The sequence below is a fragment of the Rhinolophus ferrumequinum genome, chromosome 9, assembly GCF_004115265.2.
Source record: "Rhinolophus ferrumequinum isolate MPI-CBG mRhiFer1 chromosome 9, mRhiFer1_v1.p, whole genome shotgun sequence".
Classification (NCBI taxonomy): domain Eukaryota; kingdom Metazoa; phylum Chordata; class Mammalia; order Chiroptera; family Rhinolophidae; genus Rhinolophus; species Rhinolophus ferrumequinum.
The window spans coordinates 16,991,545-17,134,247 of record NC_046292.1 but is presented as its reverse complement, the minus strand read 5'-3'; the positions used below and the strand labels follow the sequence as shown (position 1 = coordinate 17,134,247).

The following is a 142,703-nucleotide window of genomic DNA, read 5'->3' as shown; positions in this document are numbered from 1 at the left end:
AGGGAACAGTTACAGCACACAGAGATTGCTGTGTATCTGCTGTGCACCAGGCACAGTACCAGGGCCAAGGATTCAATAGCAAGCCCAGCCAGCACAGTCCCTACTTGCACAGACTTACAGTCAGTCAGGGAAGTCTGACGTTCATCACCTAATCACACACACAAGGTGAGGCTGCAGCTGAGACCCGCACAGCGGAGGGACCCTAAGACAGTATAATAGTGGTGGTGTGGCGAGTGTGACCTCGGATAGATGGTCAGGGAAGGCCTTTCTGAGCACATGACAATTGAGTTGTGTTCTTCAGGATGAGCAGGTTAAGAAGCAAAGGGAAGAGTGCACAGCCGGTGCAAAGGCCCGGTGACGAGAAGGAACAAGGTGGGTACAAGGGTCTGGAAGAAGGTGGCCAAAGGGCAGAGGCACAGAGAAGGGGAGAACAGTCTAAGGAGATGGCTGGAGAGGGGGACCAGGGCCAGAGTACCTGGGGCCTTCGGAATCAGGTAGAGGAGGTGAGAAGATATGTCTAAGAATTGTAGGATACCGCCAACATGCGTGACTGAAATACCACTACTTGGTAGATTCTAGAACACTTTTCACCTTTAACATCTCTGAAATTGAGATACATTTTATAATCTATAGTTTGTCTTAGTGTAACTGGAAATACTTTTCTTCGAGGTACAGAAAAGCATGGTGCGTCTTTGCCCCTAGCCTCTCTGCCTCTCCCAAGGCTCCAGAGAAAGCAGTTTGGTTGGAAATTAAGGGTCTTGAGACTGGAAACTTTTCATGGGTGCCTCAGTCCCCAACCCAGAATCAGAGTCTCCTGGGTGACCCAGGAATCTCAGAGCCAGCTTGGTGCTGCCAGTCTATTTACTTTTCAAGGCCCTGACCCTGACTGCCAGGATTCTGTTTCTGGAACATGAGTTTAACGTGCATAGGACATTATATGCTTTGAATAGCACCCTGGGCCCTGCACACAGGAGGTTGGTTGCTGGGACTGTGGACATGGTACAAAAATGGCCTGAGGTTGTTTCCCTGTGACCTGTGGGACAGGGATCCCAGGGGGTTCCCTATGTCTGCACTCCTCCCATCCTCCCCGTTTGTCTCCTGCCAGCCAATCTTTGCAAATCTTTTTTTCCTGGGGCCAAAGGGAAGGTGGCTGGTCCTGACTCTGGCCTCCCCTTCCTTTGTCTTTATTTTCCTGCTCTCCCCACACACATTCTTTGTTTTTTGTTTTTGTTTTCTTTATTTTATTTTATTTTATTGGGGAATATTGGGGAACAGTGTGTTTCTCCAGGGCCTATCAGCTCCAAGTCATTGTCCTTCAATCTAGTTGTGGAGGGCGCAGCTCAGCTCCAAGTCCAGTCGCTGTTTTCAATCTTTAGTTGCAGGGGGCGCAGCCCACCACCCCATGAAGGAGTTGAACCGGCAACCTCTTTGTTAAGAGCCCGCGCTCTAACCAACTGAGCCATCCGGCTGTCCCAGAGTCTTTGTGTTTTAGGGCAGATGCTGTTGGCTGGATTGTGGGTCACAAAAGTCACCCGAGTGACAAGGATCAACAGCAGATCCAATTTTCCTGCTTCAGTTTTAGAGCTTTTTAGGTTCACTTCAGTTTAATGCAATTGGACAAAAAAAAAATGTAGCTGATTGGCTGCCCACACCCCTGAGACCTTTCCTGGAGGCACCCTTTTGTCCGATTGGCCTTGGAGGCCGGCCACGGCAATCTAGGCGGTCTGTGGTACCTCCCTCCCGCAACAAGTGACCGCACTGCTGGAGGAAAGGCAGTGAGGGGCAGTGAGGCAAGGGGATGTGGGAGGAACAGCATGGAAACTGTTTCCCACCTCACGGTGCGCCACGTAATTCTGTAACATGCCCACTAAAAGTGGACAGAGGAGCTCACCTGTTTATTTGTAGTCCCTGGAGCCTTGCTGAGTCCCTGGCAGGCTACCAGCTAATGCTGCCTAGGGGAGGCAGGTTGGGGTGTGTGGGTGGAAGATCTAGCCTTGCATTCTGATCCCTACCACCCACCAAGTCAGCCCCCGTCCCTCAGACTCAGACCTCAGAAGAAGGGCACACAGACATATGTTAATATATATGGAAGGCTGTTTATTTCAGCAATAGCAAAATACTGGAACTAACTGAAATGTCCATCAAAAGGGGAATGGTGGGTATGTTATGGGATAGCCATGCGATGGAGTAATAGTCAGTGGTTGAACAGAATCAAGTAACATCAAAATGCACTAATCTGGAGAAATCTCCAAGACAGCTGCTAAATAGAAAAGCTAATTACAGAGCAATAGGAACAGCGTGATTGTGCTTTGTAAGAAAAATGCATATCCATGGTTGAATGAGCCTATACCTTCTATACAGTGTTGTCTCGATCGTCTTAGGAAAAGGATACAAAAGATACACACCATATTCAGGGGCTTTACTTCTTAATTTATGTATGTGAGGAAAAAGCTACGGCATATGGATAATTTAGCCTGTCTGTTTTGTTTTCAGTGTAAAATCTGCAACAGTTAATAACTATGATGAGAGACCTGTATACACAAATATGGAAAAAATACCCACACTCTAAAAGAAGAAAGGCAAGTCAGAGAAACATATGTACGGTATGGCCCTATTTGTGTAAAGCAAATCCTACACATGCAGATCTAAATAATATCGATGTGGGTTCTTTAAATATACAGAAAGGATTTGTAGAGTAAACGCCAAGCTCTTAACAGGGCTCCCCTCCAAGGATGGGCTAGGAATTATAGGGAGGGGATGAAGCGGGCTGTCACTCTTAACTCGCAAAGCTTGGGGTGTCTTCAGGACATAGGGACCTCAAAAAGGGGTGGTGAGTAGCAAATGGAGACAAGTGGGCAGTGAGGAGAGGGTGCCCATGGACGTTGGCGATGGTCTTGGTGATGGGGAAAGGGGTGCTTGGGGCTGCCCGGACATATTTGGGCTTCATCTCTTGGCTCCTTCTGTTGCCCCTCTGGCTGCCTCCATGACTCAGGGGCAGGGAGAGAGTGGGTAGATAGACTATGTGCATGTGGTAAGACGGGAGGCCAGTGGGGGGCTTCTCCAGAGGGCTGGCCCTGCCTGTCCCTGGGGTTGCTGGGTAACTAAGGAACCCCAGGGGGTCTACCCGCCCCCAATTCATCCTCCCCTCCCAGCCTTTTCTGGTGACCACAGGCTGATGCCAGGGCAGGCAGGCGTGGGACACCGGCTCCCGCCCCAGGACTGACCACAGCAGCCGTGTGCAGCCCGAGGCCTCCACCATGCTGACCTTTCCAGAGCTCTGATAAAGTGTTAGTGTCCACACAGAGGCTAGGCCTGGCCCTCGGCTGATCCAGTCACTCCTGAGTCCCCAGGGTCTCCTGACTGCCCTTAAGCCCACTGAGTAAATGAATAATAGAAACAAGATTAGTAATAGTTCTGCTGATGGCCTGGGGAATTGGAAGCAAACAGAATCCCAAGGGGACCTTTGGGCTGACAGCCCAGCTCTGAATGGTACAATGGATGCTGGGGATGTGAGGGTGAAGAGGGGACCCAAATAGCCCTAGGAGTGGGGAGTCCTGGTCCCCACAAAGCAAGGGGAGTAAGGAAGGGCTTACTGAGTTGGGTGGAGTGATGACATCACACATGCCGCCCAGTCTAGTGATGTCACTTTGCTGCTTAGAACAGGGTCTCCTGGGTAGGATGGGCTGTATCCACGGGAACATCAGAGAGGGGCCAGCAGGGGGAAGAGGAAGGTGCTGGAGGGGCCTGGAGAGGCCAAGGTTCTTATCCTGGCTCTTCTACTTTCTAGCTGGGTGACTTTGGGTAAGTTACATAACCTTTCTGAGCCTGTTTCCATCATCTATAAAATGGGAATAATCAGGGCGGCTGGTTAGGTCAGTTGGTTAGAGCGTAGTGCTCATAACACCAAGGTCACAGTTTCGATTCCCACATGGGCCAGTGAGCTGCACCCTCCACAACCAGATTGAAACAACTACTTGACTTGGAGCTGATGGGTCCTGGAAAAACACACTTAAAATAAATAAAAGTTTTAAAAAATAATAAAATAAATAAAATAAAATGGGATTAATCACAACACCTCTCTCATAGGCTTGTTTGGGATTAAAATGAGATGAGGTATTTAAATTGCTTAGTGCAGCAAGGGACACTTATTAAGGGTTGAATAAATAGCAACACTTCCGTCGCTCCTTATTCATGTTGGTATTATGGGTTCAGGGTCTCAGAAATGCATGGCCACACAGGGGCCTAGGCTAGGATGACAGGGTTTCATGCCAAGAGGGGACTGGGTGGGGATTTTGAAAGTGTCCTCTAAAGAGCTGGTGCCCAGGAAATGCTGCTTTCCCAGGAAGCCACGGGGCTGTGGGTTTGGGGCTGGGCACCACCGGCCTCACCCTGGACTGGGTTTGGAGGTACGTGCAGAAGCAGGTCTGCAGGAAGCAGCTGGATGAGGGGGGGTGAGGGCGAACATTTCCCTGGTGTGGGGGTGCGCGACAGCCTCTCCCCCAAAGAATCTGCTGGGATCCCGGCCTTGCCCAGATGCTGCTGCTTTCAGGGACACATGACCTGGGCAAAGGATTCTATAAATACCTTCCTGAGTACGAGCCAGGTGGGTGGGCAGATAGGGACAGAGTCAGGGCTGCTGCAGCAGAGGTGGACTGGGGAGGGAGCCAACATTCACCAGAGAAGGTCCTGGGTTACACTTTCGGTGACAGCCTTGTAAAACAGGAAGTGAGAAAAATAGCCCCCATATTGACTTCCAGTGAACAAGGGGCCCGGGAGGGGCAGGGCAAAGTTTTTGGTGACATTTGGGTCTGGGAAGAAAATAATTTTTTCCTAAACCTGGCCTCCTTCAGTGAGCTTCTAGGCCAGGCTGGTCAATTTCCTGAGCCTCATGGAGTGTCCCCATTTGTGCAATGAGCTTTGTCATGAAACTGAACTTCCCAAAGAGAAAGCTTGTAGGAACATATAATAAGCCTCAGTTTCTTCATCTGCAAAATGGGCTGTCATGAGACAATACATGTAAAGCACGTAGCACAGGGCCCAGCCCTTAGGATCAGACAGCCCGGCTCCTTTTCCTAGCGCTTGAGGAAGAGGGGGCAGGGGTTGCCCATACCCCATACCCCCCATTTTACAGAAGGAAATGAGGCTAAGAGAGAAGTGGTTTGGCAAAGATCGCTCAGGAAGGTGTTGGCACTGCTGAGATGGGTCGTGGGACCACTGTCCTCCATCTCCCCCCAGCCCTGCCTTGCCCCCACCCTCACCTCCTGGACTGGTGTTAGCGGAGTAAGGCCTACACTGGACCCACAGCAGCGACCTGAGGCACCTGGGAACCTGCTCACACTCTCCCCACCACTGTCACCTCCACCAGCTTCCAGCCCCGACTGGCCTGACCTGTGGTCTGGAGCAGCTGGACTCCCATGGCTGCTGGTTCAGACCCCAAAGCCACAGTCGGGTGTATTGATTGAAGGCCGTGCCATGGGCCCCCTGCGTGGGCAGGGTTCTGAGATGGAGTAGGAGGGGATGGGCCTTTGGAAGAACAAGGGGAGGCAATGGGCCAGGTGCCCTTTGCTCGTAACAATGACAATGGCCAACACACAGTAGGCCCACACTCTGTTCTGAGCATTTCATCTGAATTCACTTATTTAATCCTTGTAATTCTTGGAGTAGGTGATACCATTCTCCATCTTTACAGGTGAGGAAACTGAGGCATGGACTGAATACCCTGCCCAAGGTCATATTGAGAAGCAAGGGCAGAGTCAGGATCTGAACCCAGACTGTTAGCCTGAGCTTTTGTGCTACTTTAAGAGAAAACGAGGGCCTGCTAGCAGCCTGCCCTTGGTGGGCAGAGGCAGCTCCTTGACCAGAGAGAATCAGAAAGCTGATATGGATGGAGCAGCACCCACAGGGAGGCCTGTCTCTGCAGGTGGAGGCCTGAGCTGAGCCCCACCCCACCACCCGGGGATCCCACACTGGGCAGTTCGTGTGATGGTTACATAGCTGGGCTCTGGGCCCAAGTGACATGGGGCTAGACTGTGGTTTTCCCTTTCCGCTGAGTGAATATAGGATGTGCTCCCTGACCTTTGTTTGCTTAGGAACAAAACAAGAATAACATGAATAGCTTACACTTAAATAGAGCACGTACTATGTGCCAGGCACGGTCTGCATTGGGCATAGCAGTAAATGGAATAGACTAAAGGCCCTGCTCTCAAAAGGAAACTGAGGCATAGCAAGGAGGAGGAACATGCTAACAGGACACGACTGCTTGATAAGAGATCCAGGCACAAATTCTGATCACTTTTATGTTCTAGAAGTGTGAGCAGGAGATGCCTTCCCCAGCGGTTCAAGGGCAAAAATTCCAATAGACCTGTCCAGGCCTAGCAGCCTGAAGCCTGCACCTGCCAGACTCTCTGGCAGATGGACATCCCTCACCCTAGGAAGATTTGACTCTTCCTTCCATCACTTCCCCATTCCTCCCTCCTCCTCCCCCTCTCTTCTCTCCCTCCCTCCCTCTTCTCCCCTCTTCCCTCCCTTCCTCCCTCCCTCCTTCTCTTCCTCCTTTCTTTCTCTTCCTTCCTTCCTTCCTTCCTTCCTTCCTTCCTTCCTTCCTTCCTTCCTTCCTTCCTTTCTCTCTCTCTCTCTCTCTCTCTCTCTCTCTCTCTCTCTCTCTCTCTCTCTCTTTCTTCTTTTCCTTCAATTGTAAACTACTACCACAATCAAGATATAGAGCATTTCCATCACCCCAATTTACCTCACACTCTTTGTAGTCAATCAATTCCCTCCTCCCTGGCCACTGGCAATCATTATTCTGCTTTCTGTCACTATAGCTCTGTCTTTTTTAGAATTTTACATATGCTGAAGCATATACTATGGGTTCTTTTGTGTCTGGCTTTTTCACTTAGCATAATGCGTGTTTAGGTCTATACTTCATTTGAGTTTAATTTTATATATGAGATATATGTTATTATATATGAGGTAAAGGTTCAAAGCTTTTGTAGTTTTAGTGTTGTTGTTTTAGATATATAGTACAAACCATAGAGAGGTTTCCCCAGGCCTTGAAACTTAATGGAATTTGTCCCATTGGATTTTGAAGTTGGTGTAGACTATTGACTCCTTTTTTTTCATCCATTTTCTTCCTTTTGAATAGGACTTTTCTATAACCTGCATCTTATGCCAATCTACCTTTGCATTTTGGAAGCACAGAGGTTGTTTTCTAGTTTTACGGGTCTTCAGATGGAGAAGAATTCTGCCCCATGATGGATCATATTCAAACCTGAAACTTTGCAGATGTGATTAAGTAAAGGCTCTTGAGATAGATTATCCTGGATTGTCCTTATAAGAGGGACATAGGAGGGGTCAAATTAGAGGAAAAGGTGATGACAAAGCAGAAACTGGAGGGATGCACTTTGAAGATGGAGGAAGGGGTCACAAGTCAAAGACTATAGCAGCCACTAGAATCTCAAAAAAGAAAGGAAATGGATTCTCCTTCTAAGTCCCCAGAAAGGAACTCAGTTCTGCCAATACCTTGCCTTTAGCCCAATGAAACTGATTTCAAACTCTGGTCTCCAAAAACTATAAGAGAAAAAACTTATGTTGTTTAAAGCCACCACATTTGTGGTAATTTATTACATCAGCAATAGGAAACTAATATGCCAACACAATTCTGAAGAATAAAGAAGAACTTGTCTTTTTAGATACTATGACTCGTTATAAAGCTATAGTAATTAAAGGAGGGTGGTTCAACAATAAAAGAGAGAGCTGATAAATGCATCCACTTATAAATGGGACCCAGCATATGGCAGGAATCAGTATTTCCACAGCAACTTAATCAATAAAGAAAAGGTGCTAGGTCAACCTGCTATCCACATAGAAAGGGTAAAATGAGATCCCTACCTCACACCAAACAGAAACATAAATTTCAGATGCTTTAAAGCCCTAACTGTGAAACAACAAAATTTGAAGTTTTTAGAAGAAAATGCTTATTCATGACATTGGGTAGAGGTTTTCATAACAATACAAAAAAGCTCAAATCATAAAATAAAAGAGTAATAGTTAAGCCTTAACACATCTCTGTTGAGCATACAGTATGCATCAAGCCCTGTCCCCTCCATATTGCCACCAGAGCCACCCTTCTGACCACGTCATGCTCCTGATTCAAGGCTCTGCTGGTCCGCTGGTACCTCCTGAGCACAGTGGCACTCAGTCCACCACCTGTCATGCAAAAGCTCCCGTCACTCCTCTGAATGCGTCACGTTCCATATACCCCCATTGATTTTTGGCATTCTCTAAACATACAACACCCTCTTTCATACCTCTGAGCCTTTGCGTATGCTCTTTCTGCTGCCTGGGGTGCATTTTCTTTTTTCAGCACCTGGACAACTCCTATGCATCCTTCAATACCCAGCTCAAATCTCATGTCCCCACTGAAGTGTCCTTGGCTTGCAGAGGGACCATTGCCTGTACGACAACACTGCCACCAGCACTTACATCTGTAGATCAATACTCAGTCCTTGCTTCTCCTTCCATTATTAAGGAGGTCCCTGAGGGGGGCTGCAGGACATCATAGTTGAGAGTGTTGGCTCTGGAGACAAACAGTCCTGGGAAAGAATCCCAGATCTGCCATTTACTTGCTGCATGACCCTTGGCAAGGGTCTTAAACTTTCTGAGCCTTGGTTTCTGTGGAAGGAGGCACTAAGACCTACCTCTCAGCGTTGTGAAGACTAAATGAAATTATGTATGTGATGTACTTGTGCCTTAGTCTTGGCGGATCCCAAAGCGGACCCTAAATCTAGGATGTGAGTTGCAGGTAGTCCATTTGAACCATGACCCCAAGGAGCTGCTGCAAGGAAGTAGGGAAGTGCAGGGAAGGGATGGAGCCACTACGAGGGGCATCACCTAGCAAGGTACTGCAGTGGGTAGCTGGGGAACATGGGGACAGTGTAGAACACCCTCGGATTCACTCCACTGTGGGGGAGGAAGCTGGATATTTATTCATCGGCTCTCCTAGTCATTGGTGAGAGCCGCTCCCAGGGGAGCGCTAACTACCGTGCACTCTGGCTTGCCCCACACCTGTGACCAGGGAAAGCTGCCAGGTGGGCCCTGCAGGTGAAAACTGTCAGGTTGGCATGCACCCAGAAGGGCAAGTGCTGAGGGAAATGGCGCATCTGCCACAACCTCACACACACCACGTGCTTAGAGGTGAGGAGGCTGAGGTCCACAGAAGTTAACTAGGAAGGCGTTTGTTGAATAAATGAATCAACAAACAAGCAAATGAACAGCTGTCTCTGGAGTTGCAAACTAAGTCTTTCATAAGGACCAGGCCCAAGAGCCCCTATTCCTACTTGAGGTTTTGCTTTCCCTTTTGATGCTTAGCCAAATCCCCATGAGGCCCCCATTCCCTCAAATCTCTCTCCCTCGAGCAGTGACTGAGCAGGCTCAAGCAGTGACCCCATCTCCAGGCTCAGATGAAGATAGCCCATAGGTGTCAGGAGTGTTGGAATCTGGCCTTTGCTGTTCCCTCATCGGTCGTATGACATTGGGTAGGTCCTGGCCCCCTCGTGGCTGTTTCTTCATCTGTTAAATGGGAGTGGGTAGATGTTAGATCAGGTAACTCCCCCACACTGTTGTAATAATAGGGAGGCTTTGGATAGTGTTGCCAAGACTTGCTAAGTCTGATATAGGGATGGAGGAAGCTTTTTTGTCCTCTCTGCCCAACGCTCTGCCTGACAGGGCTGGGGGCTCAGTGGTTAAAGCCCCGTGAGGCTCTGAGGTCTGACTTTGGCCTGATGAAGCTCAGTTGCAGCCTTTATTCCACAGACACCATCCACTGTGGCCATGTCTGAGCCCTGACCTTGGCCCATGTGGTCTTTTACCCTGCTGGCGAATGGAGTCCTGATCCGAATACAGACTGACTTCTGCCCTTGTCACAGACTGACCCCTGAAACAAACCATACACTGACTCTTGACCTGGCCACAGACTGACTTTCGTTCCCAGCTACAGACTGACCCCTGATCCAACCACAAACCTCAGACCCAGGCTGACCTCTGACCCCAACCACAGGCTGACCTCTGGTTCCTGGACAGCGGCGGTCAGGCTAAGGTTAGTCACTGATGCCCCTCAGCACCTCTCCTTGCCAGTGGGTTGAGGTATACCCCCCTCTAAGTAGGAGAGCCACTTCATTCTACTGGGGACCCAAGGCAAGGTGGCAGGGAGCCTTTCTAGCTGGGCCTTTCTGACTTCGGCAATCCCACCATGACTGGCCACAGTCACCATTTCCAGCCCTGCATCCATCAGGCTGGGATTCAACACCTCTCCTTGGTTGATTAGCCCCTTTGGAGCCTGCATCCTGCCCTAGTTCTTTGGGAACCCTGATCTCTGGGGGTACCAGATGTGATGTATCCCTTTAAACTAGCGAACCTCTAACAAGCCCTAGTATGGGAGGCAGAAGACCAGGGTTCGAGTCCCAGCTCTGCACTGACTCACTATGTGACTTTGTCATGAACTTGCTGGGCCTCAGTTTCTCTACCTACCCTGCCTCTTCTCCACCAGACTTGGAAAGTGCTCCCTAAACTGGGGAACCTGTGAAATGGGAACACAGTACTTTAAAACTCAAGGATGATTGAGATGAATGAATGAGACTGTTGCTTCAGAGCCTTTGCCCTCCCTGTTCCTTCTGCCCGAACACTCTTCCCTCAGACACCCACATGGGTCCCTTCTTCGTTTCCTTCAGCTTGCTGCTCAAATGTTATCTCAGGGGAATCTTCTCTGACCATAGTTTAAAATTCCACTCCCCCAAACACTCTCCATCTTTCTTCCCTACTTTATTTTTCTCCAGAAGTTATCACCACCAGGCACACTGTATATTTGAATTATTTATTTGGCTCGTCCATCTCCCTGTCCAGAATACAAGTTTCAGGGGGCAGGAATTTTTGTCAGTTTTGTTCCCTGTTGTTCACCTCAAACATGGGAGCATAGGAGATGCTCAATAAATATTTGTTACATGAATGAATGAATAAATGACCCATGGAAAGTACTTAAACCACCACACCCACACTAAAGACTTAATTGATGGTATTTGCCATTGTGGTGACTGTCATCAACATCAATGGGTGATGTAACCACATAAGGAGCTGGGTCTGGCCTTTGAGACGGTGGAGACCCACCTCCTCACGGGGGCCTTCCAAGACCGCTCCAGGCCAAGCTGACCACGCTCACAGCTGCAGTCGTTCTCACATGGGACAGTTGAACAAGCCCTAGACTTGGAATCGGCCCATTTGAGGTTCAATTCTCAGCTCTTCTGTTTCCTGTGTGACTTTGAGCACAATTATGTCCCATCTCTGAAGCTCAGTTTCCTAACTGAGTTTCCAGTAGGGAGAATATGAGTACCTCCTCCATAGGGTGACATGGACCTAAAAGAGATGGGGCATCCACAGTGCTGAACATGGTGCTAGGTGCACAGGGTGGCCATTGACTGCGATCCTTGGGACTCAGGCATACATGCTCTCTGTTCTGTTCCAGGGGCCATTCTGCTTCATCCTTTGGACTGTAAGTCCGTGGACGGACTGGAACCTGATCTCTTAGTCCCTTGTCTTCCCAACATCCTGAAGCCAGGCCTAGTAAAGTGGAGATGCAGCCTATTGGCTGATGGATTGACCAAAATCATGACTGTGCTTCTGGGTACCTGCCAGTTATAGCCACCAGAGGGCAACCTGGCTATGTGCACAAAGGGCTGCCCCTACTTGGTAATTTTCAACATCTGCTATTCCACCGGCCCACCTTGTTCTGACAGACAAGGGGAGGCCTGGTCCATATTCCAGCCTGTCAGCTGTTTCTACCATTCTGGTAGGGGAAAGTGTCCAGGAGACCGAAAGATCTGCCACTCACTTGTGTGACCTTGGGCAGGAACCTTCCCATTTGTGGACCTGTTTCCTCAGTTATCAAATTAAGAACACCAGCCATAGTATCTTATCATATGGTGGACCCAGAGTTTGTCTCAGCTTGTGTTTAATCAATAACTGTTCATGACTGCCACAAAGTATTTCCTCCTTTTTCTCCTAATTCCTTCTTCCTGGCTGCTAAAGGAAGGTCTCACCTTATTATATATGCTGCCCTCTGTTGGCTAGAAGAACAATTATGGCTTCCACAACTACCCTCAAGTGTAGCTCAGGGGAACAAGAAGGCTAGGGAAGGGTTTGGAAGCCAGCATTGTCAATTGATTCACTCACTCAGCCAACATTTATTGGGCCTTTACTGTGTACCAGGCCCAGTGCTAGGTTCTGAGAACGCAGCAATGAAAATGATACAGCCCATGCCTTCGTAGAGATCACAGTCATTTGCAGGGGGTTCACATCTGGGATTTTCTGTGGCTCGCCTCACACTTTTCCAATCTGACAGGGTAGTATAGTGGTTGAAAGAATGGACTCTGGTGCGAGGATGCCTGGGTTCAAACCTTGACTTTGCCATTTACTAGGTGTCTGACCTTGGACAAGTTATTTGACTTCTTTTATGCCTTTGTTTCCTCAACTATAAAATAGGGATACTAATACTACCTACCTCACAGGGTTGCTACAAAGATTGAATTAGTTCGTATATCTAAACTACGTAGAACAGTGTTCAGTCAGTGCTGGGTAGGAGTCAGCTAAATGGTAATAAATATACATTTGTGGAAAGATAGAAGGAACAACCTGTATGTTTTTTTAATCTCAATTGGATAAGAGCTTATCTACACTACCTGTCTCTAAGGAAGTCTCATGAGGGTCAGGTCAGCATGTTTTGCAATAGGCATTTCAATTCAGAATGCCCCCACCCACCTTACAGCACAGAGGTTGGTTTTCATCCCACTCTTGGACTGGGCCCACAGGGTTCTAGATGAGGCCTGAGGGTCCAGCAGAGGCAGGAAGAACCTACCTACGTACAGGGTGATGATGGAAGGAAGGGGACTGGCCCAGCCTTTAAGGCAGATCACATGCTGAAGGTGCTGGTGGTGCTGGTGGTCATGGTGGTGCTGGTGGTGGTGCTGGTGGTACTGATGATGGTGGTGCTGGTGGTGGTGATGGTGCTGGTGCTGCTGCTGTTGGTAGTACTGGTGGCAGTGGTGCTGATAGTGGTGCTGGTGGTGGTGGTAATGCTGGTGATGCTGGTGATGGTGGTGCTGATGACGCTGGTGATGCTGGAGCTCTGGGGCTTGGTTCAAGGGACCTAACCTAACCCTTTTCTCTCCTAGGTAAGCCCAATCTTCCCCAGCCCCAGCCATTCTCAAAATCCTGGGACATGGGGATGAGATAGAGATTCCCCATGAACTTCCCAGGAACTATTTTTGAGCCAGAAAAAGGCAGTTGCAATTGGAGCACCATGTAGCCTACCTCATTCTGCCTTTCAGGGCTGTGGGACACCTCATTTCTCTGTGCCTCAGTTTCTTCATCTATAAAATGGGAAAAGGGAGAAAGCACATTTGTAGACTTCTAAATTTTGCTTTGAAGATTTGATGAAATCTGTACCCTCCCCTCAGGAAATGCAAACACACAACACAACCACAAGTCTGTGTGTGACCTGGGGGTTTCCAGCTGTTCTTCAGATCCATGGACCCCATTTCTGCCTCCTAGATGGGCTAATCTCTAACTCCTCTGCCAGCTCTGCCATCCAGGACTCCCTCTCTGAGGCCCTCTCTCCTAAAGCCCAAGCCAAACGCGGGCAGCCTGTGCCAGGTAGCGTCAGAGAGGCCTGATGGGGAAGGGCTGCCCATGTCTGATCCAGCCCCTCCCCACCTCAAGCCTGTACCACAAAGTCTGCTTGGGCTTTGGGGGGTCCTAAGAGGGCCCTCTTTGCCTCCAGGAAAGGTGGAGTTGGTGGGTAGAAGCCACAAGGTGGGTGTCAGTGGTGATAGCATCTCTGGCTACTGACGTGGGTGAGGTGAGTTCTTCACACCCAGCCCATCCAGGAGCACAGCCTCCAGTGACTCAGTGGAATCAGAGAAAAAGATTTGTCACCTCTTACCCAAGAAGGGGTGGAAAAGCAAGAGAAGTCCTCCCCCCAGGTGGCTTCCTTAGGGCTCACACCCCACTCCCTGTAAATGGAGACTTGGGTGGAGGGCAGCAAAGAGCAGGAACCCGTGAGATCTGGGTTCAGGTCCTGCTCCACCACAGTTAAGAAGCAGTTCATGGTCACAGCACATTACACTTTACAAGGCATCCCACATGCATCATTTTAGGGGAGACCTGCAGGAACCCTGGGATATAAGGCTTGGTCTCTGGTTGCAGGAAAAGGCTCAGAAAGGCCAGCTGACTTAACCAAGTTCTCACAGTAAGGAAGGAGCTGAGTGAAGCCTCGGACCGAGTCCTGGCTCCCAATCCAGGTGTTCTTTCCAACACCTGAGATGCCCCTGCTGTGAGAATCTCTTGTGATTGCTAACATGAGCACTCTCTTCTCTCCAGCTTTAGTCTCCTTGTCCGTAAAAGGATATCGGACCAGTACAGCCCTTGGGGACTTTCCAGTGCTGACCTTTCCGGCCTGTCAATTTTCACTGTCCTTCTGAGGTAGCAGGTGGGGGATTATCAGCCCATTTGACAGGTGGGGAACCATTCCAGACAGGGAAGCAACTTGGCCAAGGGCTCAGTGCAAGGAATTGGTAGAGCTGGGAGGAGAACCCAGGTCTGCAGATGTCCTGCCGCAAGTCAGGGGGCCCATCTGGAATTGGGTTATTAGAATAAAGTGCTGCTCCCAGAGCAGACCAGAGAACAGGGACTTTCGGGCCTAGCTGTTTCCCAAGTGTGAGCTCAGGCAGGGCCTGGCCTCGTGTGGGGGTGGGAAGGGGCTGACCACTTCCTTCTTAGGCTGGCGCGGTCCCCGTGAGGTGGTCATCAGAAGCCGACCACTTCCCGGTCTGGGCCGCCTTCCCTTTTCTGAGCTGGGTGGCCCAGTGAGATGCTCCTTGCGTGCTGTGGCCTGGATGTCGTCTGGCCTCTTTTCATTTCCCCCGCTCACCGCGTCCCTCTCCACAGCCACCAACGGTCGGAAGCTGCTCAAAGCTGCCTTCCCAGTCCCCTGTCCATAGCTGAGTACCTCCCTGTCAGGGGTCCTCTGTCCCAGAGGCTCGAGGGAGCTTCTCCTGCCCCGCCCTCCTGTGTGCTGGACGCTTGTGGGTGTCTGCCCACCGAAGGCCTGTAATGAGGCATTAATACTCCCACGGGGGCTCAATGAGGTTGCACTGGCCCAGGGTCACATAGCCAGTAAGTGCCAGAGCCAGAATCGGACCTCAGAGATGTGTCTGACTCCAAAATCTGCATCCTTTGCACATTTAATGTCCCCATGGGTCTCCAGAGGAAGTTGGAGCCAGAGGAGGCTTGGATGTGAGAGGCATTGGAAGGCTTCCCCCCATACCCCGAGCTCTCTGAGGGTACCGATGGCATCTGTGCCTCCTTTCAGTTACATCCCAGCACCCAGCCCGGCGCCTGCTCCAGAGCAGGTCCTCAGAACACTTGTGGAAAGATGAAGGGCACCCTGACTGCTCCCATCCAATGCAACACACAATCATAACCCCTGGGCGGGGCCACACAGACCTGAGGGAGACTTGGTCCCCACCCCTCGCGAGAGTAGTGATCCTCATCCTTATACAGGCACGGTGATTGCAATTTTTAAACGTGGGACCTCCAATCCCCTGTGGGACATCACAACATCCTTTACAGAGAAGCCAGAGGCTCATAGGATCTCAGCGTGTTAAGGAGCCAGCAGATAAAGAATGTAGAGCCAGACAGACCCAGGTTCAAATCCTAGCTCTGCCAAGCCTATGGTGGCCTTGGGGAAATGACTTCGCATGTGTCAGTTTCCTCACCAGTAAAATGGGGATAAAATGGTAGACAGTACCTTAACTGGCCTCCACCTGTCTGAGTCTCTGGATTTACAAATATTATCCCTTCCGTTTAAAGGCAGACTGGAGGATGCCACAGTGTTCTGAAATGTCTGGCTGGCTATTGCTAGTGCCATCAAGTTACTCCTGGTGGATCAGCAAGTCCTGTCCTCAAACAAGGAGCTGCCAGCTGTAATTGCTAAACCAATGAAACTAGAATAAGAGCAGGACAGAGAGTTGTCGTGTCCCCCAAAACAAAGAAAGGGCCTTGGAATGGTCCAATAAAAGGAAAAAAATGCTGTTGAATTGAGTATGGGCAAAACATCGATAAGATATTAGGGAAAACAGTTGTTAAAATCACCAAAAACTTATGTTGAATTAGATGTAGGTTAAAACTCTTGGAAATTATTAAAAACCCAGAAGGATTCTGCCTTCAAATCATGTCCCAAGCAACTCTAAAGTCTCACTCCACTCTAAAGAAACCCAAATGGGAACCATAAACACAGCTGCACAGGTTTGTTTTATGCAAGAAAAACAAGGTAGGACTTTGGCCAGAGGCCTGGGTCTCAAAGAGCCTTGGCTCTGCATCAAAAGATCATCTAACAAATGTACATGCACACACATTACGTTCAATAAGGTGCTTATTTTGTGTATCAGAAGATGTCCTGCTTTAAATATTTCTTCTATTAACAAACCACTGGTCTTGCTCTCATTGGGTAAGAGATTCTTCTATTAATAGTACTTACCTCACAGAGTGGATGTAAGGACTGAAGCGGTAACATATGCAAAGCATTTAGTTCAATGCCTGGTACACGGCAAATATTAGCTATTATAATTATCCTCAAATCCAGCCCTCCCCCCCCCCCCCGTACACCCCCCAGGAGATGAGAAAACTGAGGTTCAGAGGATGGGTAACTTGCATAGGGTCTCAAAGAACGTGGGTTGCATTCGAGGCCTAGAAATGGGATCTCCGGATCCAAATCAGGTTCCTGCGCTGCGCAGGGCCTGTCCCTGGTCTTGAATTGTAGAGGGGTCACGAGTCCCAGAAGAACAGTGGCAGGCAGGAAGGTAACTTCGGTGCGTGGGGCATAAGCATCCCTCAAGATCACACCCCCCCACCGTGGCCTCCCGTCATCCATCCCGCTCGGGGGAGATAGATGAGTTTTCCCTCTAGTTAAATTTATGTCAAATGCTAAGTTTATCATCTCAGTGGCCCCTCTGTGTTCACAGATCCCATGTATTTTTATCTCAAAGAGTTTCATTCATGACATTAATTACGTGTTTCTGTATCCATCCCCTCCAACAGACTGCGAGCCCCCAGGGAGCGGACACCAAGTCTGATTCATCTTGCACCCCCGAGTCCAACCCAGTGCTTGGCACAGAGTAGGTGCTTCACAAATATTTATTGGACAAATGAGCAAATTGAACAAATGTGAATAATGGGGCTCCCTGGATTTCTCGCGGTCTCCATACTAGACTTCCTGGCTGGGGCTGCGGTGGAGAGAGGTCTGAAAGAGTTGGCCTGGACTTGTGCCCAGGCCCCTCCTGCTCCTATTTTTCCTCCTCCATCCCTCCTTCCCTCCAGCCTCCAACCTCTTCTTCCTAGGCCGTTGAAGAGGTATAGGTGGGGCCAGGCGGACTCTGGGAAACCTGGCCCTGGGGTGAAGCACCCCTCTCCAAGGATGGGTGGGGTATGATTGAGGACCTTGTCTCTTTTGAGTCACCTCTGTGGTGTGGTGGGCTGACTCAGAAGGAGAGAGAGAAGGAGAACTCTGTCGGTCCTCCTGGTTTCCATGAGTCCTAAGCCTGGCCTGGGTGGGGCTGGGCAAGGTGAGAGGAGGGGAAAGGCCTTCACAGGGCTGTTAGGACCACAAGTAGGGTGCATTGATGCAGATCTCAGATCTCCTAGGTCACCTAAGCCCCACTCTCTGCATAGGGACATCGAGGCTGGAAGAGGCAGCTGGGTGTGGTAGAAGGAGGAGTCCCATCTTGTTTTTACCTCTTCCCTGCCCCGAACCTCAGAATCTTCACCTGAGATCCTAAGCAAAGGGGTTAGACCCAGTTCCCCTCCAGTCAATGCCCAGATGGAGTGCACTTTGCCCAAAGTGGGGCCTGGAAGAAAAGACCAATGACCAAGAGCTCCCATTGTTTGAGCACCTACTGCATATCAGGGACTGGCAGTCTGTACGCATAATCTAATGTAGTTCTCATAATAGCCCTCCAGAGCCCCGTTTTGCTGATGAGGAAACTGAGGCTTAGGGAGGTGATGGCTTGCCCCCAGTGGTACCCTGAGTTAAAGGGAGAGCTGGACCCCCCAAGCCTGCCTCACCTCATAGTCCTCATCCTTGACCACTAGCCCACAAAGCTCCTAGATTTCCTCTACCTACCTGTGCACCCAGATGCTCAAAGTGTATCTTCTAACACTGAACAAGAACTTGGGAGCCCAGCCAGGGCCGCTGGGGAGACTGTCCTGTTGACCGCAGCCATCCCTCCCGTACCTCCCTGAAATCCCCTGAGCTCCAATTTGGTTGGACAGCTCTAGGGTAGGCGTCTGTTTTTCCTTTTATTGTTTTTCTTTTCTTCCAATGTCTTGTAGCAGATTTGGAGACTACAGATACACACAGCAAAGAAACAGAAAATTCATTCCTTATCCTGGTCACTAGTGTATTAACATTTGGGCGCATCTCATTCTCGTGTCTATTTTATGCACACCTACCCACAGTTTTGTTTTTATGAAAACAAGATTGTTTGTCGACAGACATTTCCGGAGCCCCCACTGGGGGTTGGGGGCCATGCCGTCCTCCTGGTCCACAGGCTCCTTTTCTTGGCTCACCACCAGGGTCCTGCCAGGCCATGAAGTGCTCCTGAGGCATTGCAGGTGTGGGAGCAGGTAGGGTTTCATGGCCTAGCAGTTCAGAGCTTGAGCTTTGGAAGGGGCAGATCTGGGTTCTGGCTGTGTGGCCATAGCTGTGTCACTTGACATCTCTGAACCTTGGTTTCTCCACCTGTAAAGTGAGAATCACAGCACCTGTCTCGGGACAGGTTTGAGAACTATACGGGTAAACCCACGGCAAGTGACACAAAGTCAGTGCTCTGAATATTCTGTCACACTCTCTGTACATGGCAGGGCCTCTATGCCAAGGCCAAGGGCGTTTCTCTTCCAGGTCATGGGAGACACCTAATGACAGTTCGGTGATTAGAATCTTGCCAGTTCTACTTGAGGTCAGGGCCTGGAAAACCTTTCACCACCCTGTGGTGTTTCCAGAAAACACAGAATCTGGCCCCAATCATCTTCCTTCCCACAGGTTGCAAATGTGGGTGTGATTCTCAACCGAAAAACCAAAGCCCATTTCACAGCTGAAGACCACCAGTCAGTCTATCTCTTGGTGACAACCGCGACCCCTCTGAGTTCCACCCCAGCTCCCTCACCCCCGGGGCTGATGAGGGTGGATTAGGAAAGTGAGGAAAGCAGGGGACAAGCAGAAGACAGAGATGGGGCATACTCAGATGGTGACATGACAGGATTCAGGTGGGCTCATGGCAGCTGATGGGTGCTCAGTAAAAGCTTGCTGCATGAAAAAATGAATGGACGAGCAGACTGTGGGGAAAAGAAACCTTCATATTTTCTGTCCAAATTTCAAACCCCTGGGCTCCCCACAGAGCTGAGGGGTGCCTGAAGTACCCTGCAGGTAGGTGAGGTGCAAACCCACCTGGCTGATGGCTGCCTCTGCAAGGAGCAGCCTGGCCTGGTCACCCACTCTCCTCCCTTTGCCTGCTGCCATTCGTCCTGTGGTAGAGCCACTGGGTGAGAGAGCCCTGGGTATGGTGCAGGCCAAGTGTCTGGTTTCACAGATGAGGGCACTGAGGCCTGAAAGAGGTCTGCTCAGGGCCAGCCATCTCCACTCCTCACACCGTTTCTCTTTGCAGCTACCCACTCCCCATACGCCATTCCTCCCTCCTCTTCCAGGAGCCTCCGACTTTTGGGGTGGATCTCACCCAAGTGAAGAGGCCTGTGGCTGGGTCTTTAGGGCCTCACCTCCCATCTGTCAAGTTCCCAGACTTCTCTGAGCCCCCATGTCTCCCCTGCACCAGGGAGAGCAACAGACGCTGCTCCTGGCAAGGTGAGGACTGGAAACAGGAGAGGGCATGAGAAGCACTTTGGGACTGGGAAGGACACCGATGCCCCAGGTGGTCGTCATTTGCCCCACGCCCCAGGGCATGTGCAGTGGCCCAGGCCTCTCTGCTGCCATCCTGCAGCTTCCTGCCTGCAGTTTCGCCTCATGTCAATGCTCCTGGAGCCTCCATGGGCCAGTGCTGCCTCTCACAAAGCCTTTGAGGTCCCCGGGGAGCCCCATGAAGGCAGCAGCAGCGATGGCCGGCTGTGGGCATCCGAGGGGTACTTAGAGCATTTACTGTCAAAAAGAAACTCTTGCTTCTGTGGTCAGCTGCACGATGCTTGCCGGCATGGCCACTCTTTTCCTCTGCACAGTTCTTATCAGGTTGCTTGGCGTGGCCTCTTCTGCGGTCATCTATCCTTTCCTTCCTGCTGACGTGGCTATACCCACTGACCACTGCATTGCCCCTGTTGGCTGCTGCTGCTGCTGCTGTGTCCCCTTCCACTGGCCCCTCTGCTGGCACGACTGCTCCCGTGGTCAGATAAGCTGCCCCCACCCCACCAGCATGGCTGCTGAATCCAGGTCTGAGGCCACAGCTTTCCCCATTCATGGCAGTACTTGAGGCACCCCCCAGACTCCACCAGACAGTAACTGCTCCTTCTTCACCCAGTCAGCCCAACCCCCATCTCAGGTCTATCACTCAGGGGGCCCTGGCTCCGCCAGACTCTGGAGACCCAAGATTATATACTCACCTCTTCCGCAGAACCTCTCTCTGACCCCTACCTCACCCTGGGATAAACACCATTCTCCCTGGCCCTGGTGATCTCTGGACCTCCCAGGGTGGAGCTGAGTGCTCCTTCCTCATGGGACCACTGCCGGGGTAGCAAGGAGTGGTGGGGACACAGGAGACACCCCTCTGTCTTACTCTAAGATGCTCCAGGGCCATAAGCAAATAGCCCAGGACTCTCAGGTCCATGGAGGGGTGGCCACCTACTGTCCTGGGAAAGTACGTCCTCTGTATATCCCTCTGGGACCCTCCCGTCACTCCCAAACCCTTATCGAGCAGCAGGTCCAAGGGCCTGTTTTTCCCAGAGGTCACCAAAGGAGCTTCTGTATTAGGAGAGAGAAGTTCCTGGAAAACTCTCCCGCTGACTGCTGTGCCTTCTCCCAGCCTCTGGCCACCTTGGTGGCACTTACTCAGTCCAAAACCTTGAGAACCTACTTTGTGCCAGGTACTATGCTTGCCCTGGGGATGCAGCAATATGGGGCCATACCCGTCCCTACCCTGGGGACACTGGGTAGGAACCGAGGCAGAAAACTGCACAAATCTTGATTTACTTGCAATTATGATCGGCATGCAGATAGGTGCCCTGTGCCATAAGGCACCTCACAGAGCCAGTCCTGGAAGGCTCCAGGAGGAAGTGACCTTCAAACTGAGGTCTCAGCTTGCGGAGGATTTGGTCAGGCAAATGGGGGGAGGAGTCAATGCTTCAGGCTGAGGAAATAGCATTTACAAAGGCTCTGAAAAGAAGGGGCACCCTCTGCATAGCTCTTAAAGTCCAAACTTTATCAGCCACCACTTGCCAAGCTCCTGGGGCATGCTGGCCCAGCAGTTAATGGCTCGGGCTCTGGTGCTACATCTCCTGGGTTTGAATCTCGCTTTGCACTTACTAGCTATGTGATCATGTGTAAGTTACTTGACTTTCTGTGCCTCAGTTTCCTTATCTGTAAAATGGGAATAATACTAGCAAGCACTTTCTAGAATTGTTGGGAGGATTAAAAGGGATCATGTAAAGTGATTAGCACAAAATAAGTACTTGAGGGCAGCCAGATGGCTCAGTTGGTCAGAGCTCGAGCTCTCAACAACAAGGTTGCCAGTTCAATTCCCTCATGGGATGGTGGGCTGTGCCCTCTGCAACTAAAGATTGAAAAGCGTTAACTGGATTTAGAGCTGAGCCGCGCCTTCCACAGATAGATTGAAGGACAACGACTTGGAGCTGATGAGCCCTAGAGAAACTCACTGTTCCCCAATATTCCCCCCCAAAAAAAAAAGTTTAACAAGAGTACTCGATAAACGTTAGCAACTCTCATTAATCATAAACCCCATCCATTGAGTACCTACTATGTGTCAGACACCACACTACATATTCTTCAGTTAATCTTCACGCAGATCTGCCAGCTTGGACTCACTGCCCCATTTCACAGATGTGAAGACTGAGGGCAGAGGACTAAGTCACTAAGGTGGAGATTGAGATTTTGGAGGAATCAGGGGCAACTTCTTGGAGGAGGTGGTGGCTGTGACGAGTTTTTCAGGATGGGTACCCTCCCAGCCTGGCAGCCCCTGACCCCAGCAGAATGTTCAGCCCCTGAGCCCCTGGGTCTGGTGATGGGACAAAGGGGTCACTCTGGGCACTTCCAAGGCCTTCCAGGAGTCCCAGCGAGGGAAGGCCCCATCGGGCCAGGTTCTCAGACCACAGAGCCTCAAGCGAGCGTCAAACAACAAAAAGGCTTTTCTCACTAGGGATGAGTCACCAGACCGAGAGAGCAGACGCCCGGTCCCTCTGCTGAAGAAGACGAAACCACACATCTGAAGAAGTTTCCCACGCCACCACTTGCTTTAAATAGCTGCAGAGAAGTGGAGGAAGGAGGGAGAGAGGGAGGGGTGGGGAGGCAGGGCTCTCCCCACCAGGTCCTGGCTGGGGTCTGCACCCTATCCCCTGCCAGACCCAGACCTGAAGCCCCCTTGAAGCTGGCTATTGATAGGAACTCAGGCCTCATGGGCACCCGGGGAACCCAGCAGAGGTCCAGAACCCTTGGTGGGCCAGGGGACAGCAGACAGATAGACAGACAGCTGGACAGATATCTAGACGCAGCCGGGTGTGGGGGTACAAGCCCAGGAAGGGGGAAGTTGACCTCACTCTGCACCCCGGTGCAGCCTCTAGGCCCCCAGCCCAGCTTCCTCGCAGGTCACCTGACTCCCCCTCAGTGCTCTGGCTGCCCCCCCCTGCTGCCTGGGTTCGTGACTGAGCCCTGGGCTGTATTTCCGGAGGCAGGCCAGGAGCCGAGGCTGCTGACGCACTTGCCGTTCCCCCCCACACACAGCAGGGCCTGGTGAGAAGAGCAAGCCCCCCATCCCCCTTTCCCGTAAATGAGCTCACCCACCCAGGCCTCGCAGGGATTCTAAGAAGAGGAAGCCTGAGTACCTGCTCCTTGCCCACCGTCTCAGCTTCTCCACAGGGGGGAGGGGACGGCTGGGGCGAGCCTAGGGGTCCTCATTTCTCTCTCACTCAGACTTCAGGCCCAGGCTGGGGTTCAGGGGCTGGCAAAGCTTCCTCCCCTGAGGTGTGGAAGAATACCCTTTATGTCCAGTCTGTGACTAGTTACTTCACGGTGCGTTGATGGCTTGGCCCATTTTTCAGAGGGCAAACTGGGGGAATCCCGGAGATCCTGGGAGAGCTGTCTGGTTCCCTCCCAAGCTTGGAGTAAGATCGTCTCCCGGGTGTTCAAGCAGCACTTGGGGGCCAGCAGCAGCTAAGTGTCAGCCCCGAGAGACCATCAGAGCCCAGCCCCAGAGACGGCAGTGACCTGCCTGAGGTCAGTGGATAGCCAGGTGCACCTCTCTATGGGCCTGTCTAGCATCCTGGTCGGCTCACCAGCACACCATCACACATTCATTGAGCACCAACTGGATCCTCTGTGGGGACCCCAGATGCAATAAGACAGCATCCCATTGGAGTCAGAAACATAACTATCAGTCACCAGGACGCTAGGCCAGGGATACCCGGTGCTGGCTTTTCATCTAGATCTCTAGGCCTGGAAAAAATATAGATTCTAGGACTCCAGTTCTGAGATGCCAATTCAGATTAGGAAGGGGCCCAGGAATCTGCATTTTATACGATTCCTCAAGTCTCAGGTGATCGAGAAGCTCTGGGACAGACTGAAGGCTTGAGGGCAGGCACTGCCCCACTGGAGGGTGATTTCCATGGGCTTCTAATGGGAGGCTGACCCCACGGCCTTCCCCTCCTGCACCAACCTCCGTGAACACAGGGTCCTGCCCAAAGAAGCCCAGAAATGAAGCATTACCGAGGGAGGGGCTAAATGAAAGATGCCCCGTACCTCCCTGTTGTAGGGAAGGTGGGTGCCAGTGCCTGCAGCCCCAAGTGCTTGCTCGCTCTTGTCCTGGCACTGGTTCTCTCAGGCTCGGTAGCTCTTGGTGGCATCTCTCTGGGTAACTTGGGAAGCAAATGGAGGACACAGGCTGGGCTGCCTGATGCTTCGGGCTTAGCCCGAAGTAAACGGGGCTGGCTGAAACCAGGAGTGAGCTGAGGTCTGTCACTCATCCTGGCCCTGTGCCCAGCCCTGTGTCCAACCAGGACCAGGGTCGGGAGGACTCCTTGACTGATTGGTTGGGGGGTCTGGGGTGGCTGGAGCCCTGGGGTGAGCAGGAAGGGCTCCCCGCTCTGTCTCTGATGCTGTGCTCAAGAGGGCCTTGCTTCTGCCCACAGTGCCCACCTGTGCCACCTCACAAAGGCGCCTATCCTCTCAGAGACTCTGTGTCCTCTTCTGTACAATGAGCAGAATAATTTCTTCCAGCAGGTGCAGGCGGAGTGGGAAGAGAGAGGCTGGTCCAGCATCACAGCTGGGCTAGCAGCTGCAGCCAAGGCCCTCTGCAGGCCCAGAACCACCCCCACCCCCGTGTGGGACACATCCCACGAGCCTCTCTGGCCAGTTGGTTGGAAGTCATTTTGAGGTTGGGAGCCCTCTCCCAACCCGTCCAAGTGATGCTGTGCTCACCAGCTCTGGGACCTCACACACAGGTCCCACTGCCTCTCGGGTCGCCCATTTCCTCATCTGTCGGGCAGATATCCCAACTCCAGAGCTCCTTGTGAGGATCAAATGAACAAAAGCACGTGACTGTGTGAAGAACAATCACTATTTCAACAAGAAATATTGATTTTTTTTTTTCTCACTAGAATGTGAGCTCCAGGAGTAGGGACCGTGTCTGTTTTGTGTCCAGGGCCTGACACAGCCCCTGACACTTGTCGGTGTTTAGTTTGTGTTTGCGGAGGGAAGAAAGGGGTAGAGAGAGAGCTGTCCTCTTGGAGCCTGTGCTGTAGAAGGCCTTCTCGACTCTTGTTCAGTGCAACTGTATATGCATATGTATGCACATGTGAGCACATACGTGTTTCCACGCATACACACTCCTGTATGTCAGTCTGACTCAGTGTGGAAATGCGTTTCTGTGCCCAGGCCTGTCTGGGTCTATATTTTGCATATGGGTCTAGTATGTGTATATTTGCATGTATGTCTCAATCTGTGTGCCTGGATGTCTGTGTGTATGAGCGTGCTCACTCCACAGGTGTCCAGGCCTTATGTAGACATACCCCTGGTGGGGGGAGGGGGTTCATTCTTTGTGTATGGGGGTGTGGGAGGTTGCCCCCTGCTCTACTGACCTCTCCCTACCCCAGGGGCCCACCTGGGAGAGCCAGACTATGCAAAACAGAGGCTAGGCCAGGGGAAGCCCCTGAAGAGTGGCCCCCTGGGGACTGGCCAGGCCTCCTCTGCCCCAGATGTTCCTCCCTCTCCAGCACCCCATCTCCCCACAGTAGAGCAGCCTGCCCTGTCCAAAGTCCTGTGAGCCTCCACTTGCGGGCCCTCACAGGGGCAGGAGCCACGCATCCAGATGTCCCTGTCTCCCTGGCTCCACCTCCTGTTCTGCCTCCTCTCTCCAACGGTGCCTGGCATCTCCCTCCTCCCTCTTTGAGACTTCTCTTCACTTCCGTATCTTCCTGAGCTGCTTTTATGAGCTGCACCGTGCAGTAGGTTCTTGGTGCTTTACCTACTTCTCATTGGCGATCTGCCTGCATCATCAGAGCTCCAACAGAGAGGGCTGGCAAGAGCCTCATTTCACCCATGAGGAAAACTGAAGCTCAGAGAAGTTAAGGAACTTGCCCAGGGTCACACAGCAAATGAGTGAGAGTCAAACGTAAACCAGACTCCAAATCCAGATGTCTTGCCTACTAGGCCAAGTGTTGTCACACTTCAAGTCACTTCGAGTCACTTAAATGGCCAAACCTTGCTGGGATGACTCCCCCATGCCCCTGGATACCATCCCATTTCCCCATGGAGGCCACAGACTCAGGAAAGGAGCACTTGCCCCTCCCAATGGAGGAACTGGGGCCCATTCTCTGGTCCTGATCTGTGCCACATTGGAACCTAGAAACTTCTGAGCCCACCCCAGTCAGGCCAACTCGAAGCCCCCAAGTCTTCCCATCGCCTGGCAGTCCCCACGGAGAGATTAGAATCCCCTTCAACACGGTCGCTATTGTTTCCCCAGAACACGCTTACCATGTGGCAAGGGTGTGCGTGTTGGGGGAACCATGTGGCTTTGATTTAAATTTCACCCTGGAAAAACAATGGTTTGGATTAAGGGAAGAAACAGTTGGTGAAAAGTCATGAAAAGAAAGGAAGGGAGAAGGGGGGCTCTTATAGCAAAAACGGGCCCCAAACTTTCAAACCCACATTCCAGAGGTTTCTCAAGGCCTGCCATCCAGCCATAACCTCCAACCCTGGCACGCTTCTGTCCTCTTCAGTAGCTGGGCGGGAGAAGCTGTGGCAGCCACAGGGGGAGGTCCCACTGGTCCTACTCCCTCCTCTTAAAGAGGAGGAAACTGAGGCTCAGAGAGGGGTGGCGACCTGCCCAGGGTTAGGATGGATTCCAGTGGGTTCCATGGAGTGCAAAGGAAAAGGGTTGGAGGGTGACACATGGGGTTCTGCTGCTTCCCCTCTGTTGGCAAGGAGCTTGACCGCTCTTGGCCTCAGTTTCCCCACTGAGAAAGGGAAGAAAAGGGTGTTACAGCATCTTAAGTAAAACCCAGGAACCCCAAGCAAGGGTGCTCTGTTTGACTCTGAGTTACTTACCCTTTACTCATGCCAGGCTCTGCGCCCAAATCTTCCCACACATCGCCTGCATGAGTCTTCCCAACACTTGAAACTCCCATTTCACAGATAAGCAGGCTGAAGCTTAGAGAGCTAAGAATCCTGCTGAGGTTCCCCCAGCTAGGATGTGGTGACTGGGTCTTGAGGCCAGGCCTATGTGGCCCCAAGGGCTGTTTCTAACCACTGGGCCGTGAGACTGAGGCCGGGAGAGAAGAGTGGAGGGGATTCAGACTACGGAAGTGAGAGTCAGGAAAAATCTGGATATATGCCCACAAGAGCATTTGGTGTCTCCTGAGTCACCTACTGTCAGCTGGGGAGGTCCTCAAAGATCATCCATTCATTCCCCCATGAGGGAGAGGGGAAACTGAGGCCAAGGAGGGTGAGGTTTGTCCAGGGTTACCCAGGGCACGGTGCAGGGCCCAGATCCAGCTACATCTCCTGAGGGCTGGCTGAGGGCTTTGTGGTGTGTGTCCAGTTGTTCTAGAGCCACATGGATGGTCTTCACATTCAGGGATGACGCCCTGGACCCAGCAGGGCAGCCTCAGGGAGTGAGTGGCCTGGGCTCTTCTAGGACCCACATCTCCATCTCATGGCTGCTTGGGGTCAGGATGCTGTGGCTGTGGTTTTGGGTCCATCTGAGACCAGAGTTAGGGCTCAGTGTGTGGCTGGGGCTACGTGTCAGGAATCAGGGCTTGGTCTGTGGCTGGGGTCAAGGCCGAGGAGTCTAAGGCAATGAACTGACTGTAGTCAAACAAGTGGACTTCAAAGCCCAAAGACCAGGGTTGCTAATGGTGGAGGTGCAGGGGCTGTGATGGGCTGGACGGAGGTGGGAAGCTGGGGTTCTGGGGTCTCTGGAGGCAGGAGACGGGGGTCCCACACCTCGTACAGTCCCCCTTCACACCCACCACTGCCTGGCACCAGGTGTGTGCAGATGATGGCAACACCTGTCTATTACCCCCAGGACAACCTCCCCTTCTTCTGGGGAGAAGCAGCCAACAGTTAGGCCCCTCCTCTCCTGACTTGTCTCCTATGGGACCAGAAGAGCCATCTGCCCCCCCAGTTCTGGAGTCCACCTGTGCTCAGAGCCCAGTCTCACATGAGGGTGAGATTACCTGGAGGCCAAGAGAAGGACAGTTCTGCAGGGCTGGGTGTGGGGATGCTGAGCAATGGACCGTTGTGGGCATCACTCCACTCCAGGACTCTCGTCTGATCCCTAACCCCACCCTGCCCCCTGAACTATTCCTATTGTTGAGCACTTACACCAAGCCAGTCCACAGGTGGTTGAGGCAAATACCCCATTTTATAGGGAGGAAGTGGAGGCTCAGAGGCCTTCGTTTCCTCAAGGTCACCAGCTGGCAGGGATGGGGCTGGGTTTACCCCACACTCGCTGGCTCCAAGACTGGGGCTACATCCACTCCACACACAGCGTCCTCCAGCTCCTCTGCCCGTCCCGGGCCCAAGGGGAGCACACTCCTACTGACCGGGAACAAGGTGAGGGGAGTCTACCCGGCTATGGAAACGCCAGACCTGCCTTCTCGGAATCGCAAGAGAAATAGTTTCCCTGGTAGTAAGGAGCAAACCCCAGCTGCCATTGCATACTCTGCTGATCTACTGGCCCTCCAGGGTGTGTGCCGGGAGTCCCACCCTGATGTAATGATAACAACAGTGGAAGCATTTCTTGAGAGCCTAGTATGTAACAGGTACTGTTCAAAGTGATTTCCATGCATTCACTCGTTTTATCCTTTCAGCTACCCTAGGAGGTAGGAACCATTATGAATTCCATTAAAAAAATAAGCTCTAGTTTTTAGAACAGTTTTAGATTTACAGAAAAATTAAGAAGATAGTACAAAGAGTTACCATATACCCAATTTCCCCTGTTATTGACACGTGCCATTAGTGTGTTGGGTTTGTGACAGCCAATGACTTGATACTGACTAACATCCACACTTCATTCAGATTTCCTTCATTTTCACCTGATGTCCTTTTTCTGTTCCAAGATCCCACTTAGGACATAACATTATATTTAGTTGTCGTGTCTCCTGTGGCTCCTCTTGACTCTGACAGATTCTCATACTTTCCCTACTTTTTTTTTTTTAATGAACTTGACAGTTTTGAGAAGTGCTGGTATGGTATACAAATGTCCCTCTATTGGAGTTTCTCTGATGTTTTCCTCATGATTAGACTGGAGTTGTGGGATTTGAAGAGGAAGATCAGAGTGGAAAAGATCATGTAAAGGACATCAGAACATATAAAGGGCATATACTATCCACGTGACTTTCTGTTGCAGACGTTAACCTTCACCACTAGCTAAGGTAGTGTTTGTCATGTTTCTCCACTATAAATTGAATTTCTCCACCCTCACACCCCCACCTTTCCACACCGTTCTCCTTAAAAGGAAGTCATTAATCCATTTTACAGGTGCAAAAACTGAGGCACAGAGAGGTTAAGTAATTTGCTCCAGGTCACACAGCAGAAGTCAGAGGCAGGATTTGTATCTTGGTAGTTTGGGCTCCTGAGTCCATTCTCCTAACTGTCATAAACTCCCAAGAACATAGAGAAACATTTCTAAAAGTCAGCAGTTTAGCACAATTTTAGCAAAGTAGGGCAGTGTGAGGCCGAGTGCAGAGACTTGAGGCCACACCGACCTGAGTGTCAGGCTCAATCCCACCACTGAGACTTTGAGCAAGTCACATCACATCACGGGGCCTGACACATAGTAGATGGTCAACAAATGGGAGCTTTAGAAGATCCAGACAAATGGTAGACCTGCAGTACCAGGCTCCAGGTCAGGGAAATACCCCACAGCTCGGGGAGAAGCAGCCAGCCGGGACCTGCTACCCATTTTCCAAGGCAAAGTAGCTCCTCTAGCCATTTCCTGCATGGAGGGCAGTCAGCCCTGCCTGCCTTGACTGTGTCAAAACGATCAAGGTCAGATTCTAAGTGTTGCTCTCAACCTCGTCTGTTCCAAACTCATGACCACCCCACCCTCTGAAAACAGACAAAACAACCCTGAACCACTGAGCAGGAAGGGATTCCAGAAATCACCCTCCCCCCGTTTTACAGAGGAGAAAATTGAGGCTTTAGGATAGAAAGGGATTTGGCCAGGGTTGTACAGTAAGGTGCAAGCACATGCCTGGCCCCGAGAGAGGTGCCTCATGATAAAAACAGGTGCTGTCTCATCTCATCTAACTCTGCCGCGGCCATAAGACCACCAGCCCCATCTTGTTAATGGGTGTCCACTGAAGGGGGAGTTTAAGGCTGCATTCACCCAACTAGCAAATGGGAAAGGTGAGATTAGAGCCTGGATGCTGGGCACCAAGCTGTACGTCCCATTGCGCCACCAGCCTCACTTGCAGCAGCCTAGGCCGGGGGGCCCCAGGGTGTGGCAGCCTCATGCTCAGCCCCCTCACCCCAGCATCTTTGCAGAAGTGTGGCCCCTCCTTATTCCACAAGGAACACTGGTCTCTTTACTCTGTAGCCATGTCACGAGAGGTAAGAGGAAGACAAACCCACAGACACAGGCGAAGCAACCCCACACCTGCCACCGTTTCCCCTGGTGGATTTTCCCTCTGCCTCTGAGTAACAGAGGAGCCAGCCAATCAGGAGAAGAAATTATGCTGGGGGCTGGGCAGCTGTGGTCCAGGGTGACTAGTGGCCAGGGGTAGAAGTGGGCAGCACGTTGACCAACCAAATGCAATTAATTCGTTTTGCATCAGTCTTGAAAAGGGTCAGGAGTCCTACTGGATTGAGGGACCCCAAGACCCAGTTCTAGTGCCACTGACTCGCTATGTGACCTTGGACAAGTGGCTTGGACAAGTGGCTTGGCCTCTTTTGTCACCCCACCTGTAAAATGAGGGCTTGGGTCCATTAGTGACTCTCAGTGCTGGCTGCACTGGTGATCTTTTATACTTAATACATACACTTCCTTACGGTTCTGGAGTAGACACCATATAAACCCATCCCCGGGTGATTCAGCTGAGCAGCCAGGATTGACGGTTCTTGGCCAGATCGTGTGTGTGGAGCCCTCTGGCTCTGACATTTCACCAGACTGTAGGGATTGGTATCCAGCTGTGCCACTTACTGCTGTGTGTGCTTGGGCATGCCACGTCACCGCTCTGTGCCTCAGTTTGTCCGTCAGTGGCTGATCACAGTCTTCCCTGCACAAGATTGTTGGCAGGATCAAGTAACATGATTGTGTAAAGTTCTGGCACATGCAAAGGAAGGACTGGTTAAGCTGGTGTGGTGAAGTGGAGATGACAGTTCTGGGACGTGGGCCTCAGCTGGTCGTGTGTCCCTGAGCACAAGGGAAGGATGCAGTGGGCTTCCTGGAACTGATGCTTTTCCACCAGCCTGCCTGAGCCCTGCAGCCATGTTCTTATGTGTTCCCATGAGCCAGTGCTGTCTCCTAGTACACCGGGGGCCTTGGAGGCAGTTAGCTCCCTACCGGTAGGTGTACAAACAGAGCCTGGAGAACCGCTTGGCTGACAGGGGCAAGCTGGGTCAGGCTTATTCAAAGAGGGCTGGACAGAGATGAGAACCCAGCCACCTCAAGGATTCTGCTTCTCCAATTCCAAGATCTGGGGAATCTAGAATCTCTTTGGCCAGTTCTATTATAGAATTCTCCTTCTTGGCAGCTGCAGTCTCTGGTCCCCCATCCCCTCTCCACTGTCCCTGTGGGCCTGAAGTGTTATAGCTGTGGTGGGAGGTACCTGGTGTGAGGGGAGAATTGGGCTGAAGGCAGGCGCTGAGGTTTGTCCCGCGGTGTGAAGGAGGCTGCTGGCTACAGTAGGGCTGGAGTAGCCACGTCAGAGCCAGCCACCTGGGTTCCTGTCTGAGCTAATTAAATGCCAGAAATATGACTTTGGACAAGTCACTGCCTTCAGTCTGCCTCAGTTTCCTCACCTGTAAATGGTGCCTGGTAAGTCCTAACTCATGAAACTATGGAGGGGAGAAAAATGAGGTCATGCTCACAGCTGACATCACCTAGATCACAAGGTGGGCTTAGGGCCACGCATTGTGCATCTTCTCAGTTCATCCTCTCAATTCCATGAGGCTAGTGTGCACCCGTGCACACACCATCCCTGTTCACAGAAGAGAAAGCGAGGCCTGTTTCACTTCCTGCCTGCCTGCTCTACACTTGCCCCCGAGGCTGAGTGATAAAGCCACTTGTCCAAAGTGCGGCAACAGCAAGTGCCAGAGCCCAGGTTTGAGCTCAGGATAGTCAGACTCCCAAGCTCTGAACTGCTACAGCCCAAGTCAACTGAAATGGTCAGAAAGGCACTAGCAGGGCTCCTGGATCATGGTGGGTGCTGCACAGGTGGCAGCTGTTACTGTGTTTCGAAATAACATCTGCCGGTTTTCACAAAGCCTGGGCTCAGGCCCTGGGCTGTCAGTAAAGAGGAGGAGGTGGGGCGTTCCTGCCTGCACTGGACCGAGGCTTGTTGCAGGCCAGTGAGTAGTACGTGTCCTCATGCCCGGAGAATGTCTCAGGCTTGGTGTGAGTGACAATGATGATCGTGACATAGCCTGAGCACCTATTGTGTGCCAAGCTCTGCTCTGTGAGTTGTATCCACTAACTCACAACCATCCAAAAAGTAGAACTACTGGGGTCCCCATTTCATAGACAAAGAAGTGGAGGCCCAGAGAGGTGTAGTAAGTTGCCCAAGGTCACAGAGCTAGGAAGAAACAGTCTCAAGGTTCAAGTTCAGACTCCACACTTGAATAGCTATCCCTGAAGACCTCAGTGTAGACCGTTGTATAAAACCAAGAGGTCTCTGGATCAAGTACCCAGACTCTCCAGCCTACTGCCTATAATCAAATCCCACCTCTGCCTCTTACTGGCTGTGTGACTTCAGGCAACTTACTCCACCTCTCTGCATGTTTCCATTTCCTCATCAATGAAATGGGGATGGAAATCAAGTACCCACCTTACGGGGTTATTGTGGCACTATATAAAGTAGCCTGGTGCAGAGTAAGCCCCCTATAAGTGTTAGTTGTGATTGTGATTATTTTACATTTGTAGAAGTACACTTAGCTGTTGGCAGTGGTTACTTCTTGGAGCAGGACTCCCACTTGGTACTCACCACACTGCAGTAGCGTTTTACTTTTTTTCTCAATGAGCATTTACCTCTATTGTGATATACATTTTTTTTTTTAAATAAAAAGAAAACCCTCTGGCTGAGCTGAGGTGTGAGTAGGCGTCAAGAGGTCTCTTGTGGCTCATAAGTTGCTCTCTTTAGAGAAAAAAAGGGGGAGCATTTGATTGTACTTCATATAACCTGAGTCACGGCTCGTGGGCGTGCAAGAGGCCAAGGCATTTCCATCCAGTTTAAGAAGAAACAATTTCGCCCCCACTGTACACTCAGGGCTGCAGCAGGAGCACAGTTCTCGAGCCCAGCGACTTAGGTGTCAGCTTTCCATCCTGTCACCACTCGACATGAGACCTTCACTTAGTTGCTCAGCAAATTCTCCCTGATAGCTCCTCAGTGCCAGGCCCTGGGCCCCGTGGGCTCTGAGTGTCTACTGCTCACTAGGCCCAGCAAGAATTGGGGGACAAAATACAGGACAAGACAGAGGTGGCCCCCATCCTTCTGTGACCTGCAGTCTAGCAAGGGAGGCCAGCACTATCAAATCATTCCACAAGCAAATATCAAATTGCCACCTAATGAGTGCTGGAGTTGGGGTGGGTACAGGGGCTCTGACAGCCTCTATGGGGGCAGGGAATGGTCAAGGAAAGGAGGACACGAGGGCTGTACCACAGGGAGAGAGGATAGTATCAGCCGAGGCCAGCTCGTTCAAGGGAGCACACAGTGAGCCGAAGGGAGTGAAAATGTGCCTGGAAACGGGTGCTTGGTGTGAGACAAGAGGGAAGTAGAGGCAGGGCCGGGCCATACAGAGGGTTGTGGTGGGGGGTTGGCCTTCATCTCCAAAGCCACGAGGCCATGAAAGGAAACCAGGGGATGGGAGTGAAGGTTTTTTCCTAGTGAGAGCCCTCCAAAGCCGGGAAGAAGAGATTAGGTAGAGGGTCAGCGTGGATCCCTGCCGATCGCCAAGTCCTTTACCAGCAGAGGCCCGGGCATAGACCAGCATCAATAAATGTTCACCCGTGGCCATTCGCCAGCAACTCACAGGAACAAAATTTAGGTCGCAATCTTTTTTTTTATTTAATAACTTCTTTTTTTGATTACAAAATATGTACTCTATAGTGCAGAGCAATGGGAAATAACCAAATTTAAAGGACTGTCATGGGGATTAGGGGTTCAGCTCATTTCCTGTGGTTCTCCTCAAAGGGAGAACCAGGGCTAGAGGATATAGTCATAAGGCAAAGGAAGAGCTCCAAAGCCTGTTCTAGGAGCTGTCCTAAGATTCCTGGGTTACTTGATAGGTGGTGAGTTCCCCATTCCTAGAGATATGTAAGCTGTCCAAGTATATATATATATTTAAAAATGTAAGACTCTCACTCAAATGTAGATTGAACATATGTCAAAAATTTGTTTAACTCATGAATGAGACAACTAGCAAGACAGTAATGTTGATTCAAAGGAGAACTATAAGAACAGAGTTACAGAATGTTGGAGTAAAAGGATTCAGTTAAATAAATACAAAACTGGTTAATGTCCTAAAGGTTCAAAAATCCATAACCTTTTGGGGTTTTCTACCAGATAGAAATCTATAACTTAACACGTAACTTATAAAGTCAGGCCTTTTAATAGCACAGGCTAAGTCCAAGGCACATTCCCCCAAATAACTAAATACCCTTGGTGAGCCTGTTAAACCGTCCAACATGACATTGAAAAACAAGTTGCCAAAAAAAAAAAGAAAGAAAGAAAGAAAGAAAGACAAGTTGCCCTCTCTTTGCCTATTTCCAACTGTTAGGTAATTCTCCTTAATGAAGCTGCGCAAATGGCTGCAGTGAAAGGCTGCAGGAGAGATCTGGCGGCAGAGGGGATAGTTGGTAGATTATTCTTTGCTATGTAAAAGAGCACCCCAAGACTTAGAGGCTTAAAACAATAGACATTTATTATGTTGCAATTTCTATGAGTCAGACATTGAGGAGTACTTCACTGCATGTTTCTGGCTCAGGGTCTCTCCTGAGGTTGCAGTCATATGTCAGCTTGGGCTGCACTGACCTAAAGGCTTGACTGGGGCTGGAGAATCTGTGTCCAAGGCAGTGCCACACCCGGCTAGCAAGCTGGCGCAGGCTGTGGGCAGGCCTCGCCATGAGGGCTTCTCCACGGGTGGCTTGAGTGTCCTCACAACATGGCGGCTGGCTTCTCTCAGTGATCCCAGAGAGTAAGGCAGAAGTAGCAGTGTTTTCTGTGACCTAGGCTCAAAGTCACACTCCATTTCCACAATAGTCTACTGGCTACACAAGTTAGCCCTGCCCGATGTGGGTGGGGACATCACCAGGAGGTGAATACCAGAAGGCCAGGGTCATGGGGACCATCTTGGAGACTGTCCCCACAGCTGGACACCCCTAGGCCTTTCAGCCGGAGGCTGTGGGTGGTGCAGGTAGCACACAGGAGGTGCCTTCAGCTGCCCCACTGCTCAGGATCCTATCTATTCAACTGCTATGCAGCAAAGGGCATGGGGCAGGTGACTACATCAAAGTCTCTCATTGTAGCACCTGTTTTCAGAGCAAAAGCTCCTCTTCCCACCCCAGAATCTCAGCCCAGAACCGAACCTCCCTCTGGGAGAGCTAGGCTGGTCAGTCACTCACAACTTGGTATGAATTAGTTCATCAGCTTTCACCGCCTGGGAGCAGAATAAGAACGGGATTTGGGATGGGAGCTGGTGGGGTACAGCTTCAAGGTTGTAGGGCGGGTAGGTCACACAGGGAGTCCCCAGCAGGGAGCAGCTGAGAGAAGCCTCTCTTGGGAGGACCAGAGGGGACCTTCTTGGAGGGAACATTAAGAGGGGTACACTTTAGGCAGCATGTGGGTGGGGCCCCTGAAGGGGAGCAGTGAGAGGAAGACTTGGGAGGCTTCCCACTGCTCAGGATCATCGGGGGACCACTGAATGCCCAGCCGAGGGTATCAGGCATGAAAGGGGAAAGGGCATGGCAAAGAGAAGTTTCTGGCCTGGTGGTTTGACTCTGACTGGTGGTTAGGACGTGCTTGGCTGCCTGCCAGCCTACCAGGCTATCTGATTGAGGGGTGGTCCACAGGCCCACCAGTGACCAGCAGAGCCAGACACTGTAGCGGGGCCACTCCAAGCCCCTCAGAAAGCTCTCTTGGGAAAGTGAAGAAGGAAGAAGGATCCCCACTTTGCCCAAGGCGCTGGCAACAACCCAGTGTAACCAACCAAGAGGCCACATTCCCAGGAGGCCTCCAGCCCAACTACAGAGACCCACCCAAAACTTCCGGGTAAGACAGCTGGCACGAAGAGTCTGGGGTCCAGGGTCATCTCGGCCCTGACCTCTGCATTGCGCTGAGACCTCAGACAGATTCCTTTCCCTCTCTGGTGTTCAGCTCCCCTCTGTGGGAGCAGCCAGGCACCATGATGGTGGAGCCTGCTCAGGGAGCATCCTCCAGGGGTTTGGTCCCTGCCTCGGTCAGGTCTGGGGACAAACAGACCCCCTCCTCCCAGGCCAGTCCTCACTAAAAGGGGAGGTGGGCAACCAGGAAGGAGGGCAATGACCCCTGTGGGCCCCACGCCCGGCTCATGCCCAGTATAATCTGGGGTGGGCGACTTCAGGGGGAGGTGACGGACAAATCCAGCTGGGATTTGAGGTCTGTGAAATTGTCCTAGAGGCGTTATTCGAAGAGGAAGGCGGGGGAGTCTGCCAGTTTGGGGGGTAATTATTTTGCAAAACTTTACAAAGTTTCGGAAAATCTTGTTTCCCCCTTCATTGAAACCATTGTTTTTCAAGGGAAATTGAATTAGAAGGTGGTGGCGGGCGGGAGGGGGCCCGAGAGGGAAGAGTAAGCCACATGTTTTTCTAACTAACTGGGCGTCTGTCCTGTGCCAACAATTCCAGGAGCTCCTCACACTCTGTGTCTAGGACCACCAGGGCTGTAGCCAGGGCTGGAAGAGAGCCCCCAGCTGCTTGGGGGACAGTGGCAAGCCTGGAGGTGCCCCCTAAATCAGCCCTCCTTGGTCTGGCCTGGGAGGACAGTAGGATTTAGCTGAGAAGAGGGGTTGAGCCCTTGGTGCTGGGATATTAGCCTGGGAGAGGCTTTTGCAGAAAGCTGAGTGGCCTTGTGTAAGCCTCTCCTCTCTGCAGCAAGTCATGGTGCTCTGAGTGGTGAGTTGATCAGTAGGTGAGATGGGATAAAAGCGCTTCTGTAAGGTGAAAAGTGTTCCTGACTGCATTGCAATTAGCATCATCACCTTATTGAGAGCTGGCCAATCAGCACCATCCTTCAGGCTAAGTCCATGTGATGGTAGAGACCGGTTGGCGTGCTGTGGAGCTGAAATTGAGCTCCATGGTGGAAAGTGCAGGGATCAACTAGTGATGCCTGTTACAGAAGCACATAGGGCAGTCATGCTATGTGTGTCAGGTATTTGCTATCTCTAATCTAATCCAATTCCCTCAATCTACTGATGAAGAGGCTGAACCCAGAAGAAGTAAAGGGGCACTAAATTTTCAAAAGATGACTCTTCTTGTTTCATTATTATGTTATGCTATTGATATGTTTCCACTCAAAAACCTTCAATGGCTCCTACTGCTTAAAGAAAAATCTTCAGCTGTTTGTTCACGACCCCCTCTGACCGGTTCCAAGCACACTTTCAAAATGATAGTTCCCTACCTAGGACTATATTCCAGCTGAGCAGGACCATGCACTACACCACCCTTCCCATCTCCAGACCTTTGTCCATGCTGTGTCTGTACCTGGGGCACCCTTCCCACACATCTCACCTGATCAATTTCCTCTCCCATCATTCCCACCCCAACCCCTACAGCCCTCGCTCTCCACTGTCCCTCCTGGTCCTGCTCAAACTTTATGTGCTAACTATATTCCCGTGTGTTCTCTCCCTTGCTAAGCAATGAGCTCCTGGAACTGACCAGGTCGGCTCCATTTTTCCCCTCTCCCCTTTCCTAGCACAGGGCAAGGTACACAGATCCTCAGCAAATATTCACTGAGTAAATGAAATGAACGTCTAAGCTCGCAGAGGAAGGCAGTGGCCTCCTTGCACTAGACCCCAGATCCCTGACTCCCTGCCCAGTGCTCCCCCCAGAGCTCCAGATTTCCCTCTGACAGTCTGACTCTTCCATGTCAGCTCTCTTCTGACTTTCCCAAGGCCAGATAAGCCTCCCTTTCTCCCTCTCTTCCTTCCTCCCATCTCCCTCAGAGGCATTAGGAGGACCCCATTTCAAGGCTGGCCTGATCTGGACCACTGCCTGGTCATGTGAGTCCCAAACTGAGAAAGCCTGGAATCCCATGCCTAAACCTCACCGTTATCTCCCAAACCCCTGGGCTCAGGACATTTCTCTCTCCTCACATGTAACCCAGACAGTGCGTGGTGTGGAGGGAGGGAGGGGCATGGGTCACTCTGGAGTTTATGATCCTTAGTTTCTAAGCATGAGTGAGCCCACTGCCAAGGGAAGACACTGGATTGGGGGTCTAAGTCACATGCTCTGCCTTTGTGACCTTGGTCCAGTCCTTCACCGTCCTTAGGCCTCGCCTGTACAGGAAATGAAAGGACGCCTCCAGCTCTAATAGACAAGGCTCATTCATGCTTCCCAAGAGAGGGGAAGGCCTGGGACTGTCTCCTGGGGTGGGAAGGCCCTCCCCCCCCCCGTTTCCTGACCTCTTGGCCCCATGCTTGAGCCCCCTCCTCCTGAACGGTGTGTCTCAGTCTGGCAGGGAGGCTGTTTCTCATAAACCCAACTGTCACGAAGGCCTTTCTGGGCCAGAGCGATCCATGAGCTGGAAACCAGAAAACAACTCCAGCTTCTCTATACATTTGGCCAATTGAAATACCTTTGCTGGTGGTGGGGGAAGGGGGGTGGTACCTGTTTCTATTAAAGACATTTACCTTGTTAAAAAATAAACATATACAAATATATATATATATATATATATATATATATATATATATATACACACACACATATAGACTCATTTACATTGTAAAAAATATTTCATACCTGCAAAGAAAGGGAGGCTCCAGGAGAGAGGGAGAGAAGAAGGGAGGGAGGGAGGGAGAAGAACTGGACTCTGGTGATTTGGGCATTTCCATAACCATCACAACCACATGCGGATGTCTTGACAGTACATTCAAGCCCTGCTCTACCTCCCACACGTCCTCTTCACCTTCTCATGCTCCAGGAAGCAGATGCCAGCCTCTAAGCCTTTGCTCCTGCAGATTCCGGCCACCTGTAGCGTCCTCTCCGCTGGCTCAGTCTTGCTGTTCTTTGGGGAGACAAGACAGGGTGATGGATAAGGGTTTGGGCTCTGGGCTCAGAGAGGCCTGGGTTCCAGTCCTTCCTCTGCCATCTTCCTGAAAGTTACTTCACCTCTCTGAGCCTCAATTCCCTTTCTGAAAACAGAGATAACAGTAACAGCATCCATTGGTTTTGAGGAGATTTAAATGCTCTCAAATACTTAGGATGGTGTCTGGTATATATTAAGCATATAATTTTAAGACATTAGCTACTGAATAATGATAATAATAAGATCCATCCATGCTCCAGGGACCGCATGCCTTTGCTGACTACTCCCACCTCCTTCTGGCCTCACTCAGGACTGGCCTTCCATACAACACTGAGATGCGAGTGCCCAGGCAGGAACAGGTCTCCCATTCACTGGACACAGCGCCCAGCAAAGTTCCTCCAGTGTTTTTGAATGAACGAATGAGTACTCGGCATGGCTGCCCCACGAGCCAGGTCATCACAAGAGACCTTGAGAGACCACCTATAGTGTCCCCCATGCTGGGATCTATGTCTCCTCTCTCAAATTAGGCTGCGAGCCTCCCTGACCCACCTCTGTGACGCCCCTGTGAGGGATGCCTCAATTGCCCATAAGGAAAGGCCTGTAGTAGGTGCTCAGCAAACGTTTGTCACTGATGAGGCTGTGGCGGAAAGGAAGACGGAGAGACGGCAGCAGCGCCTCTGGGCAGGCCTCAGCCACAGCTCATCCCAGACCATCTTGGACTTTTTGATTTCTGAACCACATGAATGTGTCACTAATTGTTCCAGCTGCTATTGCCGCATAACAAATTACAAAATGCAACAGCTTAAAACAACCATGTTATTTTGCTCGTGATGCTGTGTTTAGGAATTCAGAAAGGGCTGGGCAGGGCACGTCTCGCTTGGGGTTCCCCTATGCAGTTGCAGTCAGATACCAGCTGGGGCTGCATTCATCTGAAGGCTTGACTGGGCTGGACGTCTGAGCTGGCTCACTCACACAGCTGGCAGGGGACGCCAGCTCTCGGCGAGGGGCTTAGCTGGACCGGCCACTGGAGTACCAGTGGCCTCTGCAGCATGGTGGCCTCAGGGCAGTTACATGTCTTTCATGAAATCTGGCTTTTCGAACACTATTGTCCCAGGCAGAAGCTGCATGGCCTTTTATGACCTAAAACAAAAGTCGCATTGTGTCACTTTCATCATACTCTATTGGTAGATGCAGACACAAGTCCACCCAGATTCAAGGAAAGGAGGCATAAAGCCCACCTCTTGATGATATGAGTGTCAAAGAATTTGGGCCATTTAAAAATATGCCACACTATTTTAGAATGAAATTAATTTAATTTTTTAAAAAATTTAAGAAAAACATCTCTACATTAAATAGAAAATCAATGTCAAGTAACAATAAAAGTAAACATAAGGAAACAAAAACATTGCATTATTTTCCTATTGCTGTGTAACATATATATCTGCTTAAATCCACACAGAGGACGGCCAGTTAGTTCAGTTGGTTAGAGCGCTATGCTTTTAACAACAAGGTTGCTGGTTCGATCCCCACATGGGGCACTCTGAGCTGTGCCCTCCACAACTAGATTGAAACAACTACTTGACTTGGAGCTGATGGGTCCTGGAAAAACACTTAAATAAATAAAAGTTAAAAAAAAAACAATCCACACGGATTATCTCACAGTTCCCTTAGGTCAGTAGTCCAGGCACGCATGGGTTAGCTGGATCCTCTGCTCAGAGTCTCACCAGGCTGAAACCAAAGTGTTGGCAGAGCTGAAATCTCCCTGGGGTTCAGTCTCCATTTCCAAACTCACTGATGGTGGCAGAGTTCAGTTCTTTGTAGCTGTGTGATGGTGTCTCTGTTTTCCTCCTAGCTGTCAGCCAGGCACCGCCCTCAGCTCCCAGAGGCTGTCCAGAATTCTTTGGCATGTGACTGTTTGCTGTCCTTCAGGCTAGCAGGAGTGTACCTCTTGACACTTCACCTTCTTTTAAAGGTTCCTTTGATGAGATCAGGCCCACAGAAAACTCCCTTTGATTAACTCCAAGTCACATTCACAGGTCCTGCCCACTCTGAGGGGACAAGATCACCCAGGGCGTATAGACCAGGGGGGCGGGAGTCTTGGAGCCATCTTAGAATGCTGCCTACCACAAATGTTCTGGTAGATACTCCAGCTGGATGTTGTCAGCTGCTGAAGCCTCTAAGCCTGAGGCTCTCTGTCTAGGTGCGAGGCCAACAGGTATGAGAGGTGGTGAAGACCCTCCGGTACCTAACTGAGACCTCTGCCCTGATGGTAATCAAAGCATGGGCAAGAATGGAAAAGGGCACTGCACTCTCCCTCCGTGAGTCAGCGGCCACCAAAATCATCTCAGAGAGCAGGCTCCGGGAGGCACAGACCAGACAACCTTCGGCCCTTTCCAGTGATGACATTCTGTGACTTTGACCAACAATCTCAGCTCCGTCTTTTTAGATCATGTGGCCTTAGGCTGGTTACAGTGCGCCTAGGATTTGAGAGTAGGCTCCGCAAACTGTGAAGTGCTGTGCTAATGTATAGGGTTATGACTATTAGTCCTGCCTCCTGAGCTAGGCCAAGCTGGACTTCCTAACTCCCCTCGATACTCATACCATAGCAGCTACGCAGAACAGAGTCTGGCTCCCAAACAACTCTCCTGACATTAAGTTGCTTTCAGTGTTCCTGTAGCTGGGGGTGGCTCAGAGGGTCCAGGCTGTGTCCCCTCAGGGGCCTGCAAAGAGATGGGCTCTGGGATCCTCCACAAGGAGCACTCTCCTAATTGCTCTGCAAGGACTGCGTTTTAGATGGTCACCACTCAGCATTTGCTATTTTCATAGTTACTTAATATGATTTGGAGGGAAAAGTCTTGAGTGAATCAAACCCATGATTCCACAGATAAGGTTTCTTAAGATGAAGCTAAATTTATTTAAGTAAAAAGAATGAGTACATTTTTAAACATATATTAAGGAAAATATATATAAGGAATATTATCTGCAATATGAATTTCAAGTAAGAAAAGTCGTGAAGTTGTTACCGGAATGACTGAAATCTGGAAAAAAAGCATCTTTGGAAGGACAGTTCACCACAGAGCAGCCCCACCGCCCAAGACTGTGGGGTGTGGCTCTGTTTCTTCCTGAGTCATCAAGCCAAAAGTCAGGGAGTTTAAGACGGGTCCCCGCCCCCAGCCAAGTTCAGGGTGCTCTTCTCCAACAATGGGCAGAGCGGAGAAGCAGAAAGCATTTCTTTGTAGATCTAGTTGCCTGGCTGGAACTGGCAGGACAGTAGCTCTGCTATGTTCTGTAAAGCTGACCAGTGTGTAGTCTGCGGCCATCCAAACTGGGGCCAAAGGGTGGCCTGGCCGGAGCCAGCTGCCCATGGGTGCCAACTTCCTGCTAAGGAAGACCTGAGGGGCCCTGGAGGCTCCTGAGTCTGATTTCCGGTGGCCAGGGAGGGGACATGGAGGAGGTCTGGGGTGGGGGTGGCTGGAAGACGTGTCAACCTAGCAGTGGGCCAGAAACACGGGCAACCAACAGGTCTTCACCTCAGGGACAGAAAAACCAGCATTGGCAAAGAGTAAATAAATCCACCCTTTTCTGCAGAGGTTCATCTTGTCTCCAGTGGGTATGGTGGGGCACATGGGAGGGGCAACTTGGGAGAACCAGGACAGATGTTATGGAGAGTCTCTTGAAGGTGCCCAAGGACAAGCCCACAGCCCCCTATCCTGTTCCAGGGACCACAAGTGCTCAGAACTGGGTCTCTCTTGGGAGCCTCTCTGTGTGGCTGGGAAGGACCTAGCATTAGCGAACTGGAGGGTAAGATGAGAGGCAGGATGGGAAAGGAAATCGAAAGGAATCCATGGCCCCTGAGCATCTTCTGAGAATTGTAATAATCAGAGCTGACACCCATTGAGCACTGACTGTGTGCCAGGCTCTTCATAGCATTGTCACTGGATCCTCCCGACCCCCTTGGGTCGGAGGACTATTGTAACCCCCAGTTTACAGATACGGAAACTAAGGCCTAGAAAAGTTAAAAAACTTGCCCAAAGTTTCACAGCAGGGAAGCGGTCAGGCCCTGCCAACGTCCAGCTGTCACCTGCGCCCTCAAAAGCCAAAGTGCTTGTTTATATAAAGAAAACACATCCATCATAGGACGTAATTTACCAAGATGCACTCACGCACACATACCGTTTTGTAACCAGCTTTTTCATTTGGTGTACTGTGAACCTCTCACCACGTTACCGACCTCAATCCTGATAGCTCTCAAGGCTGCTCCTAGCACCTGGGTCCCGTTGGGCTTCTGCTGTGTGCCGAGCCCCGTGCTGGGCATGACGGGAGGAGGGCGCGTGACAGGTAGAGAAGACAGCATGTCCCGGACTTGCAGAGGGTGAAACCTGGCACCTGGTGAAATCTGCTCTTGTCTCATCCATGCCAGGCTCTGGGCCAGGCATCAGGCACAGACACCCACCTGACACAGACCCTGCACTCGGGAGCTCTCGGTCTAGCTGGGGCAGAAGAAGGAAGTCAGATAATTCCAGGACAATGAGTTGAACTACCTGGGAAGAAGAAGGACTTTTAACCCTCAGAACCCCTTACAGCTAACAGAACACCTGACAGGCCAGTGCTGTGCTGGGTGGGACAGAGAGTAGTGTGGCGGGAAGCCCAGGAGGGAGAGGTCTCCACAGATGGACTGCTCTATTCAGAGACAGTGTCCTGGAGGAGCTCGGTCTGGGAGCCTTGGGAGGATGGATCATACACAGAGGAGGGAAAAGCAATGTCCACCAGGGAAAGCCAGAGCAAAGACCCTCAGGCGGAAGGAGCCTGGTAAATAACGCGCCTCGATAGTGATACCCACTGGGTTTTCCGAGTGCCCACCTGGGCCTGGTACTTGCTAGGCCTTCAACAGACAGAACCTCATGTAAGCTTCACGACTGCTGTGGGGAGGGAATGATGGTCCCATTTCCCAGGGGAGGAAGCTAGCGTGACCAACCGTCTGGTTGCCTTGGATTGTCCCAGTTTTTGCACAGAAACTCCTATGTCCCAAGAAACCCCTCAGTCCCAGGATAGTTGGTCACCATAGAACAGAGTTGCACAATTTCAGCACTCCTGACATTTGGAACCAGCTCATTCTTGGTTGTAGGACTATCCTGTGCACTGTGGGATGTTTATAAACATTTCTGGTCTCTACCCACTAGATGCCAGTTGCACGCCCCAGTTGTGACAACTGAAAATGTCCCTAGACATTTCAAATGTTTGCCTGAGGGGCAAAATTGCCCAGGGTTGAGAACCATCGCCCTAAAGGAAACTGAGGCTAAGAGACTAAGACACTTATGCAAGGCCATAGAGAGGTAAACAGCAAGCCTAGGGCTGTTTGGGTCATGAACACATGGACTTCGCACCGACTCGTGTGGCTGCTCCTGGCCAGGGTAATCAGTCCATTTGGACTGGATCCCTCACTCTGCCTCAATGTGCTGTGTGTCCCAGGCAAGGCACTCCCCAACTCTGGGCCCGATTTCCTCATCTCTAAAGTATGGGTTTAGATTCGACAGTCTGTGAGGCCCTTTATGTTTAGGTGCCCTGCTTTCCCAGGGACCAGGTGAGGGTCAGCTAGGCTGGCTTGGGTGGGAATATGAGGTGTGGTACAAGGCCAGAAGCAGGGAAGTGAGTGAGGATGGGGGCGGGGGAAGTAGGCAGGGGAGGGGAGTCCTGGGCAGTGAGTGTCAGTCCCTGCTGTCTGGGTTTGGCCACCATCACACCTCTGCCCACAGGACACATCTTGTCTGGGCACAGAAAGGCTCTGAGCTACTCACAGTGCATGCCTTCAAAGGAGGACGGAGAGAGCTGAGCAGACGGAGAGAGAAAACAGGGGTTGGCAGGGTCACACAGCCCTTCAGGAAGCCTCAGCCTGTCTTTGTATTCATCACCATCACTCCTTCCTTTGATTCCTGCCTGCCAGGTCTTTGCACTTAGTGCTCACGAAATAGTTTTTTGAATGAATGAGTGAATGAATGAACGTTTATTGAGCCCAGCTCCCACCACAGCTGTGCAGTAACCAAGATCCCAGAGACCCCTGAGCTCTCCCAGGCCTGTGGATTAACCATCACCCACCTCTGCTCCCGCCTTCTCACACTCCATTCTGATGGCACCCTCTCCTGCCAGGCCTGGCACACCCGCTGTGCAGGGCTGCAGGGAAGGGATACTCCCTCCCATGGGGTCAATCTCTCTCTCTCTCAGAGAGAACACCTGGCGTCTAAGCTAGGGGATGCCTGGCAAGGAGGGGCTTGGAGCCTCCATGCTCCCCACCTCTCCCACCCCCCACGTTGTGGTTTGCGCGCAGAGGAAACAGCAGCTGGGCCCGAACATGAGGCCTAGAGACGTGCTTGCTGGGGCCGTGTGGAAAGTTACAGCCGCCACCACTGAGGTCTTTGAACACCAAACTGTTTGTGTTCCCCACAGCTATTTGTGGCCAAGGCGCCCACCACCTCCCACCCACTCCGGCTCAGTGCTGGAGACTGACAGAACTCAGAGCCCTGTGGTTATCCCCCTGCCAGCCCGGAACCCAGCCAGACCAGGCCAGCCCATAACACAGCCACCAAACCAGCCTATCTCAAGCCAGACAAGCCAACCAACCCAACCTATCTAAGTTATCCCAGTTCTAGAAACCCAAATGACCTATCCCACCCCACTAGCTCTACCCAACTAACCCTGCCCACGCCAACCCAAACCAATCACCCAACTAACACAACCCAAGTAATGAGCTCAACCCATCTAACCAAGACTAATTCAACCAAACAGACCAACTCTAGTAGCCCCGCTCCACCGACTTAACCAGCCTACTCAACTGGTTAACCCAACTCAACTGACACATCCCAAGTCAGCCAACCCAACTTGCTATGGGTTGAATGTTTGTGTCCTCCCCTCTTAAATTCATCTGTTGAAGCCTAGATCCCCAAGGTGGTGGTATTTGGAGGTGGGCTTTGGGGAGATGATTAGGTCATGAAGATGGACCCTCACAGTGGGATTAGTGGCCTTATAGGAGGCTGAAGAGAGCAGGGCTTTCTCTTCACCTCGTGAAGCTACAACGAGAAGATGGCCGTCTGTAAACCAGGAAGAGGACCTTCTCACTGACAACCTAATCATGCTGGCTCCCTGATCTTGGACTTCCAGCCTCCAGAACAGTGAGAAATAAATATTTGTTGCTTAAGCCACCCAGTCTATGGCATTTAGTTATTAGCAGCCAGAACGGACTGAGCCTCAACTCAGCAGCCTAACACAACGAACCCAGCTGAATCCAACTAAGCAGCCAACTCCAACCAAATCAGCCCAAATCAACCCAACTGAACAAAGCCAACCCAACAGCCCAGCTCTACTAGCCCAAACCAACCCGATTTACCAGCTCACGCCAACCCAGCTCTCCCAAACCCAGTAACTCAGCACAATGCAACTAACCAGGCCATTGCCCCTAATCAGTTTGATCTGAGTCAACCTCACTCTACGAACTAGGCCAGTGCAATTAACTCCGTTTGACTCATCCAGCTGAGCCCAGATAACCCACCCTAACTCTGAGCCCAAATAACTCAACTTAAATCTGACAGGTTTAAGATAAATCCTCCCAACCCAGCTCGTTCCTATTTAACTCAGCCCAGTTCCAGACTACTCATGCTTTCTCTTCAAAGGGCACCCCGACCCAGCGCCAGCCAACATGTTAGTATCAAGCAGCTACTTTTCTTTGATATAAATAAGCCCCTGGGGAGAGTGATGAAGAAGAGGGCCTAGGTCCTGTCCTCAGGGCCCTCACGGTCTCCCAGAGTTTGGGAGGAGACAGCAGCCTCATGCCATGGAGGGACCGCCCTCAACTCTGACCCAGGTGTTCAGGGTGGGAGAGGCTGTAGCCCGAGTTGTGGGAGCTCTGAAGGGGGCACAGCAGGTACCATGGCTGACACGACCAGGTGCAGGTCCTGAAGAAGGGGCAGGGATTTTGAACAGAAGGAAAAGGAAGAGAAGGCATTATTGGCAGATGGAAGGGCAAGAGCAAAGGCCTAGAGATAGGGAAGCTCTGGGCCCTACTTGACAAGAGGAAGCAGTGTTTTATGGCTGGAGAGCTGGAGGCAAGGTGGGGAGGGATGGAAGTGTGAATGAAAGAGCACAGAGGGCCTTGAACGTTGCCTGGAGGATTGGACTCTATGTCTTGGGGACCAGGGAGCCAGAGAGGGTAGGATCTGATCAGACACGTGCTTTTGAAGGTTCATCTCATGGGTGGAACAAGGAAGAGAAGGGCTAGTATGGGTCATTCATCTGACCTCCTTTGACCCCTGAGGAAATTGAGGCCCAGTGAGGAACAGTGACTCGCTGAAGACCACACAGCAGGTCTATGAGAGAGTGGGGATGAGAACCAGATTGATGACCCCAGCCCAGAGCTGTCAGAACTGTACCACCAGGCTACTCACCAGGTTCAGGGTCCAGGGCTGGAGAGGGATAGCAATGAGTTAAAGCCCAAAGTTGTCAAAGCATCTGGGTTGGCCCGGAGCCAGGAAGGTACCCCCTGGCCCAGGCCTCTGGGGCTTCCCAGCATGCTCTGTAGTCCTGCCATGCCAGCTGACCCTCCAAGCAAAGTGTTTCCGAAATGAGAGGAACTATTATTTCCTGGCTCCAAATCCTCCACCCTCATCTGCTAAGCTGAGTTCCATCGATTTCAGATTTGGTGGAAAACAACTGCTTTCCCGTGCTGACAGCACCAATCAATAGAAAGAGCCCTGCCCCTCCCCAGGCCAGACAGGCTTGCATGGCTGGTGGCGGTGGATCTATACCAACCCTGGACCTTTGGATCCCACCTGCCTCGGCTGTCTGCCTCCCCCCATTAGGGCAGGGAGGCTGGAAGATATGGAGCCTACGGGTTCTAAGAGCACTTCTTCAGAGGAGGGACCAGGCTTTGGGGAGGGGAGGAATGGACGGCATGGGGGGTAGGTGTAGCAGGTGGAGGGGTGCTACGAGCCCCACCATCCTCAAGAGGTAGAAAGAGTGTGGAGCATCTTCTCTGAGAACTCATCTCATTGATAGAGGAAAATGGAAGCTCAGAGAGGAGCCACAACCTAACTGGGACCACAGGGAAGTGAGGCTAGAGCTGGGATTCCAAGATCAGGGACACAGCTCATTCCACCCCCTTAAAGCCAGAACCAACCAGGAAAAAGGAGAAAGGGGCCAAGAGCCACTACCCTTGCTGCATGAGGTCAGGGATGCTGTCCCCCAGCTTAACAGAGGTGGTACAGTTAGTAGTTTAAGGGCATGGATGATGAATCAGACAGCTGGGTTCAAATTATAGCTCTACCACTAACAGCTGTGTGAACACTTGGTGTCTCAGTTATCTTCTCTGTAAAATGGGAATAATAGCATTTCTCTCAAATGTAAAGTGCTTAGAGCAGCACTGGATACATAGTGAGGCATCAGTAAATTTTAGCAGTTATTATTATTCCCCAGCACTTGACCCTTAAATAACTGTTGAGTAAAAAATTGAGAGGACTTCCCCAAGATCGCAGAGGGAGTCAATGGCACAAATCAGGCTTCTTGTCTCCTATTTCTGTCCGTAAAATGGGGGAGAATAATGCTGAGAAGGGTGAACAAAATCATGCACAAACTTGCTTGGAACAGTGACAGACATGCAACAGATTGTCAGCCATCATGCTTGCTGGGATTCCTCCATCTGGACAGAGGGTCGGGCTCTCATTGGCCCAGTTTGGGTCACATGCCCAGTAGCAAACCAATCGGGGAAGCCCTGAGTGGCCAGGTCTGCCTCAGGTGCAGCCCTGGGAATAGGGGCCTGGCCAGGTCTTTCTGAGCCCCGGGAACTGGACCACCCCCGTTAGGATGTTTCACAGCACGTGGACTCTGAGCCACCAGGAAGAGAAAGAAGAGTAATCACTGCCATCATATCCAAGCACTGCCAAAGAGGTGCTCAGACACGCCCTATCAGGTGGGGACTCTTACTCCCCCCAAGTAGCAGATGACAGGGGGGCAGCACGGAGGGGTTAAGAGCCTTTTGATGATGTCTGGTTGGGGGGGGCGAGAATGTATGGAGATTGTCCCAATCAGAGGCCTCCTGAGATATAACTGAAAAATGTCACAATATTCTGTGACACTGAATGACGGGATGTGTAAATTAATAACAGCAGCTGACATTGATTACGTACTTACTATGTACTAGGCATTGTTTCAAGCACTTTTCATGTATTGGCTCACTTTAATCCATGCAATACTCCTATGTGGTAGGTTGGATTATAAACTTCACTTTAAAGTTTAAGAAACTGAGAGACAAATAGGTTAAGGAACTCGCCTAAGGCCGTACAGCCAAATTATTGGAAGTTTCCATCAAGAGAATTTTAATTAACCATGGTTTTGCCATAGAACAGTGTAGACTTCAGTTAGCCTTTATATAGAACACCTCCCTTCCGCTTCCTCCTCACTGGACAGATTACTAATGCTACCTCAGCACCACCTACTTGCCAGGCATTCTCCTGGGCGTGTTACCTACATCTAGTCTCACCAGCAAGACCCCAGAGTCGACCTCATCATCCCCATTTTACAGATGAGGAAACTGAGGCTCAGAGAGGCAGAGTGACTTGCCCTGGGTCACACCCACAGCGGGAAAGGTAGAGCAAGGCCTGGTCTGGGGGGGCTCCCTCTTGCCCTGTGGTGAGGGACTGAATAAATGGGGCGGAACTGCGGTGTGCGGTGGAATGTTCTGTGCCTGTCCTAGCTCTCTCCCAGCACATGTCCGGAAAACCTGCCCCCCAGAGAGGGCGGGAGTGGCCTGGGTACCCCGTGGGCTGCACTGTCTGAGGCTTGCTTCCAGGTGACCTTGGCATGGGCTCCTCCAGGACCACAGCCTGACCCTTGTTTTGCTCAGAAACCCCACACATCATTTCACACAGGAAATTCAACCTGGCCTTCTCACGTCCTGTTCTCAAGAAGAGGGGAAAAAAACCTGTAAAGTCAGTCACTGTGTTGTTTTTTAAAGACTTTGAAATGTTTCCTGAGAGGGAGGGAGAGTTCAAGAAAAGGAGAGGGAGAGAAACCTGCAGAGAGAAATGGGAGGGACGACGTATCAGAGGGAGAAAGAATCAGAGTGACCAAGCAGAGAGGCTTCTGGGAGGGAGACCCCGTGTGGGAAATCATCAGGAGTTGCAAGCAGAGTGGGCGAAGGGGAGCCAGCAAGACCAAGAGAGGCATGGAAAATCTGAGGCTGGTGGGTTTCCTTACCCCCACCTCCAGGGCCTCCCTCACCCCATCTCAGCTGCACCAGCATGTCCTCCCACCTCTACTTCGTCCAGGAGGTGGAAGGAGGCCTGACTGGGGGTCAGACAGCCCTTCAGTGGTGTGCAGGAGCTGGCTTACGCTGGCTGCTGCTAGTTTGCAGGAGGCAATTGGGAAATATTTGGGAATTTTGCAAACCTGTTGTTAGTAGCTTGAAATTGGCGTTGGTGGGAGTATTTATACCATAGAAATTGGCAAACACTACAGATCAGAGCTTTTTTTCTTTATTTTGATAGTTTGAGAGCCAGTTTACCACCAGCCCACCACTGCCTGGGGTCCAATTCCAGCCATGTTTCTTAACAGTTGTGTGACCTTGGTCTTGTCACTGCACCTCTCTGAGCCTCAGTTTCTGTACCTGTGCAATTAGAAGACTAATACCCATCTCACAGGGCTGTTGGGGAAATAAACTTAGAGTCTCTCTGAAGCACCTGCACACAGCAGGCACCCAACATATATCCCCTTCTTTCCTTGGAGAACTCAGACGCCTGTCCTTTACCCTCTTCACCTCCCATTCACGTCTAAGGTTTCTCCTGCTAGAGAAAACTGGTTTTAAGCCTTACCCTCATTCGGTAGGAAAATACTGATCTTCCTGGTAGGAGAGGACACTGGTACGTTTATAAGGCCTTGAGTCATTTTAATTCAGTAGTTATTAAGCCCTTTGCATACACACCATGCCAGGGAGGGCATGGGAAGGGCATGGAGAGGCAAAAGGAAAAGATGGAGATGATTGAGACGTATATCCTGGAATGTCAGGAAGGAGAGATAAGGTAACACATCCAGAAAGGATGCTAAGAAATAAATGACATGTGGCTTTGAAACGTGGACACCAGGGGAGGCTCCCAGGCAGGTCATATTTGAACTGGGTTGTCTGAACCACCCTCCCTCCTTCCTTCCTTCCCTCTTTCCTTTTTCCTTCCCTCCATCCTTCACCCCTACTTGCATCATTCAATTATAATTTATTCATCCATCATTCATTATTCAGCTAATATGTCCTGCCCAGCCTAGGTGGTGAGGATGCAGAAAAACATGTTCCCCTGACCTCTAGGAAGTTGGGAGACAGACTCACAGCAGCCAGTCCCAACGTAGTGAGGTCCCCTATGCAGCTGGCAGGATGGCAACCTGGTAAGGTGCAGATGATAAGGAGGACATTCCAGGAAGGGGAGGTGACACAAGGAGGGGCCCAGAGGGTGGTGTGGGCAGAGCATGGTCAGAAGCCTGAGTGGCTGGAGGGGCAGCTAGGAAAGCTAGAAAGAGAAGTCCGGCCCTCGAGTACCCGAGACAGGACATTTTTATGTCATCCAGCAGAACTGTTTCCAAGGACGGGCAGAATAAAGAGAGGAAGAGGGAGGAGGAGGGTCACTGGAGAGCCCAGAACAGTCCCATGTCCTACACACCAGCCCTCCTCTGTAGAGATAGGCAGCTGCCACCCCTCCACAGTGGACAGTTGTGGTCTGGGCCCCCTCAGCACCCGTCCTCCCCTCCTTTGAAAACAAGCCATGGACTTCCTTGTGAGGAGCTGCCACCCCCCCCACCCCCCCGTGGCGCTGCATCTCCTGATCATGAGTCAGATCAGGTCACTGCTCTGCTCAAAATCCTCCAGTGGCTCCAAAACCCTCACAGCGGGCTTCAGGCCCTACACGGTCTCTGGCTCCTCCCTCTCGCTCACCCGCTGCAGTCACACTGCTCTTCACTGTTCCTGGAACACACCGTGCCTGCTCCCACCTCAGGGCCTTTGCATGGAAAGCTGTTCCTCTGCCTGGAAAGCTCTCCCTCTAGATAACGGCACAGCTCCCTCGCTCATTTCATTCAGGTCTCTGCTTAAATGCCCCTCATCAGAGAGGCCTTTCCTGACGCCCGTGTCACTTGTAGTCCTCTCACCCTGTATATGGTTTCCTTTCTGATGCTCTTTGCCATCTGACACATTCCATTTTTGTTTGTTCTTTGTGGTTTATTATCTCTCTCTGACTCCCCCACTAGAGTGTTGTCTGTGAGGGCAGGGATCTTGTCCGTTCTACAAGCCATAGGGACTTGGCTGTACCTCCCGTGCCTAGAACAGTGCCTGATGCAGTCATCAAATCAGGGTCAGCTGGGGACGGGGAAGGGGGTGGAGAGACGCTGCTGGGGAGGCAGCACTGGGTGGCCGTGAAGAACCTGGAATCAAACAATCCTGGATTCAAATCCCAGCTCCGCCACTTACTAGCATATGACCTTGGGCGTGTCCCTTAACTTCTCTAAGCTTCAGTTTCCACATCCATTAAATGGGATAGACTAGCACCCACCCTGTAGAGTCGCTGTAAAGAATAAATGAGGAAAAACTGAGGGTTGCTAGATGGGCGGGAGGGGTGGGGGGTGGGGGGGAGGTTGAGGGGATTGGAGGGCAGTTGGTGACCACAGGATGGCCACGGGTTTGAAAATTAATCTGGGGAACGTAATTTGGTGGTTACCAGAGGGTAAGGGGGTTGGGGGGTGGGGGATGAGGGTGAGGGGGATCAAATGTATGGTGATGGAAGGGGAGCTGACTCTGGGTGGTGAACACACAGTGTGATTTATGGATGATGTGATACAGAATTGCACACCTGAAATCTATGTAATTTTACTAACAATTGTCACCCCAATAAATTAAAAATAAATAAAAAAAAAAGGAAAGAAAAAAAAACAATAAAAAAAAGAATAAATGAAATGAGATGATACAGTTAAAACCCTTAGTGTGTATCATGCTTGACACAGTCTTGACACAGTGGATGCTCAATATGTGTTTGCTGTGATTATCACCGGCAGCATTTAGGATAGGGCTTCAGCCCTGTCCCTCTGCGAGGGTTCAAATCTCAGCTCTGCACGCACTGGCTATGTGACACTGGGTAAGTTGATGACCCTCTGACCCCCTTTCTTCTTCATCTGCCAAAGAAGAACACCTGCCTCATAGGCCTTCGAGGGGATGGAGGATTAAGGGAGATGGCTGACATGTTTGCCCGTGCTCAACACATGGTAATTACTGGTATTTAAATGTGCTGTGCAACCTGACAGGGAGGGCCCAAGCTTACAGATGCCTGAAGTGGCCATATTGTCCCCCCTGGCTAGAGCCATGGGCTGGTCTCATTCATCCAAAAAACATTCATTGAGCATCTATGTGGGCTGGGCACTGTTCTAAGTATTGAGGACATAAGAGAGGATAAGACAGGCAAAGACCCCAGCCTGTGTGGAGCTTTCATTTGAGTGTAACAAGACAGATTGTCAGAGGGGTACACATAAAAGTATTGGACTTGGGCCCAAAGTATAGCAGGAAGAGGTTGGCCTGAGCTGTGGCGTGGGGGGCAGAGAGCTGGCACTTGGAGATGCATTGACTGGGTGACATGGTTGATAAAATTGACCCTGAGATTCTCGGTTGCATTACTGAAGGTAGGGCGCCAAGAGGATGGAGGTGAGAGCCATTTTCTTCCCTGCAAGGCTCACACACACCCCCAGTCCCAGCAACAGGGAAGGTTTGGTTCCTGAGTAGACCTCTGTGTCTGCTGCCCTACCTTCTTACTTCTCCTGAAAAGAGCACCTTTATTCTTTGGGGAACTCTCCTTATCCCCCTCCCCAAACACACGCATACTTTCAGTCCATGTGGTTTGGGTAGAAATGACACCATTCCCCGGCTCCCAAGTTGAGCACGTAACCCAGTCCTGGCCATTCAGAGTGCTGGCTCCTGCGTCCAGCCATTGGTTTGAGGGAGAGCACATGACCCAAGCCAAGTCAATGAGAATCAGTCCTGGGACTTTGCCTAGAACTATGAAAAGGGGAAACTCTTTATGCTGGGATTGCTAAATGGGTAAAATGTAAAACTTTGCTTTCTAGCGATTACTAAAGGGAAAGGCTTGCCTGAAAATGCGGCCAAGGTAGAGAGAGGATAGCATTGTGGAGAGCTGCAGAAGAAGGGTAAGTCTGAGTTCTGATAATGTGGTTTGAGCTTCTGGATCCAGCTATGCCTGAAGCCATTTTACCCTGGAATTTTCTATTATATAAGCCAATAATTAAGCCAGCTTGAGAATTATTTCCATAACATGGAGCTACAAGACTCCTGACCAACACAATTCAGTCCTGGGTACCCCACTTCAAGAAGCTTTGATCTATGGACCATGACCAGAAGAAAGCTTCAAGGATAGCAGAGGGTTCTCAAAACCATGTCATTTGGGTAACAGTTGAAGGCAGCATAGCCTGATGGCAAAGAGCAGGCCTCTTACTCAGACCCGTGTCAGTCAGGTGACCCTAAGCTAGCCCCAGCACATCTCTGAGGCTCAGTTTCCTCCTCCGTAAAATGGGCATGAAGAGATAACATGAGTAACGTGCTTAGCTCTGCATCTGGAGAACAGCTGGTAGAATTGCTGACTTAGAGGCCTGGAGAGCTGTGGTGTGGGTGAGGGATTAGCATACTGCTGGTCTGGAGCAGGAAGGGAGGAGGGAGCAGTGGAGAGAGCTCATAGAGGGCAGAACTGGGACTGATGAGTGGAGATACCAAGGCTGACTTCAGCTTGACATAAGAGAGAATTGTCTCCAGGTTAGAGCTAGCCAAAAATGGCAGGGCTGCCTTCATAGGTAACGAGCTCCCTGTCACTGGCTCCCAGGGAAGGTCATACAACCACTTGGGAATGCTATAAAAGGGGCAGAGACAGGAACTAAAGGACTCCTGAGCTCCATGAGGGGTGGGCAGGAGTCATGAGCCAGTTCCCTGGAGATTTCAGTTTCAGCCAAACTGTTCCCCAAGGGAATGTTTAAAGCTTGGCTCTACCCCCAACCCTATTCAAATAAATCCCTGGGCTCCATCACACTATTTGCTTTTTCTTCAGATCTACAGTTCTGATTTCAGGCTGATTCAGTTCCCTGGATCTGCCTCAAGGCAGGAAGCAAGCAAATATGTAGGAATCACTGTCAGACCAAAGAAAGGAGGGTCACCTGGTCTCCTGGCCATTCAGAGTCTCAGCATTGACTCAGGAATAGTCACATGACCTGAGACAGGCCCGTGAGTGTCAACCCCAAACTTTTGCCAGAATTACTTAAAAAAAAAAGAAGAAGAAGCCCTCCCTTTCTATGGTTTGCTAAGCTTAGGCAATAAGATAGAACTGCTGGCAGCTTTTTTTGCACCTTCTGAGGAGAGCCTACTCAAGAATGAAGCCAACACAGGAAAGCAGGGGAGAGAGAGAGAGAGAGAGCGAGAGAGAGAGAGAGAGAGAGAGAGAGAGAGAGAGAGAGAGAGAGAGAGAGAGAGAATAAGGAATTGGCTGCTCTATTGTGAAGGCTGACAAGTCCCAAATCTGCTGGGTGAGTCAGCAGGCTGGAGACCCAGGGAAGAAGTGATGTTGCAGCTCAAGTCCAAAGGCAGTCTGCTGGCAAAATTCTCTGTTCCTCAGGGGAAGTCAGTCTTTTTTCTTTTAATGCCTTCAACTGATTGAATGAGGCCCACCCACAGTATGGAGAGCAATCTGCTTTACTGAAAGGCTGCTGATTTAAATGTTAATCTCATGTAAAAACTACCTCCCTGGCCACATCTAGACCAGTGTTTGACCAAATATTGGAGTACTATCACCGAGCCAAGTAGATTACCCATCACAGTCGGGTTTCTGTCACTTGAAATCAGCAAGAGTCCTGACTGGAAGCAGGGGGATGGACCAGGTGACCTGAATGTCCTTCTCTGGCTCAAGGACTCTACCTGGAGCAGAGGCAATGGAGTATCTTGGAAAGAGCACTGGATTTAAGAGTCAGACCTGAACACAAATTTCTTTTGTTATAAGAAAAAAATAATAAAGAAAGAGTAAGTTGAAATCAGTCAGTGAGCAAACAGTAGCTCATTGCCTTTTGCTTCCTCTAAGATCCCATTTGACAGAAGAGTCCCAGCGTGTTCTGGCACGAAGGACAAGGCATGGTGTAGAAACACCCAGATTCTGAGGTCAAGAAGGTCTCAGAGTGATCCCAACTCTGATCCTTGTTGGCTGTGTGACTACAGGGTGTTCCTTAGCCTCCCTGAACCTGTTTCCTGACATGGAAAACAGAGACAATGGTACGGACATCATCATGCAGATTTAAGGAGGCCACGTATGTGCAAGTTGAGACCTGCATGTAGTAGGTGCTTAATATATGTGAGCTAAATCTAAACAGGCTCAAACATGCAATGACAGCATTTACTGATACCCATGCCACATCCCATACGGTGCCAGACTCTGAGAGGGCAGCCAGAAGCGGAAGCTGACATCTCAGCTACAAAGAGAACAGAAAAATGAGGTTGGCAGCTAAGGACTTCCAGGAGGAGGACATCGAAGCTGGGTCATGAAGGATGAGCAGGATTTTGACAACGGCAGAGGGAAGGGAGGAGGAGAAATCCCTGTGAACGATGATGTGGAGGGGGAAAGTACAGAGCGGATTCCACCCTGGCCAGTGTGAGAGGGAGGTCTGATGAGATGCAGTAAGAGGATTACCTGGAAGGCCGCAGACTCCAGGCTGAGGAGAGTGGAGGTGATGTTTTGGGTCCTAGGGAGCCATGGGAGATTGTAGAGCAGGAGAGGACCAGGCATTTTGCATCCCCCGGAGCTGCAAGGGGGCTGAGGATTCCACCCCAGCCCGGGCTCCATGAGTGAGTGGCCTCGGCCCACGCCAGGCTTCCCTGAGGCCCAGCTGAACAGTGAGAACCACGGAGGGAAGCAGACAGCAGCCGGCCCGTCTGACACCTCGACCACATACAAGACAAAAGACTTATCTGATGTGCCTTAATGTGCAGAGCTGACAGAACAGATGAGGGAAGTGTCTTGATTTCTCTCTTGTTTCTGGCTACTCTGCCTTGGAAATACTATTGTAGCCTCAGTGGGGGCTGGGGTGGGGGTGTACGGAGCTGTCATTTTTTGGGCCACCAGGAATGGCAGGCCTCAGGATTAGGCAGGCCCCTAATGCCATTGTAGTAGCTGGTTTTGTGATGCCGGAACGATCTTTCTCCTCTGCAACTCACTGCCTCAAATCCCACCATGTCAGCTGCTTCCCTCTCTGCCTAATGCCTGCTTTGTGTACTCACCAGAATCGGGTTGGGGGTTGGAAAGGTGTCTCTGTGGTCCATCAGGCTTCAAGAAGGAAGGCATTTCTACTGTTTTCTGGGAACGGATTCTGATGGGGGAGAGAATGGTAAAGCATAGGGATTCTGGAGGCTAGGGAGCAGGAAGAATTAGGCAGGGTAAGGTTCAGATGGGAGCCCTGGGACTTCTGAAGGCAGTCTGCCTTCTTTGGCCGAAGGATCCCCTGCTGGTCGCTGGAGCTTCCTATGCCTCCCCCCCCACCCCGCCCCAACCACACCAAACCTTGCCACAGAGCAAGGTTCGCCAGCTGCCTGAAGATTCAAGATCTTCAGGGAATTTCTTTTTAGCTCCTACCTGCCCCGATCCTGGCTCTCCTCAGAGGCTACCGCCTCCCTGCAGCCCTCCAGGAGAGGCTGCCCCTCTGTCCACTCCCCACTGTCAAGGCTGTTTCCAGATGCTGCCCCAGACAGTTCCCCTCTCGTCTCCCGTGGAGCCCTCTGCTCCTCTGCGCCCTCCCCAGTCTCCTGGTTACACCCCTTTAGCTCTTCCAGACGTGGCTCTCGGAGAGCCATTTTCCTCTCTGCCCCAAGCCTGAAAGAAGGAATGCATTGGTAAACGGATGAGTGAATAAATGAATATGGTCTGGCTTCTGCTGCTCTTCACTGCACACCCCGTCCACACCCCTCACCTGAAATTATACCTGATCAATCACCAACAACATCCTGCTCACCAAATCCGATGGGCACATCTCAAAGTCTCTCTGCCGTATTCATTTCCGTTGATGTCTCCTGCCTTCCAAACCCTCTCCGGACCTTTGCCCACACTACATTCCTAGTCACCTTTCTGAGCTCACCTTCCCCTCCCCACCCTTCAGACTGGTGCATCCCAGCTTCCTGCCCTTGGTCCAGAACTCTTCACACCTAACATTTCCACGGCCATGTGTGGGCAGGTGATGCCCAAATTCCTGTCTTCTCTCTTGGGCTCCAGAGCTATAAATCTATCTGCCTTCTAGACAGATAGGCTCCCTCCAGGGGACCTTCTCAGACATGGCAGGGCCACCTTGGACCCCTCACAACTCTGGACCTCACAGGCTCTGCCCCATGTTCCCAAAGGCTCCACTCCATGTCCCCCATCTAACAGGCTCCGCCCCCTGTGTTCTTCACCGCCATCCACCTAGTCTCCAAGACACAAACCCAGAGTCATTCTTGGTTCATTCAACCCAGCTTCCTAAATGCCTCTTGAATGCATCTCACCCACTTCCACACAACCACTGTCCTTTTTCAGGCCTTGGCACCCACTCCTGAAGGTCACCGAAACCTGGACATCTCTCTGCCTCCAGCTCCCCTCTCACCCAAACCCCGCCTCCCACCCAAGTAACTTTTCTGAAATGCAAATTAGAACCTATCCCTCCCCTACTCAGTACCCTGCACGGCTCACCATTGCCTGCCCAGGGCTAAGTGCCAATTCTGTTGCAGGGGACACCAGCTGTCCCTTTAGAATCAACCTCTGCTGCTTTGAAGCCCACCTGTCCTCGGTCCAGGCCCCGATAGGATTAGCCGATAAAATACAGGACGCCCAGTTAAATGTGAACTTTAGTTAAACAAGGAATCGTTTTTCAGCATATCCCATGCAGTATTTTGCAACCCTAGGTCCAGAGTCAGCTCAAGCTGTGTCCCCGGACCATCAACAGCCTAAACTAAGGCTGACGTCCTGCAGCAGGAAGGCAGGGAGATGGCACCTTCCCCTCTTCCTCTCTGCACAGCCTCGTTCTTGCTGCCCCTCAGCCGGGAGCACACATCCACGTACCCAAAGGTGTGTGGCTCACCCCCTGGTTTCCTTTGGGTCTCGGCTCCCATGTTCCCTGCTGAGATCTCGCTGACTACCCACCCAAACTAGCCCCTCCCTCCCTCTCTGTCCCTTTGCTCCCTTTATTTTCCCCGCAGCGCGGATTCCACAGGGCACAGCACACAATGACTTGTTTGCTACTCTTTACCCTCTGTCTCCCCAATGAGGACACCACTGGATAGACTTCATTTTGTTCCCCGTGGATCTTAGAATTGAGATTCATGCCTGGCACACAGTAGGTGCTAAATAAATATCTGTGAGTGGAAGAAAGCAAACCAGCCTTCCATTTCCAGTCACTGGCCCAGGAGCCACACAGGAGGTGGCGGATATGCCTCCCGGGCTCTGCAAAACTCAGGGGCACCTCCAAGAGCAGAGGGCACTTTCCAAACATTTCAAGTGCAGGACGGTACAGCTGGAGGGCTCGTTGGAGGTCTGTAATATGAGAGTGGGTGGAAATCGGACTTCTGTATTTTCACAAACCCCAGATGCAGGTGGCCAACAGATCTCTCCCCCAAAACACCCGTGTAATTGAGGTTCTTACTGCAGTGACACCTCTGGCACTGCAGAGAACACGTCAGCCCCCAGAGCTGGCCCAAGTGGTCAGCCTTTCACAGTCGCAGCTCCTGTCTGTGACCTTGGCCAGTGAGCAGAGGACGGGTTCTTAACCCTTACTTGGGCCCCGGGCTCCTTTGGGAATTTTATAAAACCTAAGGACTCTCTCCCCAGAAACTACACATTTTGCATGATTTTATGTGCGATTTTTCAAGAGTCCCCAGCGCCCTTGAAGCTTGGGAACTCTGGGTAAGCATGTTCATTATAGAACAGCATCCATCTATCTATATATGGGAGAAGATTCATGAAAATGTAGGCATGGTGATGATATTTTGGGAAAGAAAGAAGGAAAGAGAAAAAGACAGAGGTTGACCCAAGAGAAAGCTACAGACCAAAATATTAACAGGGCTGCATTCTGGCTACTAATAGGACTGGGGTCATTTAAAATGTTTTCTTTCATCTTTTCAACTGTTCAGCGTTGAACATGTGTTACTTTTGTAACTAGGGATGGGGATGACCCTACCTACAGGCAGAGGAGAAGAGCAGGTGGAGGAATGGTTTGGGCCTGGGCAGAGAGGTCAGGCCTGGCACCCCGCTGTGCTCAGGCCGGTGGAGCAGGCCCCTACCCCCAGCCCTCAGAGCCATTGCCTTCCCAGGCCTGAACCTCTGTTTTCCCACCCGTTAAATGGAGACAGATGGTGACGCCTTGGTCAGCTGGTGAGGACAAGATATAAAGCATGTAAAAGGTAAAATGGAGAACAGAGCTCAGCCCCCACTGTCAGGCCTCAGGGAGGCAACTTCAGGTTCTTTGATCTGTTTCCTCGAAAGGGAGAAATCACACATTGGTGCTTGAAGGGCGGGAGCGGGCTGGGAGCTGGGAATGGGGGGTAGGCAACTTCCTCTCAGCCCCTCCAGAAACCTGGAGAGCACCTTCCATCCCAGGGGCAGGGCCGTTTTCTGAGAGTCCATGGCACCTAGGCCCTGGGAGGGGCCACAGGCCCTGGGACCCCAGCCCTAAGTCCCCCTTCAACTCATTCTCCAGAGAAAACTTTAAAAATCTGATCACGTCACACCTCCACTCCGAGATTTATGAACACTTTAGGCCTCTGGTCACCTCCAACACTGCCCCCCAGAGCTGGCCCCCACTTACCTGTTCAACCTCTCTTCTCCCTGAGGCCCACAGCCTCTGTCAGCGGCTACACCAGGCCAGCCTCTTGCCCTCCTCCAGCCTTTGGCCCATGCCGTTCCCTCCACGAGATGTATTCCGCACAGACCTTGCCCCCACACTTGGGTCACCACCACTCCCGACTCTGTGTAAATGTCACTTCATCTGTGAAGTGTTCATGACTAAAATTAAATAATTATCTGTGAAGTTACTTGTTGAATGTCTATTTTCCCCATCAGATTCTAAGTCCCCTGAAGGGAGAGATCACACCCGTTAATGCTACATCCTTAGCTTCAGCATGGGGTGGGTGTGGCACCTAGTAAGTACACAGTATGTAAGTGTTGAGTAAATTACATGAATCTGAAGCCCAAGGACCCATGCTTCCTCTTCTTCAGTGTTTTGTAAAAGCAGGGGCATTCATTTGATCCCTATTTGGTCGTTCAATCAGGTATTCATTCAACAAACACTCACAGATGCCTGTTCTAGGAGCTGGGGACACACTTGTGGTTGAAAACTCCACCCCCCGTGGCAGGGAGCAGACATAGGAATGAAAGCAGCTAGAACTATGGAGAGGGGCAAGGAGCCTGCTGGAGGAGCGATTTCATGGAAGAGTGATTTCTCCATGGACAGGAAGCAGGGGCAGGGAGGAGGCAGGCCTCCTGGGGGAGGTGACAGCAGGGTCAAAGTCACAGAGATGTGAAGCAGACTGGAGCACTAGAGACACCACATGTGGTCTGGAAGGCTGGAGTTGGGAGGAACAGGCTGAACGAAAGATCAGGGCTTTCCTGTAGGAAATGGGAAGTTGTTGAAAGCTTAGGTAGGGTATTGATTCCTTCTCCACCTACCTGGCTGATAGGTGGAGGATGAGTTGTGCGCACCTCCAGACAAGAGACGACATGAGGATTATTTTGAAGGTAAATTCAACAGTAAATGCAGAGTGGAGAGTGATCCAGGATCCAGCTTGGTGACAGAGTGGGTGGAAATGCTATTCACAGAAGAAGAAGGAGGTGGTCTGATGAAGTCACTTTGGGAACTGTGGCATTTGCGTTGTCTATGGGACCTCAGAGTGGAGTATCAATTGGTAGTTGGCTATTTCCATATGTATCAATTATTCTCCATCCCCATCCCCCGCCACCTCCGATATGCTGCCACCTTTCTCTTCCCTGCTCTGTGCACCTGGGGGCTGATGTCTATGGCCTGCCTTGCCTGGACTCTGTGGCCTCTGGCTAAGCCAGTGGGAGGCATTGCAGGAGGTGTGCCTTTTCCACCTGGCCAGCCATGGTTTCGGCAGTGTCTGAATTCCTTCCTTGAGGTACCTCCTCCTAGAGCTGTTGAGTTCCTGTACCGTCTCCCTTCCCTCACCCCTTCAGGCTGGGGTGATGGCTCCCCATTGCTGCTAGAATCTAGGTACATCTGTATCCCTTGCTGGCTCCCTTAACCGTGCCCACACCTCCATAAAGAGCTGCTTTACTAAATGCTCCTCAGTTAAGCCTTTGAAGGCACCATCTGTTGCCTGCAAGATGCTGACGGATGCACCCTTTCAGGGGCGTCAGTTTCTGGGTTCTTTATTCTGTTTCATTGGCCTAGTTGTATAGTCTCATGCTGGTACTGACTTCACGTCTCTGACTTCATGATTATAACATATCCTAGATCATTGTATTTGGTGGAGTAACCCCACCCACACCGTTTTTTGCCTCTTTTTTTACAGAATTGTCTTGGCTTTTTTTGGCCATCTATTCTTCTACATAAACTTTAGAAACAATTTGTCAAGTTCTATAAAAAATCTTGTTGGGGTTTTTATTGAAATTACTAACATAATTTATAGATTAATTTGGAGAGCATTCACATCTTTTAAAAATTCAGTCTTCCCAAACACAGACAAGATATATTATGGAATCCTTATTTCAAACAAAATCTTCCCTACAATCTAGAAAACAAAAAAGAGTAGATTGAAGGCATGCATTTACCTCTGCTTCTTATCTATAAAGTATTGTTGCTGGTTGGTTTATTGGTGATGGTATGTTTCTTGGTTTTCGGGGTTTTTTTTTTTAGACATAAATCTACAAGGTCAAAGCGAGAGGAGGAAAGATGACAGCAACAGAGTATAGAAACCTGGAAAACATCTGTATGAGAAGCCACTGACTTGGCCAGCCTGAGAGACATGAATCCCCACAGATACAGCAGTGAGGAAAGCCAGAAAGCAACTCAGCTTCTTACACAGCAAAACCGCCAAAGACCCAGAGTTTGGCAGCATGAGCGATACAGCTAGAAATGAGGGTGAAGAAGTGACTGAGAAGGGAAGAATATTTGAAACTATAGGAAGAAGTTGGACCCCCAGATCCTCTCCTCTACCCCAGTAGAATATTTGAAGTTTATTTTTTGGAGAGAGAAAAACAGAGGGTCTCTGGACAGGAGGGGGCCAGCCACATAAAAGGCAGAGGCTACCGCGCTGAAAATGAAGGATGAAGTGAACATTAAACACATGCATTTATAACCCTCTTGCCCCAGAACATTGGCAACCAGTCCAACACCTTCCTAGCAGATTAGAAGAGTCTATCCCAGGGAATCTGAGCAGACTAAAAGGAAAAATTCTGACTAAGGAAATAACCTAGCCAGACCCCCTCTATGAAGTCCAGAGTTGGGCAGTCCCATACAATTACACAGAGCTTCCAATCAAAGTTTAGTACCCTGCTATTAAACAGGGCAGACAGCCAAGGATCATCAGCCATGTAAAGAAAGCCTCGACCAGGAAAGACAATACAAAATAAAAGGGGAAAAAAGTAACTTAAAGGAAACACACTAGGCAGGGAGATTAAATCGTTTTAAATAATTCCATCACTAATATTCTCAGAGAGATAAGGGAAGGTACTGCATCTATGCAATAAGAATAGGCAGTTGTGAAATACAATAATTAGAACACCAAAAAGTACAAATTCAAATTATTATAAGAGAAATAAAAAACTCAATAGAGACACAGAAAGAAAAAGATGAAGACATCTCCTCCCCAAAGACTATAAAAACACAATACAAAGAAATAGACAAAAAAGGATAAGAATTTTAGAATTATTAGAATCTTAAATTATTTAGAACTTTAGAAGTCTCAACAGAAAAAGAGAACAGTGAAAAAGGAAAGGAGAAAATGATCAAAGAAATAGTTCATGAAAACTACTCAGGATTGATCACCATGAATGTCCATATCATAGGACTGATTGAATGTCCAGAACAATGGATGAAAACAGAGCTGCACAAAGGCTAACTATCTTATTGTGGAATTTCAGAACACTTGGGACAAAGAGAATATCTTCAAAGCTTTCAGAGAGAGAGAAAAAAATAGGCTATTTTCAGAGATTAAGAACAGAATGTCTTCAGACTTACCAGTAGCAGCACAAGATGCAAGAAGACAATGGAAAAGTACCTTTGAGGAGGGAAAATTACTTTAACCATGATTTCTATACCTAGCCAAACTACCCACGAAGTATGACTAACGGCATCATTAAATGTAAGCAGCTCACAAATCTACCTCCCATACACCCTTTCTCAGGAAGCTTCTGGAAGCTTCTATCAAAATAAGGAAGTAAACTAAGGAAGAGAAAGAATCCAGAAAACAAAGGTGTTAATGTAAAAGGAGGGCAAAGGGAATACCAGGATGACAGTGAAGGGAGATCCCAGGTTGACAGCTGAACAGTAGCTAGAGAGCAACCAGTCCAGACTGGAGCAGGTAAGGGAATTCCAGGAGAGATGACTCCAAAAAGATGAAATGAATAGAATACCTGATGTTATTGAATTTCCTAATAGGAAATTTGGACAACTAGTAAACGGTTTGGGGATGAAGTAATGGTAAGTACACAGAAAATTATGCAAAAGAAAAGATAAACAACTTACAACTCCAGGGAAAACAAAAAGCTGTGTAATCAAGGGAATGTAATCAGAGCAGACTATATGACTCAGCTGTGAAGAGCATTTCCCCAGTTGTAAAAAGGTGAATACTAACAGTTACTCCAACCAAAATAACTACAATCCTGGGAGGATAGAAAGGGTGCATGGTAAAGAGACATAAATCTACAAGGCATGGTGGACAGTCGATAGATAACGCCTAAAATTGAAAAATCACAATGAGCTTCGTAAGCATGTTATTTAGAGAAATAGAGTAAATACTAAAAAGAAGGAGTGTAAGGAATTAAAAGTGATTTTCTCTGAGGAGTGGTAAGGAGAGCCTTATAAAAATATTTGACTATGTAAACCATGAGCGTGTATAACTTTGAGGGAAAAATAAGTACTAAAATAAAAATAAAAAGACAGGCAAAGCAGGCTTCTCTGGTGGAAGTGATGAAGGTGATGGAGTCACCCTCCCTCCATTCAGCCTACTCCTTGGCACCTCCCTCCTCAGTGGGTACTCTGAGGCCTCCCAGCGGTTCCAACAACACTGCTTAAAAACCAATGGCCAACACCCTGAAGCATGGATAAGGGTGACCCTGGGGACAAGTGGTGAGGGAGTGATTTTGTACCTCACCTACTATGCCAACCCATGGCTTCCCTGATGGCATGCAGACAGCTAAGGAGGGTTGAGTGAGGATACTGATGAAGATGCCTGTGAAATGAGGAACCCTTACCTTCATCAGAGCCAAGAGACACCCTAGAAATTACACACCCCATCTGAATAAACAGTTCCTCTAAAGGATGGGTTGGCCTGCGGATGTTCTCTGGCCTTGAGTGAGGTTTGCCCAGGGGGAGCGGCAAGAATTGTGGGAGAGTCGTCGTTCTCCTCATCACACCAATGAGAGGTGGGAGTTGATGGATACATACCTGGCTCCCTTGCCTCTGGGGGAGCAGTTCTGCGTGGTTCTCCACCCACTTCCTCAGTGGGGCCCTAGCGGGGTTGAGCTCCAGGTGCCCAGAGAGGTAAGCTGCTTGCTCCTGCATCTTATATGGGCTGTCTTCCCTTCCCTGTGTCACTGCCTCTTCTCCCTCACCCCTGCTTCCTGGGATCACCTCCCAAATAAACTGCTTACACCTTATTCCTTAGACTCAGGGTCTGTCTTTGGGGGAACCCAGACTAAGACAATGATCTCATCCCCTATCCCCTCCTTCACAGAGGAGGAAAATGACCCAGAGAGAGAAAAGAACTCATCTGACTTCACTCAGCAAGTTACCTGTAGAGCCTGGCATCATGAAGAGCCTCAGGCCACTAGTCATGTCATGCATGTCTTGGCCTTAGCTGCGTGGCCTAGGGCACGTTCCCATCCCTCTCTGAGCCTGTTGCTCCCGAGTTTCAGCTTTTGCCTGTAGCCTCACTGGCCAGGGCTCTCTCCTTACCCCAGGCAGACCTCTTCCTACAATGCTGCTCCTTATGTGCAGATCTCAAAGCATCCTAGTTTAAGTAAAAAAAAAAAAACGCACACATACACAGCGACAAAGCCACAGCCCCGCATGGCAGCTAATTCTCTAATTTTCTTGAGGGCTGCTGAAATTCCTGGGATGCTAGATCGGTGGCATACAAAACACCCCACCATTTCCCAACCACATAATGACACCCCCTTCCTTTTGCCTGGGTCAGCAAATTTGCTGGCCGGCACACCCCTGCAAACAGGGTCATTATGATTGAAAGAGAGCAAAAGAAAGGGAAGGAGCTAGAGAGAGGGGGAAACATTAAGACAAAATCATTTTTTAAAAATTACACCCCAATCCTGGCTTTTCCTGGGGCCCAGCCCCCTCAAGGAAAGCAGTGGGGCTGGGAGCAGGTGGGAGGTGGGGACTGAGGTGGCAGCTTCTAGCAAAGCTTCAGGAATTCTGGTAGATGAGGTTCAAACCCTGACTCCACCACTTCCTAGCTCTGCAATCTCAGGCGAGTCCCTTTTCCTCTCGGAGCCTCAGTTTTCCTCTTCAGTAAAATGGGAGGTAGGAGAATGATAGCACACACACATTTGTTGGGAGAATTAGCTGACTTCTGGAAGCCCAGAGGTCCAGTGAGTGTTCAGGCCAGAGGCCCTGGTCCGACAGCCCCTGTCAGGAATCCTATCCTCACCTTTTGTGATCTAGGTTACTTTGAGCAAATGCATCTGTTTCCCCGAGTCTTTGTTTCCTCAACTGTAAAGTGAGACTAAATAATGATAAAATGAACTGTCTGGGTTCAAATCCTGCCCCATCCCATCTGAGCTGATCTTGGGCAAGTCACTTAACCTCAGGGTCTCAGTCTCTTTATCTGTGAAAATATCAGATTATTGTGAGAATACAGTGAGTTAATTTATCAGAGATTCTTGGAAGAGTGTCTGGCACATGGCAAGTGCTTTGTGCGGGCGAGTTTATGATCCTCGTTATGGTTGTTATTATTATTAGGTTTGTGGGAAGAATGCACTGAGAGGAAATGGGGGTGCTGGGGCACCAGCCTGGCCCCAGACAAGTGCTGCCTGAATGGAAGGGAAGGAGCCCTGGGTCAGAGTCAGGAGCAAGTCCTGTGGGAAGCCCTCCCCGCCCTGCCAGGCCTGTGGGTGGGGGCAGCCTTCCTGGCCAGCCCCCCCGCCCCACCCCATGAGGAGTGCTCGCCTCCACCAGGTTTGTGGTCACACAAAGCTGGTCCCTCAGCAGGTCTAAGCCCCTGGCAGAACTCTTTGATGCTAAAGATAGATTATGCCACAGAAAGAACCAGAGAAAGATCATTTTATGAGCCCAAAGGAGCTGTAGCTTGGGGTTTTCTTTCTTCCTCAGAGGGGCCTGGGATTCTGAGGGAGGGAACATCTTATGGCAAGACTTTCCAGGTCTGAAAGGAACACAAGAGAGGCCTCTGGGCTGACCAGCATCTCAGGAAGGACGAACTGGGGCCAGGGTGACCTCTCCAGTGCCCCATCCTACAGCCTGGGACCCAGGGTCAGGGGGCCCTTGGCTGAAGTTGGCCTTCCAGGAGCCGAGCAATCTGCTGGGTGGGGCACCAAGGACCCTGGGGCAGCTGTGAGTCAGCCACACGGCCCCTCCCACTGCCCAGCTCTGCCCTCCTCCATTCCCCCCACACAAACCACCCCTCACACTGCCACCCGGGGCTCTCCGTCTGTTAACAACCAAACAGCCTGTGCTCTTCTTCCAAGTTGGCTAACCCCCCTCAGCGGCTCCAGTGCTCCTCTGCCTTTTTAACAGAAGACTTAAGGCTAAGCCCATATTTGGGGTTATATATCCACACCCGAATGTGCACTAATGGTGGAATTTCAGGCAGGAGGAAAGGTCATGGGTGGAGCTATTGGGGTCCCTGGTGAGGCAGATGCGGTGGGTAAAACTGTCATCAGATTGTCCTCAGTGCCACTAAGATACATGATGATGTAGCTACACTAGAATAGCAGAGAGGCCTGCAAAGCAGGGTCCTGGAGAAGGAGGCTGAGGCAGGAAGGTAGAGTAAGAGAGGGGAGGGGTTTGTTTCTGAAGGGGGCACCATGAGCAGTTCTTAAAACAAACAACAGGAAAGAGAGAGGCTGGGGGTGCTAGGGGTGGGGAGGGAGAGGAGCCCAGAGAGCAGGTGAAGGACAGGCTGGGTTTGAATCCTGCTTCCTCCACCTGCACACTGGGCGACCTTGGCCAAGTCTCTTCACCTCTCTGGCTATCCCCAGGAAACTGGCAGGAAGACCACTTAGCATGGTTGGCTGTCCTGGGAGCCCACCACTGGAGATACTGTGTGTAAAGCTCTAAGCACGTGCACCTCACGTTGTAGGTCCTTAGCTAATGATCCCTTGGCTTGGCTTTGAGTGGGCTATGTGGCCGGCTGGCCTCATCCTCTGCCCTGAGCTCCAATAGAGCAGGGGGTGGAGAGACAGGAGAAGGGGGAATCTTGATGTCTCTTTGCTGGGCCTGAGGTGGAGCCCCCTGGTCAGCCTGCAGCAGGTATCAAATATCGCTCCAGCACCTTACTTGGGCCCAGCACTGTGATTTGTTGGTAGAAATCCAGAATTTGAACTCCAAGACCAGTGCCCACCTCAGATCTGCTCCCCATTTGGTCCAAGCTGACTTCACCGGACTCCTGGAGCTAGAATTGAGGGTCAATCCCGGGGATTGGTCTTTTCGTCATCTGAAAGGTGAAGAGCCACACCCGTCCCATAGGTTGTTGGGAGGGCCCCGTGGGTTGGGGATGTACCGTCTTTGTGTACTCTAAAGTTCATAGATAGACCCTGCAGCAGTGCTCATGACTGGTGACTTAATTCCCCAATCCCAGTAACCCAAGGTTATGGTGAAAATGCCAGGTCTGCCCACAGGTTAAGAAAACGCATTTCATCAGCCTTCACAGTAGGTGCTTTCTTAACTGACCCCCATGGAACCGGCTCAGGAGGCTCCCTGGCACCCACCTCTGGTATAACATGCCAATTGATGCCGTTGGAGAGCAGGTCCCTCACTGGGATCCACGCCTTCTGCTCCCACCAGCTCCCCGAGCTGTCAACTTGCCAAACATTATTGGGGTTCGTTTTCAAACCTGTTTATGCCCATTTGGTTTTCATGGTTACAGAACTTCTTTGGATATTATGCCAGTCCGGGGCCAGTTTGCCCTCAGATCCATTCTACCTCTCCCCTCTTTTGGTTCTATAATTCAAGGATCTGATTCCACAAAGTCAGCTGGTCCCAGCTCCATTCCACCAATGGGAAGCATTGGAAGGAGACTGAAGGATGGGAAGAAGACAGAAGCCTCTTTATTCTCTGTCTTAGGAGCATCTCCACAGTGGATGAGTCTCCTCTGTGTCTCCAGCAAATGCTCGATTCGTCTACCATGAACCTGCTTCCACTGGGAGGCCCTGGCTACACCATTTCTCTCTGTGTCCCTCTTGCCAAAGGATGGCAGTAGCTCCCTGCCGTGGCTGATCTTGGTCCTCTCACCATCTTTATTTGGCTTCTCAGCATTCCATCACCTACGTGGCCTATAATCCCTGACTTAACGTCCCTCAGTTCCCAATACTCAAAGTGACTTCTCTTTTCCTGATTGGACCCTCCCGGATGTTGATGTTATGTTATCAATGATATGATGCAAAACCAGGGTGGCTGTTTCTGTGAAAACTAGGTTGGAAAACTAGTAGTTGGAAAACTAGGTTGGAAACTGGTAGTTTCTATGAAAACTACCTTGGAAAGACTCAGTAAAGGTAAATTGCTAAAAAAATAAATTGAATTAATTACGGGTGTAACATTGTAAAAGATTGAGGGAAATAGTAAAATCCAGATGCTACAGGACGCTAATTGCTTCATAAGCATCTTTACATTCATGTTCCACTTGGAAGAAGCCAAAACTGAAAACTGTAGGAGATGCCATCTGGGTTGGCTTAAGTCAGACGAATTAGAGGAAGGCCATTTAAGACACATTGGTAAGTTTATAAAGTTAAAATAAAAAATTTAAGGAAACTAAATACTATATTTTATGATTCCCTTTTCAACCAAATGTTTTGATTAACCTGATCTAATTGGTTCAGAGTCTCCTATGGCATCAGATTATTATTATTTTTTTTTGAATGGAGGACAAGAAGAGAGCCAACTGCCCACTGTACGCCAAGAGAATGCTCAGTCAGAAGTTGAAGGGAAGGGAGACTCCGGGAACTGGGCACCTCCAGTGCCAGGCAAACTCACAATATTTCCTCATTTAATCCTCTTTGCAATTTTGGGAGGTGGATATTGCAATTGGTCCCATCTCACAGGCTCTGTCAGAAGCAGGCTCAGAAGAATAAAGCCTCTTGCCCACGATCTCACAGCTCATAAGGACAAAAGTCAGGCTTCAGGAATGTTCTTTCTGCTTCCCAAGGCAGCTTCCCGGGGTTTATTCAAAGTCTGGCACATGCTTCTTGGGGGGCATGTGGAGATGATAAGCCTCTTGAGGGAAGGATGAAACCTGGCACCTAGTGTGTGTTTGCTACATTGCCTCAGGAAAGCATTAAACCACCAGTAGGCCCAAGAGATGCACTCCTGGGCCCAACATAGCCTCCTGGGTCCCCATCAGTTCCTGGGCCTGGATTTAGCTTCCCAGGGAGGGAGAGTCCCTCCGGGTGACCAAGTTATAGGTGCTATGGGGGGCCCACTCTTACATGTGGAAAAAAACAGCAAAGTGCGTAGGGTGGTATGTTAGAAACTGGAGGTGGTGTTGGTAAAGTGGAAAGAACTCCTGGGCTGGGAAGCAGGGCCTGGGTTCCACTGACTCACTAGGTGAGCTTGGGTGAGTCTCTGCCTTTCTGGGGGCCTCAGTTTCCGCTTCTATTAAAGGGGGTCTTCCTAGTTGGGTCCTGCTCTGATCTAGTGCACAACATGGCAGACTTCAAACGTTCTGAATTTAACCAGGAGGTGGAGGCCCTTTGGCAAGCTCCATCTGTGCCGCTGAGCCCAAGGCCCTGCCCAGGCTGGGCCAGCAGAAGAATTTACATCAGGACAGTCTGTCCTCCTATGTGCTGTGATGGTTCCTTACCTGCGATTACTCATAACAGAGCCCAAATTACGCCACCAAGACTCAAGCAAGGAAACCAACGTTTACGGTGCCCTCATTCAGTTGCCTGTCTCTCTGAGAAATGTGTTATCCTCATTTTACGTGACAAGAAACTGAGGCCCAGAGAAAGGAAGTGACTTGCCCCATGGTCTTGCAGCTGGGATTCAGCAGAGCTGGGACTGGAATTTAGAAATCTGACTCTAGAGCCCTGTGGCTTTCACCATAAACCTGCTTCCTCCCTGGGAAAATTAGAACACCACCACCACCACCACCACCAACTCAGCATATAGGGACAGAAGACTGAGTTTTCCTGGGGCTCCAGATGAGACATAGAAAGTGAGTGTCCAAGGGTTTCCTGCTCCCAGGTGACCCAGTGTGGCTCTGGGCAGAAACAAGTCTCGGTGGGACCTTGGACACGCCCTTTCTCCTCCCAGACACCCCTCCTGCTCTGTTAGCCTACAAAGACCACAGTGAAGCTGAGGCTGGTGCTGAGGACCGCACCCAAACGTGGGCTCCCTGGAGAGGCCAGGGGGACAGGGCCCAGGCTGCAGGGGGCTCTCCGAAGTCCCAGGACTTAGCATGAAGGCACCAAAGTGTGGACATTACGCCACAGACATAAGAAATATTTCTGACAAAAGAGTTACTTTGATAGAGTAAATTATAGGGGTTCAAGCCCTATGTGGTCATGGCTGAGGCTGGGGCTGGTAAGTCAGAGGCTAGTGTTCTAACCCCACTCAGAGTGCTATGGCCAAACTGACTTCAACATCCTGGGCCTCAATAGTCTGGCCTGTGAAATGGGAGAATAGAGCTTGCAAGGAAATAGTAAAAGCCACCACCTTCCCTCCACGCCTGACCTACTGTGTTCTCCGAAAATAAGACCTAGCTGGACAATCAGCTCTAACACGTCTTTTGGAGCAAAAATTAATACAAGACCCAGTATTATATTAATACTATATTATTTATATTATATTATATGCATTATATTATATTATATTATATAAGACCCGGTATTATATTCATATTATATTATTTATATTATATTATATTATATGTATTATATTATATTATATTATATAAGACCCAGTCTTATTTTACTACAGGACCACATCTTATATTAATTTTTGCTCCAAAAGACGCACTGGAGCTGGCTAGGTCTGGCTATTGTCTGGCTAGGTCTTATTTTCGGGGAAACACGGTAGCTTCTGGGAACCCAGAAGTGTAGGGTTGAATCGTCTTCTGTGTCCTTTCTGATTTTGAGTCCCTCTGAGCTTCAAACCCTCTGGGACACGAAGGATTCCAAAAGGGGCTGATGAAGGGCACTGAGGGGGTGCAGCATGAGCAAAGGCACGGAGGAAGGAAGGCCCAGGCACATTAGGCCGCAGCAGAGAACCCAAAGGGGATGCATAGGTGAGCAAAATGAGCCAAAGGCCTTGAATGACAAGCTCGGGCCTCAGAACCCAAGCGCTGCCGAGGGCAGTGACGCCCGCTTTCACAGGAAGGCCTTTCTCGGTGGGCAGGCCGCGGCGAGGCATGAGCGTTGGTAATGCGGCTTCATGTGTTTCCTATTTGTACTTAATCCCAACTCCCATAAAATCCTCCTGAAGTGCCACCCAGCCACACATGTGGACGCCTCTCTCTAGCAACAGTAGTGGTGGACAATGATGGTGGCAGCTGCAGCCCAGGGGCAGGGGGCATGGAGGGGAGCCCTCCGCCCGCTGGTTGATCCAGGCTGCCGGTGCCCGGTGAGGGCCCAGCAGGGCTCCCAGCCCGCCCAGGCCAAAGCTGGCCTTAATTAAAAAGGAGTCTCCCACAGGATCCAAACCACCGCCCTAGCCGCCCCACTCCCACTACTTTCAGTTCTGCTTCTGGGCCGCGTGCTAAGGCCAGCCCCACAAATAAAAGCCATCACTTTTTTCTCTCTCTTTCTCTTTCTTTCTTTCTCTCTCTCTTTTTTTTTTTCCAAAAAGAGAGAGAGGCAGCCACAAGATCTTCTAAGAGGCCGTGACATCACAACCCAGGTGACCACAGCCCAGCCAATGGGCCAAGGCCGCGAGCTGGCTTCTTGCATCCTGTGAGCTGAGGTTGGGTTGACACTGCGAAGGCCTGGTCCCTCAACCACAGAACCACAAGGCCAGGCCCTCAGCTGCCTTCAGGGCCCTTCGCGGGAGCTGGTTGGCTCCCGGTCCTCCCCACCCCCGGGCCGCCCTCGCACCCACTGGAGCCTGGGCTCTGTCGGGGGGTGAGCCTCATTCATTCATTCCCCCGTGTCGCTGATGCTGGCCTGGCTTTGCTCTCACTGCCCTGTGAGCTCCTCCGCCCTGGCTGCTGAAGGCCCCTTCCCGCCATCTAATGATACACTCTGCATACGCTTCTGTTGAAAATTTGTGGCTAGACATTCCTGTGGGACCAGGAATCCAAATTCTTGGGTACAAACAGAAACTTACTTTCCTTGGGGATTTTTTTCTCTCTCGCTCACACACACTCTCGCGTTCTTTCCTTTTTTCTTTTTCGTAGCAGTAGGGGGGGAAAAGAGACAAAACAAAACAAACAACAAAAAAAAGCAACAGCACCCCCCCCCCTTTATTTTCAAAAAGTAGCTAGGAAAAAATAAAACAACAGCCAACCAAGTCAATCCCAACCCACTCCTGTGAAGGGCCGAGTTCTCGCCTTCCTCAGAGCGGGGCATGGCATCAAACAGCATCTTCGATTCCTTCCCGACCTACACGCCAACCTTCATCCGCGGTGAGTAACTACTGCCCAGGGCCCTGGGCAGGCCCTTTTGGGTGGGGAACTGTGGTCCTTCCACCGACTGTCCTAGCTGCCTTCAAGTACATAGCCTATCTACCTAAATGCGCTGGCCTTTGAAAGCCTGAGGTGGGAAGAGGGACTGGTGGCCTCCGTGGTCTCCTGGAGTGGACATCTTTGTGGGACTTTAATCCTCAGCTGGTGGGGACAGTTAGTGATAGGGGCAATGGATACCGCAAGACCTCAAGACCTCAAAGGGCAGGCCTTGGAGGGTCCTGGGGTGGAGAGGATTTGGGGGTGTTCCGGTGACCCGCGGCTTCCTGCCTCACTTAACGGGGCTCCTGGGTCCTGCAGCCTCAGCCCCTGGCTCACCTGGAGAGCTTGGGCCCTCCACTTGGGCTCAGGCAGACACAGACTCAAGAAGACACTTAGTATTCCCAGAGCCAGGCCAGCTTCTGAAAGCCGTGGAGCAGGCAGGGAGCAGGAGGGGGCAAGGCTACCTCTTCCTGAGACCCTCCTGAGGACTTTCTCCCATGTTCTCTGAATGATCCTGGGGTACGGGACGCATTGAGAGGAGAAGGAGGCTCCAAGCTTTTGGTGAGAACTTGTGCAGCCCTGGGGGGCACTGAAACTGGATCAGCGTGAGGGGAATAGGCCTTGGAAGGTCCGCGAATGTGGTTGCAGGGGGTAACAGAGTTTCTGGGCAGCAGCCTTTGCCTTTATTCATAGCTCAGAGGGACCCAGAAGTCTGGGCTGAGTCCCTCAACAAGGATAGGGGCCCGGGATCCCCCACTTGAAACCTGTGATTGAGGCTGGTACTGACAGGGAGACTTTCCCTGCCTCTTTCTGGCCCGTGGGGGGGGGGGCCGATGTGCCATGGCCTCAGACAACCCCCTGCTGTCTTCCTTTCCTCTTTCCTCGCAGGTGGGCTGAGGCATCTGAGATTGGGGGTCAAGAGTCCCTGAGCTTGAGTCCCAGCTCAAGTGCTACCTTGCTGAGCTGCCTTAGCCAAGTTACTTAACCTCTCTGTGCCCCAAACAGAGGCCCCTCTGGCTATAACATGCTGATGGTCTGAGGCTGAGAATGGGCTATGTATGAGGGCAGTGCCTCTGGGTTGGACACAGGGACCAGTTCTCCTCCAGAACAGAGGGGCTGAGAACTCCAGGGTTTGGGGGGTTGGTGCTACCATTACTCAGCTGAGGTGGCCAGCTGAGATGCAGGAGTCAGTCTGACTGTCCATGTGCCTTCCTGCCTGTCTGCCTGTCCCACTGCTAACTAACAGTCCTTGGGTGGCTGTGTTTCTGGGCAGGGACCAAGGCACATTTGGGTGCTTACTGTCCAAAGGCTTCTGCAAAAGCTTGCCTAACAGCAAGACTGTTCCTCCTCCCTGGAGAGAAGCTGAGGCAGGCCTTGCGGCTGCAGATGGGGACTGAATGGGGGAGAGAAGGGGCCTGCTGTGCCTGTGGCAGGGGCACTCCCACTAAACCTGGCTGTGGCTGGTGACAGCAGCAGCCCCGGTCCAGGAGCTGAAAGCCATAGGCTCTTTCCTTCAAGCTGCTCCTAGTATAATGCTGTTCCCTTTGTAGTCCTCAGAGCTAATTAAAGGCAGTTCTGTGGCAAGAAAATAAGAGTTTATAAAAACCATTTGCTGGGTCTTTGTAATCTGTGTTTCTCCCTCCATGAGCAAGATGGAGAAATGTAGCGTTTAAAACAAAGGAACATTGGGAGATGGGATGAAAGGGCTGGCCCACCTAGGATAGGCTCCTGACTCCATGGAGCCCAGGAAATGACAGACAGCAACCCCAGAGGGAGAGGGTGAGGACAGCCAGAGGATTTTGTCCCCGTGTGTGCCCAGAGACAGGAGGCCGTTGGGTAGAGCAGGCTGAGCCCTGGAGGACAGGGACACAGATATGCCTTGTAAGGCAGGGTGTGTGGGGAGGCCTGGGGTATGGGCTCTGAGGCTTTCCCTGCAATTCCACCCTGTTGGCACCCTCTCTCTTGCCCAGTTCTATTTCCCGTGTTCTGCTTACTATTCACTTCAGGGGATCTGTCTCCCAGATTCTGTCCCTGGAGGCTCACAAGACTGCAGCTGCCCATTTTGTCCCCACAGAGATCCAAGTTCTGAGTCCTCCAGTGCTCGGCTCCACGCTGCCCCACGCAGGGTCCTTAACCTGTTCTGGGCCACGGACCTTTCAGGAGTCTCAGGAAGTCTACAGACTCCTCAGAATTACATTCTTATGTCCATAAAACAAAATTCGTAGGATTACAGAGGGCACCAAGTCTTTGGAAATACAGTTAGCAAACTGTAAAAAAGCAAGCTTCTGAGACTGTGACCATGTGCCTCTTCGGTAACACACTGAGTGAAAAGATCTTATAGCGGCTCCAGCAACAGCTGTGATGCAGTAGTGATGGGTGATGAATACAAACGGTATTTCAAGATCATCTGTGACAACCAAATGAGACCGGAGAATATCTGTGATTTCCACTGTGACAAAATCACTGGGGAAAAAGTTGCTAAATTTCATTTAGAGGTCAGTGAAAGGAAAGATTGTTTGTTTCCTACCCAAGTTCATGGGCCTCCTGAATTCTATACAAGCAGGAACCCCAGTCTCCTGTCCTTGTCCCTCATCAGGAGGTGATGGAGCCAGCAGGTCTGGGACATCACCACCCCTAGAGAGCTTTTAAACACCTGGATTCCCAATTTCTATGTCAGACTGTGTGAGAATCTCTTGGGATCAGGCGTGGGCATATGTGGTTTTGAAAATCCCATGTGATGCACAACCTGGTCAGGTTTGGAGCCCAGTACTCTGCCTGGCTCTGCCACCCATGTGCTGTGTGACTCCATCTGAGTCACTTGGCATCTCTGGGCGGCCATCCTCTCATAGGTAAAAGGGGAGGAATGAGTTGGGTTTGATGTTCCTTGATGTGGCCCAGCCCCTAGGCCCACCCCCTGGACTCCTTGAAGAGTGTGACTTCTTATAACATCCAACAACTGCCCCCACCCCCAACCCTCCTCTGGTTTCTCTGACTTAGGAGAGTAGGGGGCATTCCTTTTGAGCCAAGGGCCAGAACTCCTCTCAGTTCAGTGTAGAGAAGAGGTTTGGGAAGAGAGTGGAGAGGCATGTGACCCCACCCTGCAGGAGAGGATGAGGAGGAAACAAGCACAGAGCAATACTTAACCTCAAGAGCAGCAGAATGATAGCAGAATTCCAGACACTAAGATAGAAGGTGTGAAAGGGATCTCCTGGGGCCCTCAGCACTTCTCCATCCTCCTCCCATCTCCGTTCCGGGGACTCTCCCAGGCAGGACAAGGGTATCTATTTCTCTCTTTGACAAATACGGAAGCTGAGACCTAATGGCTGTGACTCGGACATACTGCGTGACTATGGGCAAGTCCCTTCCTCTCTCTGGGCCTTGGTTTCCCCATCTGACAAACATAAGCCATGGCTTTAAGATTGCTGAGGGTCAGTCCGCAGCGCCGTTGAAGGCCAGCACCTTTATTCTAAAGCCCCACGTGTACCCCGAGGCATGCCCATGGCAGGTCCCCCTCACAGCACCCCTAAACTGCACCCCCACAGACAAAAGTGCTCCCCCCCAGGACAGTACCCCTCCAGGGAGGGAACCAGAGAAAATGGCCCTCAACTGCCACATGCAGGATTTAGGAGACCCTGGACAGGCAAAGGTTTTCATTTATTCAGTAATTCCACAAAAGCTTATCAAGAAGTAGAATATTGAGAGTCAAGCTTGGGCTCTGGAATCAGACTCTCTGGGTTCAAGTCCTGACACTGCCCTTCACTAGCTGTGTAGCCTGGGGCAAGTCACTTCACCTCTCTGTGCCTCTCTTTCTCCATTGTAAAATAGGGTGATTACACCAACCTCATGGGGCTCTGGAGAGAATTAAATGAGCAAGCTGCTTGGCACAGAGTAAGTGCTCAATAAATGTTTCCATTCTTTTCATTACTGGCCTTGTGCTGGGGGCTCAGGTACAAGGGTGACTGACTGGGTCAGGCTGTCTGCCCTTAAAGAGCTCATGGGCTGGTGTGGAAATGTGGAAATGGGTAAACTGAAAACTGTCCTGGGGTATAATACATATTATAGTGGGAGAAGAGTGGGCCCTGGATGTCAACGAGGGGTATGGGCCCGCCTCAGGGCAGAGAGAAAAATCCCCTGGAGAAGTGACACTCAGCTGAGTCTTGCAGGATGAGGAGGTGACAGTGGGAGAGAGGACGTCCCAGGCAGAGGGAATGGCCTGGGCAAAGGTGTGGAGGCAGAAAAGAACTGGATGATTCTGGGTGCCCCTGGGGATGCCTGGAGGGTGTGGTGCAGGGTGGGAGTGCTGGCAGGTGACTAGGACGGGCTCGACCGTCTGGCACGTTTCTCTTAGCAGTGGTTCGGTAGTTGGCTGGCAGTTCCTCTCCGGAAGACAACTAAGAGAAATGGAAAATGGCCTCTCAGGTATGAGGCAGGCTATGTGGAAGCAGGAGGTCGACAACATGGCCCTGGGCTGGTCTAGCTGCGATGGTTTGACTCAGAGGTTACCGGACAGGAAGCAAGCTGCCCAGACCAGAGAGGTCAGTCACTGCATCCTTTCCGGAACTCTGGGCAGTGACTGGCAGCTGGGGACTTCTCCAGGTTTTAGCACTGAAAGCCTCACACCCCAGGTACCCCAGGACGGTTGGTCACTCGGAGTGGTGTGCCCATGGCAGCTTCCCCTCCCCTGGGAGATGAACGGACTGACCGCCAGCCATCCCGCGCCCACCATGGCGCTCGCCTGGCGCCACCTCTGCCGGGCTCCTTTGATGGCAGCTCCTGAGGCCGCCCTGCACACACCCGTCTCCCCAGACCACCCTGCCTGTCCAAAGTGCCCCCCAGGCTGGAAGGGCATTCCTGGGAGCCCCCCACCAGCCACAGGGTCTGGGCGGGCGGGAGACGGCCCCACACAGTGGGACTGTGTGTCCAGGCCTCACCGCGCCCACCACGGCCGGCGGCCCCACTGGTCACATAGAGGGCCCATTGACAACGAACGAGGGCTTGAGGTGGCTGCATCAAAGCTGAGGCTTGCTCAGTCACCTCAGGGGGCAGGGAAGTTTACGGAGGGGAGGGGGGCCGGACATGGATGCCCCTGAGCAAGTGGGCCTGAAAACCTGACCTTCCAGAAGGCTCTGAGAGGCAGCGAGACAGCGGCGTCCCCTGACCCCAGCCTCGCCTCTGAGTCAGTACAGACTCCTCCACAGGTGGGGTGACGAGACCTGGGCTCAGGGTTCCGGGGAGCAGCCCGAACACCAGCTCTGCTCCTGTCTCCTGGGGACCCCTCATCTACAGACCCTTCCTCAAATCCACTGCCCAGAGTGGCTGGGGAGTCTCACCCAATCTTCAAGACTGAACTCAACACCCCCTCTGCCGGGAGTCTCCCCAGGACCACCTGCAGCCACCAGGGAGCCCTGGCCTCCTCTGAGCTTCCAGTCCCAGGGCCAGCCTGGGACTCAGCCAGTCGTTCCCACCTGAGTGCCGAGTCCCTGCCTTCCTTGGCGGAAGTAAAGAGGAGGAAGGGAGGGCTTTAGCTTTCGGTGGATTTGGAGCCCAGGCCTCCAAATGACTGGCCTTGAAGTAGCGCACCTCCTGGAGGAAGCACTGGGACACAGCAGGGGTTAGGAACTGTGGGCCAGGGGCTGGGAGTGAGACTCTGTCCTTCCGTGAGAGGGCATGTGAACCAGGAACAGTGAGCAAATTCAGGAGGGGTCCTGAGACCCAAACAGGGGTATGGTCTTGTGTAAGATGGAATTCAGCAGCAGGAAAACTGACTTTTCTCAGCTACCCAGGAACTAGCCATCGCCTTCACATAGTTGAGGAGTCAGACAGACCAGGTTTGAGCTGTTTAGTGCCTGGGTGGCCCAACATGTTAATTCACCTCTTTGAGTCTGTTTCCTCCTCTGTAAGCTGGGGCTAGGAGCACTGGCCTTACAGTGACTGCCCAGAGAGAATGTAACCTGTCCTGAACCCTGTGCACAATACCTGGTAGGTAGTGAGCGCTCACTCAGCACAGTTGGCCTCCGTGGGCCCCTCCACCACGCCTCCAGTTCAATCATTTGCCACTTGGCAGTTGTTCTCTCATCTCAAACCCCCATCCTTGTTCTCTCTCCAACACTGACCCCCTGGTTTTCCCAGTATTGGAGAGGGATGGGCACAGGGGAAACTGTAGACAGACTGTCAGGCCCTTGTCAATAGCTCCTGGAGATGGTGGTGAAGACGTGGGTACTCTTGGGAAAAGAGGCAACATGAAATGCCTTTATGAGCCCCGAGGACCCACTACTTCCTCACTGTGTGACTTCAGATGGAGTGATTCCCCTCTCTGAGCTCAGTTTTCTCATCTGTTAAATAGGGAGAACAAACAGTAGCCACATGAAGCTTTGCTGGGTGGATTTAATGAGATAATGTACATTATGTGCTTACTACAGAGCCTGGCACAGAGACAAGTCCTCTATAAATGCTAGAAATAATTACTATATAATGTTCTCCTTCCTCTTGGACAAAAGAGTTTCTCTGACTCTGAGCAGGATAGGGAAGGTGAGAAATCCACCCCTCCCCTCTCAAGGCCCAGCCCCATCTGGGGAGCGTTCCTGGGACCTTCTTCTCTCCTCCAGGCCTCAGGAGCACCCTGCCCCTGTCCTCACATACCCCTTACCTCCCACTTGTTGGGACGGCCATCCCTGGGAGCAGGTGGGGCTCACAGGAGCTGCTCAGCGTTTCTTGCTAAGTGGATGGAGGAAAGAAAGGATGAATGGATGGATGGATGGATGGATGAATGAATGAATGAATGAAAGAATGAATGAATGAACCAACGACTGACCAGCCCCAGAGGTTTCCAGCTTCTCCCCTCACTTCCCCCTTCGCCATCTGACTTGTTCTTTGAAACGCTTGCTGGTGAGAGCCTGAGCTCTTGTGTCCAATCGGCACAGCAGCGTGAAGGTTTAGGTTCCTCTTTGGGGTTTTCTTTTGCGTCTGGGAAAAGTGTTTTTGGCAAAAGGTTCAGACTTACGTGTGGGCGGAAAGGGCGGATGCCATAACTTATGATTTCCAGAGGTGACCAGTCAGCCCTCCTCAAAACATCCTTCACTGTGAGACATGGTGACAAATACCACTGTGAGCCCTCAGCCCCTTTGGGGTGACACATTGCCCAGCTGGGTTTTTTTTTAAATGCAGGGTCTTCTAATCATGTGCATTTCAGTGTCTGTAAATCCACCTGATCTGCTCACCTTTGTTAAGAGGAGAAAAGAGGCTGGGTGTAGAGCAAGCAGAAGGTATTAAGAGAAGGAAAACATGGGGCGCCCAAATGGAAAAGAGGGTGAAGTGAAAAAGGGGAAAGGAGGGTCATGCCTCTGCCCCAAACTCAACTCACTGGGGTGCCAGTGGCTGAGGACCCCACAGCCCCAGGAAGTGCCCTCCTCCCTGAGGATTCTCCTCCAGTCCTCCCTCAGGAACCTAAGTTCTGTCCTTGCCCCCGGGAGGAGGCAGAGGCAGGAGGCTAGACCTTCCCCCACATGGAGGAAGCAGGGGCTGGGCAGAGCTGTGCATTCAGCAGGTGCTCAGGAAATGCGTGTGGCCTGCGTTGTAGTCCCAATCTAGAGACAGTTTCCCTGGAAAAGGCTAGTCTCCCTGAATTCTCATATCCCCAGTGCCCAGCACTTGGGATGTGATGTGGGCCGGTTGGTGGTGCTGATCATTCAGTAGACGTTTATTGAGCACTGACTGCATGCCACGTACTGTTCTGGGCACGGGGGATTCAGGAGCAAACAAAACAGACAAAGATACAGGCCCTCCTAAAGCTGACATTCTAGTGATGTGTAGAAAGGGTTTGCCTCAGGAAAGCACCCCTGTGAGATAGGCCAGCACCCCTCTGGCTTGTGGCCTTCCTATCGATGTAGAATCTCGGTCTTCTGGAAGTTCTACAGATTCGCCCATTACCCCCGAAAACTCTCATCACAGCTCTGTGTGCCAGGCATCACTAACTCCACTGCAGAGAGGAATTAACAAACAGACTCAGAGTGATGGAGTGACCTTCTAAAACTGATAATTAAGTGGAGAAAAGGCAATGAGGAAGGGAGAAGAGAACCACATTTGTTGACGACTTACCAGACAGTGTGGTGGTTCCTTTGCAGTATCTCATTTCACTAAATCTCTACAAGAATCCATGGAGTAGGAGTTATTGTTGTTATCCCCATTTTACAGAGGCTCAGCAAAGGGAGGTAACTCAGGTCATGCAGCTAGTAACAGGCTAAGCCCAGAGTTATGCCAGGGTCTGTCTTACAGCAAAGCCAGCCCAACAAAACTCTCCCTTCTACCTGGCAGTCATCTCTTCTTCCTTAAGGCCCAGACTCACCGCCTCCAAGGAGTCCTCCCTGATTCCTCCAGGCATATGTGCCCTATCCTCCTGTATGCCACCAGAGCAGCTTCAGGCCCTCCTCAAATACTTCCAGAAGACTTCCCAGAAAGGGTAGAATCTGAAAGGGGTCCAGACTAGGTAGACTAGATAGACCTAGGAAGGACCATTGGTGGTCCAGGCAGAGCAAATTGCATAGCAGAGGTATGGAAGAAGGACCACATAGCGAGGGTTACTTAGATATGGGAGGGCTTGTGGGTCGTGTGGAGAGGTTGAGGGAGAAGAGGCTGGGGAGGAGGTAGGCCAGGCCTGGAGGCTGCGCATGGCCTTCAAAGCAGTGGGGGGTCCAGGCAGGATCCGAGCTGGGCAGTGATCTGGGGCAGGGCATCCCATGATGCAATGTGCCTCTCTCTGAAATAAGCCAGTGTAGACGTAACCCTTGAGCCTGTGTATGTGTGTGAACAGAGACCACAGGGGCCCTCCTGCACCCGCTCACAAGCCCTATTTTTATCACTCTCTAGACACACATCTGAGCAGCCGAAGCACACTTGTTCTCAGGCACAGAGTGCTCCATGGATGGGCACGTCTGTGGTCTGACCAGGACAAAAGTGGCAGGTCAGAGCTGTCAAAACGAGGTCTGTCCTGGGAAGAACCCCAGGACCAGGGCTGGTGACACAATTTGCAGGGCACAGTGCAAAAGGCAAATGCAGGGCCCCTTGTTCAAAAATCATTAAGAATTTAGGAAGGCAACTGCAGAATATTAAACTAAGCATGAGGCTCTTCTAAGAAAGGGACCCTGTGCACCTACACAGCTCGTGTGCCCAGGAAGCAGCCCTGCCTAGAACAGCCCTAGGCTGGAGGGGCCCTGGGCCTGAAAATAAACTTCTGCATGTCTTTCCTTCATTTGTCTTTATTTCTCTAACTTGTGCAGGTTTCCATTCTTCCTGATTCCACAGTAATAATAATAATAATAATAATAATAATAATAATAATAATAATAAAAAACCTCGGGCGAGATCATACCTTGAAGATCTTAGAAGCACCAGGAACATTAGGGACAACATGAATCCAGCAATATCCCCACCATCCCCACCCCACCTGCATTTTATGCCAGAGATCACCTGACAGACCTAGGAAATTTTTAAATAAACTCCATTATCTCAACACACAGAGAAAACTGCTATCATTCAGCACATTTCCTTCCAGATTATTTTCCCCTTTGCCTGGCTTTTGCCTGTGGAGGCTCTCTCCCCTCCGAGGGTGAGGCCATACAGAGACTTATGATATGTCCAGGGACCTCATCAAGAATATTAACAATGATTCTGCACAGATGACAGGATATGTCTAGGAAGAATCTAGAGCAGCCCTGCCCCACAGAACTTTCTGTGATGGTGGAAATATGTTACGTCCACGCTACCCAATACTGTAGCCACTCGCTGCATATGCATATTGAATATGTGAAATGTGCCAGCCCAGGTCCACAACTTGTGCAACTGAGGGAGTGAATTATTAATCTCGTTTTATTTTAATTGTTTTCGTTGAGATAGCCATTCGTAGCTGACGGCTACCTTGTTGAACCCTGCAGACCTATAAGAGTCCTCGCCCGACTGTTAACCCAGGTTATCTCTTGGGGTGAGATTATGGAGTTTCTCATTTTCCAACTCAAAGTGTTTGAAAAGTCTTATATACAAGAATGGATTGCTTTTGTAATTAGAGGAAAGCTACCGAAGATTTTAAGTTTTTATAATACAGTCAATATTACAGGGGGGAAAAAAACAACAACTTTAGATTTTTAAAAGCATATCACTGGGGAAGACGGATCCTGGCAGAATGAGATCTATTTTTATTTTTCCTATTAATGTCCCGAAGGAAGAATGCAGGGTTTAGAATCAGAAACTGTGAGTTTGTCTCCCGGATCTGCCACTTACTGGCTGTGTGGTCACAACCTCCGTGAACCTCAATTTCCTCATCTCTAAGATGGGGGTATTAATGCTACTGACCTCCCCAGGCTGCTATGGGGACTGAATCAGACAGTGAAGCTGAGAACACAGGGGACCAGCTGAGCGATGGAAGCATGTTTCTGGAGATGATTTCTGTTAATGGAGATCATCCCCGCTGGTCTCTGAGAGGAATTACTCACAACTCTCACTCCTAGCTGCCATTTCCTAGAAACAAGGAAATGAGAGGGGCATCTCCCAACGTGTGTTCAACAGATGTTATCAGGTGTTGAGCAGAAATACAGGGGGCTCTGTGACCAAACAACATTGGGAATGGCTGTATGAAACAATGTTCAACAGAGTGTTTTGCTGCAGGACTTTTCAGAACCTTTGATATGCTAATGAACATAGGCTTCTCCTCCTGGGGTGGGTGTGCTGGGGAGCCCCCTTGGGGAAAAGCGGCTCTAAGGAGAGCTAGTAAATCCACCATGGTTACAGGTGTTTTGGAGCCAGAGAATTATCTTTTCAAGGACCTAGGAAATTGTATGAGACTTGAAAAGGAGGTGTGCTGGATCCTAAATACAAAAAGCAAAAGTATAAAATTAGAATTAATAAATGCAGCATTGTCCTGAAAATACAAATCATGACAACTCTTAAATAGTTATAATACTAGCAGGAAACATGTACAGAGCTCTTACTAATGGCAGGCACTAAGTGTTTTACATATCTTTGTTTATTTAATCTTCACAATCCTATAAGACCAATGGCTAGTATTAAACCAGTTTTACAGATAAGAAAACTGAAGTCCAGATAGGTTAAACCACCTGTCCCAGGTCACCCAGCTGGCGATCAAGCCCGGGCAGCCCGCCTACGGTGCCTGTGTACCTTACCACCGCTCAGTCGCTATGAGTTAACTGAGGTTCTCCCGGATCAAGGAACATCCCTTGGCTCCCACTGGCCCCTTTCCTGGGAAGAAGGTGGTGCTTCCATGAGCCTGACCAATCAGAATCAGCTCCGCCCCTTTCTTGTTGGGTGGGTCATTGCCTTCGCTGGGCCTCAGGTTCTTCATCGGAAAAGTGGGTCAGTAATCATTTAAGGACCAAGAGAAAGGAGGTCTGTGAAACACAGTGCATGGTCCACTCAGCAAGCACTTGACCTGTGGTGGTCCTCTCTTTCTCCAGAGCTGGGGAAACTGAAGCACAGAGAGGGAGACATGGTGAGAGCTGAGCTCAGCGAGGACTCCAAGGAACCGGGCCAAAATCCCATGGCTGGCCCAGGTCCATATGTGACCCAGCAAAGGGCTTCTTTCTCATTTGGCGGAGGGCCCATGTTATCCTTCTCAGAACAGCACTCTGGTGGGGGCCTTTCCCCTGGGCTCCTCTCCCTGGGCTCCCCCACTTCTCCCACGGGTTCCTCCTACCTAGTGCAGGTTCCATTTGATCCAACATCATGCTCAGGCCTATTGCCCTGGGCATCCCGCAGAAGTCCCCTGGAATTCCCCTCTCAGGTCTCCCATGTGGGCTGAGGGACACGCACACAGACATGCTTCTGCCCCTGTTTATGGACCCTCATGCTTTTCTGGGGGGGGGGGGGCATTCCTCTGTCCTGAGTCACCTCTGAAATTGACTGTGGGCCAGCACCGAGCTGGGCACTTTATATACATCACTGCTCATTCTCACAATCCCGTGGCCGGTATTTTTGTCCTTATTTTGGAGAGAAGGAAAGCGAAGCCCAGAAAAGAGAAGTCACTTGCCTAAGTTCACATAACTTATAAGGTAGGGAGCTGGAGTTTGAACGCAGGCTCTGAACACCACTGCCACGGGGTGGCCCATGCACACAAGGCAGCCTTTGAACACTCGTGCTCGACGACGCACCTCACACTCCACTGCACCCTTGTAGGGTGGTACTTGGGTGACTGACCCTCGTGTCTGAGCTGGGTCCCTCCCTCAAGCAGGGCCAGCGTCATGGGCTGCAACCTAGGGGGTGTCACAGGGCTCAGAACTGGCCCCACACTTAGGTTTAATGCTCTGTAGTTGCCATCTTGAAATTCTTACTAATTTTACCATTGGATTGGTGTTTTGTAAGTGAAATCCAACGTTTAACAGCCCCCCAATCAGGGAGTGGAGCCTGGGTGTTAGTGCCAGTGGGGGGCAAACAGGTGCATGTGACCTATACACCAAGTTTTGGGGTGGGAACCGGTGCCTATGAGTGTCTGCACTCACCCCACAAGTATCCCCAGGTCTAAGGAAGTGTGACATTAAATAGCACATATAAAACACAAGGACAGGTTGAGAGACGGGAGAAAAGCAAAAAGCTTTTCTCTGGCTTTTTGAATAGGGGCCTTGTATTTTCATTTTGCACTAGGTGCCACAAATTAGGTAGCTGGCCCTGCCTGAGGATGGGGAGGAACACGCAGGGCCCCCAAAGATATGGTGCAGGTTGAGAGGGGGCCCACACCAGCCCGGCCGTGATGCTTTTTTCCAAGTTAGAGAGATAGCCACAATTGCTCAGGTGTCCTGAGGTGTCCCCGGGCTTGTCAGGAAGCAGAGACCCAGTTCGAGGACTTAGGGACATGGAAGCCCCCTTCCCCCCACCCCAGTGGCTTCCCTGAGCTCAGCAATGCAGTCTGAGTCTGCTCATAGTTGCGACCAGCTCAGACTCCTGGGGTGGCCCCATGCAGAAGTTCTGTTTGGCCAAGTATAAGAGAGGAGCTGGCCTTCTCTGCCCGCCCCATATAGGACAGGCCCCAGGCCACCGTCAGTCCAGCCTGTGTCCCAGAGTAGTGGGCCTGAGGTGGGAGTTGATGGCCTCCCTGCCCACATGGACAATGGACCTGGTGAGGCAGATACCTGGCCTTGGCTTTTGGACACAACGTAGCAGATGAGAAGCTCGCAGAGGCTCCTGCTGAGTGGGGAAGGTGGGATCAGAGCTCATTCAGCTACAATCTGGACTTGGGACTGAGTTGTGTTCGAGGTTGGGGCGGGTTTGTGACATTTGGGGGCTGAGACTGGGGCCCTGTCTGTCTTGTTCATGGCAGAGTACCCAGGGCTGAGCTAGATGTGACTCATTGGAAGTGCTTGGTAAATACTGCAGGAAAAATGAATAAGTGAACACATTTTGCCCTGTGGGAGCTGAGCCCTGGACCTCAGAGGATCTGTACCGTCAAATTAGCCAGACCTGGGTTCAAATCTTGGTTCTGCCACTTACTCCCTGAGGGAGATATTTCACCTCCCTTTCATTCAGTTTCCTCATCTGTACAATGGGGAGAATAACAGCACAGAGAGTTACGAAGACAATATTTAAAGAGCTCAGCTCCGCGAGCAGCCCATGTGAAATGCTCAGTACGTGAGAATTAATATGATTATTATTTTGAGACCGTGAAGACCTGTACCCCTCAAAGAGGCTCACTCTGGCTCTAAGATTTCAGGCTCCAACATTTTAAAAGTGTTTTCCTGTATTTTCCAAGTGTTTCTCACTGCGCTCATCTTACTTGTATCACATGGGCGTGTGTGTATGATTCTTTTAATGTTATTTATTAACAGAATGGTTTTAAATAGACAATAAATAAAAGGAGACAAGTCAGAGTCAGTTCCCCTCAAGCATTCACTGGGGTCCCAGCTCTCTAGAACCCCTGACGGCATTTGGGCCCTATGCCTCCAGACATGCCCCCCTGTCCTGCACATACATGTGCCCCTCCCCCATGTGCAGCCTGCCTTCAGGTTGACCAGCACGAGCTGAGAGGTTCTAGGCAGGATCTATGAGTGTGGTGGGGCCTCTGTCACAAGCTGTCCCAGCTCAGCAACCAAAGTCTGGTCCCATGGCCACCGTAGGCCCCCAAGCCGTGTGCCCACAGACCCCCCATGTTTGTCCCACCTCCACCTCTCGTATGAACACACACATACTCACACAGGCAAATACACATCAGAGGCCGCACCCACTGTGACAGACACCCAACTTTTCAGGAACTCCTGCCTGTGGGACCAAGGGACACCTGGTGATGTGGTCTGAGGGAGGCCGCAGGGGAAAGCTGCTTTGCCCCTACCCAGACTGGCCCCCACTTCTCTGATCAGGAAGTCCTTCCTCTTCCTGGGGGTTACCAGACACTTGCCCCTGGCCCCTGTCCACCAGGCAGATGCTTCTGGAGGAAACCCAGAACTGATGGGATAAAGTGGAGGCCCTGGCTCAGAAGAGGTTTCCTATCTGCGACAGGCTTCACTGATGACTACAGGGGACACATCATCTGATAAGCTGGGATGGGCAGGGGCCTGCCCGGGGTCACCCCAGGAAGGAAGAGGCAGAGGAGGTGGCCTAGCCCTGAGAACGCACACAGCAGAGACAGTAATGAGGAGGGCAGGCCTGTTCATACTTCTCTGGGCTTCGGTTTCCTCACCCATCACATGGGGCCATTCAGGGACCTTCCAGCTCTAACAGTCCTAAATTCTGGGAGCTCTGGAAGGCTCTGGGGAGCTCCAGGTGAAGGCCACACAGCTCCCTGGCTGGTGAGGAAAAGAGGATGCAAATATGAAGGGTCCTTAGGGACTTGGGTTAACCCCCTGAACTCATTTCTGGCCTCTTCTTCCTGTGGGGTCGGTTAAAAAATAGCCTCCCATCTGCAGGGGCTATGGGGGGCAGGGCTGCATCTGGGGCTGTCAGGTCCTCCCAGTCCAGCCTGGAACCGAGGCTGACACACACCAATCCCCAAAGACCAGGCCTGGCTGCCTGCGGTGAGGTGGCCCGTCTGACAGAGTTCTTTCTCTCTTTGACTCAGTGCTGCATATCACCATTGCTCTGCTCAAACAGCTGCAAGCCCAGAAGGCTTTCACCTGAGTCCCTGTTCTCCCATTTTAGAGATGGAGAAGGTGAGGCACAGTGACGTCCCAGGAGCCATGTGGAGGCAGGACAGGGGACAGGATCTGCTGCCTAGCTTTTAGGCCAAAGCTCAGTCCTTGCCTCCTGGTGATGCTAGGACTGTGTTCCCCTCAGGTAGCAGGCAGCAGGTGTAGTGAGGCAGGGTCTTTGTATCCCCAGATTACAAAGCCCATAGCTCCCTGGTGCAGAATCAGTGGTCTACACAGATGTGGCCCTTGGAGGGTGGGGAAGTCAGCCTCACACCCAGTCAGGCCAGCCTGGGGTGGATCCCAAATGCCCTGCTCTAGGACCTTAGCCAAGCCACTTAGTTCTCAGACTCTGTGTTCCCATCTGTAAGATGGGAGACAGCCATCTCTACCTCTGAGGGATATTGTGAGGACACACTGAGATGCGTAGGGCTTTCTATGAAGTGAGCTCAGTCAATGAATTATTGAAAGCATGTCTACACAGGCCTGAGGCCACGAGCACCCTAAGATCGTGGTCACCTCTGAGGATGTTTTGGTTGAAACTGAGTGTCTAAGACGGAAACCATGAGCCTTAGACTGTGAACAAACGGCTGAATACGTGGGTATTTTTAGCTGAGATGGAACCAGTGAGACCTTGTAGACGGTGCTTTTCTTTGGAGGAGGTCGAATAATTTCCCTGTTTTCCTGCCAAGCCCAGAAGGCCGAGGGGGCTGGTGGGAGTGAGGCTGGAGAACAAGGGGCAGGCAGTGTCGAGAGCCCAGCAGTGTCCACAGGGGGCGCCTCATCCTGGAATTCGTCCTAAGAGAGGAATCAGAGACGAGACTATGATGTCCATACCAGGGTGTTCCTGGCAGTGTCTTCATAATTGAAATCCAGAACATTCTAAAGGGCCAACCACAAGGGAACACCACAGGGGTCCAGCCAGTGTTTCGGACCCCTGCCAGCGGGAAGAGAATTAATGACATGGGGAAATGCACACTATACGTTGGTGAGTTTCTAAGGCAGGTTCAAAACAACATGTACTATATGTTCCCAATGTTATAAAAGAAAGCAAGAAGGGAGGGAAAGGGGAAAAGGACACAAGAAGTTAAATCTATACATATAGTAAGAATACTAGAAGGCTAAAAACCAAACTGTTACCAATTGTTCCGGGTGGCAGGATTATGGGTGGTGTTAATTTTCTCCTTCATAATGTTATTATTTTATAATTTTTCTTTAATGAATGCGCATTACTCTCATAATCAGAAAAAAATGTGTTTTGTTTTAAGAGATGGGAAAGGGGGAGTTAGAGATTGTTCTTCCCCTTTCATAGACTCTAAAACTAAGGCCCAGAGTGGGAAAGATGTTCATTCACTCACTCGCTCATTCATTCATTTATTCATCCTCAAATGCTTCTGGAAACCCCCCTGGAGCCAGACTCAGTTCTAAGTTTCATGGCCAAAGAGCTGAAAGTGACCTATCTCTGTCCACAGGAAGATCACAGTCTGGGAGAAGAAAGGACACAACAGCAAGTCCTTAAAATGCGTTCTGGCAGGGGTCCATGGGAACAGTGAAGAGAGAGGGGCCAAGTCCTCCTGGGAGGGTCAGAGATGGTCTCACAACGAAGGGAAATTAGGACAGGGCTTTGGTGTACAAGCAGGAGTTCTGTAGTCAGAGAATGGGGGAAGACACCCCTTGCAAGGGCACCCTGGGCTATGAGAAAGGAAGAACCTGATAGGTGGGTCAGGAGGTAAAGCTAGAATGTTCTGTAAGCCAAGTTCTTCAAGGGCCTTGAATTGCCTGGCTCTGTCATGCAATGGTTGTGTGACTCTGAGCAAGTTACTAAACCTCCAGGGACTCAGTTTCCTCATCTGGAAAGTGGGCTCACTGGGTTCCTGCAAGACTGAGTGAGTGAATAATTGTAATACACTCAGAATAGTGCCTGGTATATAGGAAGGGCTATGAAGTAGTTGGCTTCCATTATTTGCTATTATTTACACTTTTACCTATAGGCATTCTAAAAGCCAAAATGATTTTTAAGTTAGAAATTAATATTAATTAATTCATTTATTTATTCCATTTTTTCAACAAATATTTATTGAGATCCTAAAATGAACCCAAACACTTTTTTAGGCACTGAGGATAGAGCTGCCAGACAAAATACAGGACACCCAAATTGTTTGAATTTCAGACAAACCATGAGTAATTGCAACATTCGGGACAAGACTACACTAAAAAAGTGTTTGCTATTTATCTGAAATTCATTTTAACTGGGCGTTCTGTCTTATTTTTTGCTAAATCTGGCAACTCTAACTGAGAACGCAACACCAAATGAAAAACCAAAAACAAACCTGCTCTCCTGGGGTTGACATTCTGTGGGGGGAAAGAAACGATTCATAAGTAAAAGTATAATTTATCAGGTGGTGATAAACGTGCTGAAGAAATATAAATCAGAGAAGTGGGGTGTGTTCGTTTCCCATTGCTGCTGTAACTAATTACCACGCCTAAAACAGCACAATTTATGATCCTATAGTTCTGGACATCAGAAGTCCTAAGTGAGTCTCTCTGGGCTAAGATCCAGGTGATGATCGGGCTGTTTCTTTCTGGGGGCTCAAGGAGAATCCATTTCCCCACAGTATCCAGCCCCCAAAAGCCACCCACTTTCTATGGTTGGTGACCTCTTCCTCTGTCTTCACAGCCAGCGCATTGGGCCAAGAGCTTCTCATGCTACGTCTCTGGTTCTCCCATCGCTTCTCCACATCCCATCTCCCTCTGACTGTCTTCTGCCTCCTCTTCCACTTGTAAGGACCTTCATGATGTATGGGCCCACCCAGATAATCCAGGATAATCTCCCCATCTCAAAGTCCTTAACCCTCATCATATCTGCAAAGTCCCTTTACCATGTCAGGTGACATAGTCACAGGTTTCAGGGGTTGGGGTGTGAGTATCTTTGAGGGGCATTATTCTGCCCACCAGGGTGTCTCACAGGGGGTGCAGGGTCCTGAATGAGCAATGCAGACAGATTGTGAAGGGCTCTCCAGGCAGAGGGAGCAAGGTGTGCAAAGGCCCTGCCATGGGGGGGGTATGACTGTTGTGTCGGGGACCAGCGAGGAGGCCAGTGTGGCTGGAATGGGGTGAGGGAAGGGGAGAGTAGAAGGAAATGAGGACCGAGAGATGGAGGGGAAGCTGGTCACACAGAACTCCGTAGGGCTGATCGGAAGGGGACAATCGGTGATGCCCCTCCCAATTCCTGGCCCTGTACTGTCCCCAACCCCCACCCCCAGTACCAGCCTGTTCTGCTAACTGACACCCACTCCAAGAGTGTTCACATCAAAGGCCAAATTCCTCTCAGAAGTATTGCAAGATATTTGCAAAGGAGAGGGTTTCCCTGCAACATGAGGGATTTAGGTTAGATGTTTAAAAGAACTTCCTGTGTGCTAACAGGAAACTGTTGGTTACCAACCAGCAAGATCGGTAACACATGGCAGACTAGGTCTTGTAGGTCTTGATTGAGGGTCAAGGGGGCCAGCGCCTCAGGGACCTCGCATCCAGGGACCAGCCAAGCTCCTGAGATGACCTGGAGTGGTGGGTCCTAACCTTGGACTCCCCTTGGCCACTGGCCATCCTGTGACCTCAGGAAGCCATATTCCCTCCCCAGACCTGTTTCTCCAACACAAAGGGAGTTGGCCTCAAGGATCTTCAAGAATCTTCAAGGTCCTCCCAGCATTGACCAGCTGTGCTTCCCACACCCTAAAACTCTCTGATCTAGGGGTCTTATATTCTAGACGAAAACCTCTCTGAGTTTCAATTTCCCTACCTGTAAGTAGGGATGAACATAGAACCCACCTCCTAGGGTGGAGTGAGAATGAAAGGAGTTAAGCTGCAGAAAGTGCTCAGAGCTGTGCCTGGCGCACAGTGTGTGCTCAATAAACGTGAACTCTGACGTCAGAGATCCTAACATTCTCAGAGCCTGGAGTCCATGACCCTGTTTCCAGGAGCCGGACATTTGCTGGCTGTGGGATTCCAAGTCTCCAGACCACCCTCCCCACTGCTAGCATGCCCCCAACACCCTGGCCTCCCCCACATGCTGGGTGGCAGGCCTACCCCACAACCACATGAAAAGCCATTCCCCCAGGGTGTCCCCACACCTGGGAAAACCGGCAGCCTGCCCAGCGCTGGCCCCGCCCAGTGGCTGGAACACCGGGCAAGATCAATGAAGCCCGGCTGGGCTCCTAGTGCTGCCACCTTGTTCCAATCAGGGCTGGGCGCCTTCCGCTACAGACCCCTCCCAGCCCCTCCCAGGCCCTGCCCAGCAGCCCAAGCTTCCAGCCCCGTGACCCCTAAGGAACGGTGCCCATGGCCGGACTCCACTTTGGCTGCAGCCTGCCTGGACTTGGGCAGTTGAAGAACATGCTGGATGATGGGGTGACCCAAGCAGCACAAGGTCAGGGGTGGGGGTCGGGTCTGGTCCCAGGCACCGCGTAATGCTATATGAGCCCCACCCATCTCTAGCCTCAGTTTCTTCAGCTGCCAGTGAGCTACTTAAATTCTCCCCATTTGGTTCTAAGGGCTGTTGTGGAAGAAGCAGAAAAAATAAAAGGGAGAAAACATTTTAGAAATGGTGGCCATGCCTGGTGCAGAGGAGTGGGCAGAAAGCAGGTGGGAGAAGCCGGCTCCCATTGTCATACTCTCCCGCCAGCTCCTCTCCCTTCCTCTATCCAGGTCCTTCTCAATCTTCAGGGCTTGGCTCAGACGTCACCTCCTCCGAGAGACCTTCACTGACCACCCTATCTTAAAGTATTAGTGACCACCCCCTGGCCCCACCCACCCACTCACCCACCCACACACCAGTCACTCTATCCTTTGGACCAGTCTGTTTTCTTCACCATCCAAAAACACTACCAAATATTGGCATGTTTATTTATTTGCCTCCTTGTCTATCTTTTGCCTTCCTTACTGAAATCAAAGCTTCACAGAGCATCCTGGCTATCTTGTCCACTGCTGTAACTCCAGCACCTAAAATAACCCCTGGCACATAGTAGGTGCTCAATGAGTGGTAGTTGACTGAATGAATCTAGTGCCTCCTTCCCCACCTGTTTCTTATTTCTCCTTTTCCGTTCCATGCCAGCTCCTCCCCCTTCAAGTGCAGGGCTCCCTGAGGACAGGACGGGGATTGTTTTCCCCTGTGCTCTTGGGGTGGGGTCAGGCCTCTGTGAGCGAAGGACCTTGGGATCATCAAGAGCCCCCACCGATTTGACTGAGACTCAGAGTTGGGTCAGAGCACAGTCTACAATGCCGTTCTGGAAGCCTGCTCAGGGGCAGCCAGAGACGCACATGTGGTGAACGTTACATTCTTGCTGGTGACAAAGTCATGCCAACAGCAAATGACAAAGAGTGCTCAGTGTCTGAGCCTGTGGCCCAGACAAGCCAGGCAGGGATTTATGAGCCTGCTCTAGCGTCTATTCGGCTCTGCCCACATCCTCAGCACCTCCCCAAGGGCCACAGGCCTGGTAGGCGAGGAGGGGACACAGCTCATTGCATAGAGCTGGCGTCACTCTGGGAGTAGATCTCCCTAGCTGCCTCCCCCGACCCCAGCCGTCCGCCCTTGCTGGCCTTTGGTCCCTGTGAGTCATCTGTGGCCCCTGGGCCACAGCTCTGTCTTGCTTCGATGGTACCTATGCTCCCCGTGGGGGAGGCCAGGTCGCACAGGCCTACCTAGGTTCAAAGCTCAACTCTGACATTCCTCTGCGGTGTGAACTGAGGCAAGATACCAAACTTTCTGTGCCTCAGTTTTCCTAATGTTATAATGGGGGTGCTAATAAGGGTACCTAACACAGAAGGTAGCTGCGAGGATTAAATGAAATAATATGTGTAAAGTGTAGAGAGCATCAGTTATTATAATTGAGGGCCCTGGGGTGAAGCTGCTGCAGATAGCAGGGCACAATTGCAGCATCAATAGGTCTTGGTTCAAATCCCAGCTCTGCCCCTTCCCAGCTGGGCCCAGGAGACTTACTCGGTGAACTTCAGCGCCTCGCCTATAAAGTAAGCCCAATGACATGTACCTGCGAGGCTTTGGTAAGATTTAAGAAGCTCGGAGGGAGCGAGCAGGGGCTGGGTACCCAGAAATGCTTCATATGGAGGGGTTGCCATGATGAGGATGGCTTCGGGGGCCACCAGATGATTGAGCCAAGAGTGAGCTGCTGGACAGGACAACCTGGTTGAAACAGCGATTTGGCCAAGAATAAGCACTCCCCAACTTTGATGCATCTCAGGCAGTTCTGCAACTCTATGCAAATGAAAGCATTTTTTCAGAGGTTTGGGGGGCGGGGGCTTTTTCCGTTTTTTATCTTTTGTTTTTCTTTTAAAATATTTTATTGTAAAATATAGTATCAGAGAATATATAAATATATATATTATTTAGAGAAAAATAATACAGATATTCATATAGCCACCACTTGGCTTTAAAAACCCCATTGATTGGACCTTAGGGCTCCGACCAGCGTCCCCTCGCCAATCACATCCCTCCTTCTCCCTCCCCCTGCCATGGACGGACAGGAGAACCACTCTTCTGGTCTTTGTATGAACCGTTCTCTTGCTTGTCTCTTGCTTGTATCTTCTTTGCTTTCAATGTCATTTTCTATTTATAAGAGCAGAAATTTGGGGATAAACTGAAAGGCGGCAATAGGGAATGTGAGCTATTAAGCTACTGAAGGAGTTTACTTGGGGGGAAGAGCATGGGAGATGGTCAATTCTCCCCATTTTACAGATGAGGAAACTCAGGCTTGGGGAAGCCCAGGGTTACATAGCCAGAAGGTGAAGATGTCAGGGTGGGAGCTCAGAGCAGGTATGAACTGACTTGCAGGCTGTCAGGTCATATGTGGAGCTTTGGTTTCACTCATTTGTTCACTAAATGTTTACTGTGCACAAACCCTGGGCTGGACACCAGTATCGATCCAGCCGCCAGCCCCATCGAACACTTCGAACTCCATCTGCAATATCCTGATCACTACTTGAATACTTCCCATGATAGGGAATGCTTGAATACTTCTCCACCTCTACAGGGATGTGTCTCCTCTCTCTAGCTGGCTCCCAAGACTTCTTTTCCTTGTATGTAGCCCAATACCCACTGGCCCTAGTTCCATCCCCAGCTTCCATATGGTCCCCTGCCACCCAGAAGCTCTTCACAGATCTGAAAGCAAGTTCTCAGCCCCTGAACTGCTCTTCTCCAGGACAGTCCCCAGTTGCTTCATCATGTGACATGGTTTCAATACTATCCCCCATGCTGAGGTCCCTGAGGGTGTCACAGAGGTCCTAACAGAGGGGTTCAGGCTGACTCACCTTCCAGGGGTGGTCAAGCTGTGGCGGCTGCTGCCAGCACCCCCCTCATACCCCTTCTGAGCAGCAGTGAGTACCCCCATTTTATAGGTGAGGTGGCTGAGGCTCAGAGAGGCCACGTGTCATGCCCAGAACCTCTCAGACTGACCGTGACCCTAGAGCTTGGTTCCGCAGGCTGATGCTCTGCCCTCTAGCCCCAGATGCCTCTGGAAACCCTATGTGCAACCCTTCTGTTACAGCCACAGCTCTCTGGGCCAGGAGGACAGACTCTCCTCACCATCATGGAACATTTGGTGGCGGGGAGAAAGGTTAAAAGTCAGATGCTGGGGAAGTGTCTGGAAACCTGAGGCCAGCAAACCACCTAGAAAGTCAAGGGCCCTGAATTAAGGAGAAGCGGAAACTTCCATGGCCAGGGTTCCATTCTTCCATGGCCCAGGGCTGACCTGGTTTACGGATCCAAGCTCTGAGCCCTGATTCCACACCTGCCTCAAAGTTTGTGCACTGATCCGTCCACAGGATGGTCTGTGTCTATACAACCTTGGCGTGTGCCTGTGTGTGTGTGTCTACACAACCCCATATGGAGTCCTAGCTGCATCTACACCAATGAGTCCGTGTGTGCTGACACAGGTAGATGTGTCCCCGTATGAGTGTCTTTGCACACACATACACTTAACCATGTACATGTGTGGCTGCATCGTAACAGTGTTGGCCTCCATGAAGACTTGTCCACATAGATGTGTGTGTGCGTTGCCAGTGAGTGTACGTGTGACAGAGTGTGCCACGACCATGTGTGCTGTTTGTCAGTGTGCCCATGAGAAGACGTGTGCGTGTGTGCGCGCGCTCGCACATGCGAGCACACCCTGTGTGCCCAGGGTCCAGTGGAGTCTTTCCCAACCTTGCTCCCCAGCACTCTACCCCTCACCTGCCCCTCAGATCTTAGAGCTGACTCTTCCCATTTTCTAACCAAATGATAACCCGTGGATAAGGGGCCCTGATTATGGAAACAATGACACAGGACACTGAGCCTTAGAGAGGCCTAAATGTGAGTGTGAAAAAAAGAAGTTGCCATCAGCAGGCACTTTTTCTAAAGATGGTCTTTAGTTCCTACCAAGGACCCTTAGCTGTGGCTTCCAGACCTGGACACTTAGGGTGCCTGACAGGCCAAGGTGGGCTGGGGCATGGGAGGGGGAGAAGAGCAAGGCCCTCTGAAGGCTTTTGCAGAGAAGAGCTGGGCTGGCAGCCAGTCCCTCAGAGTCAGGCACATCCTAGGCCAGGGAGCATCCTAGCCTGTGTGACCTTGAGCAAGTCCTTCACCTTTCCTGGGCCTCAGTTTCCCCAGACCTTTCATGGTTTAACATGGAATTCTAGAATATTGAAGATGGACAGTCCTCCTGGAGATCAAGTGTGGTCCAATGCACTTATCTCCCTGATGGGGTATCTGAGGCCCAGAGAGGAAAGGGACTTTCCCAGGGTCACCTAGCAAGGAATAAGGGGAGTGCTGCCCTGAGGCCAGCAGCCAGGTCCATGGGCCCTCAGGTCATGACCAGGTCATAGGTCATCTTTAGGCTCCATTCAGCCCCAATTCTCTAGGATTCATGGGCGATTGGGACTCGTTTGAGCTTACCAAGGTGCAAGGCACAACTGCTCCAGAGGAAAACTAGAGCATGAATGAGTGGAGGATGTCACAAAGAAGGACTTCCAGATGTTTAGAATGGAGAGCAGGGGGTGGGGCGTGGGCAGGACTCCTGCATCCCGGGCCAGACTGAAGGCAGTGACCCACATAGTGAGAGCTAATAAATTTACAAGTGGAACAAAAACTATAAAATGGGGACACCCCACCCCACCCCCCAGCCCTATGGATCCAGGCCCAGGCCCTCTGTTGTACAGCCTGGTACTATGTGCTCAATTTGTCAGTGAGTATCTGTGGCCGTGAGCGCCTTCACTTCTCTGGCCTCAGTTATCCCTTCCGTTATTTGGGAATAAAAAAGCCTGACCACATGCATCACTATGCCCCAGTGTCACGCAGGACGGCCTGCAGGGTCTCTGGTCCCACTCCCCACACAAGAACGCGGGATATGGCTAGGCCAAAAAGGAACACCCACGGAGCCATAGGTAGGGGAGTCACACCACTATACTCTCGCTGGCGGCTGGGTTGGAGACACAGGAATCAGGAGCAACACAATTCTCAACCCTCACTGTGCCGCTTGCAGGCTCAGCCACCATCTTCTTGCTAGCTCCCCTTTTTCTGCTAGCCTAGCCACGGCAGTTATATTAGTGGCCAACGGCTCACTGGTTACAGCTGACGGCCAACTAGCCACAGCTGCTGGCCATTTGATCACAGGTCGATGGCCATTTACTACCTGAGCCAGCACCTTTCTATGTGAGGCCGAGAGCCTGGAAACTGCTTTTTGGGGCTCTGTCCCCACACCCAGGGAATGGTGAAGATGAGATATTGCAGAATGTAGAGTGGTTAAGACATTTACTTTACAGTCAGAGAGACCTCATTCCAAATCTAGGCTTCCTTGCCACATGGAATCCTTTCTGAGCCTCAGTTTCCATAGCTGCCCAATTCACAATGTAGTTTTGAAGTTCATCTCAGATAACGTAAGCAAAGCAAGTGCTCAAAAAACATTACTCCACAGGCTTGGGCACATGGTAGGAGCCAGGACACATGTGGCAATTGGCTGATGGGAGAACCTGTGGGCAAACCGGTTACATAATTTGGGGGGCCCAATGCAAAATGAAAATGCAGGCCCCTTGTTCAAAACTTGTGAAGAAATTCAAGGCAGTGACGGCAGGGCATTTAACCAAGGATCTTTCTGAGAGCAGGGCCCTGTGCAACTACATGGGTCCCAGGCCAGGAAGCTGGCCCTGCCCGAGGGACATCTGGGGTGGCTCAAACCCAGTTCCGGTGAAGAGGTTGAGGCCCTTCCACTGTAACTTCCACTACTGCACTGAGGGCTAACCCCCTCTCCCCAGGGCTGCAGCTGGGATCGTGACCGCTGGGCCCTGCCACTCTCGGTGGCCCGTCAGAGGCAGCATAAAAGACCAACTGTTCTCCACCTCGTTCTGCCCCGTTTTTATCTCATGCCATGCATACAGCACATAGTTGATTTCTTTCCGCAAAGGCCTGTGCTTTTTTTCTTTTCCAAGGGCGATGCTGGAAATCCATGTGGCTTTTATTGCTGGCAGGAATGTCTGAGGCGTTCCTGCATCACCACATGAAATGGAGCCGTAATCTTCATCTGCGTAAGGCCAAAGCCCCTGGTCTCCTCCAAGCCATCAGCCTCTGAGATTAATTACGGCTTCACAAGGACTGACAGTCATTAAGACCTTTCTGGGGAGGTGGAAAATCCCTAATGGGACTGGCTGGGCCCGGGAGGGAGCCACTGGGTGGGCGGTAGGACTAGCAGGGCCTGCCATGAAGAGGAAGGCACCCTGGACCAGAGTCAGTGGGAGGTCGCAGGAGGGAGTTCCAGACTCTGCCCCTGGCCTAGGCTGCGACCTCCAGTGTGACCTTTCCCCTCCCTGGGCCTTGGAGCCTCAACTTAATAAATGGGAGATTTGGATATGATATCTCAGGTCTTTTGTGCTGTCTCTGACATTATACAATTCTGAATCCTGCCCACTATTCTCCTGCCAGGATGCTGATTCTATTCCATGACTGTAACTTCAAGCATCTGATTCTGGTCCATGAGAACAGAGCATGGTGGTCAGGAACGTGGGTTCTGGGGCCAGGCGGCCTGGTTGGAATCCTAGCTCTGCACTTTCCCAGCTGTGTGACCTTGGACAAATTACTTAACTTTTCTGTCTTCAATTTTCTCACTTGTAAAATGGGGGTGATAACTGTACCTCGCCCACAAAAATACGTGAAGCATAAATGAGTATAAGTGTGGGATGAGGCCTGGCATGCCATAAGAGCTTACCTGTTGTCAATAAAGATTAATAGATATCCAGATGCTAATCCCCTAGTTCCAATCCTGTTCCAAAACTTGGTTTCTGACTGGCTCCTATTCTTGCTACCTGATTAAGGTTTGGAGGTGTTTGGGACCTTGATATCCTCCTGTCTTCCCTCCACTATAGGGAATGCGAAAGATGACAGCCTCTTAGAGGAGCCCTTTCTCTCCCTGGCTGCCAGAGCAGAAGCCCATCCTGAAGCTGGGGAAAGGGCACACCCTTCCGAGAGCCCTCTGGCTCCAAGCTGCCCAGATCCCTCTCACGACTCCCCACCTCCCCCATAAAAGAATCCTCTGATTTGATGACTGCCAACAGGTAGTTCTGCACACACACACACACCCCACACACACCCCCACACACACTGCTGTGGATGGAGAGTCTAAGGCACTGTGACCAGCCAGCGGAGCAGAGATGGAGCCAATAAATTAGGGCAATTATTAGTCATAGACCAAAGGGCTCTACCAGAATTATTTCCCTATTTTATACATGACCAAAATGAGAAGCAGGGAAGGTGGCAGGAATAATAGACCCAGTGGTGGGAGCCGAAACCAGAACCCGCTTCTCTGGCTATGGATGGGGCTTGCCTCCCCTCCCTGCACCAGGCTCCCACTGAAACCACCTCTCTCCCCTCCTTCACTCCCTCTCTCTCTTTCTCCCAAGCTGGGCACCCTCTCACAAGAACCCTGAACCTTCAGTGGGGTAGAAAGCCACAGGGAGACCTGGCTCACTGGCATTGCCGCCTCAAGAGATGGGCACTCAGGGGTCACATCTGGCCATGAGGTGGCACCCTCGGGACAATCATGTGGGTCCTGGCTGGGGCTGCATACCTGCAGAATCCAGCAGGGCGGGTGGGGGTTCGTGCAGGCAGAAGTCAGAACACCCCGCTTTGGGCCATGCCACGCTGTCCCCTGGCCTTGCCAAACTCAGTCTAAATCTCGCTTCTTCCTTGGTGACTCAGGTCACATCTCTCCCCCTTCTTGGGCCTCAGTGTTACCATCTGTAAATTGGGGACTACAGCTGAATCTACGTCCTTGCAGGTGACCCGAGGCTAAAGGAGAGTACAAGGTGGGAGGGCCTCACCAGATGACCTCTGCAGCCTCCCAACCCAGCTTTAAAGGGTCTGCTGATTTCCAAGTCCATGGCTATTTAACAGACCTTATTGCCTCTAGGTCTACCACCATCATAACAGCAAACATTTATTGAACACGTTCAATATCTACATTCCTGGCTCTTCCCATTCCTTTATTCAATCAAGGGGCGGGGGGATATGTGTAACCAGGTGGTGCCTTAGCTCCCCAAACTTTAAGCCTTTTAGCTTGCTCTGGTTCTCCCCATCCCAGAAAACCTTGGCAACATTCCTCTTCATTTAAATGCGCATAACACCTACCACATATGATGTCTGTGAGGATGGGATGATGCACTGAAAGCCCAAACACAGTGCCTGGACATGGTAACACCTCAGCAGACATGACTGTCATCGTTCTTCCCATTCTGCCAGTCAGGGGACCAAGGCTCAGAGAGGTGCAAAAGTTGCACAGCCAGTCAATGGCAGAGCCGATAGCTATGTCCTAACCACACTGCTCTCCCCAGCTCCCCCTCCCTCTCCTAGGAATCTAGCCCTTTCCAAAAAAATAAAAGCCTCTGCAATCTGAGAAGCACACTTATCGGCCTGCGTATCCTGGAACCTTCCAGAGGCTGCCCAGGAAGGATGGCCCAGAGCTGGATTCTCTGGGATGAGGGCCCCCAATCCTGCAGGCAACAATCCCTCGAATATAATATTGTTTTCATGACCCTTTATCACTAACTTGAGATATATATATATATATATCAATAGATAGATAGATATAGATATATATTATGTAATATATAATTTATAATTATATATGTATCTGAAACTAGGATGCAAATAAGTCTTGGTTTAATTAGCAGTATTTTCCTTGTGTGTTTTTTTCACGTAGAATAATTGATGGCATTTTAGATCTGGTGAAACACAATGCCCCTCCCCTCCTAGATGGAGTCTTTAATCCTCCAACTTGTAAAATTGAGCTATTAGAATGACCCCTATTCACAGAAGAGGAAACTGAGGCTCAGTGAGGGACAACAATGTCCCACCTTGAGTTCAAGGGCACCAGGCAGGAGGGTGACATGGTGACATGTATCCCTCCAGAGCGGGGATGTGGAGGCCAGACTAGACAAAATCATTAGCTTCTAGAAGACAGTCCTCTGTGCTGGTCACTAAGTGGGGCTCCCATGAGACTTGGGATAAAGGGAACAGCCTCCTGCGGAGGTGGTAAGGAGAATGTGGCTGACAGTGTCGGTTGAAGCCAGTTCCTACTTAGGAAAATGTCTGCCTGTAGGGACAGGGGGGAGGGAGTGGGGGCCAGTGGGTTTCCAAAGTGAGGGTCTGAGAACCTAAGGAAGGTGAGTTGTCAAGATCCACAGGCAGCTCTATTATGGTTGCTGGAAACCGTCCTGCAAGCTGCCTCCACCTGGAGCCAGGGCACAGACAGTCCTTACTTCCCCCAGGCAGCCCCTAGGTAAACCCAGGGGGACAGGACCACCATGAACTAGGCTCTGAGTCCTGGCAAGCTTTGAACATGAGAATTGGATACTTCACAGTGGGAAATGTGTGTGGCCCAGAGAGGGAAGGGGACTTGCCAAAGACCACCTGACAAGGAATGATCAGGCCTTTTTTTTACAGTATAACAACAGTGACAGCTCACACGGGTCACTCCTATATGCCAGGCCTGCGATGCACTCCGCACTTTACACATGATTCTATGAAGAGGCCACTATTATTACCCCCACTTTACAGATGACACAGATGAGGCTCAAAAAAGTTTTAAGCGGGGCGGCCGGTTGGCTCAGTTGGTTAGAGCGCAGTGCTCATAACACCAACGTCACTGGTTTGATTTCCACATGGGCCAGTGAACTGCGCCCTCCACAACTAGATTCAGAAAACGACTTGACTTGTTCCCCAATTAAAAAAAAAAAGTTTTAAGTGATTTGCCCTGTATCACAGTAGGTGGTAGAAGAAAAAATTCAGGCAGTAGAACTGCATACTCAAGCTCCTTCCACACCCAGTGGACCTCTTAGAAGGCTTTCCAGGACATATATGACCATTATCTGGCACACTTGGGGGATCCTAGCCCGTCTCTGATACTGGGACTCTCCAGGAATCAGACCTGCCCTTGCAAGCTCTCTGGCCAGCACTTAATTACCAGAAAAGCATGTAGAGCAAACTCCTAGACAACTTCTGGTGGCAGGAGGAGGTCACCCTGACACAGGGTCATGCTCACTCACCCCATGGATCCTCTCTCAGCGGCTAAGGACACTTGTGGAAGGACTGGCCCCCCAGAACTCGGGCTCTGCAGACCACAGGCTGGGTCTCTGTTTACCCAGCTCTGGGCCAAGGCAGGCCCACCCTGCTGCAGACAAATTGGGGTGCTCTTAGGTGGGAGCCATTTGAGAGAAAGCGGGGTGTTTGTCCATCGGTCTAGTGGAAGCGGGAGAGGAGATGGCTAACTACACGAGATGGGGTAGGAAGGGGGTATCCGCGTGTCCCAGGTAAGGTAATGGGAACTGTCCAACTGTCTTTCCAAACGGGAAAAAAAAAATGACTCTAGAACTTTTGGTCGGGGATGGGAAAATATGTCGGTCACACCAGTAGGTCGAAATTGGGACGGAGATGGTCTGTTCTTCCGTGCATCCTCCTCATCCCCGGTCTCCCAGAACGGGACAGGAAAGGGCTGTGTATTTCTGTCAGGGAGAATGTTCAGCGGGTAGAAGCGCACGGGGACCCTCGAGCGCCGGAAATGCGAATGCAGAAGGCTTAGGTGTCAAAGCGTCAGTGTCCATCGGGGGCGGGGCGGGCAGCCTTCGGTCGGACACAAAGCCATTTGTTTGTTCAAGACGCGGCTGCACAGATGGTGATGAATAGGAAGAGAAGTCTGTCCAGAAAGGGCAGTTCTTAGGAGGTGACCCGCCGCGCCTGGACACCGGGACGGCGGCTGGTGCACCAGTGTGCTTTGGGCCTGGCGGGGCAACTCCGCGGTTGGCAGAGTGCAGGCGCCAACTAGCGGTGGCTCCCAGAACTGCTCCGGCCCCCGCGGCCTCCACGACCTCCGGCTGCAGACCCAAACGCCAACAACCAGGGTGCCCTGGTTCCGGCGCCCACCTTCAGCGAGTGCCCTCCCGGGAGCTGGAGCTGCACTGGGACCTGTGCCAAGTGCTGAGACCCACAGAAGCCCCATTCTCGGGAAACCCGTTTGCCAACCTGCCGTCGGTTGAGAGGGAGAAATCAGGCAGAGGGACAAGTAAGGGTGCAAACCGAAACCACTAGAGGAATCGAATTTACAAACCCCACATGCAGTAGGTTCTGGCCCCACAGCCGCCCCAGGGCAGCACGCGTCGCTCGCCTTCCCTGGCCCCGGGTCCTACCTGGCTACGACTCGGTGGGCCTTTCGTTGGGAAGCTCCCAGAGGTCGGACGCACCAAGGCCCGGGTCCTACGCTTTCTTCTGGTTCTGCAGCCAGAGCCAGCGCTCCCAAGAGCGCGCGGGCCTTGGCCCCCGAGATCTGCAACTCCGAGATGTAGGCTCTATAAAAAGGTCCGGTAAGGGGCCTTCGCCGTCCGGGCTTTCGAAATGGTCGCCCCGAAATGGCTGAGGAGCTGACCCGAGGCTCCCAGAGGGGTAGGGACCAGCTTTCCGGGTGGTCGAGGGTGGGCCTGAGTCCGTCTGCTCTGCAGCGCACGCGGGGCTTGATTTCGTTTGGCGACGAGGAAATGGTGCGCTCTGGGCCGGGGTCAGATCCAGGGCGGGATCTTGCGGCCACCATCGGATCCTATGCTTCTTTGCTCCCGAGGCATGGAATTCGTCGTTTTGCACCTGTCGAGGGCCGGGAACAACGAATATCCAGTCCAATCTCCAAAACGGCGGGGAGACTCGGCACGCATTCGTTCTCCCAGACTCCAGGGAGCGCTTCTGGGGTCATAATCCAGAGTGAATGGGGCTTGATCTTTCCAGTTCTCCCCGCTGTAGCGTGTCCCTAGGCCCGCTCTCCTGGTTTAGGAGGCGGGAGAAACAGGGATTGTTTGCCGTGAAACCCCGGGAGTGGTTGGGCCGCGCTGCTGGGAGTGGAATCGAGGACCCAGGGCTAGCGAGCAAGCCTTGCCTCCGCAGAACTGTCTAAGTCCCTGCGGCGCGGCCGAAGCGCACCGACGGGGAAGACGTGGGCTTGGACTCGCCGGGGCCGGTTTGCATCCACGTGGAGAAAGAAAATTCCCTCTTTTGGAAGTCAGGGCCCTTAGCTTTGCAGCCATTCCCTTGTTTTCCACGGTTTTCTTCTCTTCCACGATGCAGGACTGTGGTTACAAGCGCGGGAAGGGAAATCAGAGGAAAACACTCGCGTTTTTCAGGCCCCACCGTGTTTTTCAAAGAGCCACAGGCTGCCACAACGAAGAACAACGCAGGAAGGCCTGCGCGACCCTGACAGTTGTTTTGAGGGGAAAGTGGAGGGAACCGGGTTAGTCGCCCCCAAGCTGGATGCGGGCCGGTAGGGAACACTTTTCTCTCTGTCCCTGGGGCTGCCGAGGCCGGGACCAAAGCCGTGCAGAGTTGGGAGCTGCAGAGGCCGCTGGTGCGCGCGTAATCTCTTGCGGTGGAGGCTCTTGGGTCAAAATAATTTGCGGGAAGGGCGGGGCGGTGAAAAGTCTCTTTGGGGCAGCTACCCGCGCGATGTCACCCGCCTGTGGCCCCCGCCGCCTCCAGCCGAGGGTGCAGGCAGCACAGGCCCAAAGCAGCTGAAGCTGGGGAGGCCCGACCGCAGGCAGCGGGGAAGGGGGAGAAAAGGGGAGGCGCTGCCACCGAGACGGCGGCAACTGAGCCTTCTGTAGGGCTCGGACGTTTTCGACACATTTTTAGCCTCAGCCCCAGCTCCTCAGAACTCTCGAGGAGCCCTGGGCTGTTGCGAGGACGCCCGACTGCGGGCGTCCTCCGCGAGGCGGGGCCTTCCGCCCCTCGGGGTGGGGAGGCCTTCGGCGGTCTCCGGTCCTCCCCCCGCTAGCGCTGCCGAGGTGCCCGTGATGGGGGCGCGGATTGGCTGTGCGACGCGTCGCTCGGGCCGGCCCCGCCCTCGCGGGTCCCGGGGTACTAACCCCGCGCGGGCGGCCGCGGCGCCGCCACTTGATTCTCGAGGATTTGTTCTGAGGCTGCGGCCGCGTAGTCGGTGCAGCGGCCGCGAGCGGGCTGCGGGGGCGGGAGGCGGAGGTGGCACAGTCCGCGCGCGCCCCGCGGGGGCCGAAGCAGCCCAGACCGCCGCGAGGGGCGGCCGCACAAGGGCCTCTTGCCCAGGATGCGGGAATAGCGTGCAGGCTGCTCGCGGTCGTCGGGGCAGCGAGTCCTCCCTTCGGGCAGGCCCCGGCGGAGCGTCCCCCGGCGCCGCCCCCTGCGCCCTGAAGCCCAGACCCGGCCGCTTCTGCTTTCCCGCTTCTCGCGGCAGCGGCGGCCGAGGAGGCGCCCGCGCCGGCCACCCCCGGGGGAGCCGCGCCGCCGCCGCCGCCCGCCCGGCGCCCTGACGGCCGCTGTTATGCGTATTCCTGTAGACCCGAGCACCAGCCGCCGCTTCACACCTCCCTCCACGGCCTTCCCCTGCGGCGGCGGCGGCGGCGGCGGCGGTGGCAAGATGGGCGAGAACAGCGGCGCGCTGAGCGCGCAGGCGGCCGTGGGGCCCGGCGGGCGCACCCGGCCCGAGGTGCGCTCGATGGTGGATGTGCTGGCGGACCACGCGGGCGAGCTGGTGCGCACCGACAGCCCCAACTTCCTCTGCTCTGTGCTGCCCTCGCACTGGCGCTGCAACAAGACGCTGCCCGTCGCCTTCAAGGTGAGTGAGGGGCCCGGTGAGTGGGAGGACACCGGCCCTGGGGCTCCGGGCCCCTCAGCTGCAGGAGCCAGGGCCGAGGGAACGGAGGGGAGGGGACGTGCCCGCGACCCTGCAGCGAGAGCCAGGCAACGGGGCCATGGGCCCTTTGGGTCTCGCTACCCGTTCCGCCCGGAGACTTCGGAGTTCCCTCTTCGATGCACCCCGCACGGGTGACTTTTAGGAGGTTTGCACCCTCCACCTTCGGGGAGCCCTGCAGGAAAACGTTGATGCGGAAACGGGCGGATGGGGCTTCGCTTCCCTCCAACCTGGATCCTCGGACAAAGCCCTCAGGGCAGGGGGGAAGAGGAGCCCCGGGACCAGGGCGAAGACACCGGAGGTGGGTGCGGAGGGTGGATGGGGCCTACCCTCCACTGCCTGCACCCCTCATGCACCGCTTCACGAACACTTCCTGCTCACACCCTCAACCTCTGGCTTCTGAAATTGTATACCGGGCAACTCTGGGCCGGGATGGGGTCAATGTACCCTAAATGGTATGGCCGGGATCCCAAATGTCAGGCGGAGACTGGGGGTGCTCCCACCCCCAGCAGCCCCCAGTCATTCAGAGGACCTTTTTCTCTTTGCCAGGGAGTAGGCGATTGTTTCATTTTCATTATTTTTAAGGGGGCAGCGAGATGAAACGAAAACGCCTTGGTTTTCCCCTAAACCTCTCACAGCTGCCGTGAGAAAGGGCAGGGCAGGAAGGGCCAGCGGCTGGGGGTGGCAGTGCCCGAGGTGGCTGGAAACAGCGGTTCCTGGCAGCTGAGGCCGTCCTTGCTCCCATTAAGACGACTCCAAATTGGAAAAAAGGATGAGTGGCTCTTTGAGGTCTCCCGGGTGACATCTTAAAATACCAGTGGGGAAAATCTCCCGAGGAGGAGGGGGATGGGGAGGCCCGTGTGACTTTAATCCTCAAAACGGAGGTTTTACTGTCACTTGGAGCTTAAAAGGAATCTTTGAAATTAAAAGAAGACAGGATGTTGACAGGAAATCTGGCCTTTTTAATCAGACCCCAAACATTTTCTCCTTGAAATTTTTACCATCTGGATCCCTAGTCCCTGCACGCGGTGGCCACGTTTAAATGGCTGTGACTGCGTTTGCAGTCTGATTCCTTTTCAAAAGGCATCTGCCTCTCCGTGCTCCTTGGGGTGGGGGTGGGGGAGACTATATTAAGGGCGCATCTCGACCCCCATCCTGCAATTCCCAGCAGGTGCACCCTCCTGCTATCAAAACCCTTCTTTCACTTTAAAGGGGTTTTCTGTACACATCTTCTCAAAACACCACTTTGTTTTGCATTTTGCATTTTCTCTGCATAACGAATTCAAGCTCTGCGGAGGCTCATACACTGGGCCTGGGCCACATTTTAGGACCAAATTTCATACCCCAAACGGCTCTTGCATTACTTGAGTGTGGGAAGCAGTCCGGTTATTATTGGTGTTGATACTATTTTTACTTAGAGATTTGGTTGCTGGGAGCATGTTGGTAACTCTTTTGCTCAAGCAAAGGGGAGAGGGGAACTGCACCCTACATCATAGTGACTGAGCTTATTCTCAGCTCTCGCTTCGATCTAATTCAATTGAAATGATAATCTCACCAGACAAGGCTTAACCAGCTGAACTAGGCTTTGGGTATAGAAGGTAGGGATCTTGTTTTTGTTATATTTGGGGGAAGGTCTCTATTGTTTTTAGGCCTCCTCCACCCAGCATTTGAGAAATCCGCAGTGCGCCTGAGACCTAGGGGAGCTGCCAGCCCCGGCCCCTCCCTCCTTCGCCTTGCCTCCCCCTACCTTTCTAAGCTGTCCCCAACCCCATGCCCTCAGGTGGTGGCGCTGGGGGATGTGCCAGATGGAACGGTGGTGACTGTGATGGCTGGCAACGATGAGAACTACTCTGCTGAACTGCGCAATGCCTCTGCCGTCATGAAGAACCAGGTGGCCAGGTTCAACGACCTTCGCTTCGTGGGCCGCAGTGGGCGAGGTGAGCCGAAGGGAGACCGCGGGAGACCGCGCCAGCCCGACATTGGCAATGGCAAAACTTGGGGGGGAAGGAAGTTAAGAGTCAAACCTTGGGGTCCCAATAGGAGCCCCAGAAACAGGTCTCCGGGCCCAGCTCTGTCTGAAACAGTGATTGGGAACCCCTAGTATGCTACAGACCCCTTTAAAGATGTGAGGAAAATTAGGGTCTCTAGCCAGAAAAAAATCCACAATTTTCTCCCAGTTTCTGGGGTTTACTAATTCCCGAAGCCTGCCATGTCTCCCTTTTCCCCATGAAGTGCCCTGGTCTCACAAAAGATGCAGGGGGGAGATTAACAAGCTCAAAAATGGGCCTTTGGGCAGGCGGTTTAGAGGACAAATCCTTGGTCTGTGGGACCCAAGCACCCCAGCCACTCTCCCCACTGGGGCAGAATCTCCCCCACACTTTGAGGCTGCCTCTCCGCAGCTGTGGTCTCCCAAAGCCACAGTTTCCCCAGCCCTTAAGGTGGTTTAGAAAAGAAACAAATGCAGTACAGGATGCTGAACATTGGAAAGTGAGGCTTGAAGGCTACCATCGCCCACTCCAGAATCAAGGCTTGTTCGCCACCCTGCCTGTCTGATCTATCTCGGGCAGTATGAAGGAAAGCAGGACCAGACACCGACTTGGTGCCGCCAGGGGCTATTGAGTAGGAGGGACTGTTGGGACCTGAAACCCATCATCACTTCTGGGTGGAGAAGTCCTAGAAATCCTGTCCCGGAGAAATGAGGGCTCGCTGGCCCTTTAAGGGGAGCTGGCTGAAAACTGGGGAGTGCCCTTCCCAAGCACCAGCCTGCCCCTCCAGCTTTGTTAAGAAAGTAAGCTAGGTTCCCTCTGCTCCCAGTCTCGACAGAGGCGGAGGTAGAATTGTACTTTTCATCACCAATAAACAAGAGCTTTTCAAGATTTTAGTTCCCTCTGAGCCGCCAGCCCTGCTCGGAAATGGGCATCTGGGCACCATTTTTTTCCCTCTCCAACCTTGGTTCAATGTATACATACAAATGTCAAACATATTTTGACTTTTCAGCATTAATTAAAACCAGGGCATTATTTGCATGTAATAACTGTTTACTTGTTACTTTTTATGAAACTGAAATAGTTTACATTCTTTCAAACATTTCCTGTTCCTGTTGGCTCCCTTCCCCATGCACAGATTTCTTTCAAACGTTGCCCTTAACTGGTTGCAGGTTGATGGATGGAAAATGTTTGCTTTTATGAATTAAGCTTTCATTGCTGCTCCTAATTAGTCTCCAAGCCCCTTTTGTCATCCCCAATCTCTCAAGCCTTTTGCAACTTAATCCCAGCCCCAACCCTTAGTGGAGAGTTGCCACTGGTCCGAGGTGGCTGGTTTGGATGCTGGAACGGTGGCCTGGTCTGTCAGCCCAGGTGGCAGTGACTGTGAGGGAGGCCCACTATAGCTGCAGCCTCTTGGGAGGCAGGTAGAGGTCAGTCTCGGGAGTCCACCATGATATAGGAATATGGTACCGTACCCCCTCTCCAGGGAGGTGAGATACAGAAAGGGAAGGGACGATTATTCTGAGTTACAAGACCTTGTCTGGCCATTCTGCTGAAAATGATTTCCTCATGGCATTTGTGCCCACAGACCTGCGCCCACCTGGCAAGGCCTGCGGGGAGAGGGATGGGTTTCCAAAGCATGGGTGAGCATCATGCTCTTAGAACAGGCACGGCTGAGGCTGGACTGTGGCTCTGCGAGATGCAGGAGGCTGACTTTAAAAACCATTCTCACAGCCATTCTCTCACCAGGCTCAGTGGTCCTGGGAGGCAAGAAGAGGCCTGAGTGGGAGTTCTGATGCCTGTGGAACTTGTCAAAACTTTAGACCTCTGAGGCTAGTGGTATTAAACAACCTGGGCTCTAAAACCAGCTGACCTGGATTTCAGTTCCAGCTCCACCAGTGACTTGCTGGAGGATACTGGGCAAATGGCGTAACCTCTCTGTGCCTCAGTTTTCTCATCTGTAAAATGGGGGGGTAATAATGGTACCTACCTCATGGGATTTTGTGAGGGTTAAGTAACTTGGTACAAGTGTCTTGGTTGCCATGTACTGAGAGCTGGATACATGTTAGAGATTTTGTTACTTCAAATGCCTGGGACTAGAGGAGATCTTTGAAGTCCCTTTGAGTGGTGACAGTCACTGATTCTCTGATTCTGGTGCGGTTAGAGCGGGGGTGGGGGAAGCCCAGAAGGTGTGAATTGTTGAGTGGGAGAAGTGGAGGCGGGTGGCAGTGGAGAAGGAGTGTGCAGTGGTCCTGTGGCGAGCAGCAGTGCGTCTGCTGTGCCCATCCTGCCATTGGGAAATTCCCTTGGAGAGAACAAATCAGATTGACACAGACAGTTCGGACCACTTCAGGAGTTGGGAGAGGTTAGGGTTTGGGACCCAAAGCCTTTCCCTGGCTCTCTGACTTCTGCCAGGACTAAGAAACCAGATGGAAATTTCCACCTGTTTCCTTGCTTTTTATTCCTTGATTCTGTCTTAATTCCAAGAAGATAGCTTTCCGTGAGACATACACACACCACCGCCACAGGGCTCCATGATAAGTCTGAAGGTGTGAACTGAGGAAGGAAGGGAAAGAAACCAAATCATTGGTGTCTCCTGCAGGGATTAGGGCCGAGGCCCCTGCACTGCCAGACAAAACACCCCCTTCTTATAAGTGTTTCATAACACACCCTTTACCACCCACCATGAAATGCATAGATAATGTAGCCTACCTACTTATGAGCAGTTTCAAATTCCATAGCTATCATGCGAAGGGGGGGTAATTTATAATAAAATACCTATTTGAATGTATAAATGTTGGAAAAGACCACACTGACTGATGGACAGATGCTTGCCCCTCCGGCAGAAGCCCCGTGACCAGCACAGCAGGCCAGACAGGCGAGGTACGCATGGCTCAATGTGAACACGGCATTGCCGCCAATTACATGATTTTCTGAAGTTGTGAACAATTCTTAACAATGTTCTGAACAAATTTTTTTTTAAAAAACTGTTTCCTCCTGGAAAATTCAATAGATATTAAAAGTATGCCAAAAAATGTGCTTTGTTTTATGCAAAATTGAGTTAGTTTCATGGCTCCGAGGGTCTTTATAAGCAAGTTTTTCACACACAGGAAGAAGGAATACTTCACTGCCTTGTGCAGTGCTGGACATTTGCATCCTCTGTCCCCCACATCCCACCTCTTGAGGACCAGACACCACAAATCCCCAAAATGTTCTCTGGGAGGCAGCCACGGCCTCAGCCACGGCATAGGGTGAAAGAGAAAAGAGCTTGAATTCCTGAACTGTTGTTAACTGGTTGAAAAGAAACCCGTGTATGTGGAGAGTGGTTTGGGATGAGATGTGTGGGTGCAAGGTTAGGGGGACCACTGATAGGGGAGGAGAGAGATGGCTTCTTGGCTGATGTTGAGAAAACCCAGAGGGCCCCTGAGACCAAGGGGTAGCTTTTTATTTCCTGACCAAGACTTTTCCTCCAACCAGGCAACCTTTGGAGTGCCTTGATTTGCAATTCCTGCACTCCTGACTGATTGCAGGTTTGCCCTGAGGTTCCTGCACAAAGTTGTCCACTTCCTTTGTCTTCTCAGCTTCCTCCTCCAAGAGGGGGACAGAGATGGATGGATGGGTTTGCTGCCAGGCAAAGGGAGAGGCCCGGGGTCCTCACCACCCCTGGTTCACAGGGTCCCTGATCCCTGTGGTACCTGACACCTGCCCCTCCCTCCCACTCCTGCTCCCAGGTCCCAGCCTCTCCCTTCCTCCGTCCCCTCTGTGGGTACCTGGGAGGGGTGATGGTAGGCCCTGAAAGCGAGAGGCAACTGTTGTGGAGGTCTAGTGACCTCAGGGGTGGCCTGTGGTTTGCTGCCTGGTGGGGATGGGGGCTTTTCACTCCCCAGGAGCAGGTCCTTAGTATCTATGCAGAGGGGCAGGCCCCAGCACATTCTAACCTTTCTGGGCCCTGCCGGGATACTGTGTGACCTGGCCAACTCATTACCCCTCTGTGAGTCTCAGTTTCCTCAACTGTAAAATGGGAGCAGTAATCTGCCATTAATTATTTTAACAAACATTTGTTGAGCATCTCCTATGTTCCAGATGCTATCCTAGGGGCTGGGGACACAGCAATGAATAAGACAAAAATGCTGGCCCCAGGGAACTTACAGCCTAGTAGAGGGAGACAAAATAAAATAAATAAATAGATGGATTATTAGAAGTAATAAGCATTTTGGGGAATTGAAGTAGGGAGAGTGGGGGTAGGAGGGTCTATGATGCTTCCAACTGAGCTTCTTAACCTTTTTTCATCCCACAGACCCCTTTGACAGTCTCAGAATGTTTTTTAAAGAATAAAATGAAGCACAAAGGATTACAATGGAAACTAATTCTATTAAAATGTAGTTAGAAAGACGTCTTTTAAAAGTGTGATAAATGTGCTGCTTTGTTAGCGTATTAAATAAGACGACCTAGCAATGGGTCTCATGACGACCACGATTTTGAAGTTGTGACGAGCATAAAAGATATTTAGAGAAATCTGCAATGTCTGTAATGTGATATGTAAATATCTGTGACATCTGTTGTGACAAGGTCACAGGGACTGCTGTAATGCCTCTGTGGTTTGTTGCCTATGTTCATACGAGAAGGATGCTAGATTTCATTTAGAGGTTAGGGACACTACAATTGCCATGTCTTTTCCTATCCTAGTTCACAGGCCCACTCAGTTCTAAGGGGAGGCCACGGATGCCAAGTTAAAAACGCCCACTTCAGATAACGTGAGCAGGGAGGGCCTCACCGAGAAGGTGACTTGTCAGTGGAGACCTGAGGGAGGTGAGGTGCGAAAAGGAGTACTAGGGGGCGTTGGGGCCCATCCACCCAGGGTGTTCAGACCCAGGTGCTCTGGCTCTGGGCTGTCACCTACACTCCCCATCGGCTTGCTGCCCTGCAGCACCAAGGAGGTAACGGAAGAAGAGGCCCAGGCATTGTTGGAAAGTGCCTGACTGGTTGGGAGTGGGGGAGTCCAGGAGGGAAATGACCTCAGAGTTAGGGAAAGCAGTAGGGAAGGAGGGCCTGCTGGAGGGGGTGGACAGGGGGCCTGAGCCCACCTACCTAGCATTTCCCTAGTCTTCTGCACATCCTGTTTTCAGAAACCATGGAAAGTGCCCCCATGGGCTGAAGCGAGGGGCCAGATTTGTCCCTCTGACTCAGGACTTCAGAGGCAGGTGCAATTTGCATTAATATCCCTACCTCCAGCCCACTGGCTGAAGAAAATTCTTCCAGAGAGGCCCCACTCTTTCAGTTCCAGTCACACCTCAATTTAAACCCCCACCTCTCATATCTCAGAAGCCCTTGAGTTCCTCTGTGTCGCCCTGGCAGCCTTGCTGCTTTACTTTGGTTCTGGAGTCTCCTGTTCCTGGGGCTACAGTTTTCACTTGATCACTAAACCAACAAATACCCAAAGAGAACCATGCAAAGGGGACTGTAAAGGGTCGACCTATCCTGAGTTTTCATTTCCCACCTTGAAGTGGGGATATCAAAACCCACCTCCCTGCCTTGGAGAGTTGTTGGGAGCACAGGGGCAGCAGAGGGGTCCACCTAGGCACCCTCCCTCAGTGCCCACCCTGAGCCAGCCCTGGGAAACACAGGCGCCCCAGGTCATTGGCCCCTGCCCTCAGTGGGTCCCCAATGCTATAACTGGGGTCCAGAGATAGGGGTGTTCAGAGAGGGATGCCAAGTTTGACTTGTTCCCCCACACCCTCCCAATATCATTTGTGTGGAGGCTTTGATTGGGTGAACAGAGAACAGATTGGGTGGGGGTGGAGGTGGGGTGGAGGGCCTCACACTTCAGGGAAGGTGCTGGGAAAACTGGGTTGCCCTTTGAGGAAAAATCCTTGTCTTATACCACACCAACCAGTAAACCCCCAGAAGAATCAAAGAAGTAAGTGCAGAAAGTAGAGAGAACGCTGTTTATCAGAGGTAAACCTTTTATCTGCTTGTTACCTGGGGAAACCTGCCTAAACATGAAAATGATAGGAGAAATCACAAACCAGAGATAGAACTGAAAATGCAAAACAGTTCGGAGTCAGAAAGCGAAATGTAAAGGCCAGTGAACTTGGAAACTGATTGCCACAAATAGGACATGGAAAGTGTTAACAAGCTTAATATAGAATGACTTTTTAAAGGCACTAAAACCTTAATCGGAAAGTATAAAAGAACATGAAGACATAATTTGTGTTGGATTAGAGCAGCTAATAAACATTAAAAAGTTTCAATCTCAGTAGTAACAGAAGAAAGGCAAGTGAAGTCTGGAGCGTGTAAGAGATCTTCCAGTTTGATAGACGTCACGATGCTGGTGGCACCAGGGTGACACGTGGCCTCACACCAATCATGATGACTCTGGAGAGTCATCTCACTCGAGGGATCAGTGCCCCTAAATACGTCCCAACTCTGCGATGCGATGAAATCACTCACCACTTCTTGGAATCAATGCTAAGGAAATAGGCAGAGACGTAGACAAAGATTTTTAGAAACAGAAGGTCATTTTCGTTTTATGTTAAACGGTAAAAAAACAAATTATTATTTTAAAAGGTTTTCTTCCCCCCCTCTCAGGAATTTTGAATGGAGACTTTGGAGCCAAATGTCTATCTAAAAATAGAACAGAGTTCTGGAAATAACAGTTGTGTCTACAAATGAAATGTCTGCAGCTCCCAAATCAGCCCTTTTCCAGCCCCAGCTGCACACACCAATAAGAAATTAGCAGCAATATAACTACCCGAGAGTAAGGAGATGGATAAATAAAAGATGAGGCTCCCATGAGTTGAACTATTTTGCAGCCATTAAAAATGAAGTTGATGAAGAATTTTTAATGACATGAGAAAGTGCTTAGATGTGATGTTAAGTGAAAACAGTTCAAAAACATACATTTTAGTATCCCTGCAACTATGTAAATACATATACCCATCCAAAAAGGACTGGAGGAGAAAACACCCAAATGGTAACAGTGTTTATCTTTGGCTAGTGGTTTTCTTTTTTATGTTTTCTGTGTTCTCAAAGTTTTCTATAAAGACGACTGAATCACTTTAAGGAAAAAGTATATACCCATCCTTGCACCCCATCCCAAAATCGCAAGGGTCTCTGGATAGTAGGAACAACACAAACACAGGCTAAGAAGCAGGAAATAATCCAGGGTGGCCAGAAGATGGGGTGGGGGGGGGATGTGTGTGATCAAGTGGGTGCCAGACCTCTCGGAGCCTTGAGTGCCAACTCCAGCAGCTTGAACTTCACCTAGAGCCCCACCTTCTGTCAGGTTCAAAGGGGAGAGACCTGCCCCTGCTGGAAAGTTAGAGGTTTCCTGGAGAGGCACACAAGGCGTGTTGTGAATGGCTCCACATGCCAACCTCCTGCCTTTATTCCCCATTCCCCCCAGGGAAGAGTTTCACACTGACCATCACCGTGTTCACCAATCCCACCCAAGTGGCCACCTACCACCGAGCCATCAAGGTGACCGTGGATGGACCCCGGGAGCCCAGACGTAAGTGCCAGCACCACTGAGCCCCCTGGGTCGGGGAGGAGGGTCCAGTGGGGGAAGGGATGCAGCCGAGGTCAGAAAGATGGCACTGGGTCTCAGAAGCACTCCCATGGGGGTTGTGGCCATCTGGTCTATACCCCCACACGCTGTGTGCCTGCCAGCAAAGCCCCTAACTCTCTGTGCTTAGCCTGGACTTCTGGAGGCCAGTGAGGAGGCTGGGAGGGGGAGGATCAGCTGACCCCTCCCCCATGGGATGACTTCCCACTGGGGGCCAGCTGGAGAGTATGGATTGCGTTCATTAAGGAAAAGGCTTCAGATAGGGTGATTGTGGGTGTGTGGTGGAGGGCTGGAGGTTGGGCCAGGTGTGCCCTACTCCACCCCAGCTTCCTCTGCCAGTGGCTGAGGGAGGGAGCCATTCAAAACAGGAGCTAGTCTGGATGTGAGGACATATCCCCTCCTTGGAAACTTTTGAATCTCAGTATGTGATTTACTCAAATCGCACAGAGCCCAGGCGCTCTGACCCGAGGACCCACACTCTCGAGATCAGGAATGCAAATTTGATTCTGCAGTTATTTATTGAGCACCTACTATGTGCAGGGAGCCCTGGTCCATGCATTTTAGCATCAAAGAGAATTTGTGTTTAATTGCTTCTGCCTGCTGAAGGACCTGGAGTTTGCAGATTCAGATTGGGGGAAACTGGAAGGGCAGCCGCCACATAGTGGACCAGCGGCCTGTGTTCATTGGATGAATGAGTGAGTGAATGAATCAATGCATGAAACAAAGAACCGGTTGACTATCTCTGGACTGGCTGCTTCCAGAGCTCTGACCAGAGCTCTGGTCTGGACTGTTTGTCACTGGTGGCACGCTCACCTGATATATTTGAAAGCTGCCCTATCCTTCTCTTTCTTTGTAATTGTGGCCCTTTGCAGTTTAGAAAACCCTTTCACATTCATTGTCTCATGGGATCCTCGTGACAGCAGAGCCAAAGGGTCACTGGGTTCCAGTGAGGAGAGAATCCAGGCCTGGAGACATGAGGATCCTGGCCAGGACCTCACACTCTTAGCTTCAGAGAGGCGCCCAGTGTCCCAAAGACAGCTTTTGATCCTGATTCCGCATGGATTAGGCCCGGGGCAGGAGGACAAGCTCCTGGTCTCTCCTCAATGCCCAGGAGGCTCACAGTAGGAGTGTGACTAGGCCAGGGTGTGGTCAGCGAGGGCCACCCAGGCCTGGCCCTGGGCCAGCTCCTCCCTTCTTGGGAATCAGGCAGGCCTGGTTCCCCATCTGTCCACTCCTGGGTCCACTCCGGCATCTAGCCACTTGGGAAAGGCTCAGAACTGGGCCGGGTGATTCTGGAAGAGTTCCCTCCAGGCCTCTCAGGGCCACCTGAGCTCCTGCACATGGTCAGCAGGCCCAAAGGCATTCAGCTCCCAGCAGGCAACTGCTGTGGCCCACATTCCTGCTGCGATTAGACACACCCCTGGCCTTGGGCTTCATGGCCCTAGGCAAACCGTGTCTTGATTTTTGGCCTCAATTTTGTCAACTGTGAACTGGGTCAGTGGTCCCAAAAGTCTCAAGGTGGTGATGGCTGGAAAGCCCTTGTGAGCCATAGGCCGTTGTATAGAGAGCAGATTCTGAAGCAGCTTGCCTGGCTGGGGGTCCTTGGGCAAATTGCTGACCTCTCTGGGCCTCAGCTGCCTCCTCCAGTAAGTGGGATGATACCACCCACCCTGCAGGCCTGGAGATCAGTGCTGACAGGTGGACAGCATCTGGCTGTAGTCGCGGGAAGGTCCTTGTGAGTCACTGTGAGTGACGATCTGTTTATCCCTGATACCTGGCCACCCCCTGCACTCCCACCAGCACCACCATTAGGATGGCTGCTGAGAACCGCAGCCCGTGGTAATAAAGGAATAAGTTTCTGTTGAAGGAGATGATATCCTACTCTAAGAATCCAGGGACAGAATCAGGGTGGACAGGAGCCACAGTTGGGCTCAATGTTGTGATGTTGCAACACTAACAAAGCAGTGAGCCCCTAGTCCAAAGAGGCATGCAAGGCCGGGGTGGGGGGGGCCATTTAGAGCCTGATGGGAGGTTCTCAGGGGCCTGGCAGTGCCTGGAATCCCTCAGAGCCCTCCAGGTTCAGCCCACCCAGCCCAGAGCTAGCCACCAACCCCTACTGAGGCCCCTGGATGAGGATTTCCTTTCTGGGCCTTTCTCCTGCTTTGTGACCCAACCCCATGTGAGGCTAAACCTTCTGGAGGGTGAGGTGGGAGTAGGGGTTGGTCCCGGGAGCCAAGGAGTGGAGCCTGCAGCTCCCTGAGGCAGCTGTGGGTTCTGTGGCTGGGTCGTTCCCCTCTGGTGCCCTGCAGAGCATGCCCCATGTGCAGCCAGGTGTCCGGCTGGGTTTGAAGGCTGGCTTGGTGGCTTCCTGCCTGTGTGGCCTCGGTTTCTGAGGTTCTCAATGCTGGTGTCCCTCACAGTCACTGGGGGCTGGTTAACAAGCAGGTGGCCGAGAGGGATCCAAGATATGGATTCAGTACAGTACAGGGCCTGGTGATTTGGTCGTGGACCACGGTTTGCGAACTGCTCACCCTGCATCTTCCAGGCTTAGCAGTGCTGGTACCTGAACGGGTAGGACCCCGGTTCTTCATCCTGCCTGCGGTAGGGGGCGGGCTGCTCTGGCATCTTGCCTGTGGGCCCTTCGCAAAAATGTACATGGAATGATTTCAACAAACATTTTCCTGGGCAGCTCCCGTGTGCCAGGCACTGTTCTAGAAGCTGGGGACACTGTAGTGAAGCCAACAGATGGCTCCTGCCCTCTTGGGTCTCACACACTGAGGGGGGAGAGATGGTAAACAGTTCTGTTGTCACCATGGCCACAAGGCCCTACCTGATCTATGCCCGTTACCCCTCTGTCTTCCTTCTCACTCACCCCACTCTGGCTGCCCTGGCTTCCTGGCTGGTCTTTGACAGGGTTTCCGGGTGGAGATTCCTACCTGTTCTTGTGAATAGTTTTTCGTTTTCCCGTTCCTGAATCCCAAGAAAAGTTGGTCGGGAAATCGGGAAAATCGGCTCCTTGAACCCAGGTGCTTGGTAGTATCGGCTGTCACTTTGTGGAAACGATTCATCGTGGAGTACAGAAAACAGTTTATATCTCAGGATTTGGGAACGGGAACGTGAAAAAAATTCCTGAGAACGGGAGGGAATTCCCGCCCGGAAACCCTCGTTCGAACTGGGTAGCCATCCTCTTGCCTCACACCCTTTGCATTGCTATACCCTCTCCTGGAACAGTTCTCCCCAGACACCCCCAGGTTCGTGGCTCACTCCTTCCCACCCTGAAGTCTTTCCTCAAAGTTTGCGGTGAGCCCTCTCCTGACCACCCTGTTTGAAATCGCACACACAGCAATCCCCCCACCAACCCTTACACTTCCCGGCTTTAATTTTACCTCAGGCCCTGATCGCCTTCTAAGATGCTATACAGTTCACTCATTTATTTCATTTCTTTTTCACGTCCCCCCACTATTGTATACACTCCACAGATCAGAGGTTCTTTCCTCTGCTTTGCCAGGCACTGGTAAAGACCCCGGAATACACACCTGAGCACTTAGTAGGTGCTCGGTAAATATTTGTGGAATAAACGAAGTAAACAAATGATTAGCTCATTTAATTTCAGGTCATGTGAAGTCCTATAAAGAAAAACAAAGCTGGGAGCCAGGAGGAAAGTAGGGGATGGGACACAGCAGGGATGGGCGACACCTCCTGACGAGGTGACATTTGAGCTGAAGGAAGTGAGCAAACCGCCATTATGGCTGCTGGGGCCTCCAGACAGCATGGACAACAAAAGTGGCCCTAAGCCTCCACCTGGGCCTTTGAGGCTCCTGAAGTTGCCACAGTTGCATTGTCAGCTCCAGGTGAGGGGGATGCCCCAGTTGAGGAAAGCTGACTGCTCCTGGCCCTGGCTCCCAGGACCCCCACGGTTCCCAGGGGAGTGCACCCAGCAGGAGGGAAGGGGTTAACCTCAGACCTCCTGGGTTCCCCTAATCAACCCCAGGCCCATGGGAGCCCCAGTTGCGGCCCTTGGAGGGAGCCGCTTGCCTCCCTGCCCGCTGGCCCCTGGCCAGCCACCGACCGGCTTTCATCTGCTCACAGGGGGCCGATTCACAGCAGACCACCCGGGGCCCAGCACCCGCCTGTGATTCCACGCGGTTGTTAAGAGTCGGGTGTAAATCTCCTGACAGGCCGCAGAGCGGGCCTTGGGCCCGAGTGCCCCACCCCACAGCTGGGCAGACAGTGGCTGCTGTGTCTGGGTTGTGGCTGCACCAGAGCTGGGCCTGGCAGCCGAGGAGGCAGCCGAGTGGCTTCAGATGGGTGAAGGGCTCCATCACTGGGGCCTACATTGTTCCCCGCAGATGACCCTTTTCCTTGGCCCTGCGCAGCTCTGCTTCTCCCTGCTCCTGTTAGCCTCCTGTCCCCCTCCATCCAGCTGAGGCAGGACACTGAGCCGGCCTCTTGCCACTCAGACCTCACTGCCATGCATCTCTGCTCTCCTCTCCTGGAGGTCTTGGGAAACCAAGACCTTGGCTGCCAAACCCCATGCAATATGCTGACCATTCTGGGCTTGACCACATATATTCACTTTCCCTTCTGTAAAATGGGGATGACAGTAGCAGTCTCTCAGAGGGTGGTGGCCTTTGGAGACAATATGCATGGCCCACCTGGCACAGTGCTTGGCAATGTTGGAGGGGCTGTCAGTGATTGGAGCCCAGCTGCTGGAAGCTGACGGGCACCCTAAGCCAGGTCCTGTGGACCAAGGTGTTCTGCTTTTAAACATTTGGGGTTTGTCCTCAGCTCCTCCTCACCCTCAGGGATAGACAGTATGATAACCATTTTACAGGTGTGGAAATTGAGGCCCAGAGGAGGAGAGGGACTTGGTGTGTTAGAGCAAGGCGTGATTAGAGAGCTGGCCTCTCAGCACTGAGCTTCAGAGCAGGGCAGGGCTCCCGGTAGAGTCCACTGAGACCCTGTCATCTATCTCTTCCCCAGGCCCATCCTCCCGACCCGCAGAGAGCTGTTCTGGGTCCATTGTCTAGAGCCTCTGATTTTCAAAACCCAGGCTTCCTTTCCTGCAATGATGGGCTTCCGGAAGGGAAGGTGGCCAACTGCCTTCTGTGTGACCTCAAGCATGTCACTGACCCTCACCAAGCCTCAGTTTTCTCACTTGTAAAATAGGGACATTGGTAGACCTCCCTTGCGGGCTGACACAGGATGAAACAGGGCGGTGCATGGCAACTGCTCAGACTCGGGAGTGGAGGAAGCAGTTAGCATAGGCTGCTGTTTCATGTCTGCTCCCGCTGGCTACTGCACTCAGTCTGCAGCGTTGCTGTGGGGGGGCTCAGTGCTGGGAGAAGGAGGCTTCCTGGAGGAGAGGCTCCTGGGCTGAGCCGCAAAGGACAGGACAGCATTCCTGGCCGGGGCTGTGCCTGAGCTGTGGCTCTAAAGTGTGGGAGGCAGAGAATACTCGAGAAACCCTGGGAACAGCAACAGCATATGGAAGTGGTGGTGGATGGGGCCCTGAAACAAGCAACCCTGTCTTCTTCTGGGGCCCTCGTATTGCCAGTGGTTGATCCTTACACTCTTAAGTCAGGAACTTTCAAAGCTAGAGGGACCTCAGTGAGCAGCCTGTACAGCGGGGAAACTGAGGCTCAGCATGAAAGGGCTGAGCCCAGGTGACCAAGGGAGCCAGGTCAGAGATAGCCACTCAGCTTCAACTGTGGGTAGCTGAATCAAAGAGCTTTATTCTGCAGGCCCATCTTTCCTCAGGCACAGGAAGTTATGTTCTGTTCCCAATGTGAAGGTCTGGGCCCCGTGGCACTAAGACTCTCTGGCACCCTAGCCACGTGGAGCCGCCTTGGCTTCCCTTTGCCCCCCCTTGGCAGTAGCTCCAGCTTTCCACAGCAACAAGGAAGCAATTCCTGAAGTGCTGTTAAAACTCCCCTCCTCCAGAAAGTCTGCCCTATGCGAAAGCAGAACAGCACATGGTCGGAGCATGTGCTCTGGGTCCAGATTACCTGATTTATATCCCAGACCAACCACTTAACATAGGTCTCAACTTGAAGCCTCAGTGGCCCCATCTGTGCAATGGGAGCAAAAAAGAAAATGTCGAGAGAAAGAGCACTGGACTTGAAGTCAGGGACCAATGCTGGCTCTGCTATCCAGGTCCGTGTCCCAGACACGACTTAACCATCCTGGCCTCAGTGTTCTGGTCTCTAATATGGGGATGATCATCCTGCCTGTCTCAGCACGGTCCAGAAGACAGTGACCCAAGTGGATGGAGCACGTTCACAAACCTTTTTGGGCGCCATGATTGGCGCCATGATGGGGCACTGTGGCTTAGGGTGGGGGAAGGGGAGTGTGACTTTAGTGAGATCACCAGGCTGCAAGCAGCAGGGCCCATCCTCGAACCCAGGCCAGCTGTGAACCCCGCCCTCCTTCCACCGGACCACAAGATTAACTGTAAACACGTTGTACACAGTGTGACTCAGAAACGGGACTTCATTCGCCTATGACGATAATACCAAGGCCTGAGGTTTTGCACCAGCTTTTGTGTAGCTTCATTGGCTCACTTCAGGCTTGTGGTTGACTAAGACACCCAGGTCTTTGCACCTAAGCTGCTGTCAGGTCAGTCTGCGGTCTCCAGGTCCTTCCGGACGGCTTCCTGCCTGTTGAGATTGTTCTGAATTCATTCGTACCCCAGCTCATCCACTTTGCCCTGCCATTTTTGGTGGCCTCAGCAGCGAGGGCAAGAGTTCCTTCAAGGCCTGTCAGGGCTGAGGCCGAGCTTTGTGGCACTCCCCTAGAGACGACCTCTTGAGGTGTATTGCTAACCAGTCCTCGGTGGCTAAGGTTACACAACCAGCCAGAAAATGAAGTCTTGAATTTGGAGGTTACAAACTGGCAATCCCTGAGCAAGACACATCCTACAAAGTGGTCGGTTTGGCCTTTTTTTCAGTATTTGCATTAATTGCCAACATATAAAATATAGGAGATTTTATATAAAAGCAGGTTTATGGCTTCTCGTGGTCAATTGGAAGCTCCTGGTCAGTTGGAAGCTCTGGCAGCACTGGGCCCACCCCCATCGGGGCACCAGTCAGCTGGACTGGATGGCAACTGTCCCTTCTACAAGGCACACCCTCTCCATTCTGCCCCAGGCCCTCCCCGTCCCAGGTGCCTCATTTACATGACTTGCCCACCCCCATAGGCATCGGAGTTTGCAGCCCCAGCTCCAACCCACGTTTTCCCCTTTGTTGCCAAGGTCTTGTGAGGCAGCAGCAGGGAGCCTGGCTGGAGGACCAGTGGCCTCATTCTAGCTGCCAAGTGTCCTCTGGGCTCTAGGGCTGGGGCCTCCCCAGAGGAGAAAGTGGGTTCCCTGGTTCTTGGGGACTTGCTAAACTCACTGTGGCTCCCAAGACTACCTGTTCCATTTCTAAGGGCTCTCAGATGCCCGCTTGAGCCTGTGGCAGGGGTGTGTAGGGAGGCTGAGGGCCTGTGGGGGACCTGGAATCCATCGCATTCCAATTTTGAGAACCAGAAATGAGGCCCATTCCGAGGCCTTCTCCTCTGTCCCCTCTGTCCCTGCACTCCCAGTGGCGGTCAACAGTTATTTCACACTTTTCCAAGCCCCCAGTGTGCCATTTCCCAGGCCTGGGGAAGGATGGTGAGGAGTTCTATTTTAGCTCCCACCTACTTCTCTCTTCTCTCCCTGTCAGTCTAGAAAACTCCTCATGTCACTGCAGAGCCAAGGACTCAGGCAAGCCTTCCCCTCTCCCTTGGCCCCTCTCCACACTTCTTTTCCAAGGGATCCCAGGCCCAGGAAATCCTTCCCCCTTCCTCGCTGTGTGACCTCAGGCAAGCCTCTTCACCTCTCTGAGCCCCAGTTCTCTTGCCTGTAAGAAAAGGACCAGGCCTGCCTTCCTGGCTTCCTCCCTCAGGTCAGGTGGAGTGGAATGGGCCAACCTCGCTGTTGGGCTGAGCAGCAGAACCCAGGAATGCTCGGCTTTCTGCGTGAGCCGTCCATTTCCGTGTCTGCCCTGGAGAAATCCCCAGAAACACAGGGCTGCGAACAGGGACATTCATGTGAGGGAATAACAGGAAATTCGGAAGCAGCCTAAGAGCACCTCCGAGAGGGGCGGCTGAGTGAACCCCAGTGGGTAGGATCCGCGGAGCAAAGGGCATCCTTGCTCAGACTCCGGAGCTTTTGCGGGAACTGGGAACTCTGTTGTTTTCATGGGACTGGCTTAGCCTCCCCGTTTTACAGATCAAAAACCAGAGGCAGAGCTCCAGGGTATGCTACTGAAAAAACAAGTTACGGAATGATACAGCCAGGCTGAGACCGTTCAGGAAAGTTCCATGAGAATCTTGCTCTGTGTTTTCCAAGCATGTGAAACCAAAAAGAGGCTGGAAGGAAAGGCCTCCAAACTGATCACATAGGCACTTCTGGGGAGGGAGTTAAGATGGCCTCAAGGAGCCATAGCCTTGTCTGTACTGCCTTCATTTTTGTAGATACTCATGTGTCGCTTGTGAAATGTAAAACAAGTCATTGAAAAGTGGTGTGTGTTTGTGTGTGTGTGTGTGTGTGAGGGAGTGGTCCCTGCACCCTGCTTGATGTCATGCAGGAAGCCCTGGCGTGGCCTCTGCTGGCTGCACAAAGGACCCCTTGACCCTGCCAGCACCTCCAGGCCTGGGGTCTTTTCTGTATGGGCCATGGCAGAAGGGTAATGGGAAATGCTGGCAGTTTCTCCAGGTACAATGCCCCACGCCAGGTGCGTGGGTCCCTGTCCCCAGCTTCCAGTCAGAGAAGGGAGTCCAGCCCCTTAGTGAGGTGCCCCATGCCTGTTCGCAGCATGCAGGTGAATTTTTCCTTCCATCTGAGGCTCAGAGAGGAGAAGGCAGGTGCTGGGGTCACAGGTGACTCAGGGCTGGAGGGGGCAGCGGTCCCATTTCACGACCACCTCCCATCATTCTTGCAGATGTGAGGGGTGAGGTCTGGGAGGCAGAGAGAGGGTGGCAGCGCTCCTGGGTTCTCTCCCTGGCCCCTACGGGAGCCTGCTTGAGCCACTTGCCCATGCCTGGTGTCTCAGTGTCCCCTTCTGCCAAACAGTGTGTTGTAGATGTTCAGGAGTGAGAAAGGGTATTCCTGCTCAAAAAGGTAGGGGTGAGATCATCACGGCAGCCCCAGGGCAGCCCATGTGACCGTTCACTGTTCAGAAAGTCCTTGGAGAAGCTCAGGAAAGAGGTTGGTAGTGACGTAAGGGTTCTCCCTACAGAGGCCTCAGGTTAGACCTCAGGGAGAACTTCCCTGTGGAGCGAGGCATTTCTGTCCTCTGAGACTCTTGGGAACCAGCTGCTGACGGGCTCCCCATGCTCTGCAGGACACCGGCAGAAGCTGGAGGACCAAACCAAGGCGTTCCCTGATCGCTTCGGGGACCTGGACCGGCTGCGCATGCGAGTGACGCCAAGCACGCCCAGCCCTCGAGGCTCGCTCAGCACCACAGGCCACTTCAGCAGCCAAGCCCAGACCCCCATCCAAGGTACAGCAGAGCGGGGGCTGCAGCGGGGGGAGGTGGACGGGGACCTGCACATGTGTCATGCACTGCGCCGCCCTTGTGTTATAAAGGAGGCAGCTGTGCTCATTTGCTCCTACAGGTATTTCTTGAGGGATGCTCTGTGCCCAGGTCTGGGCCAGGCCCTTCATTCATTCACTCAGCAAACATTTATTGGCACCCACTATGTGCCATGCATGGTGCCTGGCCCCAGGGATCAGCAGAAACAGACACGCTCCCTGCCCTCCAGGACCTCACTGTCCCCTGGGGAAATGGACGTTAACCCCATGGTGCACCCATTAAAACTGGGGCATGACTTGTCCAAGGAGGCTGTGACAGACATGTCCCTACTGAAGACAAGTAGGGACAAGCCTCAGCTTTCTCATCTGAAAGTGGGGTGGTGGTGGGTGCCTCTGCCCGGGGCTGGGGTGACATCCAGATGTCGTTACTGCACTCAAGCAAATCTTTGTAAACTGTAAAGTGATATTGCAGCCCTTGGAGAGAGACACAGCATTGCCCGGGAAAGGCCGCACCGGCCCGGAGACTCCTCCCAAACAGGAGGGAGGCCCAAGACGGGGGTCTGTATCCCTGTTGTCTGGATGGATATAGCAGGCACAATCGAAGCTAGGTCTCAGGCAGGCCTTCCAGTCTAGATAGATGCCTGACACATAGCAGGTGCTCAGTAAATGGTGGGATGATGAATATTTACTCTTTTCCCGGCTCTGTCAGCCAGTGACAGAGGGTTTAGGCACAAGAGGCTGTGTGCACAGCTGACCCTTGGGCCAGGCTGGGACAGAGAGCACTCGTCAGCAGTACTGGACACAGGCAGAGTGCTGGCTGCCATCGTGCACTGTGGGTATCATTCTCGGTCCTCGCGAGCCTGGTTAGAACTCATCTGGCAGATGAGTGATGGTGGCAGACTTGATGCAGTCCCTCAGTGTGAAGAGAAGTTTCCTTCCGTTCTGGCCTGGGAAGCTGGGCCTTGGTCTTGATAAGGTGGGAAGAGACCCCAGGTCCAGCCACTCTGAGCCCATAGACTAGCGAGTTTGAGATACTCAGCAGTTCTTGAGCCTGGGGGCTGCAGGGCAGGGGTCTGACCTCAAGAGGCAGTGAGAGATACTCAGCATTCTGGATTCATGCCCACTCCTGCCCAAAAGCTATCTGCACAAGCCAGCATTTGTCAAGATACAGTGCCTAACACTGCAGGCTTTACCCTGCCATGGGCAGAGCTGGGGCACAGTGAGGTACTGGGGCCCAGCCAGGGAACCCCAGAATCCAGCAGGGAGGGATGAACATGCCTTCCTATGCAGTAGCTCCCTTGGCAGGAGAGCCCATCTCTGCCCTCCCACAGTTGTGTGGGCATCGCTGGGGGAATCAGTGCCTGGGGGAGCCTGAGGCAGGCTACCCACCCTCTGTCCAGCCCCAAAGGGCCGGTCTGGCCCAGCAGCAGGCAGAGCCCCTGTCTCCACTCTGGGGCTGGGAGAAGAGACGGGGCCTGTGAGGGGCATGGCTAACGCAGTCCTTCCCCTTTGGCTGCATCCGAGGCAGGGCCCCCAGCCCTCCCCTCACCACCCACAGCACTGGGCCTCAGGCTGCCTCTATGGCCCTTTGACCCAGCCAGGCTCCCCCCTCCCCAGGCCTGTCCCCTTTGGAGTGAGAGGAAGGGCTCTTGACAACCAGGACCAGAGAAGGGGCATGGACTTTGCAGTCAGGTGCACTGGGCTTGGAATTCTGGGTCTGCCAGGCACTGGCTGTGTGATCCTGGGCAAGGCGTCACTTTACCTCTCTGAGTCTCAGTTTTCTCATCTACAGAGTGGGAAGAAAGAGGTACCTGCCACAGAGGGGTGTTAACAAGGCTGGGTTTAGGTCTCTCTCATTGGCCCTCCCCTTCTTTTAGGATGAGCGTCTGCCTTCAGAACACATCACCACCACTTCTCCTGGTGCCTGTTAATAGCTTTGACCCCCGGCTTTGGTCACTGTCAAGCAGTGCGGAGGCCCCAACCTCTCCATACCCCAGCCCCTGGCCCCCCGGCTGCGGCCGCCCACAGTGGGGGCTTCTAACAGCTCAAAGGGCTCATTCAGCCACCATGCAGCAGCTGGGGCAATTTGGAGAAGAAAATAAACATTTCCTTCCAGTGTTGGGATTGGCTGCTCGACAGCCGGCCAGCTCTGGTTTCCTGGGGCTACTGGGTTGGGGGGGGGATGGGGGAGCAGGAGCCTCAGGGGTGCTGAGGGCAGACACTTCCCCACTACCCTGGGAAGGAGGCAGGAGGGGACAGTGGCAGTCAGGGCAGGCCCAGCTCAGAGCTGGCAGCCCATGTGAACTCCAAGGGTTCACACCAGGCCCAAGCCCACCTTGCACGGCCTTGTGTTTCCTGGGCCGCAGCCCAGCTGTCACTCGCATCCTGGGGTCCCTGTTTGGGTTTCCTTTGCTTTGACAATGGGGTTCCTGTCAGTGGGCAACACTCACTTCCTGGGCTCAGAGCAAAGGCGTCAGTCCCGTGCCTGGCTATGCTTGTGGTGCCAGGCACTGCCAACAGGCCTTCTCCCCTGGGGTTCCCAGATGAAGGCTGGGAGCCAGGCACCTCTGACCCCTAGACTTCAGTCAGCGCTGACCAGCCAAGGGACCTGTTAGGGAGGGTACCAAACGTTCCAGGAGGACGCTTGCCCCCACCTTGAGCCCGGAGCATTGCTCCATTCTAATCCTCAACGAGTACCAGAGCCCACTGCTGAAGAAAAACCCCAGCTGCGTTGGGAAGGCCCCAAAGCCCAGAGAAGTTACAAGTCTCACCTGAGGTCATGCAGTACCTCAGGCAGATCTGGGAAAGCAAGAGGCCTGAGGGCACCCGCAGCTCTGTGTCCTCAGCCAAGCCTCAGTCACAGCAGGCAGTGCCCACCTGGAGCTGCCCGTGGGGCAGAGGCTGGTCTCCCTGAGTCCTCTTTAGTGGGATGCCACAGAGGGGCTGGGGCCAGACACATTTCCCCTCAGGACCACTGCTTGGGGCTCATCCACCTCCCCACAGCTGCCCAGAATCATCTGCCTTGACCAGGGTACAAGAAAGGCCCAGAGTCAGGGGCTCATCTTTGCAGGGCTCTGAATGGCCCAGTTCTCCTGGATGCCCAGAGCAAGAGGTGTCATAGCTGCCACAGTAGCGCAAACCCTCATCAGGCCTCTACTCTGTGCCCAATGTAAGCATTTTACATGTGTTAGCTAATTTAATCCCTAGGAACTGTTATTGTCTCCATTTTTCATGTGGGAAGGCTGATGCACAGAGAGGTTAAGTGACTTGCCCAAGGACACACAGCTAATAAGTGTCAGAACCAGGATAAGTATCCAGCTGCAGAGACCGCACAGTTAACCTCCGTTCTGTGCTGCCTCAGAGATGGGACAGCTACCTATTAGGCCTGTATCGGGGCTCAGGACTGGAACCCTAGGATCTTGTGCCAGGGCCAATGTGCTGTGTGACCCTTAGGCAAGTGCTTCACCCTCTCTGGGCCTCAGTTTTCCTACCGAGAGTGTTAGACTCAATCCCAAAGCCCCTTTGATGCTGAGGTTTGGGGGGTGGGGGGGGTCTGTGACTACAAAGGTAGGGGGCAGAGGCTCAGATGCCCTTGTCTTAGAGTCCAGTGCGGAGCCAAACTGGGGGAGTTGGGACAGGGCCCGGGCTGGACACTCGGTCTTTCTTTGACAAGGGCAGGGCCCAGGCCAGGCCACCAAGCCCCTCTTTGCTCCTGAGGCAAGTGAAGGTGGCTTCTCATGTTCAGGACAGCCCTGGAGACACAGGCCCAGGGCAAGGTGTGTGGGGGTGGCCAGAGCTGCTGTGGACCTAGCCCCCGCCACACAGGTGTAAGCTCACGTACCCTAACCCATCCCAACCCACGTGGGCAGGAGAGTTGCAGGCATGCACAACACCCTAGCAGAGAGCAGAAAGCAGAAGCCTCATGAGGAGTTTTCATCCTTTTTGCAACATCAGGAAAATCTTTTTACCTCAGTTTCCTTACCTGCAAAAGCAGGCTCCAAATCTCAACTCACAGGGCCATTGCAGACCCTCTCCATACCCATGGTCTTTCCAGCTCTTAACTGGGAGGGAGGCAGAAGCTGCCAGGCCAGGCCTGCTGGGAGGCCTGAACTGTCCCTATCAGCCCCCTACACCCTGAACAGCCCAGGCGGGGGCCCACCTTCATCCCCTCCACAGGCCTCTACACTACTAGGCTGTGCACCACTAGAAGAGCCTCCCCCCAACACCTGGGGGCAAGGAGGCCGCCATGACCACCTGCGGCCCAAGTACCTGCTCCGCCTGCATCCCAGGAGGAACCATATTCAGAGTTAGGAAGGCTTCCAGCCCCAGGAATCCGGGCCAGTAAGAGCAGAGCCCAATGTAGAACTAGGGAGCAGAACCAGAACCCCCATACATAGGCCTGTGCACCGGAGCCCTGTGGGAGCCCCGAGGTCATTTTTTTTTTTTTTATAAATTTTATTGGGGAATATTGGGGGACAGTGTGTTTCTCCAGGGCCCATCAGCTCCAAGTCGTTGTCCTTCATGGGCGCAGCTCAGCTCCAAGTCCAGTCGCCGTTTTCAATCTTTAGTTGCAGGGGACACAGCCCACCATCCCATGCGAGAATTGAACCGGTAGCCTTGTTGTTGAGAGCTAGCGTTCTAACCGACTGAGCCATCCGGCCGCCCCTCCAGAGGCTCAGCGGCAGCTCATTATCTTCAATCTAGTTGTGGAGGGCGCAGCTCACTGGCCCAGTGGGAATCGAACCGGCAACCCGGTGTTCAGAGCTCACGCTCTAACCAACTGAGCCATCGGGCCGCCCTGTTCTTTTTTTTTTTTTCAATTGTATTTATTGGGTTAACATTGGTAATAAGATATAAATTTCAGGTGTACAACTTGGTAATACCACATCTGTGTACTCTGGTGGTGTGCTCCCCACTAGAAGCCTACTCTCCTTCCGTCAACATGTATTTGACCCCCTTTACTGAGATTAGTCTTAAAGACGGCCTCTGCGGCGATGTTGGGCTGCCACTGACCCTCCTCCTTGCTGTCCCCCAGGCACCTCGGACCTGAACCCTTTCTCCGACCCCCGCCAGTTTGACCGCTCCTTCCCAGCGCTGCAGACCCTCACGGAGAGCCGCTTCCCCGACCCCAGGATGCATTACCCGGGGGCCATGTCGGCCGCCTTCCCCTACAGCGCCACGCCCTCAGGCACGAGCATCAGCAGCCTCAGCGTGGCCAGCATGCCGGCCACCAGCCGCTTCCATCACACCTACCTCCCGCCGCCCTACCCTGGGGCCCCGCAGAACCAGAGCGGGCCCTTCCAGGCCAACCCGTCCCCCTACCACCTCTACTATGGTGCGTCCTCCGGCTCCTACCAGTTCTCCATGGTGGCCGGCAGCAGCGGTGGAGGTGACCGTTCACCCACCCGCATGCTGGCCTCCTGCACCAGCAGCGCCGCCTCCGTGGCCGCCGGCAACCTCATGAACCCCAGCCTGGGCGGCCAGAGCGATGGCGTGGAGGCCGATGGCAGTCACAGCAACTCGCCCACCACCCTGAGCACGCCGGGCCGCATGGACGAGGCTGTGTGGCGGCCCTACTGACCGCCCAGGTCACAGTGGACTGCGCCTGATGGAGGCAGGGACCCCAGGAACCTTCCCAACAAGTGGCAGGCCCAGCTCCGAGGCTGACGGCAGGAACGGGTCCCATGCTCCATGGCAACCATGGGCCCAGGGTCCACGGGTCCCAGGGCCCAGAGCTGGTGGGTGGCTCTGAAAGCATCTAGTCCAGCCACATCTTTGTACAGAGGGGACACCACCCCCAGCGCAGATCCTAGTCATCTCATCCCACTTTCCTGTGAGAAAAGTATCCTACTGCCACGTCCCCTGGTGACCTGGCTGTCCCCAGCTATGCCCAGTGTTGTCACGAGGCCTAGGTCTCCAGGGATAGAAACCGTTTCTTATGAAGAGAGAGGCGGCATTTGCCCACACCGTTTGGCCTCTTATCCACGGGGCCCTAGAAAGACCTCCTCATCCCACCTTCTTCAGAGACGCTGTACCCCATGGGCCCAGCCCTTCCTCCGCATTTACACAAATTGAGTCAAAACTGGAAGGTACCCCCACCCCTGAGAGGGATTCCCCTCATTGTATAGACAGGAAAGGGACCCATCCAGAGGACTCAGGAAATCACTGGCAGAGATGGGATGAGAACACCCCCCAAACCAATCCCCACAGCTCTGCTTCCCCACAATTCCTAAGAGCCAAGAAGCCCCCATCCCAGTCCCAGCTGTCTGTGGGTCCCAGGCCCCAGAATAGACTAGCCTATGGCAGCAGGTCCCTAAAACCAGGGAAGGCACCTGCATCCAGGCCCTCCATGCACTTTACCAGACCAAGGCATTCACCTGCTATTCTCGGGGTGAAGGCCTGGGGATTCCCCCTTCACCCAAGGCTGGTCTCAGAATTGCCATTTTTGGAGCGAGCACAAGGACCAGAAAGGTCCTAGCAGAAAGCAAGGGTGAGGGGTTATGGGGTCAGATGTCAGCATCCCCGTCCCACCGAGGTCCAGCCAAGCTGTGCATGCACCGAAGCTCCGGCTTGGTGAAACTGCCCAGCCAAATCTTCCAACCGCTGACACACAACTCTCCATCTTGAACCAATCTGTGCTCCAAAAGCCATCTTGAACAGAAACTAGTTTTTAAAGTCGATTTTAGGAAAAGAAGCTTCAGTGAAACATTTTCAAACACATGGTCTCTTTCAGGTAAAGCTCCATGATAGTGCACAATATCCCTTCCCCTTTCCGAGTATGGAATTGTCGGGACCTCACTAACTCAATAGGTCATATTCCTTCAGCAGCATCCCACCAACATCCCCGAAAGGCTGGCCCTGGTGGGGACCAAGGGAACACTGATGAGATGCTGGAATCTCACATCTGTGGCTCTTAGACATTTGACCAAGAGGATGTGTGGGTGTTCTGGTACCGGTGGGTGGGGCGTGAGGTGGAGAGCAGTGGCTGCATGATGGCTGAACAGAAGAGCTGGAAGGGCTCACCAGCCTCAGCCCAGCCCGCCCTGTGCTCAGAGGGGAAGTACTGCCCCTTCAGTTAGCAAATGGAAAAGCAAGCCTGGCCCAAGGGGTTCAGGCTGCATGGATTCTCCATCTGAATTCTTTAATTGTAGAAAGGCTTAAGTGGAAATGGGCAAGAAAAACTCAGGAGGGGTAGATGACGTGGTTTTAGCAATTGGTTCAGCCACATCCTCTGGATGTGGAAATCTCCCTACAAAATGCTCCTCAGTGGTTGTCTCTCATCTCTCATATCTCTCATGTCTCTCATTGTCTCTCACGGTACTGTTGTTGCCGTACCACCCCCGACCTGTAATAACAGCCAGATCACTCTCTGGCAGGTTTGGAAGTCCTTCTGGTGATCCTACTCAAAACCTTCCTGCTGCAGTTTCTCTTGTCCTGCCCTCTCTAGAGAAAGCAGTCTCCATCTCTTCAAAATAGATTCTGGGAGTATCCTGCTGCCTCCCTGCACCCAGGGGGCTCCACACCCCTTTTCAAGAAGCAGCTACAAACCCATTATCCTTGTATCTTCTTCACTCCTGTTCTCTGTGGTTGTAGACTGGCCCAGGCCTGTGTGGAAAGCACCCTCAGGTTCCCAGTGCCCAGCACTTTGTGGCCCCGCTCCAGAGTACTACCCTTTCCTGATAGCCAAGCCCTGGTAGGGGTAGAGACAGGAAATCGACCCTACCCACACCCCCTGACTAAAAGTGACAGCAGTCATGCTGAGTCTGTTTTGAAGTCCCATAGTGGGTACAGACAACCCAGGCTTGGACAAATGGGTCCTTCTTTACAAGGCTACTTTTAAGCTGTAATGGGCAAACACACTGATCTAGAAAGCACAAAGAAGCAAAAGTGTTTTTGATAACGATATTACTGTCAGCCTTGGTGGTGGGTACAGATCCTTTGTGACATATTGTCATGCTGAGGTGTTAATACCTGCTACACTCACATCTTCCATGAAACCATCCCAGAGCTGGGAAGAGGGAGGGGAGGGGTGGGAACTGCTTTGCACTATAATTTGCTTGGTGTGTTTGTTTTTAATGCACAACTTGCTTGTACAGTAAACTCTATTTAACTGTAAAATGGAATTTTGACTGATTTGTTATAACTGAGATATGTTGAAGGATCCCAACTCCAGGCTTCTAGGGCTGTGTGCATGGGGGGGTGGGGAAGGATGGAGACCTCCCCCTATGGCCGAGGAGGACCGGGGCAGAGTCTGGGGGCAGGAACAGGGCTAAACCCACTGCATTAAGACCCCAGTGCCTTGGCCTCTCTGCATCGGCTCCGTCAGGAATGGCCACAGAAACCGCCCTGGGCAAGTGGAACCCGTGCAGCCTCCTCCTGATACAGCTGGGACCCCAAAAGAATGTCAGGTCCTCAAGGCGCCACCACCCCGCCTCCCCTCTCAAGTAGCCTGTGATTTTTCACGAGTAAACAGTAGATATGTACCTCTTCAACTACGTTCCCAGGCTCGGAGTTGGGGAGATGGCAGACAGAGGCAGGGGGAGCATAAAGCAGCCTCGGTGAGAGTCCCCTCTAGGACCTGTGTCTGCTAGAACAATGGCAAGTGAGCAGCGATCAGAACTGCAAAGCCAGCAGCGATGTCAGCTCCCCGGCTTTGCAGATGAAGCATCTGAGATGCAAAGAGAAGGTGTCATCTGGCTTCACATCTCCCTGGAGATGGGAGCTGTGGGTGTGATGGTGTGGGGACCTGTCCTAGCAGTCCCTGCTCCCCACCCTGCCAGCAAGGAGGCCTGGCCCACCATGCTTGTCTAGTTGGGACTTGTGGATGGGGAATTTTCATAAAACAGACCTTATTTTCAAGTGAGAGTACCCACTTCAAAAGCTAATCCCAAGACTTTGCCCTGTTCAGTTACGTTGGTCTGCCTGAAACCCAACACCCAACAGGAAGTTCCATTTCCCCAGGCTAATCTCACCCCACCCCCACCCCCAGCATCCTCTCTGCCCAATGGGGCAACAGGATTCTTCTCTGAACAGGATTCCAGCCATAGCTGCAGAATTTCTTTTTGGGTGTGCTCTGAGTGGCATCTGCCTAGCGAGCAGGGCTGGTCCTGAAGCGGCACTACAGGCCAACACTACTTCTATAGCTGTGCTTACGTGGGGTCACTTGGTAGGAATGATAGAGCTTATGAGGAGGCCACAGCTGATGGGAGAGGAGCTATGACCTCCAGAGCCCCTGACTCAAAACTCCATCACCTTCACCCCACCAGACATAGACCAGCGCACCCAGCTTCCCCAGAGGAACACTGAGGCCCAGAGAAGTGCAGGACTTCCTGGAGGTCGCACACAGTGTGAGGGCTGTGGGGGGAAGCACTGCAGTAACCACAGCGGCCTGCAGGTGGCAGCAGGTGAGACGAGTGGACTTTCCCTCCAGAGAAGGGCCGGAAGGGGCTGCCTCAATTGCAGTCAGAATTCAGGTTAAGTATTAGAAAAAGCTTCCTAATCTCAGGAGGTTCATCCCAGAAGGGCTGTGGAAATGTCTTGATGTGGAAGAAGGCTCTTCTTTCCTCCTTTAGCTATGTGGCTGGCGGATGTCCCTATCCCTTTCTGAGCCTCCTTTTTTATTCAAATCTTACATGGCCACCTACTGTGTGCCAGGTGTGTAGCAGAATCAGAAGGTCCCAAGATCCCTAAAGGCCCTGCTTTGGAACAGGGGTTTACTCAGCTTGAAGGGAAGGTTGACATTCCTAGTCCAGCAACCCCAGCCTCCTGGAGCCCTGGCCCTGGCCCTGCCCACCCCCCACCGCACCCCCACCCCCACCCCACCACCACCATGCTGAACCACCAGCAGGAGCTTAGGATATGAAGCAGCCAGTCCAGGATGAGGAGGCCATCTTGTTCCAGAGTGTGGGAACCCTTGGACCCCAGAATTCTATTTCAAAGGGTCTAGGAGTCGCTCCCATTTGGGCAGTGCCTGCCGTTTCTCCAGCCCCCACAGTGGGTGGCTGGCCGCAAATAGTCTGAGAGAAGCAGTACAGGCCTTGGGGCTCCCAGAGGTGGCCTCTTGGGCACTGGGCTATGCTTGGCACTAGGTGAAGTGGTCCCCAGACAGATTTGCCTGCGGCTCCTGGACTTCTGGCCATGGGATGGCTTTGGCTTTTATTCTGAGAAATGGACTTCCTGGCAGGGTTTTACAGTCCTGAGATAATGGCATGTGCCCAAGGGGGTATTGTGAGGGTCTGAGGAGCCGCTGTGAGGGTTGTCCCAGTGGGGGGCCAGCACCAGGTTGTGGCGAAGGGCTGGGCTGGACGCAGGCCCAGACCTGCCTCACTCCTCCCTTGCCCCAGACGGCACCCCATAAACACAGCTCCCCCACCCCCCCACCAGCATGGCCCAGGGGGCTGCTCTCAGCCCCACCAGACACCCACCTTGGCCATGTGAGCAGCGAATGTACCTCAGTGGGTCGGTTCATTTTGGGGTCATAAATGAAATGAGCTGTCAAACGGATGGAGGTAGGGGGAGCCAGAATGAAAGAATGAACTGTTCCTTGTGGAAACCCACAGTGCCCCCGAATCCTCCCCACGAGGGCTGAGGAGCTGGGAGGGCGTGAGGGCCTGTATCCCCCTAACATTCGCACCCACACCTGTGTGGTCCAGCAGCTCGAGGAGCCCAGGGAGCCGGATTCCAAGCTTCCTATTTTTAGTTTTGCAGCTAAACGCGTGCTGTTTGTTTTATATATTTATATTCACCCACAGAGAGAGCCTGCCCTGAGCCTGGCTAGGAGGAAGCCCCCAGGCAGAGGGGAGTGGAGCAGCCCTAGAGCCAACTTTCTGGAGCTACCTTTCCTTTGTGCCCATGCCGACTACTGGAAACGGTGTGGCCTCGTGGGTGTTCTAGTGGGTGGCAGCTATCTGGGCCACACCACCCCTCTCTGCTCTTTGGGCCTGGTGTCTGCTCGGACTTGGCCAGCGCTCATTCGCTCATTCACCAAACATAGACCCAAGCCACACGCCATGCCCAAGTGCCAGACAGCAGGAAGAAAAGGCACATAAGTCACAGCCGTGCCCTTGAGGAGCTCATAGGGCAGACAGACAGGAAAACAATGCTAACCCACGGAGTACATGGGGTGGGTGAGGCAAGATGGAGAGGCGACTAGAAAGTCACCAGGCAGAGAGCCGACAGGAAGGCCTTCTCAGCAGAGGGAACTGCATGTGCAAAGGTCTGGAGAACAGGAATGTGGCTGAGCTGGAGAGGACGGTGGGGAAGGTGGAGTAACGGCAATGGGATAGGGTAGGCGACCAGGCCCAGGTCATGCGGGCAGAAGGCCCTGTGGGCACTGGGGAGCCCCGCTGAGGTATGGTGGCATGTTCCGTCAGTTGTGTGTTGGAGGGGATCGCCGTGGCAATCTAGAGTGTGAGCTGCATGGGGTTGCTGAGATCTGGTCACAGGCTACTGCAATAGTCCAGGCAGAGGGTGAAGCTTGTGCCAAATGGTGTGAAGAAGAGGTAAGTGTTCCTTTATCAGTGAAGTTACAGGAAGGACCCCATACTCCAAACCTCAGGTTTAAGTGTCTAGGTTTCCTGGGGTTCATAACATTTGATGGAGCCACTGGGGACAACGTCTTGATAGTAGTTTTCATTACTGCCAGCTGTGCAATAACAATAGCCCCGCTCTCTCCCTGAGCCCCACACCCCACAGGTTTTTAGTGAAGCCTTAGTCCTGCCTCATGACAATCCCCTGACCACACCAGAGGCCACATGCACCCTCTCTGCCTAAAAGTTTCAGGGCTCAGAGTCTGGTTCAGCCACCCCTCTCTCCTCCATGACCCAAAGAGTTAATGGTTGTAAGACCCTGAGTCTGAGGTTCCCAAGTTCTATGTATTAAATTTTAAAATCACATCTTAAAATTTTACTAAACAATACATAAGCATAGGAGAAAAAGTAGATAATACAGATTACCAGTAAGAACACAAGAAAGATTACCCATAATCCCACCCCTCCAAAGATAACCATTGTTAATCTTTTCTGGGCTTTTTCCCCCCATCTAATTATTTATTTTCTATAAATATATAAATACTTTCCTAGAAATAAACATTTTTTTTTGCCAGGTACACATTTATGTACTTTATATCAATTAATGCAATTTAAAAATAGAAATAAAAGTAATCTAGAATGAAATCACTGGACAGATGAGATTATAGCTGTTTTCTTCTTCATATTTTTTGGTGTTTTCAAGTTTTTTAAAATGATCACATTGGTTAAAGGCATAGTATATTAAACTTTTAGACCTGATAAATATCCAAGCAGAGGAGTTTAGGAGCATGATTGGACCAACTCATTTGACATTAGCTGACATGTCAGTTCTTCCAAGTAGCCTTCCTGATAACCCGATGCTGGATTTGGTGCCTCTTCTGTGCATTTATCTTTGGAATAATAATAATAATAATAATACTGCATGCCAGACACTATTGTGAATATTTTACCGTTTTTAATTCAGCCCATTAAGATATATACTGCCACCTCACATATACTACTACTTACAGATGAGAAAAGCTGAGGAATAAGGATGGAATCCTCTCATAATTCTAACAAGGGCAGAGCAATACCTGAAAAGGTTGAGCTTAAGTTTCCCATCAGCTAAAGGTATTGGAGGCTCAAAGTAAGAACTGAGTCGACTTTAAGAAAAAAGTGATGTTTCTCGCACACCTGAGTTGTGCCCGATGACTCATACTTACTATAAAGACTGATCCTCAAGGGGAAAGAGGAAGAAAGGAAAGAGAAATGAGAACATGTTTTTTTTCAAAAAGCAGAAAGGACACGAGGTTCTATGGCCCTTTCTCTGCTTCTGAGAGTGATGTGTCTGCCTTTCTGACATTTCACAAATTATGAAGTCAAAAGACAGAGATCATTGTCTCTGCACCCTCCATTGACCCCGAGCCCATCCTGCCCCCCTCAAGGGGACTCCCTTTGAATGAGGCCTCGGGCCTCTTTATGGCGGGGCTGTCTCACTCTGGATACGCACACAGTGGGAATATCTGCAGAGGTGGTAGTCTTTCCCTGTCTCACACAAGTTCCATTTCTTTTTCCATGAAAACAACTCAGTCCTAAATCACTGACGCCTGAAATTAGAAAAATACGAGGCCCATATTATCATAAAACTATTTTAACACAGTGGGGCCCTCTCGGTGGCAGGAGGGGTGGCCAAGAGCTCCACAGCAGCCCCGTCCAGTTGCAGCCGCTGGAAATGCTCAGAGGGACGAGAAATTTGGTTTTCATTAGCGGCGAATGTGAGGGGTTCTGTCGCTCTGAATGGACCTTTGATTCTGGCTGGCGGTGGAATCTTTCCAGGACCCAGTGAGTTTTGTTTTGTTTTGTTTTTTTTCATATAAAATGGGCCAGGCCCTTCTAGCTTATATCTCCCTGAACTACACAGGAATTGGGCAACACCCCAACCTCTTGACTTCTAAAGTCAACAGCTGGGGCCGGCAGGAGGGTCACCCGAGACCATTCGGCTTTATTGACTCTGAGGTTTTATTAAAAACGTTATGTTTCCTTGAGGTATGCGCCAGACCCAACAAGAAGACCGGCCAGTGAGGGGCTGGTACGGGCCAACGGGATTTTCACCACCTGGAAGACAGCCCACCTTGACCTGCTTTCTCCCACTCCAATGACCCTCAGAAATGGCCTCTACTTTAGAATCTCCACAGAAAACCCTCTTTATTCCTTTCTGTCTACTCCAAGTGAAAGAACATCGGCCTGTGCTTTTATTCATTCGACGCATGTTGGCTAAGTATCTCCTACAGTGTTGGGTGCTTGGGACACAGCTGTAAATAAGTCCAAATCCTCGTTGGGAAAAGGCCATAAACAAATAACTATATTACATGATTTCAGATAGTAATAAGTGCTATAAAAAAATAAAATGGGAGGATATGATGGAGGAAGGAAGACTGGGAGTTGCACGGCGACATTAGATAAGGTGCTCAGGGAAGGTCCCTCTGAGAGGTGACTGCAGACTCTCATAAGCTTAGCCAGGTACAGCCCAGTCTCAGCTACTATGGGAGGTGCGGTATGTTTGCTGGGGCAGGTCAGCAGCGTGTCTGGAATCTGGTATGCAGCTATGACTTGGCAAAGACTTTCTTCATAGTGTCTGACAGCAGAGAAGAGCCAAAGCATTTTGCTTTTACGTGGCAGGGGTAGCAGAACACCTTCACTGCCCTGCCCAAAGGTCTGTGTTAACTCTGCCCCCATCATAATATCATGGCCAGGTTCCCCTGAAGCTGCCCAGAGATGGGGGTTTTGTGGGGTGGACTTTCAGAAGTGGCTGATTCGTAGTATCTTTGGGCTGAAGACTGGCCTCCTTCTGGTCTCACAGGGGCCTCTGGAGCATGAATCGCACCACTGAGTTGCCCCCCAGGTTGCTGGCCTTTTGCATTCCCATGTCAGTCATCCAGACATTCTGGTTGGCTGAGCCCCTGGAGGGGTATAACCTCCCTGGTAAGATCCCTACTACTGGGCAGAGAGCAGTTCTCTAGAAAAGGGGACAGATATGAGCTGTTAGCAGCCAGCACTCCTGGGATGTCATCATGATGGACCTGGGTGATGTCTGTGGAATGTCAAGATGATCAAGGGCATTGTAGTGGGAGCTGCTGGAAAGTTACCCACACCTCCTTCACTGGGCCAGTGCCCCATTCCCCTGTGGCTGTGCATCTGAGGAGGAGAAAGTAGCAAGAACATGTGTGCCAGAGGATGGAAGATAAAGCCCATGAAGAATCAGGGGTCCACCACATTGATGAAGATATTAAGGAGCCAGGGCGCTGAAGTATGCCAAGCCATCACCCCTAAGATAAAAGACAAGTTGCTGTACCTTCTACCATGCAGTAGGCAAAAACAAAACAAAACAAAACAAAAGTCCCCCTAAAAGATATGTCTATGTCTTAATCCCTGAAACCTGTGAATATGACCTTATTTGGAAAACAGGTATTTACAGATATAATTAAGTTAAGGATCTCAAGATAAGGCTATAACCTTGGGTAATCCAAGCAGGTCCTAAATCCAATGACAAATGTCCTCATAAGAGATATCCAGAGAAAAGGAGGAAGCAATGTGACCACAGAGGCAGAGACTGGAGTAATGAAGCCATAGACCAAGGAACGTCTGGAGCCACCAGAAACTGGAGGAGGCAAAGAATGAATTGTCCCCTAGAGCTTTCAAAGGGAGCCCAGCCCTGCCAACACCTTGATTTCAGACTTCTGACTCCGGAGTTTTGAGAGAATAAATTCCTATTGTTTTAAGCCATCTTCTTTGGCCGCTGAATTTTGAAGCAGTATATACCACACTTGGAAATACTACTCTGACCTAGTCATAGGTGGTCAAAAAGCTACCAGATTTTTTTTTTTATTGTGTTAAAATGCACATGACATAAAATTTACCATCTTAATCATTCGAGTGTACAGTTTAGTGGTATTAAATACATTCACATTGTTGTGTAACCATCACCACCATCCATCTCCAGAACTCTTTTCATCTTGTAAAACTGAAATTCTATATTCATTAAACAATAACCCACCATGTCCCCCTCCCCTTTGCCCCTGGCAACCATCATTCTACTTTCTGTCTCTGTGATGTTGATTACTCTCAGTATCTCATATAAGTGGAATCATATACAGTGTTTGTCGTTTTGTGACTGGCTGATTTCACTTAGCATAATGTCCTCAAGGTTCATGCATGTTATAGCATATGACAGGATTGCCTTCTCTTTTAAGGTTGAGTAATAGTCCCTTGTATGGACAGACTACATTTTGTTTATCCATTCATCCAAAGATGGATAGTTTGGTTGCTTCCATGTTTGAGCTATTTTGAATAACATTGCTATGAACACCGGTGTAAAAATCTCTCTTC

General features: G+C 51.7%; 1 protein-coding gene across 1 annotated transcript; it reads left to right on the top strand.

The window, feature by feature from the left end:
* Positions 1-73,855: 73,855 nt before the first annotated feature.
* RUNX3 (RUNX family transcription factor 3) lies at positions 73,856-134,818 on the top strand. The gene is made up of 6 exons (XM_033115963.1): positions 73,856-74,323; positions 107,350-107,627; positions 109,483-109,639; positions 117,093-117,197; positions 126,620-126,778; positions 131,846-134,818. The coding sequence occupies exons 1-6, from the start codon at positions 74,266-74,268 to the stop codon at positions 132,388-132,390; spliced, it is 1,302 nt and encodes a 433-aa protein (XP_032971854.1). The 5' UTR covers positions 73,856-74,265; the 3' UTR covers positions 132,391-134,818.
* Positions 134,819-142,703: the final 7,885 nt, after the last annotated feature.

Bases quoted from the DNA above. Each gene is read 5' to 3' on its own strand.
- RUNX3 (XM_033115963.1), top strand. From the start codon at position 74,266: ATGGCATCAAACAGCATCTTCGATTCCTTCCCGACCTACACGCCAACC. The intron at 74,324-107,349 runs GTGAGTAACTAC...GTATTCCTGTAG, and splicing joins CACGCCAACCTTCATCCGCG to ACCCGAGCACCAGCCGCCGC. The intron at 107,628-109,482 runs GTGAGTGAGGGG...CCATGCCCTCAG, and splicing joins CGCTGCCCGTCGCCTTCAAG to GTGGTGGCGCTGGGGGATGT.